Below are 144,179 nucleotides of genomic sequence, written 5' to 3'. Positions count from 1 at the left end.
GGATCCAAAGACTGCTCCCACTGAAGATGGCGTAGTGTAGGATGGAGCAGAATCAACAGTGTTCTCTCCAAGAACCTAATCCTTCACAAGAAGTAGCAGGATGGCATGTGAGCACAGCTTCCTATCAGTCCCTTCACAAGGAATTGATATCAAGATCGAATCTTGATTTCCCCCACTGAAAAGGAGGTCGAACTGGCAGATGAGGCGGCGGCAGGAAGAAGGCAGCAAGAGAGAATTTTCGCAGGTATGCTGAATTCTCTTTTCTGTGATTTCAGCTCTAAAGACTTGCAGTGATCTGATGTTCTTGTGATGTTTAAAGGCTGCCGCCCCCTCCTCCTATTGTAACCTCAAAGGGATCAGCTCCTAATCCTATTAGAAGTATTTGATCTAAATCATATTTGGATCAGATATCCCTTTAGGAGATAAGGATAAACCCTTATCTTATCTGTAGATTAGATCAACCTTCTCCTGTTCTCATTAGGAGGTTTCCAGATCTGAATCACACTCTGATCTGAACCCTCTGAGTGGATAGGGTTAAGACCCTATCCTATCTGCTAATCCATTCCCAGAATTCGCCCCATATTTAACTAATTAAATTAGCCTAGTACGAGATGGGTTTTAGGCCCATTAAGCTTATGTGCTCACTTAACCTTCCTAAATGCTGCCCAGTTGGGCTTCCTTGTATGGCGTGGGACTCAAGCATTGATCTACACATCGGCCACATGGGTTCAGTCCAGCCTTTGTTACAAGGCCTGGCCGAATATAATGTTATGGACAGTGCACCCCCTGAAACCCATCACATGGGCTCTATGGGCCCAACACTTACCCTAAGTGGTCCCTGGGCCAAGCCAACTTGTAACACCCAGGGACTGTGGGCAGATGCAAGATTAGCCCATCATGTATTATCCTCAATGGTCTTACACTTAACCTCTCAGCCCATAATGATTAAACACTGCCCGACAAAAGAGGACCTCTCCCTCGGCTGCAAGGAACAATGTTGCAATCTCTGCTTATATGGATCCTGGGAATTAAACCTTTTTGCAAACATTTTGGAAACCATAATATATATATGTATATATATATATATATATATATATATATATATCATAAGAAATATATTTTGCAAAACAAATCTCAGCGATTGAAATCGGTTGCCGGCAGTCTTGGTTTCCATCAGTGAGAGTGCATCCCCGATCATTACCTTTGTCCGACAAAGGGGTTGATCCTGTCACTACGATCACCCACTCAGATGAATTCTCAGACTGCCCCAATATATCCAGGTTTTAACCCTCGCTATGGATCTCACTGATTGGTACATCAAAGACAGCCCAATCCGACACCTAGTCTAGTATCATAATCGAGTCTTGGGGTTGGGTGTAACTTTCCAATTTTGCCCATTAATCTCCAAGGTCTAGGGCAATACTGGAAATCTGGTCCGGTTCACAGATTCAATTAATTCTACACCGCATGTGCCTTGGGCCTCACCCTGGCGGCTGAGACAGACCACCCCCACCGACTTGGTGACACATCAGTGTCAACCTTATCAAGATAGGTCTCCCAGACCGACCCACTAGCTGTGAACATTCTAAACTAACACGAGTCTCATTAAGTGTCCAGTTTATGGGTATTACACAGAAACACACCAAAAGAACATGAATCAAATATGTACTTTATTCATTTACAATATACTCATAATGTACATCATTCTGATTGAAGCTAAGGGCATACAAAAACTGTCTAACATTCCAGTGAATTCGGTTAGGAGTTGTAACAAAGGCAAGGCTGAACCCATGTGGTTGATGTGTAGATCAATGCTTGGGTCCCACACCATACAAAGAAGCCCAACTAGGCAGTAGTGTGGAAACTTATTGAGTACTGATTACTTATTGGGCATAAAGCCCATTTCAACCTGAGCTGATATGATCACCCACTTAAGGGGGTGTATTTGGGATTAGGGTTAGCTAAAGGATTAGGGTTCTAACCCTATCCACTCTTGGAGACCAAATTCAAATGTGATTTGAATCTGGTAACCTCCTAATAAGATTAGGAGTGGGTTGACCTAATCTGCAGATAGGATTAAGATTATTCTCTATCCAAATGTTGATTTGGATTGTGATAACTCCAAATAGGATTAGGACGTTTCCAAATCACTAAGAAATGAGGAAACCCTAATCTTGAATTACAAGAATTTGACCTGGGGTTTTGCAGTGACTTACCCTGCATGTTTGAGATAGGACCTCATCTTCCTAAGCTGAAATCTGCATCCACGCCACTTTCAGCCGTAGGAACTCTTCCAGCCGCCGCCACCTGGCTACTTGGTTCGAATTCCACTAAAGGGACGATCAAGAAGCTAGTTCTTGACATCAATCATTGCTAAAAGACTGATTTGGTTCGATGCTCTATGCCTCCATCAGATTATTGTAAAGAGTTCGGTGCGTAGGAAGCACACTGTTGGTTTTGCTCCACCGACGCTGTGTCATCTTCAGCGGGAGCGGATCTTGGACCTCTCTTTGGGCGTGAACACCGACGTTAGGAGATCTTGATTCTCCGTATCAGGTATAACCCATCCCTTGATCTTTGGTTCAGATTTTGTTTGGTTTTGTTCAAGTAGGTCCTTGAATAATTTGGGCTTTGTCCTTATTGAATCTCATGTATCAACAATTCAATTGTTTACTAGCTTTCTTGACCATTAACAATGAAATCAAGTGCTTTCATACACATGAAGGTAGTTAAGGCTAGTTATGCTGAAAGACATATTCAACTCCCCTTTTTATCATGCACATACTAACTTGGGTCATTCACAAGAATAAAAACTTAACAAATACATTGGTCACCCTCAATTCATTGTAATCTTTCTTAAAAATCACCTAATATATAGCAACGAACTCGGGGGGTTCCAATCTACTTGGTCATGTCATTGCTTGCATATGTGTGTGTTGGGGTGAATGAGGTGCATGGTTTCAGTCCCCACACCTTAGCTTCAGCCTCACTCCCCCACACTTAAGATGAACATTATCCTCAATGTTCCTAGTGTTAGGGAATCACAATAAACCAACAAGAACAATATCAAGTAAAGAGAAGGGTGAATAGAGGACTCCCTGAATGGGGGCTCTTGCCCCCTTATATAGATTTTCAAGGGGGCTCTTGCCCCTTCTTGAGCCTCTAGAATGGGGTGTATTACACCCCTTCTTGAACTTTCTAGTGTTCTCTTGAAAGCGTTCGAAGAGTGCTGTTATTTGGGCTGCACTTAGGCTCCCTCTTAGCACATGATAGCTACACTCTACGCTGCTCTTTTGGGCTGAGAATGGGCCTTCTCTACTGGGCTGAATTTTACTCTTTGTTAGGCTTTCTTTTCTTGGGTTTTTTCAACGAATCAACTTGATTTTCAAGGAGGTCCAAAAAGACCAAATTCAACACAGTTTGGTTATGGAAGCAAGAGAGCACACTACGACCCAAAAAGTACAAGTTGATTCCTTGAAAAAAACCAAGAAAAGAACGCCTAGCAAAGAGTAAAATTTGGCCCAACAAAGAAGGCCCATTCTCAGCCCAAAAGAGCAACCTAGAGTGTAGCTATCATGTGCTAAGAAGGAGCCTAAGTGCAACCCAAAGAGCTAGGGGCGACAACTCTTAGAAGGTTTTCAAGACAACTCTAGAAAGTTCAAGAAGGGGATGTAATACACCCCATTCTAGAGGCTTCAAGAAGGGGCAAGAGCCCCCTTGAAAATCTATATAAGTAGGCTTGTAGAAGGGGGAAGGTGTTCAATTGCTTGAGAGAAAGGCTCTCCCACACCTAGAGGTTCGAACACCTTGAAGAGAAGAGAAGAGAAAAAGGGCTAGGCGCAAGGAGGAGAAGAAGAAGGGCTAAAGGAGTTCAAGTCAAGCTAGCAACCTAAGGGAGGATGACAGCAAGGTGGATATAGTGGACGATCTTTTAGATGCCCTGCCTATCCCTTGGTTCACCCAATCTGAACCCTGTCTGTTGGAAGATGAAAGTGAGTCAGAGAGTTTAGATGAAGAAAGTGTGTGAATGTGTCCAGTTGAAGACGTTAAACTAAGCACAGGTTGGGAGGCAACTCAATGTGGTTTTCAGTTGTTTTTTCTTTTAAGATTAGAGTTTTTCTTTTTTTGTTTCGAGATCAGTTGGCAAACCTTGAACCCTTCGGGAAAACCCTATTGATTGTTCCCTTTGGCCCAAGTCCCATTTGCATCAATCTAGTCTTGCCATTGGGAACAATGGCATTTAAGTTGGGGGTGAGGAAAGAGAGAGAAAAATTGAAAAAAAAAATAAGAAGCTAAGCCTTTAAATATGTAGAATTGAAATTTCACTGAAAATTTAATTTTTTTTTCCATTATAAGATATTCCCAAACAAAAAAGTTGAGGAAACTGATAAAAGTGTATTGAATTTTGTAGAAATTGGTAGCAAGTGATAGGAGTCAAAATTGGTCTAATTTTAATATTGTCGAAACCGTTTAGAAATTGGAAAATACTCCCAAGTTTGCCCCTACCAAGATAAGAGGAGAAAGATTGAGAAATTAGACAAAAATTCTTCAAATTGTTAAAAACAGTGGACTGCTCTGAACAATTTTGCAAAAAAAAAAGAGAGAGAAAGAGAGAATAAAAAGTCAATGGATACCCTAGACTTAGTAACCGGGTCTCTTCACCTAAGTCAAGTGTCGAGATTCGCGTCAAACAGAAATGGGAATTCCAAAGACAATCACCTAACACTTAGTAACCGAGTCTCTTCACCTAAGGCAAGTGTCGAGATTCACGTTAAACGGTGGAAGGTAACAATAGAAATAAGTGTGCAAATCATGTTCAGGGGTACAAATCCACTGTCAAAATGATAAAAAGAATATATGTCTGATTGCAAATCAAGTGTCGAGTTCCCCTATCACTAATTATAGCTCGTGGAGTGTCAAAACGGGAAAATAGCTTTTTCAAGAAATGTACCACCCTCCTTGAGTCATTTGTGGGCAAAGCCATGGCTTCTACCCATTTAGATACATAATCAACAGCAATGAGGATGTACTTATTCCCAAAAGAATTCGGGAATGGTCCCATGAAGTCTATACCCCAAACATCAAAAATTTCACAGATTAAAATATTGGAGAGGGGCATTTCATTATGTCGGGAAATGTTTCCCGATCTTTGGCATTTGCCACATGTGGATACATACCTGTGGGCATCTTTGAATAATGTAGGCCAATGAAAACCTGATTGCAAAACCTTGGTTGTTGTGCGGCTACCTCCAAAATGACCTCCTACTTCTTTATCATGGCAAAATTGGAGTACCGACTCCATCTCCTCCTCAGGTACACATCTCATGATCTGATCTGCACATAATTTATATAAAAAAGGTTCCTCCCACAGATAGTATTTGACATCAGAAAGGAATTTCTTCTTTTGTTGATATGATAGGTTAGGAGGATTGACTTGTGCAGCTAGATAATTGGCAAAATCAGCATACCAAGGAGATGCGTATTCTTGAACTGAGTACAGCTGTTCATTCGGAAATTCTTCTCGGATGTTGCTGGCTATCTCCTCTTCTGAGCTTACCTTGTCTAATCAGGTGAGATGATCAATAGCCAGGTTTGCAGCACCCTTCATGTCTCTAATCTCAATATCAAATTCTTGTTGTAGAAGGATCCACCTGATCAGTCTTGGTTTTGAATTTTTCTTGGTATGCAAGTGCCGTAATGCCGAGTGATCTGTGTATACAACAACTTTGGACAATATCATATATGAACGAAATTTGTCAAGTGCAAAGATTACTACTAGCAATTCCTTTTCTGTGGTGGTGTAATTGAGTTGGGGTCCATTCAAGGTTTTGCTAGAATAGTAAATTGGCTGAAAATGTTTGTTCAATCTTTGTCCCAAAACAGCTCCTACAGCAGAATCACTTGCATCACACATTAATTCAAATGGGAGGGTCCAATCTGGTGCTACTATGATAGGTGCATGGATCAATTTGTCTTTCAAGGTGTTGAAAGCATGAAGGCATTCAATTGAAAATTCAAAAGGAACTTCTTTCTGAAACAAGGTAGATAGTGGTTTGGCAATTTTTGAGAAATCCTTAATAAACCTCCTGTAGAAGCCGACATGCCCTAAGAAACATCTCACATAACGCACAGATGATGGGGGTGGCAATTTTTCAATTGCTTCCACCTTGGCCTTGTCGACTTCTATACCTCTGTGAGAGATCTTGTGTCCAAGCACTATGCCTTATTGCACCATAAAATGATATTTCTCCCAATTCAACACAAGATGTGTTTTTCGCATCTAGTAAGCACCTATTCCAGATTATTCAAGCATGCATCAAACGAAGAGCCAAACACTGAAAAATTATCCATAAAGATCTCAATAAATTTTTCAACCATATCAGAAAATATTGACATCATGCATCGCTGAAAGGTTGTTGGGGCATTGCATAATCCAAAGTTGCTCCTTCGGTATGCAAATGTACCATATGGGCAAGTAATAGTGGTTTTTTCTTGGTCTTCTGGTGCAATTGGGATCTGGTTATACCCCGAATATCCATCCAAGAAACAATAATACTCATGCTCGGCTAGCCTCTCTAACATTTGGTCCACAAATGGGAGAGGGAAATGGTCCTTCCGAGTGGCTTCATTTAACTTTCTATAGTCAATACATATATGCCATCCGGTGACAGTTCTAGTCAGGATGAGTTCATTTTTCTCATTTGGAACAACGGTCATACCCCCTTTCTTGGGTAGGACTTGCACGGGGCTTACCCAAGAACTGTCAGAAATAGGATAAATGATCTCGACATCTAATAGCTTAATTATTTCAGCCTTTACCACTTCTTTCATGTTGGGGTTCAGACGTCTTTGGGGCTGAACGGAAGGCTTGCTGTCTTCCATCAAAATTCTGTGAGTGCAAATTGATGGATTAATGCCTTTAATATCCTCTACCTTCCAGGCAATAGCATTTTTGTGTTCCCACAACACTCTTAATAATTTTTTTTTTTTTGTAATGGATTTAGTGATGCAGAAATTATTACGGGGAGAGCTGATGGTTCCTCAAGGAAAGCATACTCTAAATGGGAAGGTAATTGCTTCAGTTGAAGGGTGGGGGGTTCTTGGGATGATGGCTTACCTGATGGTCCAGGCAATTTTCCTAAGTTCTCTAATTTGAAAAACCCCTTTCCCTTGAATTGAGGCTTATCATTCAGATATGCTATCATGAGGTTTATTTCTTCATTTTCTCCTTTTTCAAGTTCTCCCTGCTGGAGGCAGAGTTCAAGAGGATCAGCCGTCCTACTTACCTGGAAGCATTCATCAATTGTCATATCAATGGCATCAATCAAATAACAAGAATCATCACTAGAGGGTGCATGTTTCATAGCATCAGACATTATAAAAATTATCTCCTCATCTTGTATCCTAAGACTGAGTTGTCCTTGTTGGACATCAATCATCGCTTTACCGGTAGCCAGGAAGGGTCTCTCTAGGATAAGTTGGACCAATACATCTTCTTGCAAATCTAACACAATGAAATCAACTGGAAAAATGAATTTGTCAATTTTAACTAAGACATCTTCTATGATCACCCTAGGATGTCTAATGGATCTATCAGCCAATTGTAATGCCACTCTAGTGGGTTGGGGTTACCCCAATCCCAATTTCTTGAAGATAGAAAATGGCATTAAATTGATGCTAGCTCCCAAGTCACATAAAGCTTTCTCAATTTTTAAACTGCCTATTGTACAAGGAATAGTGAAACTCCCTGGATCTTTGAGTTTCTGAGGCAGCTTCTTCAGAAGGATAGCAGAACATTCCTCATTCAAAGCAATTGTAGCTACATCTCCCAATTTCTTTTTGTTTGCCAATAATTCCTTCAAAAACCTTCCATAGTGTGGCATCTGGGCAAAAGCATCAGCAAAAGGAATATTAATGTGTAAACTTTTAAATATTTCAAGAAACTTACCAAATTCCTTCTCCATTTTCTGTTGCTTCAACCTATTAGGGAATGGAACTTGTGGCTACTCTTCCATCCCTTGTTGTACTTCAGGTTGTTCCTTCTTCTGTTGTCCGGTTCCATGGCTTGTTTCTGCCTTGGGTTCAGCCCTATTCTTCTTTTCTACCTCGGGCAACTCTTTTCCACTCCTTAAGGTAATAGCTTGTACCTGCTCGCGTGGATTCACTTCATTGTTGCTTGGAAGAGTTCCCAGCAGTTTGAAAGAGATTAATTGTGCCAATTGCCCGACTTGGTTTTCCAGGTTCTTGATTGAGGCTTCCTGGTTCTGGAACCTGGTTTCCGCACATGCTATAAATTTTGTCATCAGCTCCTCCAAATTGGATTTTGGTTCAGGCTGATGATAAGTCTGGTGGAAAGGCATGGAAGTATGCTGACTTGGCTAGGACTGGTTTGGATGTCCCTTCCATCCTGGGTGAAAGGTATGGTGACTCTGGTAACCCTGCTGTCTTGACAGATTGCTGACATAGTCGACTTGTTCAGTAGATGGCCTAAATTGATTGCCAACTTGGCAGTCAGTACTGATGTGGCCTCCCCCACACAATTCACAAGTAAGAGGCTGCACATGCATGGCAGCTATCTGCATTTCATCAATTTTCTTACTGAGTGCTCCTATTTGTGCAGATAGTGTCGTATAAGTATCAACATTATGCAGGCCATGCTGCTTCCTAGTTTGGGTTCTTTCATAATGCCATTGATAGTTGTTGGCTGCCATTTCTTCAATGAGTGCATGGGCAACCTCAGGAGTCTTATTGTTTATGGACCCTTCGGCTGCAACATCTAGTATGGTTTTATTTGAGTCAGTAAGACCATTATAGAAGGTCTGCACTTGCATCCATATAAAGATTCCCCTTCTTATTGGAAAAATGTAGTGATATCATTCCTCATTTTAGCAGTTTTGGAAGGGGGGAAATACTTAGAGAGGAAACGACTGGCCATTTCATCCCACATAGCTATTGATCCCGCTGGTAATGAATTCAGCCATGCTTTGGCTTTATCCTTCAAAGATAATGGGAATAACCTCAGCCTAACGGCATCATCACTTACCCCATTGTGTTTGAAGGTATCACAAATTTCTAAAAAGTTAGCAGCAATAGTCGGCCTGATAATCTCAAAGTTGTTAGCAGCAATAGTCGGCCTGATAATACTGGAAGCAGCTCCAGTGAGTGAGGGTTTGGCATAATCCATCATGGTTCTCTGTTCAGTCATTTCTTGAGCTTCTTGAGCTTTTTGTTGGACTTGTCTAGCTGCTCTTAGACGGACACGGAGAGTTCTTTCAATCTTCGGGTCGTAGAGGATCTCCTCCAGCTCGACTCTACTTGTCATAAACTGTGAAAGTCAAGGCAATAAAAAGGCTAATACAACAGAATATGATTACCTAAACCTATCATAGTACAAAGATTTATTGTCATACAAGTAAAGATCATAAATAATTTTGATTATTAAGAGGGATTCGAACCAGCAATCTTATTTACATTCATTAATTGCAGCATCTGCTTTCAAACCTACAATTCTTTGGGGTTGTTGGTTCAAAGAAATTCAACAAACAATAATAATTGAAATCTAAATTGAAAATAAAATTATTGAAATGCATTGTACACTATTGCACACATCCATTCACATATGCTAGACTGAGGGCTGCTTATCAAAGCTGAAATCTCAAGGTGCCTTCAGAAGACCTAAATTGAGCTATAACCAGACCTGAGCCAGGTTTGGGTTCAGGTTTGTAAGCTATGCAAGTGCAAATCTGGCAGGGGGGTTTCTTGGGCTTGACGCAGGGCATTGGCTAACATGATGGGTCGGGCTTGCACAGATTGAACATGTTGAATAGGATGACAAGGTTGAGTATGGGCCACTTTGTTAACGACGTGCAAGTACTTGGTCAAGTTTTTAGGCCATCCCATTAATCTTGTCCAGTTGTCGAGACACGTGGTTCCAATTTATCTGTTGCTCAGGTTGGAAGTAGTTTCTCATTCCATAAACTCCGGCCATTGAATTCATTTTATCTTTGTTTTAACCCCAATTTTCTTTATTTTTTGAGATTTGAAATTTAAATTTTGAATTTTAATTTCAAATTTAGATTTTGAAATTTAAATTCAGCAATTCAAACTAAAATTTGAATTTTTGTTTTTATTTTTTTTTATTTTTTTAATTTGAAATTTAAATTTTGAGATTTAAATTCAAATTCAGATTTTGAAATTTAAATTCTTGAAATTTAAATTCAAATTTGAATTTTTATTTTTTTTAATGCAAGCAAATCAACCACACGACCTAGGGCTGACCTAGGGTTTCTTAAACTAGTCGTTCAACCAATGTGAATCATTTTAGGTTCACTTGGAATTACACCACTTCCTTTGGTTAACTAGGTAAGAGGTGGGGATGTGGGAGGCTCCCCTTGCTCTCGCAAGGACCTAATTAAGTAACCACAAAACCCGCTTTGGCGTAACCATATAATCTCTTTCCTTAAACACCAACCGCCGGTTATGGAAAGTAATTACAAGCTTTCCTAAAATTCAGCACACCTTTGAACCAAGTGTAAGGCTTCCCTAAATGATCTTGCTATCCAAATTTTAATTTAGGGTTTAGGGTAAACCACACGTGAAGGGTGGTGATTTTTTAGGCCAAGGAAGGGTGATGAAATCCCCACCTTATCTTATTTAAGTTGGGTGCCCTTAAATGGATTAACAAAACAAAACCATCAAACAAAATGAATGCATCTAACTACATTGCACGAACAATTATTTCTAAAATACAATTCAGTGATATAACATAAAAGAATAAAATAAATTAAGCACAAGAAGCAATTAAAATAAAAAGAAAACCTAGCACATTCACAACTAACAAAATAATTTCAGCGATTAAATAACCCTATATGATGGATGCTCTAAAACATATCAAATCCTAGATGTTGGAATGCAAATGCAAAACTTTTAAAATATTATTTTTTTGATTTTTTTATATTTTTATATTTTTTATTTTTTTAAATTCGAAATTGTAAATTTAAATTTCGAAATTTGAAATTCAAATTGAAATTGAAATTCGAATTAAAATCTAAATTTAAATTCAAATTCGAAATTTACACTCAAATTAAAAAATTTAAACAATTTCCAATTTAACAATTAATTATTCAATTAAATAACTAAAATGAAAGAATTAGATAAGGCAACAAATAATTATAACAAATAAAAAATAAAAGAATTATTTATGCTAAAAATATTAACAACTACAAAAATAAATTCTAACAAGAAAATTGCTATTTTAAAAATTAAACCGAAAATAAATTAAACAAAAGAAAATTATGTGGTAATAAATAAAATAAAACAAATGATTTTTTTTTTAAATAAAAGAAAAACACAAACCTAATAAGATAGAAATTCGAACAAGAAATTAAAATAAAGAAAGAAAAATAGATCTAGAAACATTGAAGAGAAAAAAAACAATACTAAAAAAATAAATTGCATCTAGGAAAAAAAGAATTAACAATTCGAAGATCACTATTCAACTGAAAAAAAAAAGAGTTCAAAAATAAAAATCAAAATCAAAAAATCAAAAGTAAAATGGAACGACTACACCTGAAACGCAATCCAATTTTTCTTCTCTTCTCTTCCGTCTCGCAGTCCCGCAACGCTCCGGTACCCCACCTTTCGCAATTCCGTCCTGTAGAATCAAAGAAAAATAAGAATTAAACTGAGATAATGGATCAAGTAATAAAACAAAAAAGAAAAAAATAATGAAACAGATCCGGACAAAGCAAATAAAAAATTTTCTCCGTGCTTCCCCGGCAACGGCGCTAAAAACTTGGTGTGTCCGAAAGAGCGTCATTAAACACTCTGAAACACCAATTTAATTATTTATAATATTTTTATGATTCTCAAACACCTACTGACATAGTAAAGGGATGAGAACAGGTCGTATCCACAGGGAAGCGAGGGAAAAATTAATATTTATTAAGATATGGACAAGAGAATATAATCGAGAATTGCAAAAAATAAGAAAATAAAATCTATTATTGCTGAAATTAAATGATTTGGAATTAAACAAAACAATAACTAAAATTCAGAATGTAACAAAGTGCAAAAATTAACAAAACAAATAAAACAAATAAACAAAGTTGATCCAGAATTCCAGTGGCGGTAGCTGCAGATCGGCTGAACAGCTTGCAGGAACCCCTCCTAACAAGAACCGAGCGTCCTTCCTTTCTATAACCCTCGAACCCCTCGAGACACCTTAGCCATGAACCGGATGAAATCATATCTACGAAACAGAAAAGCAAACAAGAATTAAATCTAAAAGAATGCAGAAATAAAAATAACAAAAAAGAAAGTGAAGAAAATAAAAGAGTGGTTGATCAGATCCAGTGGCGGTAGTTGCAGATTGGTTGAACAGCTTGCAGGAACCCCTCCTGACAAGAACTGGGCGTCCTCCCCTTCTACAACCATTGAACTCCTCAATAAACCTTAGCCTTGTTAACTGGGTGCATTGACCAACCCCTTCTCCAGGGCCCCTGGGGTCCTTTTTATAGAGAAGGGTGGTTATTTCTGGAATTAGAGAAAAAGAGGGGGGTGGCAGCTGGGTTTTAGCAAAAATATGGGTGCCCTAGGGTTTAGAATGAAGGGTTAGGATGGTTCTAGGGTGATCCTAAGGCTGAGAAGAAAAGGAGAGGGTGGCCAATATTATGTAAGGCTAAGATTTAATGGCTAAAAGATGAATGGTGAAGATTAAAAGTTAGGTGGCTTCCTAGGGTTAAAATGCTAAAAAGAGAGTGCTCTAGAATGGATGGTGGAGATTAGGAGGGATGGAAGGTGAGGATTTAGCTGTTAGGGGTGGATAGGGTTTGTTAAGGATGAAAAGAATGAGTGGAGAGGCTCACTAGAGTTTTCTATGGAGAGGGGAGCATGCTAATACAGTAAGAGGGTGCCATTCTGGGTTTAGTAGATAGGAGGCACCCCCTCTCTCAGCTTCACACCAGCTTCCCAAAAGCTGCATTTCAGCCATGAAACTTCCCCAATTTTCCACAAAATTTGCACAAAGACCCTCAGAGGTCACAACATTAAATTTAACTTGAAAAATGACATACTTTGACTATTCTAAGGCCGAAAATACCCCTGAAATGATGCCCTTATGGCATCAAAATACAGAGTTATCACACCCGAAATATTCTTGGCTTTTTGGTTAGTTATTCCTAGATAATGTACTAGGCCCAAACTAACCTAACTAGATAAACATAACCAAATGATCTTTTGCATTCTCTTCAACTTTCCAACTGTCTAGCTATCTGGAAGATTCATGTAAGATTTTCAACTTAATTTCTACTTTATGAAGTGTATGCATGCTTAGGCTCAAAGGAGAGACTTATTTGGTAAGGTGTACCTTGCCTAAACCTAGGTGCCAACTTACTTGGCCTTTTGCTATCTTTGATGAATTCATTGTCAATTTGATATCAAATACATAATTACTATATCATAGCTTGTCCTTATGATGCTCACGGAAACAATTTAGCTTACGTAGGACTTGAACATACAAAGTTACAACCTTACGACCTTTGGGTTGATAACATGATACTCCGACCAATTGAGCTAATAGGATTTTTTAAACAACTTAATATCAGGTTTGTATTTGGATATTGATGAGGGGTAATTTGGTACTCTAAATAACAACACGACACGTGGATTTTCTGAGTAGCAAGGTGACATCTCAGCATAAAGTAAGCAGATCACCTCGACAAAGCGGCTAGCAGCACCTCGTCCAAGGCCAACCTGTAGTACATCGACCTTACCGATCTAAGGGACCTCGATGCAAGGAGCGACCTCGTCGAGGACCTACTGAGCAAATTAGGGTCCAGGTAGTGACCTGTGAGACATGCTCGCTGACTTATTCCTTAACCCAATTATTGAGACCAACTTCTTTGGGGTAATGACGCTCAACTGTTGAGCCAACCTACCCGCATTGTCTGCATTAGAATTGGTCAAATGGACCTTATCCCTCTACGTGGATCGCGTAATTGATTGGGAGATCCTCTCTGAACATAGCGGGAGTGGTTCTCCAGGAATCTCGGACCCATTACAAGAGGCCTTCAGTTCCTTACACCTATATAAAGGCATCGCTTCCCTAAGAAAAGGTATACGCGATTCAGCTCTCGCATACTCTGGTTATCTAGCATTCTAGCTCTCTCCAAAAACCTCCAGTTCACTAACTTAAGCATCGGAGTTCCCGCCTCGGGTAAAGAAACTCGGGTACTCTCAAACTATCTCTCTACATGTCGCTTTCTACCAGCAAAGAGCTGCCAGATTGAGCACTATCATTTGGCACCATCTATGGGGTACCACTACAAAAAGATAAGTTCTCACTCGACTTTCTCACTTCAACGATCTCAGTGATATCTTCAAGCAATGCCCCCGTCAACAACTTACTCATAGGGAGAAGGGCCAGCCTGTAGTACACCATGAAGCCCCCTCTATGACTATTGGACAATTCACAATCCCATTGACCTTGCCAGGCGTCCCGATTATGCCAAACCCAGCTTTTCCCCTGCACCAGGTGGACATGCCTCTCTCTCTAGTCGAGCCCTCAGTGGTTCCTGTTGGGATTGAAATTCACCAGTTCAATGAATTGGTGCAGTACGTCCATGGAATGAACTTAAGATGAGGACATGGGAGGAGCGATTCGACACCCTGGTAGGGATACAACAGCAACAGCTGCAAAAATAGCAGCAGCAGAATCAGAACGCTAGGCTAAACCTGAACCAGGTTCCTGACCAGAACTAGAACTAGGTTCCCGATCGAAACCTGAACCAAGCCCCGATACAAGAACTAAGCCGAGCCACAGTGGCCATTAGGACCGAAGCCACTAGCTCAACCGAAGGGTCCCTAAGGAGGCATTGTAGACGCCACGCCGCGTTATAGGAAAGAGTCATCTTGTCCCAGCCGCAAGTGAGGTGGAGAAGAAATGCGAGAAGGAGGCTAGCCAGATTGGTACTTCCCCGGCGCAACCGGTATCCTACACCTTGTCGTTGGCCACCAAGATCCTCACAGCCTCGTAGCCCAAAGATTTCATGGCTCCTAGTCTAGAATCCTATGACGGAATAACTAACTGTCGACCACCTCAACAATTTCCAGGTCCTGATGTAACTATACGGGGCGAATGACGCGAGCCTTTGCATGGCTTTTTCGACTACCTTCTGGGGCACAACCCGAATGTGGTACTTGGGATTGGTTGTGGACTCAATAAGAATCTAGAACCAGTTCGCTGACCTATTCACCACGCACTTCGCGACGAGTAAGAGGAGCCCAAAATCGGCAACCTATTTACTTAATGTCGTCCAAAGGCTAGATTGAAAACTCCGGGATTACATCAAAAGATTCAACATGGAGTGGTTACAGATTCCTAACCTTAACCCAGTTGTCCAGCTCACTACAGCGGTGAACGACGTCTGACATCCAGACTTGCGCTGGGATGTTGAGTTGAACCTGTAATCATTGTAGACTCCTAGCAGTCGGTCAGTCTCCAAAGGTCCGTAGATGGTGGTGGGGATGAGAGAGGAGGTGAAGAATAGAGAAAAAGAGAAAAGGGAGAGAGAGATAGAGAAAAGAAGAAGGGAAAGTGGAGCCTTGTGGGAAACCCTAGGTCAGGGTTATATTGTGTTGTCCCCCTGGGGAAGAATTGCTCTCTCCCTTTTATAGGGAGGAAGTTAAGGTTATCAAGGAAGAAGTTCTTTCCTGCTAGGAAAGAGGATCTTTTCTATTAGGAAAGGAGATATTTCATTTTTTTTTGAATATTAAGGGATCATTATTAGATAATCCTATCCCTTCCAGATTCTCTCCATATGCGACCCTATTATACTAACGTGGCGCAAGTGACATCATCGTTTAGTGGGCATACTTTTATTAAACTCACATATGTAACTTAAAGACATACGTGTAACTGGTATCTATTCCCATTTTACCGTGATTCCGCGATTCTAAAATGATGTCAGGTTCATCGTAGTTTTACGCGTGTTCGGGTTCATTGCAAATCCGTGTAGTGTTGGTTTGACACCTTTTGTACTCTAAGGGTCTTAGTGACCACTATGTACCTACATTAGCCCCCTTGCTTATTGGTAAGTGGGAGCTTATCGATAAGCACTTGCCTTCGTATTTGTTTTTGGATCTTGGGGTGAGTTGGTTTGCAGGTGTTGGGTCTTGGAATTTGCCCTATTTTGTGATTTTGTGTAAGTGAGATGCGTCTTGTGTCTGCAATGGGGACTCCTTACATTCTACACTTTAGCCCCCTTGTCTTTTGGTGATTTTTTTCTTGTCAATGGTCAATGATACGCCTTATTTGTGTGTTTCAGCCCCCCTAACCGTTGATGGGAAGGAAATTAGCAAAAGACATTGAGAATTACTGTGTGTGATGCTCCTTCCTGGCAATGGGCAAGTTAGTGCTCAGTTTCCGTATTTCAGCCCCCCATGGCCATTGACAGGGGAGGGAGTGGCTAGAGGTGATCCCATTACTACTTTGGTGGGCGCAACCCCCCTGTATCTTGATAGAATGTCTTCTATCAAGAAATACTCAGGTGAGTTTTGCTGGGTGTGTTGCCTTTTCCGTCTTCTTGGTGAGTGGGAGGGTGTTGTATGGGTGTTTTGCGAACAGGATACCCAACCCCTTTTGCTTTAATAGAAGGCATTGCTAGTATCGCGTTGGGTATCTAAAATATGGGACAAAGGAAAGCCCTTCATTTATTGTGTGAGATTTCGGACCTTGTGCATATGGAAGTGTATTTGATCATTTTTGTAGAATGATGCGAGTTCTGTCATAAATATGTACCATTATGTCATAAATGTACCAGTTTCTAAGTGCTATTGCGCTAGTGCTTTTATCGTGGTGTCAGTGGGCTATTGGCCTTACCATATTATGTTCGGGTTCTGATGCATAACGAATTTTGAATGAAGAGGAGATTTTTTTTTCATCATATTAAAGCTTCTAGATGAGAGAACCTTCACAACGACTTCCAAGAGAACTTCATCATTTGTCCAGAATTTCGATCTTGTAATAAAAATTTATCACATATTAGTTTGCAAGAAAGATTCCGAGTCAGGGTTGTAGGTAGTGTGGTTTAGAAAGTCACATTGTTTGTGAATTTTTGTTGCAATTTGTACTAGCGCAAATGTCGAATGGTTATCAAATCTTTTAAAGTTGATTGTTTTGTGCACTCCGTTACAAATAAGTACATTTTCTAAGTATTTAATTGTAGTCGAACACCATTGCGAGTGTAATCAACAATTAATTGCAAATTAATAAAATGAAATCATGTGTGCTCCTTAGTTTGGAGGCTCAGCACAAGTTAAACATTGTTGAGAAAGGAAGTTGCGGGCGTTCGCTAATATTGGAAAGTGTTTCACGGGTTTGCAAGAAACGTCAAGATGACAGGATTAAGTATTTCTGGGTTGATAGCCCATTGGATCCTATCGTAGTTAAGTATTGGCACAAACATAGTGAACTTTATCACATGTCGAGAAGTGTTATTCCAATATACGAGGTACTATTATGTGCAATAAAGTTACATAAAATGAGTAAATACTTAATATGTTCATAGAGAGGAGTTGTCCTGATAACACAACGTTGTCGTGTCTGAGGTCGACGGGGGCCTTCCACGGGCGATACAGTTGGAGTTCAGTCAATATAAATATAAATAGTTAGCAGAAGTTAGGGTTTCATCGCAACCCTGTTTGGGAAGCAACTACCCCAAAGGTTGATTATGAGCATCAGGCCTTTGTTGCCTTTCGGGGTAAGATTTTGGTTAGCGTATGAGAGGGAAATCTGAACCTTCCTATGGGAGTGAGGTAGCGATGGTCGGAATTAGTGTTGTTCTTTAGCAAAGTATTGTTGTCAGTTGTGCGAGACGGGTGGAGTTTGTCCCCCCTTTGAACCGTTGCATTTCTAAGTTTAGACGAAGTATTTGCATTTTATAAATTGGACAGGCATCATACCTGATGTCGATAAAGCCTCCCAATGGTTACATGGAGGTGTGGCTGCACCTGGGGTTGCCAGGGCTTTACTTGTTCCTGGGGTTGCTAGGGCTTGTTTGTGTTTGGGGTTGCTAGGGCTTTATCTGTGCCTAGGGTTGCCAGGGCTTTATCTGTGCCTGGGTTTTTCAGGACTTTCTGTGCCTGGGGTTGCTAGGGCTTTATCTGTGCCTAAGGTTGCCAGGGCTTTGTGTGTGCCTGAGGTGTTGGGGCTTACTAATGTGCCTGGGGTGTCCAGGGCTTTGTAGTGTGCCTGGGGTGCCGGGGCTTACTGATGTGCTCGGGGTATCCAGGGCTTTGTATGTGTGCCCAGGGTGCCGGATTGCTTGGGGTGTCCGGGGCTTTGTGTGGATGCATGGGGTGCCGGGGATTATTGAGATGCCCGGGGTGTCCTGGGCTTTGTATGTGTGCCCGGGGTGCCAGATTGAATGGGTTGTCCGGGGCTTTGTATTGATGCCTGGGGTGTCGGAGCTTACTGAGATGCCCGCGGTGTCCAGGGCTTTGTATGTGTGCCCGGGGTGCTAGATTGCCTGGGGTGTCTAGGGCTTTGTATGGATGCTTGGGGTGCTGGGGCTTACTGAGATGCCCCGGGTGTACAGGGCTTTGTATGTGTGCCTAGGGTGCCAGATTGCCTGGGGTGTCCGGGGCTTACTGATGTGCCCGGGGTGTCTAGGTCTTTGTATGTGTACCCAGGGTGTCAGATTGCCTGGGGTGTCTGGGGCTTTGTATGGATGCCTGGGGTGCCGGGGCTTACTGAGATGCCCGGGGTGCCGGGGCTTACTAAGATACCCAGAGTGTCTAGGGCTTTGTATGTGTACCTGGGGTGCCAGACTGCCAGGGGTGTCGAGGGCTTTGTACAAATAAGGTGCCAACCTGGAGGCGATGCCCGGGCCCAGTAAATCAGGCCTGCAATGAATGGGTTGTGCTGCTGATCAAGATTTTTATGTAATGCTGAAAGAAGCATGTTAGTGAATCGCAAGATATGAGATGAATGGGTAATTGCATGCTTAAAATTCATTTCAAAATTCACATTTCGATTCAAAGTCATATCTTCACTACGAAGTAAAAAAAGGGTCTTATTTGAAAACATATTCTCGATAAATACAGTAAAACATAATTTCAAAAACCAAATAATATATTTTAAGAGAGAATATTGAAAGTATGTTTTGAAAATAACTACGTGATGGAGACGCCATGCTAAAACCTATGCCAAAATTAACTAGTAATCACTACAAAATAATCTCCAGAGAAATTGACCACATAATCTAATTAAAAAAGCATAATTAAGATAACATTCAAATAAGGCTGAAATGCAAACCGCTAATTTAAACCATGAATCAGATGCCCACAAAAACAACGGAAATACTAAGTAGGAATCAATGATGATAATGTTATCATTTAATGACCTAGGGTGAAGGCCTAAATGTTAATAATCCTAGCAACTATTAATAATAACAGTCAATGAATCATAAAGAGAAAACTGAATGTCGGCCACGTAATGTTTTTGATGGGAGCATATAAATCAGTAGTTAAACGTAAGGGACAAACCGTTAATTTTGGGTGCATGAAATTGTGAGGATACTTTTATTATTTATTTATTTATTATTTTATTATTTTCTTTTATTTAATTTTTAATTTTTTTTATTTTATGATATATATTTTTTCGACTCAGTATGATGAAATAAACCAAACTTTGGACTAGACAAAGTGGGTTTAAGATGCATGCGCGTATTATTTTGCTAATGTTAACGAATTTAAGCTTTATATAGGGTTCGGGTAACTCTATGGGGATACTTTTCTTCTGTTTATTTACTTATTTACTTATTTACTTTTATCTTACAGAGGTTGTTAAATTCCATGTCTATCCTTCCTATTCGTGTTATTTTATCATTAACGTATTAATTTCTAAAAAGGGGTATTTGAATAAGTAATAGCTTTCTAAATAACATTTGTCCTTTGAGAATGGTATCGTCTTTAAATACAATATCTTTTTAGTATTTATTGGAAATAATTCTTGAAAAATAAGATGTACAGAGATTTTCGACGTTAATTTTGCGAATTATGACTCAAGTATTTTCCTATTGAGGTAGTAAGATGATTAATGCTTGTATTATTTAATTTAATGGGATTTAATTTAAAATAATTATTTAAGACCATTCACCGTTCAGACCTATTTAAAACCTCATAATTATATTATTATTAACCAAAATATTATTTAATTCACTTGGCTTAATAAATCTAGCTCAAGGGGTTAATATTATTTAATTCACATGGCTTAATGAATTTAACTCGAGGGATTCGGGTTAAAAGAAAAGGAAGGATACTATTTACGATGATGAAGAGGGGAGACGAATCTATTGTTCTAACAGATATTGGAACTAAACGCCCAAATATAGGGTACCTCAAACCAATAGACGTGGATTAATTAAAAACACAAAGAAAATCTGGCTAAGCAAATCAACCACGATATGAGCAGACGGATCATAAAAGAAGACGGTTCGTTCTGAAAAATCATCGATAACAAAAGAGCAATTTACAGCAGAGAATGAAAACAGAATAAAAATATAAAATACTACATAGTTGGGAAGGGGAGGGATGGGTGAACGAGACCGGATCTGCTCCTCATAGAGGGTGCCTCACACGCACATCCTACCATGCATTGGGAATATCTTCCGTACTTTTAAGTTATTGTTCATGGGAGGTGTTCCCAATGCACGGTGGATGTACATGTGAGGTGCCCAAGTGTGAGGAGCAGATCCCGTCTCCAGGTGAACACATAACCCATTCCTTTGACCCTCCTCTCCCTCAACCCCTGGCTAAAGCAGGAGTAAAAAATAAATAAAGCAGATACGAACAAGATAAGAGACTATAGAGGGGAGGGAAATTACTTGATTCGGATATAGCCTGGGACCGGAATGCTTAATGCAACTGGGATCGATTTCTCACAAGGGCAATGAGTAGATTTGACACTACCGCAAACAACCTTCGTAGACTGATTGACAAAAACGGAATGGTGGAAATCGCCGATCGCCACCTCGATCAGATCCGCCGTTTGTTATGCTCGATGACCCCACTACAACTACTTTTTGTAGTGGGAGAGACGCCTTGGTGGTTCTTGCTTTCTTGGAAACAAGAAGAGAAGCTCTGAGTGAGACGCCTGCGGTTATCGTTGCAGCAATGGGGAGAACGCCCCGGATGATCGGCGATGAACTAGTGTCTCCCGAATTCCAATAATGATTGTCGTACGAGGTCGGAGGCATCTACTTGTTGAGTTGGGGTGTGATGGCGACAATCTTGCAACCATTGTCTAGTTACACCCAAGGAAGACGAGGGTGGATAGATGCCCCCTCATGACTGGAAGATATTGTAAGAAGTGGTGGTAGGTGAAGGGAAGGGAGATCCATCATATGGATGGCCAAACCATGCAGGGAGGTTGGGCAAAATTTCAAAAAATTTTTTCTCCCATCCGGGAATCCTATTCCCTAATTTAGAAAAACTGCATTTTTCAAGGTTCGTTCTTAAAACAAACCGGACCAAATCTAAAACCAAGATTAGGGAGAGGAATACCTGATACGGAATCCACGCAAAAAGCTCATCCCAATGTAGGTGTTCACGCCTAAAGAGATTACCAAATCCTTCCTCCACTGAAAATGACAGCTTAGGGTGAGGCAGGATCAACAAGGAGATTCTCCAACAAGAACCTCAATTCTTCAGCAAGAATCAAGCAGGGCTGTGGGCATAGCTTCAAGATTGACTCTTCCAGCAAGAATCAATATCAAGATCCAATCTTGATCATTTCAAGAACTGGAGATCGAATAGGGTAGGGCGGCAAGAGGAGAGGGAGCGATAACTGAATGCAGAAAACTGTGAAACTATGTAACTTTTTCCAGTTCGCCCTCCTCCTCCTATATAATTCTTAAAGAGTTAACCTCCTAATCTGATTAGGAGTTTCATGATCCAAATCTTTATTTGGATCTATACTCTTTAAGTGATAAGGTTTATCCCTTATCTTATCTGCAGATCAGGATCAACTTCTCCTAATCCAAATCTTTTTTTGGATCTAGACTCTTTAAGTGGATAAGAGTTATCCTCTTATCCTTATCGGCTAATCCATACCCATATTCGCCCTCTATTTAGTTAATCAAATTAAATCCAATTCGAATTGGGCTTTAGGCCCATTAATCTTTTAATCTCATTTCCCTTTAAGCACTGGCTAGTTTGGCTCTCTTTGTATGGCGTGAGACCTTATCATTGATCTCCACATAAGCCACATGAGTTCAGCCTAGCCTCTGTTACAAGGCCTGGCTGAATTCACTACTGAATACAGTGAACCCCTGAGTCCATCAGTATGGCTCTTAATGGGCCCACCATTTACACTAAATGGTCCTTGGATCAAACCATCTTATGAAGGCCCAAGGACTGTGGGCAGATGAGAGATTAGCCCATTAGGTAAAAGTCCTAAATGGTTTTACACTTAACCTCTCAACCCATGTTGATCAAACACTGCCCGATAAGAGATGACCTCTCCCTCGGCTGTAAAGTATAGTGTTGCACTCTCTACACACATGGATCCCGGGAATTAAAACCTTTTGCAAACATTTTGTGAAACCATAATATATATGTATATTTCTATATATACATTTTGCAAACATTTTGCAAAAACAAATCTCAACAAATTTGAAATCAACTGCCAACAGTTTAGGTTTCCATCAGAGAGAGTGCATTCCCCGATCTTTCACTTTGTCCGACAAATGGGTTGATCCTGTCACTATGATTACCCACTCAGGTGAATTCTCGGACTGCCCCAACATACTCAGGTTTTGACCCCATCTAAGGATATCACTGATTGGCATATCAAAGACAATTCAATCCAATACCTAGTGCAGTACTATAATCGAGTCTAGGGGTTAGGTGTAATTTCTAGTTTTGCCCATCTGTCTCCAAGGTCCAGGGAATAACTGGAAAATGATCCAGTTCAGGGTTTAAAGCGCACCCACACTATATGTTCTTAAGGTCTCACCCTAGTAGCTGAAACAAGCCACCCCAACTGACTTGGCAATACATTAGTATCAGCCTTGGCAGGATAAACCTCCATAGGTCTATACAATGGCTGTGAAAATTCTAAAATAACCCGAGTCTCATTAGTGTCCAGTTTAAGGGTATTACACAGAAACACACCATAATAATATGAATCAACTATGTACTCTATTCATTTACAATAAATGTCAACAATGTATATCAATCTAATTGGAGCTAAGGGCATACACTATCTAACAGCTCCCACTTGCACTTAGTTCCAATCGGGTACAATCCGAAGTCCCATAGTTTCCAAATGAGTGGTTTAGTTCATGGATCTACCACATTTTCCGCTGATGCTACCTTCTAAATCTGGACGCCCCCTCTACCAACAATCTCCCATAATACGTGGTACTTCCTCTTGATGTGCTTTGACTTCGAGTGGGCTCGTGGCTCCTTAGCCTGAGTAATGGCTCCAGTGTTGTCACACAATAGTAGAATGGGTGATGTGCTAGACAGAACAACTCTTAATTCTTGAATGAACTTTTTCATCCAAACGACTTCCATGGCAGCTTCACTTGCGGCAATGTACTTGACCTCAACTGTGGAATTTGTGGTGTACCCCTATTTGCTGCTTTTCCAACTAACTACACATGTCCCCATTGTAAAGATGCAACCGGATGTAGACTTTCTATCATCTGTGTCTAACTGGAAATCCGCATCGGTATACCCTAGGATCTGTAGTGAACTACCATCGAATACAAGACAAAACTCTTTTGTCCTTCGAAAGTATTTCATTATGTTCTTCACAGCAATCCAGTGCTCATGTCCTGGGTTTGATTGATATTTACTAACCACACTCACTGCCTAAGCAATGTCAGGCCGAGTGCACAGCAAGGCATACATGATGCTCCCTTGGAGAGAGTGACTCTGTGCCCTCAATCTCTTTGGGAATCTTAGGAGACATACCCTTGGAGAGAGTGACTCTGTGCTTAAAAGGAACATTTCCTTTCTTGGAGTTCTCAATGCCGTATCTCTTGACAATTTTGTCAATGTAAGCAAACTGGGATAATCCTATTATCCTATTCGATCTATCTCTATAGAGTCGAAGACCCAAGATATAGGAGGCTTCTCCAAGATTTTTCAGAGAGAATTGCTATGAAAACCACACTTTCACCATAGTTAACATTCCTTCATCATTACCAATGAGTAAGATTCTACATACAGAATCAGGAACGTAATTTTATCTCCCACTATCTTCCTATAAACACAAGGCTCATCCGGATTCTACTCAAAATTGAACTGTTTGACAGTAGAGGCAAACCGGATGTTCCAGCTCCTAGAAGTTTGCTTAAGTCCATATGTGGATTGATTAAGTTTACATACCATGCGTTCTTGATATGCAACAATAAATCCTTGCGGTTGTTGCATGTAGATATTTTTAGTAAGATCTCCATTCAGGAACACGGTTTTGACATCTATTTGCCAAATGTCGTAATCATGGTGTGCTGTAGCAGGATCCTAATGTCCAAGGTATTCGGTGTTGACACCTTGAATGATAAGTTCCATTTTTGTATTTCATGTTTATGTTTTTCTTTCTTTCTTTCTTTGGTCGGAAAATGGGCTATAATAGTGGGTAGCCCTCTCCTACTCAAGCCCTAGAAACTAGTCTCACCAAAATTAAATCCAAAAATTTGAACAAAATTTCCTGAATTTTAACATGTATTGCAGTTGTTAATTCCATTAGTAAAATTGTAAAATCTAATAAGCATGATATTTTGTGATATTCATTTGAAAATGGAGTAGTTGGAAACACCCCTTTCGTGTTGGTACTATACGCTCCATCTGTATTAGTGCACCCAAGTATGCATGGAGTACACACATATTTCAAAAGCTTTAGAACTTTGGGATGCCCTCTCTTATTCCTTTAATTGCTAATACATATGATTTCAAAGAGGGGAATATATCAAAAATAGCAAACCTTGACAATTTTCAGAACAAAGAGGTAACCCAAGCAAAAACAAATAGACCAAATTCCTTTGGGTAGAAATTTTGAAGAATAGAAGTCTGGTAATTGCTGCAAGTTAGCCTAGGGAGATTACAAGGTATAAATACAACTCACTTATATGGCCCACGATTTAATGTTTGTAATATAAATAGGAAAGAAATATTGAAGTAAACTTAGATGAGCATAAAGCCAAGTGTGTTAACCATGAGCCAAACCTATTTACATTAATAATCAATAACATAGGTTTGTCTTAAAATGTCAAAAATCTACTTGGTCATGCATGGAGTCATCTTACAGTAGATTCCACAACGCTATGTGTGTATAGAAAAAAACAATCAATTGATTTCTCAAATTTTTAAACATTTTGAGAAATGCAATTACTAGTGATATCCATGTCTAGGTTGTCAGTTTGTACCCCTTCCCCAAGAGAAAAGTTTTTTCTCTCTATATTAAGTATGTGCCTCCATTCGCAAGAGATTTACACTACCTTTTTCTTGAAAGTCCAACAAGAAGTGGAAAAGCTAGGGAAATTGATTCTTATGAGTCAAAAACTATATGAAAAATTCCCTGAATGATTTTACTAGTTGGATTGTTTGACATATTGATATATTGGGTTATTTTTTACCTAAATTTACTTTAATGGTAATGTCTAAACCATAAATTTTCCTTTGTCTAAATCATATTAATATATTGAGGAGCCAGTCACGATAGGACCTTTCACCATCACCCAAGAATTCCAGGTGACCAGTTGAGGTGCCCGTTAATACATGGTCTGGCCTTGGTATCGTCGACGTATCATCAGTGCATCAAGGCCAAACACAGAGCTCATATGGTGAGGATTCCAAAAATGCACGTCCCATTCGACAAATCAGAAACCCATTTGCAGGACGCCCAATCTACTACACCGATCTAGCTGGCAAGGGTGAGACTAGAATAGCCAAAGTAGAAACTGTACAGCAGCCGAATCCTGCAAGGACCCCCTGCCACACTGCAAAAGAAGAAGAGAATGAGGTGTGTACAAGTCACTAGCAATGACGGGAAGAGCTACTACACCATCGAGGAGGACTATGAGGACAACGGCGTGCCAGCCACCAAGAAAGCTATCCCCGAGATATGACTTTACAATTATTATTTGTTCCAATTGATCGCTGTAAGCCATATTGCCGTTGCTAGAATCAAATAACTGTTATACATACATTTATTACTGTCAAGTGACTTATACATGCATGCATTTGCTACTATGCTGAAATCAAATGACTACTACGCATACATTTACTGCTAATACCAAGTGATCATTGTGCGTATTACGAAACGATTTCTCCAAGCTACATGCCTTTTGTGGCTACCTGGAGGGGGGGGGGACGGATTGGGGTATGGAGTTTGGAGTCACCACCTAAATTTTTGGAATTGGGAATTTAGAAAAATCCAGTATTTTTCAAGAAAAACATTTTTTTTCTTGGTGACTCGTTGCCCAATAGGGATGAGATTCTTAGGGTACGGGACCAAGGTACGGTGCGGGAAGGTGTTAGGCACCCCACACACGCCCGGTTAAACCGGCCTCTATTTCACCAATATTCCAAGGAAGACTTAATAAATTTGGGCTTAAAAAGATAAATTAGCTAACTAGAAGCAGAAAAAAAGGTTTATCCATAAACAACAAGATAATGCTAAAAAGGAGAAAAACAATTAAAAAAAGAATGGATAAAATAAATTATTTAACTAAAATAACGATCCAAACAATTACCAAATTGCAATGAAAAGGATTAAGTAAATAAAAAATTAATTAACGAACTAAGACAAAGATTTGAATAGTTCACCGATGACCAAGGTTCCAAGTATCGACACGTAACGACCTGCATCGGCCGATACGTATCGTGTCAGTGACTTCCTGATATGCCCCTACAGGGGTTGCATCGGGTCAGCCACTGGTTTAGAGGGTAGTTGGGCCTTAAACTAGCCCCTCTGAACCGATTTCAAAAAAAAAAAATAGAACATAAAAAAAGCACCGACACCCGTGTCGATATTTAGAACCTTGCCAGTGACCTTGATTCATCAGTCCTCGGCTCATGGCACCGGAATGACACGGAGTAGTCTAAACGACCATAAAAACACATAAGCTCTTTGCCTTCCATAGCATCAAGCTCCCCTTCTCTACCCCTTGACACTGGCATAGGGGGCCAAAAACCCTTCCCACTGTCTGCCATTCTAAAATATTAACACTCAGAGAGCAACTCCACAGTATCCACGACTCGTACAAAGTCAACGAAAGGACACTCACCCCTTTTCTAAGAACGAGGAGCCATCACCGAAAACAAGATTGGAAGAAATAAGAGAACTCAGAAGGAGAAATGAACTGAGCACAGAAAGCACAACGCACTCATAGCATGAATGCAGACAAAAGCATAGTGAGCGCAAAGGACTCAAAACAGAATTACAAGCAAAAAGCACAAAATGTTTCTGCATCACCTTCTTTTAGAAGCTTCGCACGAGTTTAGAAATCCAAACGGTGCCATGGAAGACCAAGGGAAATAATTACAAGTCTCCCATTGTCGCTCAGCCAAAAGAAAGCCCACAAAAATTTCAAAAATACCCTAAAAAAAGTGGGACAATTGACAAACCAATTTTAAAAGGACTACCACGTTAGCAAACCGCCATTTCATACAAATAGATACCTAATCTCCGAGCCACTCGCACATCTATAGCACATTAATAAGAGACGACAGTTACGCGAGAGACATGATGAAAACCACATCACACGCATAATGGTCAGATCACCACCACTGAATAGCATGAGAATGTGAAAAGCCCATACGTCCTCCAAACATTTCATAGAGAGTCCGGGATGTAGTTAACCAACCAGCCCACGAGCACGTAGGGGGGCTGAAAGCCCTACGCAAATAACCAAACACATCAATGTATTTCACGATAAAAATACTCTGCCAAAGATAGGGGCTAGAAATCAAACCATGATCCCAATTTTCTTTGGCAAAGAATTTTCCATCGAGAAACAAGGGGGCTAAAAATCAAATTACCAATACATGATACACCTACAAAGAATCCCTGACAATAGTGGAGGGCTGGAAAGCAAATTACCAGCCAGTAGTTGCCTTTTAACTAGCTACCTTCTATCGAGATGCAGGGGGTAGAAAACTTCGCCAACCCGTTTAGTACAAAACTGCCTCTCGATAAAAAGCACCCTATCAAAAGACGAGGGGCTGAATTACAAAGAAAGTGAACAGTTAACAAAATAAACAGCCTTGTCCTTCACTCAAACAAGACCGCTACATAGTGATTCAAGAATGCTTACTTATCAATAAGCAGGGGGCTAATAACCTATCCAAATTAAAAACTTTTTCTCATGTACATAGTCTGCCATGCACCCCAATAAGAAACAGGAGCGATCACCAAACCCAACACTACGAAAACAAAAGAAACGAGGTGCCCCAACACCCATAGTCTCCCAATCTCTTTGCTCTGCCACGAACCTTCGAAGAAAACCCAGTGACAAAAATGCTTATCGGTAAGCCCCCACTTACCAATAAGCAGGGGGCTAATGTAGGTGTATGATGGTTACCTAGCCCATGAGAGCACAAAAGGTGCTAAACCAATACCACGAATGCCTGCGATGAGTTCATAACTTGGCGTACACTTGTAATGAGCTCGGAACCCGCATAGACATGCAATGAGCTCAAGACCCAAAATGAGTTGCAATGAGCTCAAGACCCGCTTAGACTTGTAATGAGTTCATAGCCATTGCACAGCCGTGATGAACTGTCTCATCACAGGTTAGAAACGAGTAAAGAAATATGTGTTTCACTATTAGCGCACGTGACAGAATGCCCAGTTGGATTAGAAAGGACACGTAAGATTAATATTGACGTCATTCATGCCATGTCACTCTAAGAGACTCGGAAAAGGAAGTAGCCTATGTGTACTATGAGAATCCTCAGATGAAAGGAAAGCTCATCCTTGAGATACCTCATAGGACACGTGGTGAAACCCTAGCAGTGTTCCCTAACAACTGATACCGAATCGAAGATTCCCTTTCCCAGTGTCAAACACTTTTAGCTCCTTCCTTTTGGGACCTCAGGATCTCTACCTATAAATAGGGGTCCGACTCATAATGAGATCATCATTCTATCATTTCATTCGCCCTAACCTTTAACCTATCCCATGCTCTCAGCTTTGCTTTGTCCTTCAAGGAGACTCCTGTACATAGCCTAACCACCATACTCATAGGGACACTTGCGCATAGCCTTACCACCCTACTCACAACATGATTAGTCCATGAAGAAGGTGGGCCATGTAGATCATAGCCAAAGTTCATTGTATGCCCCTCCATACCACAATAGGTGCACTTCTTAGGACCATTGCCTCGTCCTCTACCACGACCTCCCCCTGAATCCAGACCACCACTACCTCCACCACCTCAACTAAACATAAGACCACCATGGCCTCCTCTAATTCCACGACCACCACCTCAACCACAACCTCCCCATTTTGCTATAGCAAATGATGACCAATCAATAGTAGTGTTTTCTGTAAGTCCAAGTGAAATCCTACGAAGTTGAGTAAACACCTCCGCAAGAGAGGGAAGATCAGAATCCCTTAATATTTGTGTTATAATTGGCTCATATTATAACTTTAAACCAACTAGAAATCTAGTTATATCAAGTTGCTCCATTTGTTTTTGAATTTTAACATTTAAAGTTAAAGGGATGGTAAATATTGAGTTCATTCTTCAGTAGGGGTGTCAATGGTATTCGAAAATCCGATTTCAAATTCGAGATTCAACATAATCGAATTGAATTTAGATAATTTGAATATCTAATCGGTCGAATTTGAATATCATATTCATATTGAATAGTTAATCATATTCAAATTCTAATATGACCTGATTTGATTCGATAAATATTTGAATTTGATTGATTATTTAATTCTTATATATATGATATAAAACATTTAAATGTTATATATAATATATAATAATTTATATAATTTATATATTCATATACTTTATATAAATAAAATATTTATTTTATATATTTATTAATTACCTAGAATAATTAATTAGTCGAATTCGAATTCGAATCGAACATTCGAATATTTAATTAAATTTGAATACTAATTTTCAATATCCGTCAGATATCGAATCGAAATTAGATATCAAATTTTCTAATCGAAATCTAATTCGGATATTGCCTAATTCAATTCGAATTTGATCCGTTTACACCCCTATTCTTGAGGTTTCTCATACTAGCATAGTATTCTTCAAGACTTTGATTTCCATATTTTAAATTGAAATACTCTTGGTATAGTTAGTATACCCTTGTAGTGTTATCTTGGCCAAAGTAGAGTTTCTTTACATGATCCATATTTCCTTTGGGTATAAAGTTTGTGTTGGACAGTTTATGTATGCCCTTAGCTTCAATTAGTTTTGATGTACTTTTGATATTTAATGTAAATAAATGAAGTACATGTTTGATTCATGTTGTGTGGTATACTTCTGTGTAAGACCCTAAAACTGGACACTTAATGAGACTTGTGTTGGTTTTAAATGTTCACAGCCGTCGGATAAGTTTGGGGAGATTTATCCTACCAAGGCTGACACTGGTGTGCTGCCAACTATAGGGATGACTTGTCTCAGCCGCCAGGGTGAGACCCAAGGCACATGCAGTGTAGGATTAATTGAACCCTTGAACCGGACCAGATTTCCAGTTTTGCCCTGGACCTTGGAGATTGATGGGCAAAACTGGAAAGTTACACCTGACCCCTAGACCCAATTATGGTACTGCACTAGGTGTCGGATTGGGTTGTCTTTGATATGGAAATCAGTGAGATCCTTAGCGGGGGTCAAAACCTGGGTATGTTGGGACAGTCTGAGAATTCATCTGAGTGGGTGATCATAGTGACGGGATCAGCCCCTTTATCGGACAAAGGTAATGATCAGGGTTGCACTCTCTCTGATGGAAACCAAACTGTCGGCAATTGATTTCAATCGTTGGAATTTTGTTTTGCAAAAGTTATATATATGATATATATTTAAGTATGGTTTTGCAAATGGTTTTAATTCCTGGGATCCATGTAAGTGGAGAGTGCAGCACTATTCCTTGCAGCTGAGGGAGAGGTCCTCTCTTGTCGGGCAGTGCTTGATCATTATAGGCTGAGAGGTTAAGTGTAAGGCCATTTGTGATAACACCTAATGGGCTAATCTTGCACCTGCCCACAGTCCCTGGGTTTTTATAAGATCGTTTGGCCCAGGGACCACTTAGTGTAAGTGTTGGGCCCATAGGGTCCATGTGATGGGCTCAGGGGGTTCACTGGGCTCTCTAGTGAATTCAGTCAGGCTTTGTAACAAAGGCTGGGCCGAACCCATGTGGCTGGTGTGTAGATCAATGCTTGGGTCCCACGCCATACAAAGAAGCCCAACTGGGCAGCAGTTTGGAGGACTTTTGAGCACATAACCTTATTGGGCCTAAAGCCCATTTCGAACTGGGTTGATTTGATCAGTCATTATTAAGGCGTGGATCTGAGATTAGGATGAGCCCAAAATCTTATCTAATCTGCAGATACGATTAAGAAGAGTCCTAATCCAAATACAGATTTGGATAAGGGGCAACTCCTGATGTGATCAGGAAATTCTTTCTTAATCATTAAGCAACTGGAGGAAACCCTAATCGAATTACAGGAATTCGAACCCTAGGGTCACAGAACATGCAACCTGCAGTTTTGTGAGATAGGATCTCAGAAACCCTAGGGAAAAGAAAAGCAGTTCGCCATCTATTTCTCTAGCTCCCTCCTGTTGCAGCTGCCACCACCTGTCATAGTTCGTTTTCTCTGTTAGAGAAAGATCAAGAAAAGTTCTTGATATCAGTCTTTCTTGAAAGGCTGATTCAGTTTGGTGCTCATTGTCATCCAAAGGATTCTTGTGAAGGATTCAGTGTGTAGGACGCACCCTGCTGGTTCTGTTCCACAGTTGCTGTGTCATCTTCAGCAGGAGCAGATCTTGGTTCCTTCTTTGGGCGTGAACACCAACTTTGGGAGAAATTTTTTCTCTAGATCAGGTATAATTACTCCCCTCACTTTTGGTTCAGATCTGGTTCAGTTCTAGTTCAAGTAGGATCCTTGAATCTTGATTCTAAAATTAGGGAATGCGATTCCCAGTTGAAAGGCAGGTAGAAAATTTTTGAAATTCACCCACCTATTCCGCAACTATTTTGGTGTCCATACGATGAATTCTACCATCCCTTTCAGTTTGCACTTATTTGGCTACAAGTGCAAACTTATAGCCAAAGAAACAAAAGTTTGACCATTGACTAGGGTTGGGGCAGGTTTCGGGGAAACCTAAAACTATTTTGAAAGAGGATTGGTGGGGATGGTATTTATCCACTTGCCTTGATATACATATATACATATACATTATAATTAATATATATTAACTTTTTACAATGGATAATCACAAGCTACTTAATAATTAGTAAATCAAATCATTGACATACCCTTTAAAAATCAAATTGGGCAAGGGCAAGTTCAAGTGTAAACCAAAATGTGTATGAAACCGTGTTGGCTAATTTAGGGATCCTAGTTGCTCATGGGGACGGGGATGGGGCTAGGATTTCCAGCCTCGCTAGTGTACGGGGGCAAGGTATATTTGTTTGGTGCCAGGGACGGGATATATAAAACCTTTCCCTTTTTCTTCCCATTATCACTGTATCTCCTTTCTCCCCTCATTTTCTTGCAACAAGATCATACCCAAGCAGAGGGAAGAAAGAGAGGTAGCCACTAGCCAACACAATGTGGTTCCACAACCGTAATTTCAAAACCCATAATTTCTAAATAAATTTGAATAGGCATATGAATTAACTAAAAGGCTATTAGAAAATGATAGAACAAGCAATTGCTAGTGCATACAGAGACAAGAAGAAAAAAGATGAAATTAGTTGCAAAACAAATAGGATAGAAGTAACAAGAAAAACTATATTTCTAAACATTGAATTCTTCTTCTAGTAGAACTAAACAAGAAATAAATGAATTTTTAAATGAAAAAACAAGTGAATAAAGGAAGAGCATATGATAGAAAGAGAAACCTGGTTTTGGATTGAAGGCGTGATTGGGCAAAAGAGCAACTCTCCCACATATAGTAGTCTCCATAGTTTCTCTCTCTCATAGTTGACCTCACTTTCACCAAACAACCAGACAAAAATCAACTAGAGATGGTATTCATTCTTAAACTAACAATTTAGGGGAAGAACAATGATCAACTATACAAGGTGTATGTACATGAAAATTAGCATCACACCACCAACGATGAATAACTTGCGATAAGTTTACACGAATGACCAATTCATAAACAATAGCAATGTGATAAAGCACTAAAACAAGCAATATCAGGTTTCAACACGACCTCTTCCCCTAGATACATTGTCCTTCTTGAATTCCAACACAAAAAATATTCCCCAACAAAACATTATGCTATGGTTCTTAGTGCACTGTTGTCACAAGTGACCAATTTTCCGTGCCATCAAGTGCCATCACCACGCCCACAACATGCCATCCAATTGTCCAAGTGTGTCTTGGGTGGGGTATTGCATGTATTTTGTATGGGGGGAATGCCAATGGAAATCTTGTAGTTTCATAGTATGATTTTTTACCATTTTCATGTTTCTATATGTCACTCCCCCAAAAGCTTAGCATACTCTTTGAGGGGAGGTAGGTAGTCGAGTGAATTAGTAGTGTGCAAAGGCTTACTTGTCACATTCAAGTGCCACACGGGGCCCAAACGACTAGCCCCATGACAGTTGGTATCAGAGCAAGAGCTCCAACACGCACCTTGGATCCTGTCAATCTTCCCTTATTCAGCACAATGAAGAGCAACCGCAACATTGCCAATGACATATTACACGGGCTGTACCAAGCCCATGACACCGATGAGGCTCCACTAGACGACCCTGCCAAGACACAAGCCCCGAAGGGCCGAACAACTAAAGCTAGCAAGCATGACAAATCAATCAACCAACTAGCTAGAATGGACATGGGCATCCTACATTACGAGGCGACAATAGGTGAAACCATAGATCGGGTCGATGAACTCCACCACAACCTAGAGACTATTGACAATGCGGTGGTGGAACTAGAAGGGTGATTAAATGGTGCCTTCAGAGAAATGCACACCACCTTACAATGCTCAGAAGTGGGGCCTTCCCAGAGTAGCCTACAGGGCATGCTAGACAGATTCCAAGCACAATTAGACGAGATGAGAGATGAGACGACTCTTCTAAAAAGGGTGGTGACCAACTCTACCAGCACTTCAGCCACCCTAGCTCCCATGCACATCAAGATCCGTGATCCAACACCCTAATCAAGCGCTTGGAATGCTAGGGAGCTTGACAATTTCCTGTGGCAACTTGAACAATATTTCTCTACCGCTGGCATTTTTGACAACCAAACTTAGGTACGTACAACCGGTACGTATTTGAATGATATTGCACTGTTATGGTGGCGTAGGTGTTGTCAATACATTGAACGTAGCACCCGCACCATTGACACATGGGTGGATTCAAGCATGAGATCAACCGTTAGTTCTACCTTGAGAATGTGGAGTACCTGGCGCATAGAAGAATGAAGAACCTTGGACATCAAGAATTGCTACATGACTACGTCAAAGATTTTTCGGCCTTGACGCTTGAGATCTCCGACATGTCAAACAAGGACCTCTTGTTCAATTTCATGGACGGTCTCAAGCCATAGGCTGAACATGAACTTCAATGGCACGGTGTGAAGGACCTTGTCACAACCATGGCCGTAGCTGAGCAGCTTGTTGATCTAAGACACCAGATGAAGAAGACCAAAAGCCATCCAATCCACGTACCATGAGTTTGAGTGGGGGAGATCAACAATCAAACTCTACACTAGAGAAACTAGTGCACATTGACAAGCTTAACAATTATCAACAGGGAAAGAAGCCACAAGGAGACCAAAGCTATCAAGGCCACCGGTACACTAGGAGACCTACAATTCCTCCCCCACCTTGTTACATTTGCATTGAAAAGCATTGGACTAGCGATTGTCCCGTGTGGAAGAAAATCAATGCCCTTATCGCCAAACTCAGTGATGAGGAGAATCCCACACCGGCACCAAGAATAGGTGCCCTCCAACTTATAAATGGCATGGAAAAGAAAGAGGCCACATCCAAGAGACCCACCAAATCCCACTAGGGACTGAAATATGTAGACATCACCCTTGGCGGGAGGCCGACCCAAGCATTAGTGGACACTGGGGCCAGCCACAACTTCATCTCACTTGTAGAGGCAAAGCGACTTGGCTTGACCACTACCAAACACACAGGGTGGATTAAGGCCATTAACTCGGGGGCTGAGGCAGTAGAAGGCATGGCCCATGAAGTAGACCTACAAGTGGACCATGGAAAGGCAAAGTCAACTTATCTGTGGTTCCCTTGGATGATTTTCAAGTTGTTCTTGGAGTGGAGTTCATGACACAGGCAGAAGCAACCCTCATGCCACACCTTGACCATTTAATCATCTCGGATGAGCATTCTCCATGCATGATCCCAGTGACATCAGCCCCCCAGGTACATGGGAAGTAGCTTTCAGCCCTACAACTATACCAAGAGACAAGCAACAACGATGCCAGTGTCATGCCAACAAGGAAGACCCCCACTTCAACATCTCACATCAGCACCAGAATGGGTTGGGAAGTCATCACCAAGAAGAAGTCTCCCCCAAAGCCGTTCCAACACCAACATCAACATCAATAGAAGCCACCTTCTCGGAAGAAGCCGCATATGCCCACAACTAATGGGCCCAAGAGAAGACCCAAGGCCAACTCCAACACCCAACTTACCTACCATAATGGGAAGAGAGTGCCACCCCAATTCAATAGGAACCTTTCCAACACTTGGCCTCCATCTGACCAGCCCAGTAGTCCAGTGAGGAGAGAACCTTGGGGAACATCGCATGATTTACAACACCCAAACAAACCAAGTCCAACTTTTGCTCCAAACCTTGCCTTAGCTAGTAGTGCAAGCCAACCAAGGCCTCATTTGACATACCTTCTAGCCGCTAGCCAAGGACTTAATCTAGCACCTAGCCTCAGGTCTCCCTAGCACTGTAAGAACCTTCTAACCCATTACCCAATCACTTGCCCAAGCCTTGGAAGAAAAGAAGATCGTGGAGTAGTTGAAGAATCCTCCCTCACCAACTTTAGACTCACACCATAAGCAAAAGTTAGTCTTCGAGGACGAAGACTAGATTGAGTGGGGGAGACTATCACAAGTGACCAATTTGCCACATCATCAAGTGCCATCATCATGCCCACAGCATGCCATCCAAGTGTCCAAGTGTGTCTTGGGTGGGGTATTGCATGTATTTTGTATGGGGAGAATGCCAATGGCAATCTTGTAATTCCGTAGTATGATTTTTCACCATTTTCAGGTTTCTTTATGTCACTCCCCCAAAAGTTTAACGTACTCTTTGAGGGGAGGTAGGTAGTCGAGTGAATCAGTAGGGTGTAAAGGCTTACTCGTCAAATTCGAGTATCGTACGGGGCTCAAATGACTAGCCCCATGACACTGTGCCATCCTAAGAAGTTATGTGATGTCCTGCAATGTTCCGGTTTCTCATCGCAAGACACTATGACATTGCAATATGAACCATCCTCCCCTTCATCATGATCTTGCGATTTAACCTCACATACGTGCATTCCACACCTTATGCTACACAACCTACATCAACACTTAGACAATTATTGATGGAACATATTTAGTATCACACAGAGATGTGGTGTATCCACATAGAGATGTGGTGTATCCACATAGAGATGTGGTGTATCCACATAGAGATGTGGTGAAACCCTAACCCAGTTACCAGTTCTTCCCAGTACACTTGAGATTGCCTTAAAAGGAGAAAAACTTCCTTCCTTCCCCTAGGGTTTTACATTAGAGACTGCGATTTACGTGCTGAAGCGGGTTCCAACCAAGTCCGTTCCTAAGACTCCATATGAGCTATGGACTAAGAAACCAAGTGTGAGACACTTAAAGATTTGGGGTTGTCCAATACAAGACCAGTTGTTGCCTATTTGTAGATTACCCCAAAGGCTTTGTAGGTTACTTATTCTATGATTCAAAAGAGCAAAATGTGTTTTGCAGTTGAAATGCCTACTTCATAGAGGAAGATTACATTCTGGACAATCTTCATGCGAAAGTTATTCTTGAAGAGGAGAGCCCAAGGGTAGTAAGAGATATCCCACCAGCTAAGGAGTCACGAACCCACTCGAAGTCGAAGCACATCGAGAGGAAGTACCATGTACTACGGGAGATAATTGGTAGAGGGGACGTCCTGATTCAAAAGGTAACATCAGCAAAAAATGTAGCAGACCCATTAACTAAGCCATTGACATAGAAAGTGTTTGAGAAACACATGGAAATTATGGGACTCCGACTTGTACCAGATTGATGTACCTATTGGCATTTATTGTAAATGAATAAAATGCATAATTGATCCATGTTATTATGGTGTGTTTCTGTGTAATACCCTTAAACTGGACATTTAAGTGACTTGTGTTAGTTTAAAACCTTCACAGCCGTTGGGTAGATCTAGGGATATTTATCCTGCCAAGGCTAACACTGATGTGCCGCCAAGTTGGTTGGAGTGGCTTGTCTCAGCTACCAGGGTGAGATCTGAGGTGCATGTAGTGTGGGTTTTTCTTGAAACTTTTAATCGGACCAAATTCTAGTATTGCCCTGGACCTTGGAGGTAGATGGGCAAATGTGGAATGTTACACCTGACCCCTAGACTCGATTATGGTACTAACTAGCTGTCGAATTGGGTTATCTTTGATATGCCAATCAGTGAGATCTTTTACTGGGTCAAAACCTGGGTATGTTGGGGCAGCCCGAGAATTCATCTGAATGGGTGATCATAGTGATAAGATCAGCCCCTTTGTTGGACAAAGTGAATGATTGGGGAAACCTAGACTACCAGTAGTGGATTTCAAATGTGTTTGAAATTTGGTTTTGCAAAATATATTTATATAGAGATATACTTATATATTATGGTTTCAAATTGTTTGCAAAAGGGTTTTAATTCCTAAGAAGTTATGTGATGTGCTACAATGTTCCGGTTTCTCATCGCAAGCCACTATGACATTGCAATATGATCTGTCCTCCCCTTCATCATGATCTTGCAATTTAACCTCACATACGTGCATTCCACACCTTATGCTACACAACCTACATCAACACTTAGACAATTCTTGATGGAACATCTTTAGTATCTCATAGAGTTGTGGTGAAACCCTAACCCACGTAGCAGTTCTTCCCAATACACTTGAGATTGCCTTAAAAGGAGAAAAACTTCCTTCCTTCCCCTGAGGAAACTTTTATAGATAGGGAACCTCTGAAGAGACTCCTCATGCATGTGTCCTTGAAACCCTACGTAAACCCTATTACACCATAACCCTAGTCTTATCCCACTCCTGTTGCTCTCCTAATTTATGCCTCATAAAAATAACCCCATTGCCACCTTCTGTCTTTTAGGCAGACACCTCTAGTGCTCTACACTACCATCCTACATTAAGAATCTTTAGTTGAATCCCTGATCACGGAGATGGAAATGATAAGAACAAACTTGTTGTTGCCCAGTTTCTTAAACCCAAAAGGTGTGAATTGGGTATAGATTAAAACTTTACCCAAATTTTAAAAATATCTAAGCCATCTTGAATGGCTGAACCCAAGTGCAGTGGAATAAAGGTTTTGTGCGTGTGCATGTGTGTGTTTATATGCCTTAATTGTCACAAGTAGTCAATCATACATTTTTGGGGTAGTTGATTATATCTCCTAAATTGGTAGTCCATGCCCCTAATGTCATAGGTAGTCGACTAAACATTTTGAGGTAGTTGACTACATCTTACAAATAGGCGTTTCATGCCTCAACTATCATAGGTAGTTGACTATGTATTTCAGGGATAGTTGACTACATCTCTCAATTTGCCATTTTTCATGCCTTTGACTATATGCGAATATAGTATATGAGCAATATGCTCAAACATGCAAAATATAGATGTAAGTGACAATATTTTTCAACTACCAAAGGCAAATGAACAAGGTTGCAAAGTAATAGCTACAAAACATGTTCTTTTGTGAAAATGTAGTGCAATTAGCGAAGTGCAAGGAGAAATAACTGCACGAACTTGAAATCTAAAATAAAATAAATATATAGAGAGAAGGGGGAGAGAGAGATAGGTGGAAAGAAAGAGAGAGAGAGCACATGTTTTATAGAGATTTGGCTTACCTTGCCTATGCTCTCTACCTCAAACCAACACTAAGGATTTCCACTAACTCAACTAATTGAATTTCTTAGGCACTAGCAAAGCCTTACAACTGTAGGTTTTTCAAGGTTCCTACAACCTTAGATAGATTTCCAAGTTATACACAGATTTAGCAGAATTTCACAACCGCTTGCTATACCTAAACTAGTAAAACACAATTGGTCTTTACCAAACCTTAATTATTTTTTCAGGTTTCGACCAAAACCTTTCTTGCCTTCTTAGTGTTCTCATTTTTTAACACCATTATCTTATATTAGATATGTCATTGAAGTTCATGTACAAAGATATCCCTCTCAATAGGTTGATAGAATAATACCATGAAGAACTAGCCCAAGAGACAAGATATCTCTTGGGCTCAAACCCTAGCCCAAGAGACAAGATAATACCATGAATAAGGGCTGAAATGGGGGTCTTCAACCTTGAAGAACTAGGGTTTTTTCTCTTTTAGCTCATGGGAAAACCAATGGAAGAACTCTTTTGATAGCACATGGTCGCCACTCACTTCTTTGCCAAAACCCTTGAGATATACATTGAAGCTCACTATTCTTCTTTCTTCTTCTCATAAATTTTTGTAGGCATAAGAATGTAGTCATTTTTTGACCATTATGTTGGAAAAGCGATCAATGAGTACCATAGTTCGGAAAACAAATAGGGCCTTGGCGTTTTATGGTCATTGTTCTGAATTTGGGTATTTTTGCTTCCTTTTTTTTCTATATTTTAGGGAATAATTTTAGCGAGAGAGAGAGAGAGAATTAGCCAACCAATTTAAAGCTTTGGTACTTTTTATGAGAAAAATAAGGACCCATTTGGTTCGTGGATAAGATCAAAATCCATAGTAATAGGAATTAGAATCACATATTCCTGCCACTTGTTAGGTTTAGTCGAGAATTGGAATTGGATTCCGATTGTTGTTGTTTGGTTCAACTAGAAGTTGGAAATAGAATTAGTCAAATTTTCCAATTTTGCCCCTATTAGAAGAAGAAGAAGAAATAGGGTGGATTCACAATCTTTGTTTGGTTGGGCATTGATTTGGAAGAAGAGAGGGAGAAATAAGAGGGGAATAAAAAAGAAAGGAGGGATGAAGAATAGGGATTTGCTAATATCAATTGTTGGCAATATTAGTAGCAGTGAAGGGGGGAGGAAGAATAGAGGAGATAGAGGGGAAGGACCATTAGACGACGACTGGTCTTACCTTGTTGGAGATAGTAGTTGTTGGGAACTAGCATGGAGAAGGGACTAAGCATCTATTTGGTTCTGTAGGAGTTTCTTGAGAGGCATTTTGATAATGATGTCACGTCATCGCCAAATCAGCATTTATCCCATCATGCCAATTTGTACACATCAGTATTGATAAAAGTTGGTCTTGATTTATGTGTACGCCAACCATTGAGGGAAGTTTCATTTTAATGTTTTCCCCAATGGTTAAGCATTTATTCACTGTTCCGCTGATGTGGTGTCTAGTGATGCATAGTTGTTAATAAATGATTTATCAACCACTTTTCTTGGTTTTGATGCCAAATCAAGTTCAAAGTGGGGGTTTTATTGCAAAAAAATGATGAAGAGGGAGGTAGAATGGGAATTAGTGAAATACATTTCGGGGGGGGGAGATGGTAGGGGCGTTCAAATTCGGTTGATAAATTGAAAGCCGAACCGAACCGAATAAGCTAGTTTGTTTCAGTTAATTCAGATATCAATTCAGTTTGTTTTTTGTTTCTTTAAAAAATTGGCTTTTGGTTTCGGTTCAGTTTAATTGAGCTTTTCAACTGAACTGAATTGAAAACTGAATTAGTGGTTTTATTTAATTAAGTATACTAAATATATAATATTCTATTCAATACTTTATAACAATTAATTAATAATTATTATCTTTTTTAATGGGTAATGATCAATTCGCAATTCCCCATTGTGCTTTGGGAGGTTGGGTCTATTTCAACTTTTAATTAATAATAGTTAATTAAATAGCCTAAAACTCTAAACAACTAGAGTATTAAAGATTAATAGCTTTAATTGTTCATTAAAACCTAGACTAAAGATTAATAGCTAGTTGTTTACTACTCATTAAAACCGAACCAAGCCAAACTGAATTCGTTTAGGGTGGTTCAGTTTTAAATTATAACCCAGTTTAGTTCGATTGGGAGAGATGGTCAAACCGAATAATCGGTTAAGTCTTCGGTTCTAACCGAACCGAACCGACTGATTGTACACCCATAGTGGAATGGGAATCCCGATCGATCAAGTTGGAAGCAGAATGAATGGGTGGGAGTATATCATGCCCTGTCAACGTGTCAAAAATTGACTGAACTCGAAGGGATCTTCTCTTCGAGTCCAAACGCACTCGATCCCGAGTGAGAGTAAGAAGGGTAGGGTTTTTGAAGGTTTCTTGCACACACTAAAACTTGGCATTTTGAAATCAAACAGACAGCGGGAATCTTCGAGCTGTATTTCCATGGCGTTTCTATTTCAGAAGTTTCAAGAGGTAATTTGAAATATTATCAGTATCTCGTTCACAAAAGAGAACCCATTGTACTCATTTCTCTGCAATGTGTCCATATCTGTCACTTAAATATACACTGATTTGAGTGATACCTTCTGTTTGTCGTTGAGATAGGGTTCTGGGTTTTGATTGCAAATATCGTGAAAGTATACCTCCTTTGTTGAATTATGTGCAACACTGCAATTATGTTTTTCGATCAGAAATGGTGCATGTATATGAGAATGTTGGTACTGAATTGTGTATTTCATTGGTCAAGAAATGTGTCTGTGCTTGTTCTGAACCAGTTGACAACGAGGCAGAGTAGCACTAAATTGACTTGAGTTATATTTTACTTCTTGATCGACTGTGCTTTTTGAATTTTGTTTTATACCCAATTTAAGCTTACTGAAAGTGTCATCAACTGAAAATAGTAACTTACCGACTTACCTGAGGATTAAAGTATCGTTTTTTTATTCAATAATTTTGTAAATGGATTCTTTACCTTTCCTTAATTTCCTCATCCTTCACTTACGTCTTTTCATCTCTAGCAAGTCTAGCTTTGGCATATCTAACGGGATCCGAGTTCTTGCCTATTCTATCTCCATCTTTCTCTTCCTTCTCGGTTTATAAACAAAATTTTCTCTCTTCTGTACCTAGTTTATGATAAAGTTCATTATTTGCCTTTCTAGCTTCCTTTTTGGAAGAAAGAAAAAATTCATTACCTCTATTTAGCAACCTAATTATAATGGTACAAGATCTCCATTTATGGTTGAGTGGGACTTAACGTCAGTAATTCATATTTATCTTCTTGTAATAGGTGACTACAGAACTGATGGAGCAATTGAGAAAATAGTAAATGTCAATTCAAGCTTGCTAGCCATAAAACGAGACTACTAGAAAACAATGTAGAAGTGATCCAGGATTAGGCTGCAAATAGATAGCCATTTAGCAACCATCAGATTGAATCTGACCAGAATCCCAAAATGTGATCCATTTATTAATTGGTCCAGATTCAGATATTGCTTGATCTGATCTGATAGGAACAGATCTGATTGATACATACATTACATACATGCATGTATACATTACCTACAAGCATTAAAATTCTTTAGAATTACATTGGATTTGGGATTTAGATAAACTTATTTTTTTTTCATTTTTGGTATATATGTTTGTTTATGTTTAATCTTATGAAATTATGCTTGTTTTATATAGATTTACTGACATGTTAATTGAATCAGATATCCAGATATATAAATGAATTGGACTTGAATATATGTTTTACATGTCTATCAGATATCAGATCAAATTTGGTTCTCTCAGATTCAGATATACCCCTATCTGAATTTGATCCGATCCTTTTGCAGCATCAACCAACGAAAAGAAGAAAAGAATAACCAAGGAATCAACACTTAATGAAATTGGCATCTAATAGCTTCTTGAGGCTGTGTTTGGTTTGTGGCAAAATTTTGGTGCTATGGGATGGGACGAGAAAGGAAAACTGGGTGCAAAAATCTCATGTTCCATTGTTTGGCTGTGAAAAGGAAAACAATGGGAATGTGATCCCCAAGAACAAAGAAAAGTGTTTTCATTCCTATCCAAAGAGGTTGGTCAGATTGGCTAACCTGTCAACTGACCACAATTGGGGTCTGTTTCATCATCACACTGTTTGTTTGCAAAAAACCGTAGATTTGGTCAATAACCTGGTGACCTGGCCTGTTAAATTGCTGAACATTTTGACCCGATTGGGTCACAGGTCAGATATTAATTCTCTTTTGTTTGTTTTTATACATCCTTTTAACTATTTTCATCATTGTTAGAGTTAAATTGCTGAACATTCTGTTTTTTTATTTTTTATTATTTTTTTATTTTTTTCTTGTCCCATACTTAAATAGGGGTATATTTAATTTTGTACCCTTATTTTAATATAATAGAGATTATGGTCGACTAGGAGGGTTAAGACTCTAGTTCGACAGCTTTCTTCCTTCTTTCTTCTTCTTCTTCTTCTCTTTGAACAGGGCTTATCTGAACCACTAAAACATGGTATCATAGCCCTAAATAAAAGAGAGGAAGGCTGCGATCTCAAGTTCCTGGACCTGCGATCTCTTCTCTTCTTCTTGGTGATGTGAGAAATAGTGTGGTTAACAGTAGTGGTGTGAGAAATATATATATATATATATATATATTTATATTTATGGTGTCTGGTTGAGCAAGTGCCATAAGGTGATGTGCAGATTGCAGTAGTGCTGATTGAATAGCAGAAATCCTTTCTTTTGTTGGTTGATAATTCAGAAGTAGGAGCAGATTTGAAAAAGGAATGGGAACAACTGATCAGAAGAGAAGAAATTTACTGGAGACAAAGATCAAGGGTGAAATGGCTGAAAGGAGACAATAATTCCAGATTTTTTCACACTTATGCCTCAAGAAGGAGAAGGAAAAATTTCATCTCCAAACTGAAAGTGAATTAGAGGGAAGAGGAAAATCTTGAGGAAATTAAGGAAGCCTTCCTCTCCTTTTTCAATAACCTTTACTCCAAGCATAGTAATAACCAATTTACATTGAGTAGGTGGGAAGGCACAACTTTATCAGCTGAAAAAAGGGTTTGGTTGGAAAGAAACTTTGAAGAGGAAGAAGTTAAAAAATTCTGTCTTCAACATGGATGGAGATCGGGCTCCAGGTGAAGGGATGAGAGATCCATCATATGGATGGCCGAACCCTGCAGGAAGGTTGGGCGAAATTTCAAAAATTTCTCTTTTTCCCATATGGGAATTGCATTCCTTATTTTAGAAAACTGCATTTTCAAGGATCATTCTTGAAACAAAACCGGACCAGATCTGAAACCAATAGGAAGTGAGGGATATACCTAATACGAAGTAGTAGTAACTCTCATTGAAGGTGTTCACGCCCAAGGCGAAGACCAAAAACCCTCTTCCACTGAAAATGACACAGTGTGTGGTGAAGCAGGATCAGTAGTGTTACGAGATTATAGGTTGTAATTATAGGCTGTAAATATGTAGTATTAGCCCAATTAGGAATAGCTTGATTATAGGAATTATTCTTTCTTTGATTTTCTTCCTATTTTAGTAACTACAAGGCTGTATGATTTTCTTCCTTTTTAGTATTTGCAAGGCTGTATGATTTTCTTCCTTTTTTAGTATCTACAAGGCTGTATATATATGTACTATTTTCTCAATTGAAAGATATCAATTTTCTTCCAATTCTTGTTCTATCACATGTTATCAGAGCTAGAGACACCAATTCCAGTTTGAAATTAATTTTTGGTTTTCTTCCCTTTGCTGCCCAAGTGAGCAGCTTTGAATTCTGTACGTTGCCCAAGTGAGCAGCAGCTGCGATCTCTAGGTCACCCATTCCGAGTGACATCTGCATCTCACCGCCCCTACTAGTGGAAGCGGAATCCCCAGATCGGCCTACCCACCTTCACCTGTCTCTTTTCTGACGGTCGCCTTAGCCTCGGTGTTACTCCTGTGGTGTTTGTTTGCCCATCAGGAAAGTCTTTCTTCTCTGTTCTTCTTATACAGTTGATATTTCGGTGCTGCCAGTTGTTATTTCTTGCTGTTTGGGCGTTGCATCTACTGCCGATTTTGTTTAAGTGTGTTTTATTGGCTTTGCTGGTTGTTAAAAGTTTATTTTCTTGTGTTTATGATGGCGGTTGAACAAAAGGACTTGGCTATACCTAGTGTTATCCCCATTCTGTCTAAAATCACTGAACAGAAACTAAACGGAACTAATTATTTAGACTGGAGTAAGACTGTTCGTTTGTATTTACAAAGTATCTCTAAAGACAACCATCTGACTAAGGACCCTCCTACTGATGAGACTCGCACTGAATGGCTAAGGGTTGACGCTCAATTGTTTTTGCAAATCCGTAATTCTATTGAGAATGAGTATGTCGGTCATGTCTCTCACTGTGAGTTTGTAAAAGAACTAATGGAATATTTGGCTTTTCTGTTCTCTGGTAAAGAAAATATTTCTCGTATTTTTGATGTTTGCAAGACATTCTATCGGGCTGAACAACAGAATCAGTCTCTTCAGACCTATTCATGAATTTCAAACGCACTTATGAGGAATTGAACGCCTTGTTACATTTCAGTACTGATATCAAAGTTCAGCAGACTCAACGTGAACAGATGGTTATTATGAGTTTTTTGGCTGGCCTTAATCCTCAATTTGATGGTGCCAAGTCACAAATTCTGTCTAATCCCGAGATTACCTCTTTAAAAGAGGTCTTTACTAGGGTCCTTTGTACAGATACTAGTTCCCATTACCTCACCTGTACAACAACCTAGTGCACTTGTCAGTCGGAGTGCTGGAACTCAGGCCACAGGGGGAGTAGTTTGCTACTATTGTCATGAACCAGGTCACACTAAAAGGACTTGCCAGAAATTGCTAAAGAAAAACCAGAAGTTTTCTAGGTCTCAGTCAGCTCATGTTGTAACTACGAATGATGCTTTTCATTTATCGTCAGATCAGACCATTACAATTTCTGCAGATGAGTATGCGAAATTTACCCAGTATCAAGAGGCATTAAAGAACTCCTCTCAGTCCATCACTGCCCTTGCTGAGTCAGGTAAAACCAATACATGTCTTCTTCTTCCTCTCAGTGGGTCATTGATTCTGGTGCTACAGATCATATGACAGGTAATCCTAGTCTCTTTTCCACTTTCCAATCACACACTTTTCCTTCTTCAGTCACCTTAGCAAACTCACTCGTACTCTTAACTGTTGTATCTCATTCTTTTCTGATCATTGTCTGTTTCAGGATCTTATGACGAAGAGGACTATTGGTAAAGGACGAGAATCAGGAGGTCTGTACATTTTGGATACCCAAGAACCTCGGACCATTGTCTGTTCCAGTACTTTATCTCCTTTTGAAGCTCATTGTCGGTTGGGGCATCCATCTTTACCTTTGTTAAAGAAGTTATGTCCTTAGTTTCATGATGTATCTTCTTTAGATTGTGAGTCTTGTCAGTTTGCAAAACATCATCGTCTATCGTCTGTTTCTCGAGTTAATAAAAGGGCTAGTCATGCTTTTGAGTTAGTACATTCAGATGTTTTGGGACCTTGTCCCATTATGTCTAAGACTGGATTTCGATATTTTGTTACCTTTGTGGATGTTTTTTCTCGCATGACTTGGCTTTATTTAATGAAATCTCGTTCTGAGTTGCTTTCACATTTTAAAACCTTTTGTGTTGAAATAAAAACTCAGTTTGATGTGTCTGTACAAACATTGCGAAGTGATAATGCCAAAGAATATTTCTCTGATTCCTTTCAGACTTACATGGCTCAGAATGGAATTCTCCATCAATCATCTTGTGTTGATACTCCATCTCAAAATGGAGTGGCTGAGAGAAAAAATAGACATCTTCTTGAAACTGCCAGGGCTCTTTTATTTCAAACACATGTTCCTAAACAATTTTGGGCTGATGCTGTTTCTACAACGTGTTTTTTGATTAATCGCATGCCCTCCACTGTTCTAAATGATCAAATTCCTTATAAGATTCTATTTCCTAATAAATCTGTGTTTCCTATTGAACCTCGTATCTTTGGATGTTCTTGTTTTGTTCGTGATGTTCGTCCGCAGGTTTCCAAATTGGACCCCAAGTCATTAAACTGTGCCTTCCTGGGATACTCTTGTCTCCAAAAAGGGTATAAGTGTTTTTCTCCGCTCTTGAACAGGTATCTTCTGTCAGCTGATGTTACATTCCATGAACATCTTCCTTTCTTTACCGCTCCATCTACACCTGTGTGTCCACAAGAGGATGATGATCTACTAGTGTATCATGTCACCGGTCCAGACGCTAGTGTTGTTTCAATACCCCCCCCCCACCACATTCTCAACCAAAACCACCTATTACTCAAGTCTATTCTCGACGACTTAATCCTCCTGTGACAAGTCCAGCACCGGTCTCTTCTTCGTCATCGGATCCAATGCCCAATGATCGTTTGTCCTCTATGTTACCTATGATCGTTTGTCCTCTATATTACCTCTTCGGAAAGGTAAACGCCAGTGTACTTATCCAATTTCCTCTTATGTTACCTATGATCGTTTGTCCTCTACTTCTTGTTCGTTTGTTGCCTCTCTTGATTCTGTAGGGATTCCCAAATCTGTTCACCAGGCCTTATCCCATCCTGGGTGGCGTGATGCCATGCTTGAGGAAATGAATGCCTTGACTGAGAAAGGTACTTGGGATTTGGTCGATTTACCTGCTGGTAAGAAAGCGGTTGGATGCAAGTGGATCTTTGCAGTCAAATTTAATTTTGATGGATTAGTGGCTCGCCTGGTGGCCAAAGGCTATGCACAGACATATGGAGTGGACTATTCTGATACTTTCTCCCCTGTGGCAAAATTGACTTCAGTTCGATTATTTATTTCTCTGGCAGCTACATATGATTGGCCACTTTACCAGCTTGATATTAAAAATGCTTTCCTGCATGGAGTTCTTCAGGAGGAGGTTTATATGGAGCAACCACCTGGGTTTGTTGCTCAGAGGGAGTCTGGGTAAGTTTGTCGTTTTCGAAAATCGCTGTATGGACTAAAACAGAGGCCTCGAGCTTGGTTTGGAAAATTTAGTCAAGTAGTAGAGAGGTTTGGGATGAGGAAGTGCAAATCTGACCATACTGCTTTCTATAAGCAGTCCACATTTGGCATCATTCTACTTGTTGTATATGTAGATGATATTGTTATCACTAGGAGTGACACGAAGGGAATCTCATCCTTGAAATCCTTCTTGCAGAGCCAGTTCAATACTAAAGATTTGGGGCACCTAAAATACTTCTTGGGGATTGAGGTGGCAAGGAGTAAAAGAGGCATTTTCCTGTCTCAGAGGAAGTATGTTTGGACCTGTTAACAGAAACCGGGAAACTGGGAGTCAAACCATGCAGTACTCCAATGCTTCCTAACCAGCAATTCACAAAGGATGGAGATGCTTTTGATGACCTTGAACGATATAGAAGATTAGTTGGAAAGTTGAACTATCTCACAGTGACTCGTCCTGACATTGCTTACTTAGTTAGTATTGTAAGTCAATTTATGTCCTCTCCTACAGTGCATCATTGGGCAGCCTTAGAACAAATCTTGTGTTACTTGAAAGGAGCTCCTGGACGAGGGATACTGTATCGGAATCATGGTCACAGTAATATTGAGTGTTTTTCTGATGCGGACTTGGCAAGTTCCAAGATTGATCGAAGGTCCACTACTGGCTATTGTGTTTTTGTTGGTGGTAATCTGGTTTCGTGGAAGAGTAAGAAGCAAAATGTGGTGTCGCGATCTAGTGCAGAATCTGAGTATAGAGCAATGATACAAGCTTCGTGTGAGGTTATGTGGGTTTCTCAACTCTTAACTGAGGTCGGTCTTAAAGTCTCAGTTCCAGCGAAGCTATGGTGCGATAATCAAGCTGCGATTCATATTCCTTCGAATCCAGTTTTTCATGAACGAACTAAACATATTGAGATAGATTGTCATTTCATTCGTGAGAAAATTCAACAAAACTTGATCTCTACATCTTATGTGAAGACTAGAGAGCAGTTAGGAGATATCTTTACAAAAGCTCCTAATGGAGCTCGGGTTACTTACATTTGTAACAAGCTGGGCATGATTGACATCTATGCTCCATCTTGAGGGGGAGTGTTACGAGATTATAGGTTGTAATTATAGGCTGTAAATATGTAGTATTAGCCCAATTAGGAATAGCTTGATTATAGGAATTATCATTTCTTTGATTTTCTTCCTATTTTAGTATCTACAAGGCTGTATGATTTTCTTCCTTTTTAGTATCTGCAAGGCTATATGATTTTCTTCATTTTTTAGTATTTACATGAATCAATTATGCACTTTATTCATTTACTGTTTTCAGTTTAATGTTTCTATTTAGCGGCCGTGGTTATTGGCAAGAACTTATTGAATCCATCATTTAGGCTCATAACAAATTAAAAGTTGCTCCTGCTACTCAGCCTAGAGCCTTGAACATTGTACAAGGACACGCTGTAGGAGTAACCCATTACCTTCTAGGTGGAATTGCCACAACATGGGAGTTCTTAGCAAGAATTATTGCAGTAGGATAATGGCTAGGAGGATTTGAAAAGCATTATGGCATTAAGATTTCCAAGGTTTAGCCAAGGCTTAGCTCAGGACCCCACTACTGGTCGTATTTGGTTTGGTATTGCTACCGCACATGATTTCGAGAGTCATGATGATATTACTGAGGAACGTCTTTATTAGATGGGTTTTTGACTAATGGAAGTGGAAGACGGGTTAGAGGATACCCCATTAGATGATTGTATAGTATAAGAATATAAGAAAAAGAAAGACGGTAGGTTATAGAACAAAAAAAATGGAAAAGAATGAAAATTCAACGGGATTCTTGATTGGATCAAGAATCCTATTTTGGATTCAGTATGGATAAAAGATCTTCCTATGTTATACTATTCAATTCTTGCTCCCATTGGACCATTTGTATCTATATGCATCAGGATCCCGTTTCATGGATCTCTCGGTTTGAGAAATAAGAGGATCGAACCGTTTCTTCTGACTCTTTTTCAAATTCGATAAATGTTGGTTGATCATATATTTCATTATAGTTCTATGATTCAGAGTATCATTTCCTATTTGATCTCTTTGAATTCCATATTCGAAGTTGCGATTGGATCTATTCTTTAAAAAGAATCGATTCGATACTTTTCTTATGTATCCATAGGTTCTATATTGGATTTGAATCAGATTTCGGATCAATCTATATTGATTGACTGCCTCCATTATGTTGTTGCTAGTAAATACCACTCTTTTTGGTTTTGGATCTTTAAAATCATTCCCGCAAGAACATAATGTACATCAATCTGATTGGAGCTAAGGGCATACACTGTCTAACAGCTCTCACTTGCACTTAGGTCCAATTGGGTACAAGTCGGACGTGTTTCTCAAACACTTTTTGTGTCGGTGGCTTAGTTAATGGGTCTACTACATTTTTCGCTGATGCTACCTTCTGAATCAGGACGCCCCCTCTTCCAACTATCTCTCGCAGTACATGGTACTTCCTTTCGATGTGCTTTGACTTCGAGTGGACTCATGGCTCCTTAGCATGAGCAATGGCTCCAGTGTTGTTACACAACAGTGGAATGGGTGATGTACTGGATGGCACTACTCCTAATTCCTGAATGAACTTTTTCATCCAAACGGCTTCCTTGGCAGCTTCACTTGTGGCAATGTACTCGGCCTCGGTTGTGGAATCTGCTGTGGACCCCTATTTGCTGCTTTTCCAGCTAACAACACACGATCTTATCGTGAAGATAAATCCAGATGTAGACTTTCTATATCTAGATGTAGATTCTTTTGTCCTTCGAAGGTATTTCGGTATGTTTTTCACTGCTGTCCAGTGCTCCTGAGTTGGGTTAGACTGAAACCTACTTATCACATTCATTGCTTGAGCAATGTCGGGCCGAGTGCACAACATGACATACATGATGCTCCCTACGGCTGAAGCATAGGGAGTCTCTCTCATGCCCTCAATCTCCTTGGGAGTCTTGGGAGACATACCCTCGGAGAGAGTGACTCCGTGCCTGAAAGGAACATTTCCTTTCTTGGAGTTCTCCATGTTGTATCTTTTGACAATCTTGTCATTGTAAGCAGACTGCGATAATCCTATTATCCTCTTCGATCTATCTCTATAGAGTCGAAGACCCAATATGTAGGAGGTTTCTCCAATATCTTTCATGGAGAATTGCTGTGGGAGCCATACTTTCACCATAGTTAACATTCCTACATCATTCTTAATGAGTAGAATGTCATCTACATACAGAACCAAGAACGTAACCTTATTTCCCACTGTCTTCCTGTAAACATAGAGCTCATCCGGATTTTGCTCAAAGTCAAACTGTTTGACGGTAGAGTCAAACTAGATGTTCCAACTCTTAGAAGTTTGCTTAAGACCGTATATGGATCGGTTTTACATACCATGTGTTCTTGACCTGTAGCAATGAATCCTTACGGTTGCTACATAGATATCTTCAGTAAGATCTCCATTCAGGAACGCGGTTTTGACATCCATTTGCCAAATCTCGTATTAATGGTATGCTGCTACAGCTAGTAGGATTCTAATGGATTTGAGCATGGCCACGGGCGAAAAGGTTTCCTCATAATCGATTCCCTCTTTCTGAGTGTACCATTTCGCCACAAGACGAGCCTTGAAGGTCCCAACCTTACCATCGGGGCCGTTCTTCCTCTTATAGATCCACTTGCAACCAATTGCTTTTACTCCAGGGGGCGGATCTATTAGAGTCCAGACTCTATTGGTCTTCATTGAGTCCATCTCTGCTCTCATGGCATCTACCCACTTCAAAGAATCTATGTCCAACATAGCTTCCAAATAAGTCACGGGATCCTCCTCATTGGTCGTGGCTTCCACCAATTAACTTTCTTGGTCATAGCTGTAACGAACTGGAGGCCTGGAAACCTGGGTAGATCTTCTAGGTTGGTTATTTTTTGGAGTTGGTGGGATATCTCCCACTATCCCTGGGCTCTCCTCATTAAGAATAACTTTCTGATGAAGATTATCTAGGATGTAATATTCCTCTAGGTAGTGGGCATTTCGATTGTAAAACACCTTTTGCTCTTTTGGATCATAGAACAAGTAACCTACAGAGCCTTTTGGGTAACCTACAAATAGGCAACGATTGGTTTTGGATTCCAATTTGTCAGCATTAGTTTTTTTAACATGTGCCGGACAACCCCAAATCTTCAAGTGTCTTACACTTGGTTTCTTACCGGTCCTTGGCTCATATGGAGTCTTAGGAACGGATTTGGTTGGAATCCGGTTCAGCACGTAAATCGCAATCTCTAATGTAAAACCTCAAAAGGATGTGGGTAACTCTGAGTGGACGAGAAGTGAATGGACCATATCTAATAGAGTCCGATTTCTCCTCTCTGACACATCGTTTAATTGTGGTGTAGGAAGAGGAGTCAGTTGTGATACAATCCCGTTTTACTTTAAGTAGTCCATGAATTCGTCAGAGATACTCGTCGCCTCGATCTGATCGAATGGTCTTAATTTCTCTCCCTAACTATTTCTTGACCTCTTGTCGAACTCTTTGAACTTTTCAAAGGATTCAGACTTATGTCTCATTAGATACACGTAACCATACCGTGAAAAATCATCGGTAAATGTTATAAAATAAACGTGTCGGTTACATGTCCCAACATTCACGGGACCACATACATCAGTATGTATAAGGTCAAGTGTGCTTGTAGATCTTTTAGGCTTTCCCGTAAATGGCTGCTTTGTCATCTTACCCTGAAGGCAAGGCTCACAGGTTGGAAGATTTTCTACAGTTAAAAAATCCAAAGGACCATCCTTTACCAACCTTGTGGTATGATTTATATTAATGTCGCCAAGTCGGTAATGCCACAGGCATGTGGGACTAACTGTATCACGAGTCCTCTTCTTGGGGATTATTTCCGACGTAATTTCGGTAATGTTGGTTTCCAGAGAAGGATGGAGAACATAGAGACCATTCTCAAGCTCTCCGTATGTGAGGAATTTGTTATTCTGTTTAATAGTAATCTCATTACTAAATAAGATAGAATAACCATCCAAACACAATTTTAGACAAAAATCAAATTTCTTCTTAAATTAGGTACGAAAAGACAATCTTTAAATACAATTGTTCATTCTCTGAAAACTAGTTCTACAGTTCCTATGGCTGTAGCTGCAACCGTTGCAGAAGTCCCCAAGTAGAGTGTTACTTCTCTGTCACTCAGTCTTCTGCTTATCTTGAACCTCTGCAGTGAGCTACACGCATGAGTCAAAGCCCTAGAGTCAATACATCAGGAAGCAGAAGTGACCAACAAATTGGTCTCTATGATAAAAGATTCGAAATTACCTTGCTTCTTAGTCTCTAGATGTTGAGGACAGTTCCTCTTCTAGTGGCCGGTTTGTTTGCAAAAGTGATATACATCTGATCGAAGTTTATGTTTACATCAGAGAGAGTGCATTCCCCGATCATTCACTTTGTTCGACAAAGGGGCTAATCCTGTCACTATGATCACCCATTCTGAAGAATTCTCGGACTGTCCCAACATACCCAGGTTTTGACCCCCTCTAAGGATCTCACTGATTAGCATATCAAAGACAGTTCAATTCGACACCTAGTGCAGTCCCATAATCGAGTCTAGGGGTCAGGTGTAACATTCCAGTTTTGCCCATCTGTCTCCAAGGTCCAGGGCAATTCTGGAATTTGGTCCGGTTCAAGGTTTCAAGAAAACCCACATTGCATGTACCTTAGGTCTCACTTTGGCAGCTGAGACAAACCACCCCAACCAACTTGGCGGCACATCAGTGTCAGCCTTGGCAGGATAAATCTCCAGGATAAATATCCTCAACGGCTGTGAAGATTCTAAACTAACACGAGTCTCATAAGTGTTCAGTTTAAGGGTATTACACAGAAACACACAAAATCACATGAATCAATTATGCACTTTATTCATTTACAATAAATGACATAATGTACATCAATCTCATTGGAGCTAAGGGCATACACTGTCTAACACCACTACACCTGGACCGGATGGTTTTTCCATCTCTTTCTTCCAGCAATGTTGGGAAATAGTAAAGTCAGATCTTATGGATTTATTTAGGGAATTCCACTCTTCGGCCATTGTTAACAAAGGCCTTAACTCAACCTTTCTCTGCCTCATCCCAAAGAAAGGGGGAGTCTTGAAAGTTAAAGACTTTAGGCCAATAAGTTTGATAGGGAGCATCCATAAAATTTTGGCTAAGTCTTGGCCAATAGACTTAAAGAAGTCCTTGAAGAGTTTATTTCCCCAAATCAATTTACCTTTGTTAAAGGGAGACAGGTTGTGGACAACATTCTAATTGCAAATGAGTGTGTGAAAGACAGAAAATCCACTAGGAATCCGGGGGTCCTAGTGAAATTAGATCTAGAAAAGGCGTATGACAAACTGGATTGGGAATGTATCCTCGATTGCCTGAAGATGAGAGGTTTTGGTAGTAGATGGATCAAATGGATTAAGGGTTGCATTGGCTCCTCTTGGTTCTCGGTGCTGATAAATGGTGAAGCAAAAGGCTACTTTAAGGCTAGCAGGGGACTCAGACAAGGCTGTCCGCTCTCCCCTTTTTTGTTTACTTTAGTAATGGATATCTTTAGCTACCTTTTCAATAAGGCAATGTCCCTTAACTTGGTGAAAGGTTTTGAAGTGGGAAGAAACAAGATTCATATCTCACATATACAATTTGCTGATGACATACTTGTTTTTGGATGCCTACATTACCAACATCACAAACACTAGAAGGTTAATTGAATGCTTTGAAATTGTCACTGGTTTGAGGGTGTAAAGAGGAGAGTCTTCCTATCTCATATCTAGGGATGCCTCTCAGAGGGAATCCAAAATCTCTCAATTTCTGGAGACCAATAGTGGAAAAATGTGAGAAGAAACTTTCAGCTTGGAAGAAGTGCTTTCTCTCTAAAGGGGGGAGGCTTACTCTCTTGAAGGCCTCTTTAGCAAATATACCAGTCTACTTCCTTTCAACTTTCCAGATTCCAACTAAAATCGGAAATCAGATTGAGAAGCTCAAAAGGAACTTTCTTTGGGAAGGAGGTGGGGAAAAGAGGAGTCACTTAGTCATCTGGAAATAAGTTTGCAAGCCGAAAGAGGAAGGTGGCTTGGGAATTGGGCACCTAAAAGAGAAAAATTCTTCTCTCTTAGGTAAATGGCTGTGGAGGTTCCCTAAAGAACCCAATGCTCTTTGGACTGCTGTCATCTCAAGCAAATACGGATCAAATGTGAACGGGTGGGATAGCAATCTCCATTTGAACAGGATAAAATCCACAAATCCATGGAAAGGTATCATCTCCACCTATTCTTCCTTCTTTCCTTTCATAAGATATAAAGTAGGAAATGACTCAAAAATAAAATTCTGGAAAGACCTTTGGTGGGGGGAATCTTCCCTTGCTGCCTCATTTCCTAGACTTTTTACCCTTACCCTTGACCAAGAAGCCACTATTTCTGCCTGCCCTTCAAACCAAACTGCTGAGAACACACTAAACCTTCGACCCAGAAGACCCCTAAGGGATTTAGAAATTGCTGAATTAATAACCTTAATTTAGACCCTTAAAGAAGTTTACATCTCCCCTTCCAAGTCTGACACCCGAATCTAGACCTTGCACCCCACTGGCGAATTCTCTTCTAAGTCTATGTTCAAGGCTTTGATTACTGATGATCATCATCCCCCCTTTCCTTTTAAGAAGATCTGGTGTAGCCACATTCCCTCAAGGGTCTGTTTCTTTGTCTGGGAAGCTTGCCTCCAGAAAGTTAACACTTGCAAAAAAAGTTTTTGGGTAGACTGTCTATCTCTCCTCATGTTTGTTCTTTATGCCTCAGTGTGGAAGAACCTAACCCAAAGCATGTCAAGGACTTTCTACATCAATGGCAAGGAACAAGCTTAAGTAAGAGGGGTAAAATTTACTGGCAGTTAGTGTTACACGCAGTGCTGTGGGGTGTATGGGATGAAAGAAACAAAAGGCTCTTTGACAACAAATCAAGGCCCCTGGAGGAGTTAATTTCAAACATCTCTTATCTGTGCAACCTCTGGACAGTGAATTTTGATCTTTTCAGAGTAGTCTCAGTCAATGACCTCAATAGAGATGTTACCTTTTCTTATTTCTCCCTCACCTCCATCAACCGCCCTCGAGAATTCCTAAATCCATCAATGAAGGTGTGATGATCTCAAACTTTGATGGAAGTGCCTTAGGTAATCCTAGATTAGCTGGTATTGGAGGAACATTAAGAGATGAAAGGGGCAACATCGTTTGGACTTTCAGCGGTCCTATAGGCGTGGCAGATTCCTCAAAGGCTGAAGTTATGGCTGCCCTCACAGGAACCAGAATAATAAATAGTTTGGGAATTCAAAATATAACCATTGCAGGTGATTCAACAAATACAATAAAATGGTTAAGAGACAAAGAAGGGGGACCATGGAGATTAAGTGACTATTTAGAAGAGGCCAGGGACTCTTTGGAATGCCTAAATGCAAAGTTAGTTTGGATTCCTAGGGAATACAACCATACAACAAATGGCTTAGCTAAATGTGGTGCGCTCTTAGAGCATCTATATAGCGACAAACTTCCTCCTTTGTAAATTGTAGGGGTTCTCCCCTTGCTTTGTACACCTCCTCATGTATCTTGTTTCTTTTTTTATCAATGAATATTGATTAATTTTTCTAAAAAAGAACAGAACTAGGAGAAATCTAGTGTATTGAGAACATAATGGCAGCAACCGAAGATGGTGGTGGTGATCCCCTCAAACTATTTAGGTATGCAGATGACATAAATTAAACTTAATGGTGAAAATTATGTGCCATGGGCCAAGCCGGTGGAGGTTTTTCTCAAGGCCAAGAGGAAGGTGAAACATGTGAAGGAGGATAAACCATTAGTTGACTCTCTAGGTTTGATGATTGGGAGGAACAAGAGGATGCCCAAATCATGACATGGCTATGGAATAGTATGGAACTCAAGATAAGTGTAAACTTTATGTTCTTAGATACAACCAAGGTCCAAGGAAATATGGGAACATGCCAAAAAGCTCTATTTAGAATAGGATAATACTACGAGAGTGTATTATCTCTATTAGGAGTATTTTAATTTGCAGCAAGGAAATCAAACCCTTGAAGAGTATTGTGCCAGTATGAGGAACCTCAGAAATGAACTCTGTGTCTATTATCCCCTAATTTCAGATGTTAAAATTCAGTAACAACAGAAGGAGCAACTTGATGTAACCAAGTTCTTAGTGGGGATGAAATCAGAATACAAACTAGTTAGAGCACAAATATTGGGAGGTTTTGTTCTTCCTACACTTGAGGAGGTCTTTGCTCGACTTTGTAGGATTTTTTGGGACCCACAGAGAGTACAACGTTTGATAGATCAATGTTTGTTGTAGCGAGAGGAGGTGGACGTGGCAATAGAGGGGGAGGGCATACATTTCGACGAGGCCATTGAAGTCCCATGTTTGGTCGTGGTGGTGGAAGAGTGGTGGAGGTCATGACTCAGGGGGAGGCCGTGGTAGAGGAAGAGGGCACACTACTAGAAAGTGTACACATTGTGGCAAAGACGGACGTATAATTAATTTCTATTATGATCTACATGGCCCACCCTCTACATGGGCTAATCATGTAGTTGCTGGTGGTGGTGATGTGAGTGATAACCAACAGACATATCAAACACCCTCCACATCTACATCTGTTTTCGGGAGGAGATGATGATTGTACAACAAGATGAATATGAGAGGTTCCTTTAGACCACTTCACAACATGACACTGCTACTTTTGCGCATACAGGTATGGCTTGTCTGGCATCCAAACCTTCTCACCGGATTATTGATTTTGGAGCCTCTGATCAATGGTTCTTCTTCCCCCATTTGTGGTGTTGGTAATGTTGACACTGCATCACTTTCTTTATCATCCGTTATATATGTGCCTAAATTTCCGTTTAACCTCATGTCTGTTAGTAAATTAACTAAGACCCTTAATTGCTCTATCACTTTTTACCCTTCATCTTGTGTTTTTTAGGATCTCAAGACGGGGAAGAAGATTGGTGGAGGGTTTGAAGCCGGTAGGTTGTATTTATCTTGACGATGGTGGATCTTCAGTTGCACTTCAAACTTTCTTGACTCCTCTCCAATGGCATTGTTTGTTGGGACATCCATCTCTCAAGGCTCGCAAGCTACTAGATCCTTCTTTGAGTCATTTGTCTTCTTTGCAGTGTAAGTCGTGTCAGTATGGGAAGCATCATCGGGTTTCCTTCAGTCCTAGGGTTGATAGTCGTATGTTGAGTCCTTTTGTTTTAGTCCATTCAGATGCTTGGGGTCTGATTAAAGTTGAGTCCTATAATGGTTACAAGTATGTTGTGATTTTTATTGATGATTGTTCAAGGATGACATGGATTTATTTAATGATAGAAAGGAGTGAATTGTTTTCTATTTTTCAAAAATTCCATGCTGAAATACGTATACAATTTGGTGTTCCAATAAAAGTTCTTCGTTTTGATAATGGTCGCGAATACTTTCTTACTTTCTTTCAACAATATTTGGAACAACATGGCATCGTTCATCAGACTTCGTGTGCATCCACCCCTCAACAAAATAGGGTGGCTAAACGAAAGAACTGTTATCCTCTTGAGATTGCTCGGTCTATCCTTCATCATATGAACACTCCTAAACGTTTTTGGAGTGATGCAATGCTTACGACTTGTTTTCTCATTAACCAGATGCTCTCCTTCATTCTTCATGGTCGGTCTCCCTTTTTTATTTTGTTTCCCACTGTGTCTCCCATCATTCTTCACGCTCTATTAAGTGTATCTTTCTTGGCTATTCTCGGACCCAGAAAGGGTACAAGTTATACAATCCTATCACTCGGAAGTCATTTGTCTGCCCTGATGTCACATTTTTTGAGTCCGTGCCGTTCTTCTCGAGTCCTGATGTACCACCCTCTTCACCATTGGTCCCTCTTCCTCTTCCAATTGGTGATCCCATTCCGGTTGTTCCTGTTATGTTTGACTCTTCACCTCCTCCAGTGCTGATTCCTACTGAACGATCGCCAATCCGGCACGTGTATACTCATCAACAGACACCGACACCTCCTCCAACTTCTACCTCGTATGCAGTTCCTATAGTTGCTCCTGTCCCAGAGTTGCCCACCTCTTTTGAACTTGATCTTTCCATTGCGTTACGGAAAGATAACCGTAGTTGCACCTTACATCCCATTTCCAATTATGTTTCAGTCTCTCACATTTCCACTTCACATCGCCATTTTGTTTATTTCTTGTCCTCTATATCTATACCTAAGGATGTCTAGGAGGCTCTTACTTCACTGGGGTGGCGTCAAGCAATGGATGAGGAACTCTCTGCTCTTTAACATAATCACACGTGGGAGCTCACCACTCTTCCTCCTGGTAAGCATGTTGTAAGTTGTAAATGGGTGTATACTGTTAAATATTTACTAGATGGCAGTGTGGAACGGTTGAAGGCCCGACTAGTTGCTAAAGGTTATTCTCAGTTATATGGGGTGGATTATATGGAAACCTTCTCCCCTGTGGCTAAGATTGGTTTAGTTCATGTCTTGATTTCCTTGGCAGTTATGTATGATTGGCCTTTGTTTTGACATTAAAAATTCCTTCCTCCGTGGTGACTTTTTGGAGGAGGTCTATATGGAACAACCACCAGGGTTTATTGCTCAAGGGGAGGATGGTAAAGTGTAGGCTCAAGAAGGCAATTTATGAGTTGAAATAGTCTCCTTGTGCTTGGTTTGGGAAGTTTAGTGAAGTGGTGAAAAATTTTGGGATGAAACAATGTCAGGTTGACCACTCAGTGTTTGATTATGATTCTCAAGTCGGAAATATTTTACTAGTGGTTTATGTGGATGATATAGTTTGGTAGTGATAGATTAAGGATTGACAGACTAAAGGCCTTTCTGCAAGAACATTTCCAAACAAAAGATCTTGGGAAGTTGAAGTACTTCTTGTGTATAGAAGTTGCTAGGTCGAAACAAGGTATAAATTTGTGTCAAAGAAAATATGTTTTTGACCTGTTGGAAGAAACGAGATTGTTAAGTGCAAAACTAGCTGAAACACCCATGGAACCAAATGCTAAGTTAAGCAGTGATGCAGGTGAAATGTTTGATGATCCTGGAAGATATAAACAGTTAATGGGGAAGCTGGACTACCTAACCATTACCAGACCAGACATCTCCTTTGCTGTTAGTGTGGCGGGCCAATTTATTTAAAACCCCCAAGTACCTCACTGGGATGCAGTTCTTAGAATTGTACGGTACTTGAAGGGAGCACTAGGTTGCGGGTTGTTGTACAAACCAGGGGGAAGACTTGAGATAGTTGGGTATACAGATGCAAATTAGGCAAGCTTGGTGTTTGACAAGAGACACCGAAATAGGGTATGAAAACAGATAGTTTGACAGGAGATAGTTGGGTATACAAATAGTTTGGTGTTGCATCTGAAATAGGGTCTGAAAACATTTTTCAGATTTGAAATTTTTAGACTCAGGCCTGTCACTTAACGCGTTCAGACGCGTTTTAGATGCGTTTCAGACGTGGCCAAAAGTCAAAACTACCCCTCCCCATTCGACCTCTCTTTCTCGTCTTCATACATCTCTCTCTCTCTCTCTCCGCCTTGTCTTCCCGCCACCGTTGCAACTTGCAGCGGCGGTTCTCTCTCCCCTGTCTTCCCGGCTCTCTCCTCTCTCTCTCTCTCTCCTATCTTTCCACCACTGCCACCGCCACTACAACATGCAGCAACAGTGGTTCGGCGAGTAATAATAATATTTTTATTAATTATTAATTATAAATTATTTATTATTTATTAATTATTAATTATTTTAATATTTTTTATTAAAAATTAATTATTTTTTATTAAATTTACTTGTGTTATGTATTAATTATTAATTATCTTTATTAACTAGTAATTTTTAATTATTTCATTAATTTTTAAAAATTATTTTAATTTTTATTTGTGTAAATTATTAATTATTTTAATATGTTTATAGTCATTAATGACTTTTTTTTTTTAATTTTAATCGCTTCATTTATTAACTAGTAATTATTAATTTATATTTTTTATTTGTATTGTTTCAATATTATTTTGTGGTTGAAAATGATTTTTTATGAGATAATGCAAATTGAACTCAATATTTCCAAATAGTATGTTCTAGGGGTAAAATAGTAAAGTCAGTAAATTTCAAATGGTAAAGGGTTGATCCAACACAAACAAACTTATGGATTCAGATCCTCTAAAAAGTAAAAAAGCATCTATGCCTCTTTTCAGATTTCAGACACTTTTAATATCTTTTTAACTTTATAGATCTGAATTTTCAGATTTATCAAATGTCGCCTAAGAAGCAAACTATTGTGGCAAGGAGTAGTTCTGAAGGTGAATGTAGGGCCATGGCACACACCACATGTGAATTAGTATGATTGAAAAATCTTCTACAAGAAGTTGGATTCTCAATGAGCAAACCTATGAGATTGTACTGTGACAACCAAGCTGCAATCAACATCTCATCTAATCCAGTTTTCCATGAAAGGACAAAACACATAGAGGTTGATTGCCATTTTGTGAGGGAGAAAGTCCTTATTGGAGAGATAAGCATAGAACACGTGAGTGCAGGTGATCAATGGGCAGACTTGTTTACAAAAGGTTTGAGTTCATGGAGAGTGAATTATATATGTAACAAGCTGGGATTATATGACATATATTCTCCAGCTTGAGGGTGAGTGTTAGAGTTGGTCGAGTAAGGGCAACTTAGTCTTTTCGATGTGGCAATTTTGTTTTGTTTTGTTTTTTTTTTTAATTTTTCTTGTCCCATACTTATAGGGGTTTATTTGACTTTGTACCCTTATTTTAATCTAATAGATATTATGGTCGAGTAGGAGGGTTAAGACTCTCTAGTTTGTCAGCTTTCTTCCATCTTCTTCTTCTTCTTCTTCTTTCTCTTTCTCTTTCTCTTTGAACAGGACTTATCTGAACCACTAAAACAATCATTAATGAAAAATAATTCTTATTTATCACACTTATCTTTGTTTATATGATGAATGTATAATATTAAAGATACTGATAGAAAACCATATATAATATTAAAGATATGCTCAATTTTCTACAAAATTTCTGTTTTTTGTTCCATCCATTTATTGCATTTTATTACTTAATTATAACTTCACTGTTTGACCATTTGTCTTGGACAGTTGAACCGCTGGCCCATCACCTGGACAGAAACGTTGTTCCATTTAGAAATACTGCAAAGAAGCTGCTTTTCTTGTTATGTCAGACAAGTATCAAACAAGACTTCCCCTTTTTACTACTTTTCACACCAAAATGGCAGGATCCCATTTCCCAAAAACTGTGATTGCAATCTGCAATCTCAACCTTTTCTTATCCCATTTCATAACATCTCACAAACCAAATGTGGGAAGGGAAGAAAATTTAAGAATATTCCATTTTATCCCTTCCCTTCCCAAACTGAGTGCAACCTTATGGAATCAAAACCGCCAAGTAAATTAAAATCACTTCCAACAGTTGAAAAAGAAAACTCAAACTTCATCATTTGATGTCAAAAAGACAGGGCCTTACATATTTGTAGGCAAAGAAGGGAGGGTATGCCAGCCAACTTCCCTTGCATCACTATTTCAGGCCCAACTAAACTAAGAAATGCTACTAAATAACTAACTAGGAATAGGACAAATCCTAGCTGTGTAAGGACTAGGATTTTGACTGGATACAAATCCTAGTTGACTTAGGACTATGAATTAAACTAATCCTATTTGCTTCATGACTATGACTGACTTACTAATATATTTCTACATTCCTAATTACTAATATTAATTCCTACACCAATTAGGAAAACCAACTCCTAGTGCAACTAGGAAAGCATTATCCTGATACAAATAAGAAAAACTGCTAATGACTCCAAAAAAGTAAATTCTGAAAAATTTTGACACTAGTGTGACTGTTAGAGTGGAAGTTTTAAGAAACTCTCGTGCAATATAATTCACTCAATCAAATAATTGAGTTTTTATTATTTTGGGTAGGCCCATTTAGGGTAATCAATACATAGTCCCCCTTAATTACATCTATACAAAGGGTTGGAGAAAACTTTTGGCTTTGACTTGGAGAAATAAATGTACAAGACAAACAAAAAAAAAAAAAAACAAACTAGAGAATTCTTGAAACAAGAATTCAATTTGTATTTCTCTATAGATCCCAACTTTACAAGAATGAGAAATACAAAATACAACTAAGAAACTTTACAACATCACGTCCCTCTTTTCCTTATTTTTTATTTTTAATTCAATGATTGGTATAGACTTTTCCTTGATTATGAATTTCATTCTCACTTCTTTTCTTTACAATAAGCCGTAGTGAGCCAGATAAAACAATCTGACTATAGACACCATTATTCTTCCAGATCTTGCACTTTTAAGTGAACCATAATTAGTTAGATTAAATAACCAGATTGTCAATAGTTTTAATCCCTTCTTGTTTTAGTTTTCAATTTTGCATTTGTAGGGAACCATAGTCAGCTGTTATAGAACAAGGCTGTAGATGTCTTGATCCCTATACATTTTTCTTTTGAAAGTAACTGAATAGTAGAGGAACCAAAATCAAACAAATAAAAGCACTCAATTGTAGATGGTTTCTTTCTCTCTATGCTCACAATTTCTCAATGTGGTTTAGAGACAACATGAAAGAGAGAAAACAATAATAAAGATTTTAATATGACAAAGTAGACGTATTTGAACAAGATATTTGTAGAGAAGCCTTCCCTTTGCCTACTTGTAAGTATGTACAATGACGGTCCTTTTTCTCTTATTAGACAATCCCAATACATGTTTTGGGTGTTTTCCCTATCTTCCTCTTCCTTTCTTTTTCCTATTTTCTTCTCCATTAACCTTCTCTTTTTTTTTTCTTCCTTACTCTATGGATGGAACTTCTTAGGGTTGCCTAGATATCTTTCTCGGGCAGCGTGTGGTAGGTGGGTAGGAACAATGCTGCCTTCCTTCGTGGAAGATTGGAGTGGTTATGTAACCATCTCTCTTTAAATGTTAATGGCACCTAGCTTCCCACTTAAAGAGAGGGAGAGCCTAGTTTGGGTCACTCTTCAAAGCCATTGTTTGGAAGTGCTTATTTTTAAGCACTTATTGGAAAAAGCGCTTATTTTAGGTTGGGGCCACGCCGATAAGCACTTATTTATGTTTGTGAAAGTTTCTGGCCTGTCTTGGCCTGCCACATAATTTTCAAAATACCTATACTATCTCCATTTGAAAGAAGCACTTTTTCACCAAATGCTCATAAGCTCTTATTAGGATAATAACTTATTTATCTAATAAGCACTCCCAAATAGAGGTGTTCATGGTCAGTTAATTGAACCATTAACACGCTTTGATTCAGTTAACTGATCCTGTTGGTTTTTCAAAATTGTGAACCAAAACCGAACCAAATCAACTGATCGGTTAACCCGTTGACTAGTTTGGTTTTACAGTTTTTTATATTTATAATATAAATTATAAATTTATAATAAATATAATATATATGTATATATATATAATATTAAATATATACATATGCATACACATACACATACACATACACATACACATACACATACATGGGTCAGTTCAGTTTTTGTTTTTTGATGAGCACCCTTACTCCCAAACAGGGCTTAAATGGCCTTTAGTTAGCACATCTGCCTTTTCTTTATTCTTTTTTGTAGCAGTGGTCCAACCCCCTTTATTGGGTTGTAAGTGGTCTTATAATTGATCACACATTCTATAATTAAGCTCATTCTTTTCTTAAGGAAACTTGAAGACACATCTGGATGTATCTTATTATGAGTTTCACTTTCAGCAGCTACTATTGATCAGTACATAGGAATTTAGGAAATCCTGGAACCCCTGCATCAAGAAGTATACCCAAAATTTACCACATAATAAGGAGGGGAGACCAGGAGAGCATTATTTACTATGGAATGTAATTAATGCTTTTCTTTAAGGTTGATACCCCATTAGACTCTGTTTTAGGTGAACAAGGACATGATAGTCTACCTCAAGGATCTAACTGTTACTCTGTTAGAACTTAGAACCTCTTGTATGGGTACATAAATAGAACACACAGGCTTGGTGAATTAGCTCCAATGAACTTGATAGCAAGATAAAATTAGAGAAAAGATGAGGAAGAAGGAGAAGATCAGTAGCATTATATGAACAATACAGCATGAGTGGTCCGATGCTTCTCTTTAGAAGCAATGTAAGGAAGACACTCTTCTCCATATGCTACTCTTTCCCTAAAGTGTCTATCCACTTCAATATGCTTGGTCTGATCATGTTGTATAGGGTTATGCGCAATATTGATGGCAGCCTGATGGTCACAATACAATATGAGTGGTTTATCATAACTAATGCCTATTTCCTTCATTAGAGACCATGGCCATAATAATTCTAACACACCATGGGCCATAGCCCCTATACTTTGCTTTAGTTGAAGACCTAGCCACCATTTATTGTTTCTTGCTTCTCCAAGAAACCAGATTTCCCCCTTACCATAGTGCAAAATCCGGATGTAGACAGCTTGTCATCAACACAACCTGTGCAATTTGCATCCGTGTAGGCTTTCAGTTTCATGTGATTGTGGCCATGCTTCCCAAACAGAATCTTCTTACCTGGTGTACCCTTCAAGAAGCACAAGATTCTCTCCATTGCAACCATGTGCATATCCCTAGGAGCATACATGAATTGACTGATAACACTCATTGCATAAGAAATATTATGGCAAGTCATGCAGATATACAACAACTTCCCAAATAGCCTATGAAACACTCCTCTATCATCCAACAATTCTTCGTCAAGAGCACATAGTTTATGATACAAGTCAATGGGTGTAGCAGCTAGCTTAACCCCAAGTTTATTTATCTCAGTAAGCAAATCAAGTACATACTTGCATTGGGAAATGAAGATGCCATCATTGGATCTAGCAACCTCAATTTCCCCAAGTCTTTGATTTCAAATTCAGTACTAAGAAACTTCTTAAGACAATCAACCTCTTGCACATAATCACCAGTCACTAACTACTATAAACAATCAAAAAAGTGACAGAAATAGCTCTCCTCTTGACAAAAAGAGGGTGTGATCCAATTGTGTCTGGGTATAGCTGATCTGCTGAAATTGACAAGGGCTGCCCAAAACCTCTCAGACCATGCTCTAGATGATTGCTTAAGACCATAAAGCGATTTCTTGAATGTACATACTTTTCACCAGTCACTACTATATTCTGATGTCCCTTCCCTTTTTCTGCCAGCCACCCCAACCAAATAGTAACTTTAGCGTATGTATTGCACCTTTGACATTGAGCTTTTTATTAAATGCAATATTTTAGATTTCAATAGAAATCAAAAAAATAATTTCTATTTCAATAAGGAGTTAGCAAAGCGATATGTGATTTCTATTAGTGCTGTAGATGCAGTGCATGTGGGTAAGCACTGGGATATTCTTAAGACCATAGGTAATATCCCATAGCAAAAACTGATCCTGCCAATGATCTTTAGTCTTTAATTGTTAGAGTTCTTTTTGCATGAGAATCTCTTGTTTGTACCTATCAATTGTCCTGCCCCCTAAATGTATTTAATTTATGCTCTCTATAAATAACTGATTACTAATTCACCATTTTGTTGCTCTTTGGTATGGTCTTCTGTCCATCCATTCTACCTGCAGGCTGTGAAAACTCTTGCTAAGAGTCCAATGTTTGCCAGGGATCCAAGACACCTCCAATTTGAAGCAGATATAAATCGCCTCTTCCTCTATACAAGGTAGTGCCATTTCTTCACTGAGTTTTTAGTGGTGCTAGACTTTTAGAAGGATTGGAGATATGAAAAAAGCATTATTAGGGAAATGATTGTGATGATTTGAGGAGCATAGTTTTTAAGGCGTCAAGGTGAGGCTAGGCAACCATGGTGCGCCTAGGTGCCTAGGCGAGCGCCTAGCCCTCGCCTAGGTGATGGAATTTAAAAATAAGAAGGCAATGGATTTCTACCTCTTCTGAACTAGTTTTTTTGGTTTTATGTATTCTGCACTTACTTTTGTGCTTGTGTTTCTTGCAGTGTTGCTCGATGAGAACAATTACTAAAGTAAAAGAAGAAAATGAAAAAGAAAAGTAAGGGGTGGAGCTCCTATTCTAGACCTAGAAAAGCTGGTGAAAAAATATTAAAATAAAAGAAGAAAAGAACCGCCCCTATTTCAGACACCAATGATGAGAACAAAAAAAGCTGAAAATGCAAGAAGTTAAGAGCAAAAGAAGGGGGCGGAGCCCCTGTTCTAGACCCAGAAATGCTGGTGAAAAAAATACTAAAATAAAAGCAGAATATGAAGAATAAAAGAAGGGGCGAAGCCCCTATTCGGCCCCTGTTTCAGACACCAATAATCAGGGAAAAAAAGCTGAAAACATGCAAGAAATTTAAGAACAAAAGAAAGGGGCAGAGCTCCTGTTTTAGTACAACAAAAAGGAAGAGGAGAAAAATGGGGCGTAACCACTGTTTTAAACCAGTGGAAAAAGAGAACAAAACGAACTGTGTCGGAATGATGGAGGGCTGTTGTTCTCTCCTCTTCCTTAGTTCGATTCTTTTGTCAAAGTGAAGCCCTCAAAAATTATTTTGTTTTTACTTTTGTTGTAAGGCTTAAGTGTTCCTTGTAACTGATGTTAGTGGGACAGTTTCAGCTACTAGTCCTTTCTTTCTTTTTTTCTTATTGTTCTTATCCTAGGATATGCCGCCAGGGGCATACTTGTAATTTTGTCTTTTTTATAAAGATTAATATTAATAGAAGACTGGCGGCTGCCAGTACTGAGTTTTGCTTTTCTTTCTATCATCCGTACCTCTCTTTCTCTCTCTCTCTCTCTCTCAATCACCACAAGCAACGACATGGTATCAGAGCGGAATTTCTGGGCTGGAGAAGACCTACGATCCTAGCATCAGCCTTTCTAAGGAGGATTGGACGTGGCTACTAGTCTCAGTTCTCTCTGGCGGCGACTGGTCTCAGTTCTCTCTGGCGGCTGCACTTGCAGAAACCCTAGTAAGTCCTGCGGCTGTACTTCTGCTGAAACCCTAGTGGCCCCAAGCGACAGTTATTGAAAAACCCTAGCTGTGTCTGGCCGTGGGATGGTGCTGGTCTGCTGAAACCCTAATCGAAGGAGGGTGTTGATGGTGCAATGAAACCCTAGCAGGTTCTGATCTAGTGCTGAACATGTGTGGTTTTGTTTCAGTTTATCTCAATATTCTTTATCCAATGGTGCGTAGGGCTTATGCCTTGATTATATGATTACTAGTTTGAATAATTGGATGGTTAGAGGGGGGGAACCACATTCAGACTGATAGTAATGTCTGTATTGGTGGCGCTGAACTGATGACCGGACTATTTATTGTTCTGTTTGGACGTTGTAGTGACTGATCTCTTATTCTCAGTAGTAGTTCTTGTGCTCTCAGCAATATTCAATAGTTTGTTGCTCACATTCTGGGAGTAAACCCTGAGTTGCCACATTCCAGTTGTGGCGGCTATGTTGTTAGGTGGCATTTGGACTGGTTGGTTGTAATATTCAATGGCAAGTCATGAACTGACCTCACCGGGGAACACCCCAACCCGCAACACAACAGGTATGGGAGGTGAAACCATGGTTTTTTCCATGCCAATTACCCCCTTGAACGGTCTGAACTACTTGGAGTGGGCTAAGAGTGTAAAACTCTATGTAACGGCAAGGGGTAAGGCCGGTTACATCAATGGAAGGGTGAAAGAACTCAAGGGTGAGACGGATGAACATGATAGGTGGGACCAAGAAAACAGTATGGTGATGTCTTGGCTCCTCGCAGCCATGGAACCTGATGTGAAAGAATTTTATGTGGACAGACACCGCCAGTGAGATCTGGGAACAGGCCAGAATTACCTATTCTGAGCAAAGGCATTATGCCAAGATTTACCAACTACAAGCTGAGTCCTCAACATGTAAATAGGGAAACCGTAGCTTGTCCTTATATTATTCAGCTCTTACCTCCATATGGAAGGAGTTGGACCATTATCAGGCCATAGAGTGGAAGCACAATGGTGATGCTAAGGCCTACAGGAAGCTGATCTCTCAGCAACGAGTGTTTGCTTTCTTGTTAGGGCTGAACCCTGTATATGAACCATTAAGGGTGCAGATCCTAGGAAGCAAAGAATTGCCTACAGTACACGAAATATACTCCCTTGTCCAATATGAAGAAAGCAGGCGAAGTGTGATGGTTACAGCTGAGGGGGAGCAACAAGTTGCCTTGGCTGTGGTGAATAACAGCTCAACAGGGAAGAAAAGTGATCCTAAGAAGGCAGATGATAAAGATAAACTCTTTTGTACCCACTGTAGAAGGTCACGACATACACGTGACACCTGTTGGGACATCCACGGGAAACCCAAGTGGGCAACAAAGAATCAAGAACAGGGTAAAGGTCACTTGAAAAGAACGAGTGCAGCACATGTGGCAACCCAAGACACTCAGGTTGCTGGTAGTACCCGGGACCCTCCTAATAAGCCTGACCCCAAGGAGGATATAATGAATTCATTCAGAGAGCATCTGGAATCTTATGGTAGGGCATTGTGGCAATTGGACAGCTCAGTCACTGGTACTCCCTCTACCTCTTTTGCATCTACTTCAGGTAATGCGGCTTCTGCATTCCATGTCACTCCCACAGATTCCCCTTGGATTATTGACTCAGGGGCCTCAAATCACATGACCAGTAAGCCTAACCTATTCCATTCTTATAGCCTTTTGTCAGGAAGGGATAGAGTGAGACTTGCAGATGGTTCCTTTTCTTCCATTGCAGGTCAAGGATCGATATCCCTTCCCCATGGCCTTAACCTGAACTGTATATTGCACGTCCCTCAACTTCCCATAAATTTGCTTTCAATTAGTAGCATTACAAGTTCTTTAAATTGTAGTGTAACCTTTTTTGCTGACTCATGTGTTTTTCAGGACCTAACTTCTGGGAGGACGATTGGTAGAGGAAGCCTGGTGGACGGTCTCTACATTTTCGACAACAATGCTGGTCTCTCCGTGTCATCCTCAGAGTCACATAGTCAGTCAAATAAGAGTCAAATTTTGTTGTGGCACAGTCATTTAGGTCATGTTTCTTTCGAAGTAATAAAATGTTTGTTCCCACTTTTATTTAAGTCGTGTTCAGTGTCAGAGTTCATGTGTCAAACGTGTCAGTTGAGTAAACAATGTAGAACAACCTTTCATTCAAGCAAAAAAAGATCAAATGTTCATTTTCATGTTGTGTATTCTAATGTATGGGGGCCTACAAATGTAATCTCTGAGGGTGGATATAAGTATTTTATTACATTGATTGATGATTACTCTCGCTATACATGGGTAATCCCTATGTGTGGCAGGGACGAGGTTCCAAAGATAGTGAAAGACTTTCAGAGGATGGTGTTTACACAGTTCCATGTTGAAATACAGATCTTCCAATCCGATAATGCGAAGGAATACTTCCATGGGGAGCTAAATGAGTTCTTCGCCTCCCATATTCATAGAAGCTCATGTGCCAGAACACCACAGCAAAATGGGGTTGCAGAAAGAAAAAACAGACACCTCCTTGAGGTAGCCCGTGGGATGATGTTACACATGAATGTCCAAAAAAGGTTTTGGGTGGATGCTATACTTACAGCTGCGTATGTCATCAACCGCATGCCTTCCAGAGTATTGAATTACATGGCCTCTCATCAGTTACTGTACCCTCAGTCACCTTTATTTTCCATCCCCATGAGAGTCTTTGGTTGTCGGGCCTTTGTCCATGATTTGTCTCCATCCATAGGTAAGTTAGATCCTCGGTCCATTCCTTGTGTCTTCCTGGGGTAGTCATCCTCTCAAAAGGGGTATCGGTGTTTTGACCCGGTTAGTCGTAAATATTTTGTGTCTATGGATGTGTCCTTCTTTGAGTTCGAGCCGTTCTTCCCTCCTCCTCGGGGGGAGAGCCGTAGTGTGGAAGACTAGAAGCAGGTTCAGGTGTCTCTTCCTTCTATTCCGGACCTCACTCCTTTCCGTGTCTTCTGACGTACTCGTCGGAGAGATCAACAATGCGATAGAAATGTGGAGCAGCCAAACACTAAGCAACTGACATCATCAGAATCCCAGGAGGTAAGTCCAACCCCTAACCCTACTCCCATTGTCCCTAACCCTACTCCCACTGTGGACGACTTAGACATCCCTATTGCTCAACGAAAGGGAGTTAGGTCTTGCACTACCAAACACCCCATTACCCACTTTGTTTCCTATGACCACATCTCTCCCTCGTATCGAGCCTTCTTATCGGCAGTTGACTGCATCCCTGTTCCCAAGAATGTTGTAGAAGCCTTAAAATACCTTGAATGGATAGATGCCATGAAGGAGGAGATTGATGCCTTCCACAAAAATTAGACTTGGGAGTTGGTGGATTCTCCAGAGGGGAAAGAACCCGTGGGGTGCAAATGGGTGTTCATAGTTAAGCACAAGGCAGATGGAACAGTTGAAAGGTACAAAGCAAGACTAGTAGCAAAAGGGTACACACAGGTATATGGAGTTGACTATGATGAGACTTTTGCTCCGGTGGCTAAGATGAACTCAATTAGGGTTCTCCTATCCTTAGCTGCTAACTTTGATTGGGAATTGCATCAATTGGACATAAAGAATGCCTTCCTGAATGGTGACTTGGAAGAAGAGGTATACATGGTTCAACCTCCTGGATTCTCTGCCAAGGGAAGTGAAAACAAGGTGTGCAAGCTACGGAAGTCTCTCTACGTTTTAAAACAGTCTCCCAGAGCTTGGTTCAGTAAGTTTCACATGGCAGTTCAAGAGATGGGGTTCCAACAGTGCCAGTCTGATCATACACTTTTTGTGAAGAGATGTCAGGAGCAGGTTGCCGTATTGATAGTGTATGTAGACGATATCATCATTACAGGGAGTTAGAGTTCAGAGATACAGAAATTGAAACAATTCCTTGCATCCAAATTTGAAGTGAAAGATCTAGGACTCCTAAAGTATTTCCTTGGGATCGAAGTTGCCTGTTCAAAAAGGGGTATCTTTGTCTCTCAAAGGAAATACACCCTTGATCAATTACGGGATACAGGTAAATTAGGTGCAAGGCCGGCAAACACTCCTATGGATGCAGACCACAAGCTAGGTGACTGTATTGGTGAACCTCTGAAAGATGTAAAGCAGTTCCAAAGGTTGGTGGGAAAGCTGATTTATCTATCCATGACCCGTCCAGATATTGCCTATCAGTTGAAGTTCTGAGCCAGTTTATGCACTCTCCTAAGAAGCCACACATGGAGGCAGCAGAGAGAGTCCTTAGATACCTGAAGAAACATCCAAGAACAGGCTTACTATTCAGTAAACACAATCACCTAAAGGTGGAAGTCTTTACAGATGCTGATTGGGCAGGAACCGTGGATGATAGAAAGTCCACTAGTGGGTATTGCACATTTGTGGGAGGAAATCTGGTGACCTGGAAGAGCAAGAAGCAAAGTGTGGTAGCAAGATCAAGTGCAGAAGCTGAGTATAGAGCTATGGCACATGGGGTGGCTGAAGTCCTTTGGCTAAAGAACCTCCTAGGTGAACTTGGAGTTGCTGTTCATAATCCTATGTCTCTTTACTGTGACAACAAGGCTGCAATAAACATCGCCAGCAACCCGGTCCTACATGAGAGGACTAAGCATATTGAGGTGGTTAAGCACTTCATAAGAGAGAAACTGGAAAAAAGGGAAATTTGTATCCCTTATGTCAACTCCAAGGAACAACTTGCTGATGTCCTCACAAAAGGACTTCCGTGTTCGCGGCACAATGAGCTATGTGACAAGGTGGGCATGATAGACATCTTCAGCCCAACTTGAGGGGGAGTGTTGTAAGGCTTAAGTGTTCCTTGTAACTGATGTTAGTGGGACAGTTTCAGCTACTACTCCTTTCTTTCTTTTTTTCTTATTGTTCTTATCCTAGGATATGCCGCCAGGGGCATACTTGTAATTTTGTCTTTTTTATAAAGATTAATATAAATAGAAGACTGGCGGCTGCCAGTACTGAGTTTTGCTTTTCTTTCTATCATCCGTACCTTTCTTTCTCTCTCTCTCTCTCTCAATCACCACAAGCAACAACAACTTTCCTCACAACAAAAACATGATAACATGCAACTAGTGATTTAAAAGGCATGCCTAGGCACATAGGCGAGGCGCATTTTAGGGTATATGCCTTGCCTAGGTCCTAGGCGTAGCCGTTTTGCGCCTCAGCCCAAGCGTGCGCCTTTTGAAAACCCCTATTTGGTAATGTTGTTCATTCATTCATCCTAATAAAATATCTTCTTAAAAAACAATTAAAATTATAAAATCATTATTTTTTGTGTGAGAACTAAGAACTTAAGACCCTAACATGGACTTGTTTGGGCTTGCCTCGAGGGGCATGGCACAAAGGTGGCTCATAGAATCAAGAATGTAATATGTTTTACATCACATTAGCTACTTGGAGTAATGCAATTGAGGAGAAAAAAAGGATTATGGGTTTTACATGCTTGAAAATGTTTTATATGTTTGATTTTATTTGTAAATTCTCATTTGAATATGCTTTACATGTTATGTTTATGTATTTTAATTTCAGACAATAGTTTTTTTTTTTTACTTTTTTAAAACATTTGTTTTAAAATTTAAGTTTATATTTTATTAATATTATGTTTAATATTTTTTTTGAATTTTTTGGCATTTTTTTTTGAAAATTTTGGCATTTTTTTAAAATTTCTGACTTTTTTTTTGATTTTTAACATTTTTTTTAATTTTTGCGCCTTGCTTCAAAAAGGGGTGCACCTTGCCTTGCGCTTTGCGCCTCGGGTGCAAATTGACCCTTGCACCTTTTTTGTGCCGTGCGGTTTTTAAACACTGCATGCAACAGGTCCTATTATAAAAACTAAAACCAACCAATAAAATATTATATATTTTATATTTATATTTATTTTTATTTTATAAATATTATATATTATATATGTGTTTCAGTCCCCTAAGCATGCGCCTAATATTTTTTCTCTTGGCGCTTGGGCGAGCCGCTCTTTGAAAAGCACCTAGGTGTTGCCTTGACAACTATGTTGAGGAGTTGGATACTTTATGGAGAAGGCTAGTGGTTTATGGATATGGTTGGCATGTTTTGAGTGGAAAACTTCATTCATATTTTTGGATCACTCCTAATGGTGTAATTGGCGGTCTTCTAAGCATGTGGCCCATTGATCGATCTCTGCTTTGCTGCATTTTATCATCTATTGAGGCTACTCCTACATTCACAATGGATGCACTAATTTCTAATTTTGTCCTTTTTAGTCCTGTGGCTCGTCAATCTCAATATCTTTTTCTTTGTTTTGTGCCTTTTGTAGATGTGGTCTTTTCATTGCCCAACAGTTTTTGTATACATCTATACTTGTATAAAAGGTTTGCCAATGGGGTTGAATACAGAGTTTCCCTGCACAACCTATCCTATTTCTGCCGCGTGGATGAATGATGTGGCCAATCGAAAACATCCATCATGTCGGGGACCATTTGGAATGACTGCAGGTTTAATCCTTTAGTATACATCATCTCTAATCCAATCTTTTATTGATGGTTTTCCCAACTTTATTGGCTATCCAAAGTTTTTAATTTTTCATATAATACTTTCCATAAAAAAGGGCTTATTTTGAGCACTTGGCCAAGGCTTTTTAGGCTGAAATTTATTCCATGAATGCAGGCTGAGTGGAGGAACACGAGGAGTCCTTATGGGCTCCAAGCTGAGTTACCATGTAGAAATTTCCTGGGTTGTCTAGGGAAGTTCACTAAACAGCCTGGTTAGCAAATTAATTCCCTATTTGTTTGTATGTATTTGGGTTGTTAAATGGAGTTGAAACAACCTGGATCTTCCATATTGCAGTATGATTGTGTTATGGTCACACCATCCGGCAAGGCACCGCGGCGCCGTCATAGGCAACAGCACACACAGCAGGCCACACAGCAGGCCACACAGCAGTGGGCACCGCCTGGCAGCACTGCACAGCAGCACGCACCGTCGATAGTGCGCAGCATGCACCGTCAGGCAGCAGCGCGCACCACATGCACCGCATGGCAGCACGCACCATGCACACGCCCGGCACCGCACGGCAGTGGCACCATGGCGCGCAGCATGCACCGCCAGGCAGCAGCGCGCACCGCATGCACTGCATGCCAGCACGCACCGCGCACACCCGGTACCGCACGGTAGCAGCACCATGAGGCGCGCGCACGGCAGCGGCACCCTGAGGCGCACGTACGCACTGCGCGCATGCACCGCGCGGCAGCCAGCAGCAGTAGTAGAGCGGGGCCCACACGACAGCTCATAGGGGTGGGCCCACCCTTATCCGGACACATCAAGCCAACTCGCCGCCAGCTTACCTTATCCTTATCTTATCCCTTATCCCTTAGCTTTATCTTAATCTCATCTTTATCTTATCTTAAGTAAGAGTGAGTTACCAATAGGAGTAGGTAATTAGGAGTTTGAGTTCAAATTGGAGTTTGAGTTTAATTAGGAATTTTCTTCTGTAATCTCCTATTTAAGGAGCCACGAATTGAAATAAAGCATTCAGTTTTCCAGCCAAGAAAAGAGTGAGGAGAGTTTGGGTGGTCTCTTGGACAAATCACCCCAAGGGAGAGTTCAGGTGGTCTCTTGGACAAATCACCCACTAGATAGGCAAAATAGGGTCTGTGCGTAAGACCAAAGGCAAGGGAAGATCAGGGGTTCCTGCCGTGGAATGACCCGTGACGCGATCCTACGCTCGGGCCCATAACAGATTGGAGGCTGAAAAGGATCCAACGTGTTCTTCTTGCCACTCTCTACTTATAAAGGCAAGTTTCAGCTTTGAACCCTTGCAGTGTGATTAGATTGTTAAAATTCATAAAGGTGGTGCATTTCGCAGAATGAGCAGTGGAGGTGATATCAAAAGATAATAAATGCCAAGGGGGAGAGTGGGGGGCTGAAGATTGTCAAGAATCAGGAGGGAAGGAGGTTGCGGAGGATGGACGAGCTATTAGGGAAGAAGGGGCTGAATTTAAACAAATAGGGCCTGAGGAGGAGGGGGTCTCAGAGGGGGGTGAAGAAGAAAGTGCAACAGAGGATGGGGAAGAGGGATCCTAGGAAGGTGTGCTTACTCAAGCCTATAAAAGGAAGAGGAGATATAGAATGAAACTATTAGAAGATGATGGGGTGGAAAATGATGAGACAGTAGAAGAATGATTGACTTGGAAACTGTGGTAAACACTGCATGTACCTGTGGTAAACACAAAGTGGAGGTTAGCAGAACACTGGGCTTTTTCTTGGGGGGAAAAGATTTTGTGAGAGGTGTTTAAAGAATTGCAGGAGAAAAGAAATGGGCTGTCAATTGCGGAAGGAAAGGTAGTGAAAGAGAAGTGGCAGGAAAACCAAGGGAGTAAGGAAGAAAGGAGAATGAGGGGAGGGAGTGAACTGGGGAAAGAGGGGTCTTTAGAGGGGGCATAAGATGAGGGTTTGTTCATGGAATGCTAGAGGGTTAAGGGATTAAAAAAGAAGTTTGATAGAAATCTGGTGAGGCATTATAATTGGGTGGTAGTTAGCTTGTTGAGTGACAACAGAGGCAAGGTGGCAATACAAGCAAGAGATCAAGGCAATAAGCTGGTTGGCTAAAGGCTTAGTGGTTTCTTATAATTGGGTGCAAAGATTAGCTGATGCTTTGGCGGATGGCTTTGCTAAACAAGGAGAGAGTAGGGAAAATATGTTTTGGACTCAATGTAAACACCTTTAAATATGGGTTAGGGCAACTTATAATATTGGTGGAAAGAGAATCACTGTCTCGTTTAGAGTATTTGATATTGATCTCCTTAGGTACATCCACCTGCTTATCATTCGTTAAGTTTGCAAACTTGATAGAATCTCATTCATACTTTTGCTAGTTCAATACCTCTGTGACGTCTGAGTAACCTCCAAGCCAAGAAATAAGTCAATGGCCCAAAATATTTCATCATGAAAGAGTTATGAAGATCTTTCAATTATGTTAGGCCATCCAAATCATCTCTAGTAATCAAAATCAAGGATCAAAATGTCGATACATACCAATACCAAAAATTGGGTATCAGTGCGTATCGATAGACTGATACTACTGGGTTTTTATTTATTTATTTTTACTTTATCAATCTGAGAGGGATGTCTTCTATCATCCTAAACTTTAAAACCAAACTCTGTGTATATGTGTATCCATGACCTTGGATACAGATACGATACACCTGATACTGGGTGTATTATATTGTTATTTTGATCCTTGATCAAAATGTCATCAGAAAGGTAAACCTGAAAGAGTTTGAATGAATAGAGAAAATTATCATACTGGTTTTGCCCATATCCTATCATCATGATTACTTGGCGAAAATTGGCAAAGCAAGCTTGGGGTGCTTGCTTTATAAAGGGATTTCTTCAGCTTATAAATCATTGAATTATCAGTGCAGTAACTTAGAGGAGGTTTCATATAAACTCTCTTTCAAATGCCCATGATGGAATGCATTCTTTATGTCCATCTAAAATATGGTTCACTTATAAATGACAAAACAATAACTCGTACAGTGGTCATTCTAGCAACTAGAGCGAATGCTTATTCATAGTAGATCCTGTTTTCTTGCTTAATCCCTACGCAACCAGACATGCCTTATGTTTGTCAATAGTTTCATCATATTTAAGTATGAAAGACACCCACTTAGTGCTAATCACTAGAAGTGTTAGATGAAAGAGGTACAAGGTCTCAATTATCTTTTTCAACGAGAGATTGGAGCTCAGTGTGTCAGTGGCTTCTTTCTAGTGTGGAATGGCTATAGCTTGTTGGTATTTAGTTAGGATATTTTAGAGTCAAGAATAGTAGATAAAGCACTATATGTAGAAAAGAATCCATAATGATCAAGAGATCAAGAAATACGAGATGAATGATGAAGTGGAACAATAGAGGTAGGAATAATAGAAGAGGGGGAGATTTGATCACTTATTTAAGGTAGAAATACGAGATGATCTGGCTTTAGCAATGAAGAAAGAAGCAGCAAAGATTGAACTCATGTCTTCTTCATTCTTCCTTTGATAAACAAATATAGGCGGTTCGACAGCAAGTGGTGGAAGGCTAACTATGGGATTAATGCAGTAAAAATTATGAAAATGTGCAATTGGGGAACCTAAGGATTTAGCCATGGAGCCAATGCATGAAACCTTTTCTAGAAAAGCAACATTTTGAAAACATGCATAGTGGTGTTTACGATCATAACAAAGAAAAAATCCCTTGTGATTAGGACTATAATCAATGTAAAAACACAAAATAGATTGAGAAGAAGGTTTAGTCCCTTCATGAGGTGCTAATTGAAAAATACAAACAACCAAAAACATGTAAAATATTATAGTCTGAAGGACGTTGACTAAGAGATTCAAAATCAGAAACTTGGCCAACAGGAGTTGGTAACTGGTTAATTAGATACACAGCTGTTGAGGCCACTTGCCTACTTTTCTTTTTATCTTTCATTGAGTTATCCTAATAAAATAATAGATATGGTGCTGGAGGTCCACTAAGATTCCCTTCTATTCTGTCTACTCTCTTCTTCTTTTTCTCTTTTCCTCTCTTTTCCCTTTCCCCCCTTTGCAGGTTGGATTTCATGGTATCAGAGCACTTTTCTGGGCAGATCCAGTGTTTTAAAAGCGCAAGGGTCAATTTGTGCTCAAGTTGCAAGGCACAAGGCAGGCACACACCTTTTCAAAGCAAGGTGCAAAAATGCCTAAAAATTCAAAAAAAGCAAATAAGTTTAAAAAATATTATACATAATATTAATTAAAAAAATATAAACTTAAATTTTAAAATAAACGTTTTAAAAAAGACCTATTATCTAAAATTAAAATACCTAAACATAACATGTAAAACATATTCAAATGAAAATTTAAAAATAAACTCAAACATATAAAACTCTCAATCTCTCTTTGTTTTTTTCCAATTGCATTACTTCAAATAGCCAATGTGATGTAAAACATTTTGCATTCCTGATTTTACAAGTCACCTTTGTACAAGTCCCATGAGGCAAGCCCAAACAAGTCCATGTTTAAATTCTTAATCCCTACACAAAAAAGGTTTTATAACTTTAATTGCCTTTTAAGAAGATATATTCACCCTAATAAAATATTTTCTTAAAACGCAATTAAAGTTATAAAATCATTTTTTTTTTTTGTGTAGGGATTAAGAGTTTAAGACCTTAACATGGATTAGTTTGGGCTTGTCTCAAGGGGCTTGGTCCGAAGTTCAGGGGTGGAGCCCCGGGCCCCGTCACAAAGTTCAAAATAGAACAAAAGGTGCAAAAAATAAAAGAAATGCGCATGCCTGGGCTGAAGCGTTAGGCACACCAGGTGCACACCTTGTGAAATTGCTGTGCCTGGGGCCTTGGCAAAGGCATACCTTAATATGAGCCTCGCCTGTGCGCCTTCTAAATCACTGGGCAGATCTTATCAGTTTTTGGTGTTTCTTCATATTGGAATAAGTGCACCTATAGGGGGTTGGGAGAAGATCCTTGATGAGGATTCATACTTGATCAGACTCTTAATCAGCTTATGGTTAAGCAGACCTGTGTCAGACCTGACCTGTTGTGGGGTGGGTCAGATTAGGGTCAATATCCCATTTTATTTAATTTGGTTGGTTTGGGTGCTGGGTCCGGTTAGAGTAGCTTTCAATGAGCAATCCTTTGAGTTCGGTTTCATGTCTGGATTCCACATATAGATATTCATTCATTTTTCCAATGCCGTTAATCGACTTTATGGTTTAATTTGTATATTGTGAAGGTTGTCTTATACACCTGTGACACTTTGCTGCCTTAATGGCTCTTTTAATTGGCCACTGGATTGTCATTGTTAATTTGCAGCTATAATCGTCTTGGAAGGGATGCTGAAGAGGCAGATGCAGAAGAGATTATTGACATGGCTAGCAAAGCGCCCCTTGCTGATCAGCAGAAACAAGTACAAGAAAACATCCATTATCAAATCAAAACCTTCTGCACATCAATGGATGAAATTCTTCTTCCCAGTTTCAAAAGCATGGAAGGGCTACCTAACTCACATACACAAACAAATATTTCTCCCCAACGTAGTGGCCTTGGTTTGGCTATTGGTAGAAGCAAACTACCAACCAAAAATGCTGGTGAGAATTTGTGTTTTATCTTTCTCATTGCTTCTAAACATCTTTATGAAGTTGGATTTTAGGAGGAAATTTTTAAAATTGTACTATTCAATAATCAGCAGCTTCATAATATTCGAATCCATGATAGAGTGCACAGGCACACAAATATATAGGTATGTTGACCTTGTTATTGGTGGATTCCTTGACTGAACTAGGTCCAGTCTTGAGTTTCTTGACCTATATGTATTTGAATCCATTTGAAAGCATCCATCCTTGGAGTAGAAAATAGAAATCAGTTAAAATAAGAGAAGAAAGTGAAAAAGGAAGCAGAAAATTCTTGGAGAAGTAGAGAAAGAAGAAAGAAGATGGGAGAAGAAGAAAGGGGTGTCATTTATCAAAAAAAAGGGGTGCCAGAAAGAGTTCTGGCTGCCCCGCTCATTAGTATTTATATAAAAACATAAAGCTGTGTACAAGGACAATAATGCGACCACTAAGGCGGTAACTAGAATCACCATATAATGGGCCGCAGCCCAAGCCCAAAAATAAATAATAATAAAAAACATAACAAAAAACTAAACTGCAAACACTCCCCTTAAGTTGGGAATAGATGTCAATCATTCCCAACTTGTGTAGATCATGCTCAAATTTGTTTCTAGTGGTTCCCTTGGTGAAGACATCAGCTAACTACAACTTAGATGAAACATAAGTCAAACAAACTTCTCCTAAGGTTACTCTTTTTTCTTTTTATTATTTTTTGATAGATGAACATAATTTTATTATCAAATAGATCAAATGGTGAATGCATTACAAGCAGCCCTGGGAGAGGCATGAGATGTTACCTCTCCTAAGAAGTGAGATTTACATCAAAGCAAAGACAAAATTACAGAGGCCACTCTGAAGTTTTTTTGGAAGAAGTTTGGAGAAGATGGAGGGAGGTTTCTCACCGGCGCGAAGTTGGAGAAAAGTGGTGAAGATAGAGGCAAAAACTTTTGTTTTGGAAGAAGTTTGAACAAGAAGGACTGCAGCTTTGAAGATAGTAGAGCTGAGAAAGGCCTCTCTGATACTAGTAGGAAAGGCTGTGGGCTGGTTTCAGAAGATGCTGGAAATAGCAAGGTTAACTAAACCAGGAGCCTGGAAGCATTGCCATCTTGAAGAAGGGAAAAAGTATCTCGCGGAGAGAAAGGAAAATAAGAAAGGTTGGTACGTTGGAGTGTATGAGTTTTACGGGGAAGGCCTCAAACAATATACTTGTTTTCCAGAAGGAAAAGGAGCCTCAGGGTGGATGCAGATTTCCAAGGCTATACAGGAGTATTCCAGGCTTGAGACTGAAATGAAGAGAGCAGCAATGAAGGTTAGAAGCGAGGTTGGAGTGGCTGAGAAGACAGTCACCCTTGCCTTGACGGAAGCAGAAGGTACTGATGATGTTGTGAACAACTTCATGTATGTAACAAGGCCATTGAAGCCATTAATTTGGGCCAATGGTTCTACAGAGGAGTGGCAGAAGAAGTTGGTGGTAGTAGCGAGAGAGAAAGTCAAAGACTGGATTGAGCTCGGCGAAGAGTTAAAAGGGGTTCTAAAGCTATCAGGTAAAATGGAAATTTCTCCATTTGAAGACAACAAGGCGATACTCGAAATTCCACAAAGTCTTCCAGATTTTGCAGCACTCTCGGTGGTGACTAAGCAAGGACTGGCAACAGTGCATAGATGGGGATTCTCAAGCAATGAAAAGACCCTGAAACCTACAGAAAACATCAACCTGAGGATTTTGGGTCTTCCCTTCCATCTCTGGTTTGAAGAAGTCTTTTCTAAAATAGCAAAACTATGCGGAGACCTGGAATCCTTCGATGGTTCTGACCTTCATGCTGCAAAACTGAGAATAGTAGATGTAAAACCAGAACTGGTTCCGAGGATGGTAGAAGTTTTTGTTGATGATGTAGCATACAAGGTCTGGATAATATCCTCCTTAGAAGCTTGGTGGTGGAAGGAAGGAGGTGCTGGTGAAGAAGATGATGCTGACAAGGAGAGAGGAAGTACACGTCGCCTATCGCAAGAGGAGAAGCAGGAGAAAGGGAGACCTTAAACGAAAATGGAAGAATAAAAGTCTGGAAGATGGAAAGGCTCTGGGAAACTCTCTGCTTTTAATAGAAGTTGTAATTCTCAGAACACGAACCTAAGGACCCAACTGTTTTCCTTCGCTCAGGTGGTGGTGTGTAAAGATAAGCAAAGTCCTACTCTACATATGGCGGCGGGTAGCTTAAAAACAAGTGTAAAGTCCTATGAATAAACCAAGTGGAGTTAAAGGGCTGAACCATTCTTCAAAAGGGTCGGCTCAAAAAGGAGGACCACATAAGGAAGGCAGGTCAATGGGTAAAGGGCAAGAGGCATGTGGTCTTTTACGTCACCACGTGACTGTCAAAAGGAAGCCAAGCACAGTGGATAATAATTTGGGTCTATTGTCTTCTAAGTCGAACCAAAACAGGACTGCTACAGTCACAAACTCACAGATGTCTTTACAATGGAGAAAAGGACTTCTGTCGAGCTCTCAGAGCGATAGGCCTAATCCAAGATATGACCGAGCAAGATCGGAGGAGCCCGAGGATGGTGATGAGGACTGGATACCTTGTTCAGATTCCGACAGTGAAGATATTCAGTCAGAGGAAGACTCCAACATAGGAAGCATCGGCGAAGGCAATACAGGGGAGGAAGTATTAGATATGGACCTAAACTCTGATTGGTTGTTTGGGGGATTGAAGGAACATGGTAGATGACACCAAGTCAGTAACTTCCCTAGTTGAAGCGGCTGTTCCTAGTTTTAAGCTGGATGGGAAACCAAAGAACTTTCTGCAAATTGCACCAGACTTTTCCTCTCTGTAACCAGGTATTGAAGTCAATTCAGTTTTTAGTATTGGTCCTTCTGTTGTGCCTGAAACAGGTGTTCCAGAGTCCTCTGCTCCTGCCCATCCAAGTGTCACTGATTTGCTAGCTCCAAATAAGATGGTTGAAAGGGTTTTCCGAAACTTTGAGGAGAGATCAGAGAGAGAAGAGAAGGAAATAGGGGAAAAATCTGGAGTTTAATCATTGATCTTCTTGAGGCTTAAAAAAGGGAACTGGAAAAATTGACAGAGAAGTCTGTAGGTCCCTTATCTGACTCAAGAGGAACAAATCCTGTTGTGTTTGAGGAGCAGGATAGGAGGGAGGGAGAGAATGATTCGGTTGCTGGTTTTATTGTAAAATTAGGGTGTAAGGTTAAGGATCCTAATGAACTAAAAGCTTACCTCAGAAAGTTGGAAGAAGGGGAGAAAAAAAGGAAGAAGAAGCTAAGTGAGTTGAGAGGTTAAGGATAGATGTCAAAGGGGATAAGGAATTCAGTGGTAGAGGGGGAAGAGGAAGAGGGGAGAGAAGAAGAGGGAATTAGAGAAGCGGCCAGCGGGTAGTAATAAGAGGAAGTTCTGATAAAGTGAGAATGAGGTTAATAAGCTGGAACTTGGGGAGTGCAAGGAAAAGGGCATTAATAAAAGAGGTTCTCAGAAAAGAAAAGCCTGATGTGGTATTGTTGCAAGAATCCAAATTGGTAGACTTTGATAACAGGTGGGTAAGAAGCCTGTGGAAATCCAGGGGGATAAGTTGGGCAATGACCCCTTCTTGGGGGGCCTCGGGTGGCATTATCACTCTATGGAGGAGTGAAGTATTGGAAGGAGTAGAAGAGCTGTTTGGAAATTTTACAGTGTCCATTAAGTTTAGACAGGTTGAGGATGGATTCGAATGGGTTTTAATCATTATTTATGGACTGAATAGCTATAGAGAAAGAAATGAATTTTGTGAAGATCTTAGTGTTATCAGAGGCTTGTGGGAGAGTCTGTGGTGTATTGGGGGTGACTTCAATGTTAGATTCACAGAGGAAACAAATAACCCAAGGCAAAGGGTCACAACTAGTATGAGAAATTTTAATTCCTTTGCGAATATACCACAATTTCACTTGGTCAAACCTCCAACTTAACCCTGTTTGCTCCAGATTAGATAGATTCTTATTCTCAGTGGATTGGGACGAACGTTGGGGTGGGCTAATCTCGAAGGTTTTACCAAGAGTAACTTCAGACTATTGGCCAGTTGCACTCTATAAGGAATACTTGAGAGGATGGGGCCCAACTCCTTTCAGATTTGAAAACATGTGGCTAAGTCATCCAGGGTTTATTCATAAAATAAAAGAGTGGCGGGAGGAGGAAAGACCTAGTGCTAATTGGAAAGGAATGCAATTCCATAGGAGATTGCAAGGATTGAAAGCAAAAATCAAGGAATGGAATGTGCAGCACTTTGGTAGATTGGAACAAATCAAACAAGAGGTTATTGATCAGATTGAAGAAAGAGATAGATCATTAAGATGGGAGCTGAAGAAAAAATTGGAGGATACCTTACTAAAAGAAGAAACTAGTTGGAGGCAAAAATCAAGGATGAAGTGGATTAAAGAGTGAGATAGAAACACAAAGTTTTTCCATGCTGAGGCCAATGGAAGAAGAAATAAGAATTTTGTTTCCAAATTGGAGATTGATGGTGAGGTCCTATCTCAGCCAGGAGAGATAGCAAGGGATTTTGTGGTTCATTTCAAATCTATATTCAGGCAGCCCATTGGTGAAAGGTTTTGGGTCGAAGGGTTGGAGTGGCCATCTATACCTGAGGATCTAAAAGCCGGGTTGGAAAAGTCCTTTGAAGAAGAGGAAACCAAAGCGGCTGTATTTTCAATGGATAGATCTAAAGCTCTAGGGCCAGATGGCTTTACTATAGCATTCTATCAAGATTGTTCGGAAATAATAAAAACTGATATTTTGGAGGTTTTCAATGAATTCTTTGAAAGAGGAGTAATAAACCCTTGGTTGACAGCCACCTTTATTGCCCTGGTTCCTAAAAAGAAGGTTGCAACTCACCCAAAAGACTTTAGACCAATTAGCTTGGTGAATAGTCTCTACAAAATAATAGCCAAAGTTTTATCTCAAAGGATCAGGAAGGTTCTCCAGTTATCATATGTCCAAATCAAGGAGCCTTTGTGCAGAATAGACAAATTACAAACCAGATCTTGGTTGCAAATGAATGCGTTGAGGATATGAAAAAATCCAAGAGAAAAGGCCTGATCTATAAATTGGATTTGGAAAAAGCCTATGATCTAGTTGACTGGAATTTCTAATTGAGATCTTGAGGGACAATAGGTTTGGTGATAGATGGTGTAAATGGATGTGGGGCTGTTTGAGGACTTGCCACTACTCGGTGTTGGTAAATGGTAAAGTGGTGGATTTCTTCCCTGCTAGGTGTGGGATTAGGCAAGGAGACCCCCTCTCTCTCTTTTTGTTCACTCTTATTGTAGATTTTTGAGTAGGATCGTTTCAAGGAAGATTCAAGGTGTTTAGTGCAAGGGTGGAGAGTGGGAAAGGAGAATGTGCCTATCACCCACCTACAGTTTGCAGATGATACAATTTTGTTTTGTGAGGGAGGTGAAATGGAGTGGATACAAAACTTAAAATTGTCAGTACAACTCTTTACTAGAATGTCAAATCTGAAAATAAAATTTGAAAAGAGTTGTATGGCTGGGATCAATATGACAGAAGAGGAGATGGCTGAATGTGCAAATGTATTGGGGTGTGGTATAGCTCAATGGCCTCTGACCTACCTAGGCCTACCTCTTGGTGCTAATCCTAAAGATGTAAGTGTAGAGAACATTGATGTGGGCCCCACAGCTGTGGTCCCACTCTGTCCGTAGGGTAGAATGTATCTAGTCACAGCTGTGGTTATTTTGCTGTTCTGTTATTTCTAGTTTCAGTTTTATATTGGTTGTTATTTGTTAGCAGTTATGATGTAAACACCAAGGGCAAATATGTCCTTTCATGTAACTAACATAACCTATATATATTAACTTAAAGTGGCGGCGACAGAATATTGACATTCTGTTCTTCTCCTCAAAATCTGTGTTCTATTGCTCTTCCATCACTCTTTCTTCTACATCTTCTTCACTTTCTCTTCTCATCGAACCTGAAATCTCTTAGTGATCAAGACTGAATAGCATTCTTGAAAACCTACATGGTATCAGAGCCAAGTTAGGGTTTTTCATGTGAGTCTAATACCGGCCGACCACATGAGAATCTCCTAGGACTGAAAGCTGAAAAGGAGGAGTTCGCAGACTGATTCTTGGAGATCGCCAGAGGTACTAGCAGCTGTTGGAAACTTGCTAGGGTTGCAGAGTGTTGGTGGTCAGGAAGGATCAGAGAAGACTAGGGTTTAGGTAACCCTAGAAGGCAGCGAACTATTTTTTCCTTGTAAGTTTCTTTTTAATAGTTCTTTCAGAGAAGATAAGTTGGACCTATCTGGAGGGGAAGGCCGAACCATTCTAGCTCTTTCTCTCTTCGATTTCCTAGGGTTTTACATCAAACCCTGGACCGAACTGTGTTTCTCTCTACTCTAGGGTTTGAAAGTGATCTACGGCAAGCCCTAGTGGTTGACTGAACCCTGTGATCTACCTAGAGCTACTCTTAAGTTGATTGGTAGGTCCGATCAGATTCTAGGGTTTCTTATTAACCCTACTGCAAGCTCATCTATACAGTTTGGACTGTGCGACTGAATTGCTTCCTTTCAGGACTGATTAAAACCCTAACTTTCCCTAGCATATCAGTTTTGTTTTAAAGTTGTTCTCAGAGTTCTAAGGGGGTTAGAGATCTACGGACAGCTACTGCTGTGTTGGCTAGTTGGTTTCAGATCAGAATTACTTCAGTTTTGTGCACATACACTGAGAATACAGATCAGGCCTATACTGTTTTTGATTGTGATTGGTGATTCAAGTACTGTTTTGAGACTTGACAGAAATGGAGTCTAAAATTCAGGCAGAAGGCAGTCTTGGGAACATCAGTTATGGTGGTATTTCTGAGATGGGTGGTCAGATTACGACCGTAAAGTTTGATGGATCAAACTATTTGGAATGGGCCCAATCAGCCATGATGGCTATTGGTGGAAGAGGTAAATTAGGGTACCTCCTGGGAGATATGAAAGAACCTTCCAAGGGAGACCCGACATATACCAAGTGGATGCAAGAAAACTACTTGGTTATGACATGGCTGTGTAATTCTATGCAGCCTCATATTAGCCGGAATTATTTGTGGGCAAAGACAGCTAAGGAGATATGGGATGTTATGAAAGAAACTTACTCCCAACCCCTTAATGTTGCCAGAGCATATGAATTGAAATGTGAAGTGAACGCTCTTAAACAAGGAGAGAAACCGGTATCGGTCTACTTCTCTACCTTGAAGTCTCTGTGGCATGAGATTGATCACTTAGAGACTCTTGAGTGGGAGAGTCCCAAAGATGCTCAGACCCATAGAAAGCACATCGAGACAAACAATGTTTGAGTTCCTGGCGGGACTGAACTCAGAATATGATATTGTGAGGCAGCAGATTTTGACTAGAGACAGTGTGACTCTCTCTCAAGCTTACTCATTTGTACACAATGAAGAAACCAGAAGGAAGGTTATGATGCAACCCATATCAGCCTTTGTAGCGGCTACACCCAAATCAGGGGGTGATTCAGAGAAGGACAGGAGGAAGGAAGACAAGAAGGATGTAGTATGTGAACATTGTAAGAAACCCAAACATACAAAAGAGACATGTTGGAAACTGCATCCCCACTTGGTTCTTGCAAAGTTAAGAAACAAGAAGGGCACTGCTCATGTAGCCATGAACACTGATTCAACATCCTCATCTGGCACAAAAGGAACATCTTTGGAGACCTTAGCTGCAGTTCGGGCTGCCCTAATACAGCTAGAAAAGGAGGTTGGAAATTCAGCTCAGTCACCGCAGCCTCCATCAGCCCCTGTCACATCTGCCTTCGCCCATTCAGGTACTCGAGCTTCAGCCTATCATGCCTCAGCTCTAGGTACTACTGAACATTGTTGGGTAATAGACTCAGGTGCATCTGATCACATGACTAGCTTGCCTTCACTGTTTACTACTTACCATTTGTCTTCTGGTAGGGATAAGGTATCTATTGCTGATGGCTCCCTGGTTCCTATTTCTGGGAAGGGTGACATCAAGCTTTCAGATACTATCTCCCTATCATCTGTTTTGCATGTGCCTAAGCTTGATACTAACCTTCTTTCAGTCAGTAGTATTACCAAGCATATGAACTGCTCAGTAACCTTCTTCCCTGACCGATGTGTTTTTCAGGACTTGGAGAAGCAGAAGGTGATTGGGACTGGCCGTGAGACGAATGGGATCTATCTGCTCGGGGAGCGGTTTCGTCAGGGAGAGTCAGTAGAGAAGTTGTCTTTTGTTTCTAAGAGTGTGAGTCCGGTTATGCTTTGGCATAACCGATTAGGCCATTTGTCTTTTCGATCTTTATAGAGTCAGTTTCCTACTTTATTTGAGTCTATTGAGTTGTCTCAGCTACAGTGTGAAAGTTGTGAGTTTGCTAAGCATTGTAGAAAGCCTTATTTATTGTGTAATAAAAGGAGTGATAATTCTTTTGATATTGTGCATACTGACGTTTGGGGGCCTTATCATATCCCTTCCATGGGTGGGTACAGATATTTTTTGTTATTTGTTGATGACCATACCCGCTTTTCTTGGGTTTATCTCATGCGTTCACGAGATGAGGTACCTTCCCTGACCCAAAATTTTCACCAAATGATCCTAACCCAGTTTGATGCCAAGATCAAAGTTCTCCGATCTGATAACGCAAAGGAATACTTTGCTAAATCATTGACATCTTATCTTCTTCATCATGGGGTTATCCACCAGAGCTCTTGCCCTCATACACCTCAGCAGAATGGAGTTGCCGAGAGGAAGAATAGACACATTTTGGAAGTGGCTAGAGGCCTCATGTTTACTTCCAATGTCCCTATTCGCTTCTGGGGGGACGCTATCCTCACAGCGGTATACCTTATTAATCGGGTCCCTTCCAGGGTCCTTGATATGCGATCTCCTTTTTCGCTTCTACACCCACGTGAGGACTTGTTTTCTATTCCCCTTAAGACATTCGGTTGCACTTGCTTTGTTCAGCTTCTCGGACCCCATCCCTCCAAGTTTGAACCCATAGCCTCCAAATGCATCTTCCTTGGTTATGCACAAACTCAAAAGGGTTATTGCTGTTATGATCTTGTCTCCGGGAGGAAGTTTGTCTCCATGGATGTCACTTTCTTTGAGGGGACACCTTATTATCCTCGGGTTGCCCCTCAGGGGGAGAGTAGTGAGAGTGGGGGTTTGAGTTCTTGTCTTCAGGGGGAGAGTAGTGAGAGTGGGGCAGTTCCTTTACCTATTCCATTGGGTGATGAGAACTGCAATGGTGAGGGTGGTCAGAGGGATCAGGAGCTGAGGGAAAGCTGCAATGGTGAGGGTGGTCAGAGGGATTAGGAGTTGAGGGTTTATCACAGGCGGTGCAGGCAGGTTGATCCTGATCATCAGCAGTCCAGACCAGCTCCAATCTCATCTGCAGCTCCAGGTCCAGATACTTCAGTCCCAGAGCCCACAGAGACTTCCCCTACAGATGATCTTGACCTTCCAATTGCAGTCCGTAAAGGGAAACGACATTGTACCACATCCACAGCCCACTGTATTTCCCATTTTTTATCCTATGATCGCCTATCTCCTACCTACAGGTCCTACCTTAGCTCCATTTCCAATGTCCCTATTCCAAGAACAGTGCAAGAAGCCCTATCCGTTCTTGAATGGAAAGATGCAATGCAAGTTGAGATGGATGCTCTGTTGAAGAACAACACCTGGGAGGTAGTTGATTTGCCAAAAGGAAAGAAACTAGTTGGATGCAGATGGGTATTTACGTTGAAGCATAATGCAGATGGATCTATTGAGAGGTATAAAGCTCGGTTAGTTGCAAGAGGGTTTACACAGACTTATGGCATAGATTACTTGGAGACATTTGCACCGGTAGCCAAGATGACTATTATTCGAGTTCTCTTGTCCCTTGCAGCAAGTCACACTTGGCCTTTATACCAAATGGACGTGAAAAATGCCTTTCTGAATGGAGATCTGCAGGAAGAAGTTTACATGCGTTTGCCTCCTGGATTCTATGATGCAGAAGTAGGTAAGAAGGTCTGCCGGCTCAACAAGGCTTTGTATGGTTTGAAACAGTCACCTAGGGCTTGGTTCGATAGATTCAGACTAGCACTTGTGAAGTTTGGATATGTACAGGCCCAGTCAGATCATACCCTATTCATCAAGAGGGTGGAGTCCTCTTTGACACTGTTGGCAGTATATGTTGATGATATTGTGGTCACAGGGAATGATAGCCATGAGATTGAGTCTCTTAAACAGCTTCTTCACCAAGAATTTGAGGTGAAGGACCTTGGTGTACTCCAGTATTTTTTGGATATTGAGGTTGCTAGATCCAAACAGGGGATCTTTATATCTCAGAGGAAATATGTCCTAGACCTGTTGGTAGAAACTGGAAAGTTAGGTGTCAAGCCTGCAGATACACCAATTGAACATAATCACAGGATTAGTGCCAAGAGTGGGGAGCTTCTTGAAGACAAAGTTATGTTCCAGCAACTGGTAGGAAAGCTCCTATATCTCTGCCTCACTCAGCCAGATATTACTTATGCTGTTAGTGTTGTCAGCCAGTACATGCATTCTCCTAGAACCACACATCTTCTTGTGGCAAAAAGAATCTTAGCCTACTTGAAGAGATGCCCAGGTAGGGGTATACTTTTCAAGAACAACAATCACATGAAGGTGGAGGTTTATACTGATGCAGATTGGGCTGGGAGTGTTGATGACAGAAGGTCTACCTCGGGATATTGTGCCCTTGTGGGAGGAAACCTTGTCTCCTGGAGAAGTAAGAAACAAAGTGTGGTCTCCCGGTCAAGTGCTGAAGCAGAATACAGGTCCATGGCTAATGGAGTGGCTGAAATCCTATGGCTAAGATCTCTACTTGAGGAGTTGGGTATTGAGTATGAGAAACCCCTGATGTTGTACTGTGATAATCAAGCTGCCATTAATATAGCACATAATCCAATACAGCATGACAGAACCAAACACATTGAAGTTGACCGCCATTTTGTGCGAGAGAGGGTCTCATCTCAAGAAGTATGCCTCCCTTACATCACATCCAGTATGCAACTAGCCGACATTCTTACTAAAGCCGTATCAAGAAAGAAGCTAGAGGCGGATCTATCCAAGTTGGGAATGTTGAACATATACTCCCAACTTGAGGGAGAGTGTAGAGAACATTGATGTGGGCCCCACAGCTGTGGTCCCACTCTGTCCGTAGGGTAGAATGTATCTAGTCACAGCTGTGGTTATTTTGCTGTTCTGTTATTTCTAGTTTCAGTTTTATATTGGTTGTTATTTGTTAGCAGTTATGATGTAAACGCCAAGGGAAAATGTCCTTTCATGTAACTAGCATGACCTATATATATTAACTTAAAGTGGTGGCGGCAGAATATTGACATTCTGTTCTTCTCCTCAAAATCTGTGTTCTATTGTTCTTCCATCACTCTTTCTTCTACATCTTCTTCACTTTCTCTTCTCATCGAACCTGAAATCTCTTAGTGATCAGGACCGAATAGCAGTCTTGAAAACCTACAGTAAGCTTTTGGAACCCAGTGATAGAAAGAGTTTCCAAAAGGCTTGCGTCGTGGAAGAAAGGTTACTTAACTTTGGGGGGAAGGATACTCTGATTTGGTCAACCCTGTCTAACCTACCGGTCTATTACTTGTCAGTTTTTAGAATTCCAGGTGTAGGGAAGAGGTTAGAGAAGATAATGAGGGACTTCTTATGGGAACCAGGGGGAAGTAAGAGGGATCATAGGGTAAGGTGGGAAGTGGCATGCAGGGATAAAAACAAAGGGGGTTTGGGGATAGGGAGCATACAAAGGAGGAATACTGCATTACTAGGAAAATGGTTGTGGAGAATGCTGTTGGAGAAAGAGAAATTATGGGCCAAGGCCATAGCAAGCACATGGGCTCTTGGATAACGGATGGGACGTTGGAGCATCGGCAAGGGCAGGTCGAGCATCTCCCTTGAGGGCCATCAACAAAATCCTGCCTTCTTTCACTCCCTTTATCAGGTATGATCTTTGTTGTGGTAATGGAGTTAATTTCTGGGAAAACACTTGGTTGGGCTCCTCCTCTTTGAAAGAACAATTCCCTTCTCTCTTTGCCCTCTCTTGTTTGAAAAGTGAGCCTATTTCCATGTTCCTTGTTCCCTCGAACTCTACCAATGGAGTAAGTTGGGATTTAGGGCTTGGGAGGGGTATAAGAGATTCTGAGCTTCAAAATGTGATGAACTTACTCCAATTACTAGAGGAAGTCTTTGTTGAACCTTCTAAACCGGATAGCCGAATTTGGACTTGCACTCCTTCAGGTTCCTTCTCTTGCGTTTCCTTCTATAGAGTCCTATCCCATCCTTCCACTAGTTCTTTGCCTTCGTTTCTGCTAAAGAGCTTCGGTACAAGCCAATTCCCCCTAGGATTGGAGCTTTCTTCTGGGAAGCTGTCCATGGAAAGATTAACACTTGCGATCTGCTTCAAAGAAAGCACAAAAACTGGAGCTTATCCCCTCATTGGTGTGTGTTATGCAATGCTAATGGTGAGAACTGTTACCATCTACTTATCTCTTGTTCTTTTACTGCCTATATTTGGGAATGGTTTTTCTCCTTGTTTGGGTGTAGGTGGAATCCTCCGGTTGACGTGCAACGATTGTTTGATCACTCATTCTTTGCATGGCCATACAAGAGGGGAAGACAGATGTGGAGATGTACCAGAGCGGCAATACTATGGACAGTTTGGGAAGAAAGGAATTCAAGATTATTTCTGGACAAGGAAAGAAATAAGGAAGACCTGATTCAAACAATAATGGTCAGGGTGGCTCATTGGCTCAGATCTCTTGAGTCCTTTTCTAGTGTAACTATGGATGATGTTCTGAGAAACTGGAAGTAGCAGAATCTGCTCCTTATACACCTGTCACTACACACTTTTGGTCTCCACCAGAAACAGGTTTCATCAAACTTAACTTTGACGGTAGTAGCATGGGGAACCCAGGACCATCAGGAATTGGAGGTGTATTTAGGGATGCTGAGGGGAGAATAATAGCTATATTTTCAGGCCCGGTGGGAGAGGGAGACTCCCTCAGAGCAGAGGTTTTGGCAATGATGGAAGGAGTTCAAAGGGCAAGATCCTTGAATATTAGGAAATTAGTAGTGGAAGGGGATTCACAACTGGTTTGGCTGCACAGTGCTGAGATGAAGATGTGGGTCTATAATAACGAGAAGAAAAAATTCAAATGGCTAACAAGGGATATGGAAGTTTCTGTCAGCTTGTGCAAGCATAGTGCCAACCCTTTGCTGATTCTCTAGCAAAACAAGGGGTGGGACAACAAGTTCTATTCTGGGCACAATTGTAAGGGAACGGTGTATTTAAGGGGAGAGATGCATTGTTTTTATCTCTCACTATATTCTCTTTGGTTCTACTCACTGTACTATATTATTTTTCTAATCTAATGAAATTTCACAGTTATTGATCAAAAAAAGAAAAACAGAGCATCCCAATATAACTGTTCCCTTGAGGCCCCTTGCTTAGCTAGACAATCAGCTAAAGCATTTGCCGTTCTGTCCACCATATGTAACGGGACATTCAAGTTCCTTGATAACCAGTTGGCTTCCTCAAAAGGTCCCTGTAACATCATATGACTGAACCTGAATTTGTCAACCAGCCCACAACTTTGGAGTCTCCTTCAATTACCAGATTCTGCATGCCTAGTTGGTATGCTATTTGAATACCTTGTACAACTGCTAGCAATTCAGGTGAGGGGACAAGATTCTCATATCCAATCTAAGAGCGTCTGAAATATTTTAGTATAGATTGGTTTATTTTATTTATAAACAACTAAATAATCAATTTTCTTAAATTTTAAGAAATATTGTAACTAATTTATAATATTTTTTTTCTTTTTTTTGTCAGTTTTAATGCTTTTTATATGAGGCTTTCACCTAACCAATTTGAGGTGCAAGCCTCTCAAAAATAGAGGTGGTAGCCTCTTAGTAAGGGAGAAGGCACCTGAAGCTAGGCGTTTTGGCTCACCTGAGCGCCTTTTAAAACTATGCTCCAAACAACCAAAAACACCAAGAGATAGCAATAGAAAACTTCCTAGACCTAGTCGATTTGGTCCAAAGTCAAAAACTGGTTACCTGGAACCCTATGGAGGGAACATTGGCCAATTGAATGCACTAGTTCAAATTAATCTCCCTTGGAAGTGTAAACACACAATTTGGAAAAAAAACCGACTTGGGGCAAGAGAAAAGGAAGTTGACAGTTCCCGGGTTCTTTCTGATTTGATAGAAACTGCAGGGTAGGGTGTTGATCTCACCAGATTCTCTAGAAATTGCATCAGGATGAATTACTCTCAGTAAAACTACACTAGGAACTAGAAAAACTCAACTGCCTCACTCCCAGATTGAAAAACCTAGTTGAGACCTTGTAGGACACTTTCTCTCTCCAGATTTTGGTCTGTTGTCCAACAATCAGCACTGGACAGCCACCCTCCACCAAAACATCCAAGAATTGGACTTTCTCGACTGAATTGATCAGCCTTCTAATCTTCCATGCCATTTTTGACCTCAAGCCCTAAAAGAGGCTTGGATACCAAGTAGAAATAGAGATAAAGAAAAATAAGAGAAGAAAGTGAAAAAGTTACGAATTTTGCCCCATCGCCTACAGAGCAAAATTTAGGTTTACTAAGGAATTCGAAAGATATCTCTTTTTGTGACAACCCATGTAGGCAAAATTGGTTGCTAGCCAATCCATGCCAAAGATTACATTAAAATCCCATAACTCTAGTACCATTAGATCAGCTAACAATTCCCTATTATCAACCTTAACTATACATGACTTGCATGATCAACAATCAATACACCCCCAAATGGAGTTTCAACAGATAACTCAATCTCACTTGGAATACATACTCAACCATGTTTCTTAGCGGAAGTCATAAATACAAAGGAATGAGTAGCACTAGGATCAATTATAACACATACACATAAGTGGATGACACGGAGAGGATACCTGACACCACTGCATTAGAGGTTTGTGCATCTTGTTGAGTAAGAGCATAGCCCTAGCTTGACTTTTAGGCTTCTGACCTCCTTTCTTCTGATCTGTGGCTACAATTCTGTTACTTGTAGTCTTTTGAGTATTTTGAGATGTTTGAATGCTAGATTTTTCTTTTTGTAGGACAGTCAACTAGTTTGTGGCCTTGCTGGCCACGGGCGAAATAAGTTCCATTGATCCGACAACTTGCTTTAGAATGATGCTTTTGGGACCTATGACACCAAGGATCCCCACCTTGTTGATTTTTGTTTCTAGTATTCTTGTTTCCAAACTTCGTGGTCTATTTTCCTAATCTCTGGTCATCAAGATTCCTAGATTGTTCCTGTCACTTTTCTGATTATTGTTGCCAGTATCTTGATTCTAGGCAATGTCCTCTCAACTAATAGTGTCTTACTAAGCTCCTCAGCATAGGTCTCCAATTCAAATGCAACAACTATTTGTTTGATTTGTGGATTTAATCTCTCATCAAATCTATGCGCACGACTCTCTTGGTTTGGCACCATTTCAATAGCAAATTTGGAAGGCTCGGAGAATTCAGCTTCATATTTTGCTACAGTCTGATTGTCTTGCACTAGATCAATGAATTCCCTTTCTTTCTGTTGACAAACACTGTTAGGGAAGTGATGTTCATAAAAGCCTTTACAAATGTATCTCAAGTGTAATTCTTTTCATTCTCCTCATACACCTGTTTTCGAGTCCACCAATCATTAGCAGTTCCCTGTTGCAAATGAGTTGTATATACCACCTTGTCCTCCTTTGGACACACCTTAAGAGCTTTCTCCATCTCTTGGATCCACTTCTCTACCTTAATAGGTAAATGGTATCCTCAAAAGCTGGTGGAGTGATCCTCTTAAATTCTAAAAACCCATTATGTTGCTTCCACTGTGCCATCATGTTTTGTTTCAATTGTTGTTGATAGTTTTGCCACTATTGTTGTTGCTGGTTCAATAATGCAGAGATGTCATTTGTGGTGTTTTGTTGCTAGGCGAGTCCAACCACTTGTTGTAGCATTTGATATATCCCAAAAGTATTCTCAAGACTAAGTTGGGACACAACATTAGGCTAAGGTACCTGATCTCCATTAATAACCCCAACATTACCAACAAAACCGTGGACTTCATCTTGGTAATGGGAACCACTAGCTTGATGATTTTGATCCCTTGTAGCATTAGGAACACTAAAGTCATAAGTCAATTACCTCAATCAGTGATTTAAAAGGCGTGCTTGAGGCGTGCCTAGGGCACAGGCGAAGTGCATTTTGGGGTATGCGCCTTGCCCAGGTCCTAGGCGCATCCCTTTCAAAAGGCGTGCGCCTGGTGCGCGCCTAGGCGTGCGCCTTCTTAAAATTTTGGGCTTTTTGCTTTTATATTTTGAGTCTAACAGCGGGGCCGGGGGCGGAGCCCCCAGACCCTCGACCATGCCTCTCGAGGCAACGCCCCCGGACCTCCGAGAACCCCTTATTTGCTAATGTTGTTCATTCATTCATTGCAATAAAACATCTTAAAAGGCAATGAAAGTTATAAAATCATTATTTATTATGTGAGAAATAAGAATTTCAGACCCTAACATGGACTTGTTCGGGCTTGCCTCGAGGGGCGTGGTACAAAGGCGACTCATAGGATAAAAAATGCAATATGTTTTATATCACATTAACTACTTGAAGCAATGCAATTATGGAAAAAAAGAGATTTTGGGTTTTACATGCTTGAAAATGCTTTATATGTTTGCTTTTGTTTATAAATTTTCATTTGAATACACTTTACGTGTTATGTTTATGTATTTTAATTTTAGATAATAGGTTTTTTAAATCATTTATTTGAAAATTTAAGTTTATATTTTTTGAAATTTTTAAAAAAATTTGGCATTTTTTTTTGAATTTTCTGACTTTTTTTTTATTTTTAGCCTTTTTTTTTGTAATTTTGTGCCTTTCTTAAAAAAGCGCGCACCTCGCCTTGCACCTTGTGCCTCAGGCGCAAATTGGCCCTTGTGCTTTTTTTGTGCCTTGTGCTTTTAAAACACTGACCTCAATTATTTCAAATATTTACTGATTCAGTATACCAGGTACGCTAAATTTGTGATCTAAGAATTAACTAAGGAAGCAATAGTAAGGTACAATTAATCAAATCAAATGCCCAAAATTGATCTAATTTCCACTAAATTGTCACGCTTCAAACATAAGCTAAGAACATGACAGTGCCGCATGTTCAAAGGACCAAGAAAAAATCAATATGCTTCCAACCTGGCCCTTAATTATAGAAAAAATTAGCAGGGAAAATCTGCTGGGAAGAAAATGAAACCTCAGAGCAGAGAACAGAGGTACAACAGAAAATAGTTATGAACACAGCCCTCAAAATTCATCCTCCTGGGCCTATTATCACATTGTCATTTCTCACTTTTTGTAAGGGTAATTTTGTCCTTTTATATTCCTCTCAATCACCTGTCTGTTTTTCTGAAGTTTATCCTTGAAACGAATATAAATAGACAATTCAGTGGTATCATCTCTCAGCAGTAAAGTTGAATGGAACTAAATTAAAGGCAAGGTCAAGGAACAAGCTGAAACTACCTTGAACACTCCCAGTCTGCCTGGATTAACATATCTAATATTCTAACTTCTGTTCTCAAGTTCTTTATAAAGTGTTTCACATTATAAAATATAACACTAGTCTGGTTTCTATATGTTTGGAGGTGGGGGGAATTGTTCTTTCAGAGATGGGAGGATGGTTTTCTTTATTGAATTCTGTGGAAAATTTGTTTCTTGGGGTGGGGGTTGGGTTGAAGAGTGGGGAGCTTTATTATTTTTTGTTTCTTTATCTGGGTGACTCCTTGTCACTCATATTTTCATGAATTTTCCTTTAATTCTAGAAAAATACTTGGAAATATCCATTAAAAAATTGAAAAGCATGATTCCGATTTTTCTCTTGGAGTTCATGTGTTGAGTATGTTACTGTATTTATCAAGGCTGGTTGAAAGCTTCTCTGGAAACTGACTTCTGGTGTTTCAGCACAGCTGTGCCAGAGACAAAAGCTCTGTCTTGTGATGAGCTCTCACAATGTTTGAAAGATTACATTGGTTACACTCTTGATCTCAAACCATCTCAAATTCTCCACGAGGAAGCTGGCCAAGGCTTATTCTTAAGTGGTGAAGCTAGTGTTGGTGCTGTTGTTGCCTTTTACCCTGGTGTAATATACTCCCCAGCTTATTACCGTTATATCCCTGGATACCCAAGGGTTGATGCACACAACCCTTATTTGATCACTAGGTATGATGGGATTGTGATCAATGCACAGCCTTGGGGTGCTGGTGGTGGAAGCCGTGAACTATGGGATGGGTTAGTTGTACCCGAAGTCAGTTCCAATGCACCCATCATGTCTGTGGATACTGAGCGAGGTTCTGATCGGTTTTGGAAGACGCTTAGTAAACCTCTGAAAAGTGGTCAAGGAATAAATGCTGGGGAGGTTTTGGAGCGGCGGAACCCATTGGCATTGGGTCATTTTGCCAATCATCCCGCAAAGGGGATGGCCCCAAATGTCATGGTGTGCCCATATGACTTCCCTCTAACAGAAGAGGACATGAGAGCCTACATTCCAAATGTGGTATTTGGGAATGAAGAACAGGTGAAGATGAAGAGGTTTGGCAGCTTTTGGTTCAAGTATGGGAGCTCAGCTAATGATGGATCAGATGTTCCAGTTTTGAAGTCCCTTCTTCTGGTGGCAACGAGGAGGCTGTGTGACGAAGAAGTGCTCTTAAACTACAGGTTGAGCAATTCCAAGAGACGGCCAGCATGGTATACACCAGTGGATGAGGAGGAAGACCGAAGGAGGTGGGGCTAGATATTCTCCAGTTTTGCTTTTGCTATAAAAAAATAGTTTTTCTTTTTCTTTTCTTTTCTCCTCTCTCTCTCTCTCTAACATCCCTTGTCCTGGTATATTGTATGATTGGCATCGAGTGCCCTTTATATGCATGCTCCTTATTTTGGAAGTTTTTTGTTCCATTTGTCAACATGAAAAAAATTCTCAATTTCCAACTTGGAGAGGTACTTGGTTGTCAGCTTCGAACAACATACATTGAAAATCACAATGTTTGACAATCCGTTTTTTTTGAATAAGGTTGTTGCAATGATTAGCGTTTGGGATTCATGAGAGGGATTTATTGAATCATCAATCGAAGTTTCTTACTCACCAAAATGATGTGGTAGATTGGAATTGCATTTTCACCATTTTGTTTTTTGGATTTTTGGCTCTTCACAATCATGGAACTTTGCCAAAAACCACATTAGACTTTAAAAAATTGAAAGGGCCATTTTCGCCCTCAAACAATGCCACTTTAAAGAAAAAATAGATGATATTAGAGACGTTGACAGATCTAATAGGCAATGAATAAAATAACAAAGAATCCTTATGTGGCATTGCTCAAGTTTTAAAAGGCCCTTTTAATAAAGTTAATTAAATTAAATAAATTGCACTAATTAAGATAATTAAGTAAATTAAGCCAATAATGTAAATTAAGCAATTGAACAAGTAAATTAAATTAATCAAGAAAATTAAATGAAGTAAATTGCATAAAGAAAGTGAGTGATCTAAATTAGTAAATTAAGTTGACTAAGGCTGCATTTGGCATTCCTTGGACTTGTCTCCTTTTTTCTGTTAAAACGCCGATAGGAAAATTGAGTTTTTAACTACAAAAAGGAGAAGTCTTGAAATAAGGAGTGCCAAATGCAGCCTAAGCAAAGCTTTAAAATTCAACATGAAAATAGAACCACTTTGGCCATCATTTTTTGTGTTATGGTTTGATCACCCGGTTTGAATGATAAGCTTATGACATTTTTGCAAAATAAAACCAATTATGAGTTGAATAATTTAGTGGTTCAATTATTTGGGTCAACAAACTATTGACCAAGTTAACATTTATTTTGGCAAGTGTAAAATAGAATTAGATAGTTGATTGGTTCTTAAAGTGAACGGTTCGTTTGCCCATGTCAATGATTATTTTAAAACCATACAATTGAAGGGAAGAGAAATCCATTATATGGATGGCCAAACCATGCAAGGTGGTTGGGTGAAATTTCAAAAAATTTCTTTCTCCCTTTCGGGAATCCTATTCCCTGTTTTAGAAAAATTGCATTTTTCAGGGTTCGTTTTTGAAATAAATCGGACCAAATCTGAAACCAAGATTAAGGGAGGGTTATATTTGATACGAAATCCACGCAAGTAGCTCCCAAAATAGGTGTTCACGCCTAAAGAGGGTATCAAATCCTACCTCCATTGAAGATGATAGAGCATAGGATGAGGTAGGATCAGCAAAGTAATTATTCAGCAAGGATTACGCAGGGGATGTGAGCACAACTTCATATCTGATTCTTTTAGCAAGAATCAGAATCAAGAACAATTATTGATCAGTCCAAGAATGGTGATCGAACTAGGTATGGCGGCAAGAACAGAGAGAAGAATTGGATATGCAAAAGTGTTTAATAGAAGGATTTCTCCCTCTATTTATAACTTATTTGGATCAGCTTCCTAATCCTATCAGGAAAGGGTTCTTTGATCCTATTTGGATCCGAACTCTTGAGTGGATAAGACACATCTTATCCTCTTGTTGATCTAGAAGCAGATTTAATATCAAATTCGCCCACTATTAATTAATCTAATTAGCCCAGTTCGAATTGGGCTTTAGGCCCATTAAGTTATCAGGCTCACTTCCCCTTTAATTTATTGGCTACTTTGGCTCTCTTTGTATGGCGTAAGACCCTAACATTGATCTCCACGAAAGCCATATGGGTTCAGCCTAACTTCTGTTACAAGGCTTGACCGAATTCACTGTTGAATATAATGAACCCCTGAGTCCATCAGTATAGGCTCTTAGTAGGCCCAACATTTACACTAAATGGTCATTGGGTCCAGCCACCTTATGAAGGCCCAAGGACTATGGACTTAAGTGAGATTAACCCATCAGGTAAAAACCCTAAATGGCCTGATACATAACCTCTCAACCAATAATGATCAAACACTACCCGACAAGAGAGGACCTCTCCCTCGGCTGCAAGGTGCAGTGTTGTATTCTCTGCTCACATGGATTTCGGGAATTAAAACCTTTTGCAAACATTTTGTGAAACCATAATATATGTATATCTCTATATAAATATATTTTGCAAAACAAATCTCAACAAGTTTGAAATCAACTGCTAACAGTTTAGGTTTCCATCAGAGAGAGTGCATTCCTTGATCATTCACTTTGTTCGATAAAGGGGCTGATTCTATCACCATGAGCACCCACTCATGTGAATTCTCAATTTGCCCCAACATACCCCGATTTTGACCCTTGTTAAGGATCTCACTAATTGGCATGTCAAGGATAGCCCAATCCAACACCTAGTACAGTACCATAACTGATTCTAGGGGTTAGGTGTAATTTTCCAATTTTGCCCATCTGTCACCAAGGTCCAGGGCATAAGTGGAAAATGGTCCGGTTCAGAGTTTCAAACAAACCCACACTACATGTGCTTTAGGTCTCACCCTAGCAGTTGAGGCAAGCCACCCCAATTGACTTGGTAGTACATTAGTGTCAGCCTTGGCAAGATAAACCTCTCCAGGTCTATCCAACGGTTGTGAAGGTTCTAAACTAATATGAGTCTCATAAGTGTTCAGTTTAAGCGTATTACAGAGAAACACACCATAATAACATGAATCAATTATGTACTTTATTCATTTACAATAAATGACAAAATGTACATCAATCTGATTGGAGTTAAGGGCATACATTGTCTAATAGCTCCCACTTGCACTTAGGTTCAATCGTGTACAAGCCAGGGTCCCATACTTTCCACGTGTTTCTCAAACACTTTCTGTGCCAGTGGCTTAGTCAATCGGTCTACCACATTCTTCGCTGATGCTATATTTTGAATCAGTACGTGGTACTTCCTTTTGATGTGCTTTGACTTCGAGTGGGGCTTGGGGCTCCTTAGCCTGAGCAATGGCTCCAGTGTTGTCACACAACAATGGAATGGGTGATGTGCTGGATAGAACTAATCCTAATTCTTGAATGAACTTGTTCATCAAAACGGCTTCCTTGGCAGCTTTAATTGCGGCAATGTACTTGGCCTCGGTTGTGGAATCTGCAGTGGACCCCTGTTTACTACTTTTCCAGCTAACTGCATAGGACCCCATTGTGAAGATATAACCGGATGTAGACTTTCTATCATCCAGGTTTGACTGGAAGTCGGCATCGGTATACCCTAGGATCTATAGTGAACTACCATTAGGGCCCTTCTTCCTCTCGTAGATCCATTTACAACCAATTGCTTTCACCCTAGGGGGTGGGTTTACAAAAGTCCAAACCTTATTGGTCTCCATCGAGTCCATTTCGGCTTTCATGGCATCTACCCAAGGATTAAAATATTGATACGATACGTACGATACGGGGCATATTGTATCGGTATCAGACCTGATCGGCACAGGATACGTCACGATTGAATACTTATTTTTTCAGTCGTGCGTATTGGTCCATACGCTATTGTATCGATGCGTATTGTATAGTATCGACCGATACAATCCGATACGCACTGACACAACAGCGTATCACGCGCCCGCATCCATGCCTTCGTATAAACCACGTCTCACTTAAAAAGGTTGAGGCCCGTGTGATTCGAACATAGAACTAAACTTATGAAAAGAACCAGGAGCATGTCTCTTCAACCACCAAGGCACTTACAACTTTTTGATAAAAAAAGAAACACATTAACATTTATTACATTAGCGTCTAGTAGTCTACATACAATCCAAATAAATAATATATATCAACAATTCCAACTATAAATTAAAAAGAATAATTTTAAAATTATTATTTTATGAACAATGGAATAAATAATTTATCAAATCAACATATATACCAAAATTTGACTTTTAGTTTCAAGAAATTTATACAAATAAAATTATTATTAGTAGAATAATTATTTTAATACTTAAAATTTATAAATTTGCACATTATATATATTCAATTTTTTATAAATTATTAATTAATATTTTAATTTGCATTAAATAATAATGTCTTTACTATTTAAAAAAATAAAAATATTATTTACAAAATATTTGAGAATATAACATAAATTGAATTGCTCAATTCCACTAATCTACATTTATATAAAAATAAAATAATTTTGTATTTTAGAAATTTTATAAAATAAAATATTAATAATAAAATAATTATTTTTGTAATTAAAATTTATGAATTTCAATATGATATATATCTATAAAATTTATTAGATTTGGTATATTTTAAGTTAAGATTATATATTTTTAGAAATTATTAATTAATACTTTACATTCTATAATAACATATTTATTTTTTAAAAATGAAAATAACATATTTATTTTTTATAATAACATATTTATTTGAGAATTATTTTTTTGTTGATTTTTTGTTAATTTTAAAAATTAAAAATAGTAAAATAGAAATATTAATATAGTAATTGAAATAGAATAGTTGCATATGTTTTATGCATTGGACTTTAATAGAAAATAAAATAATAATGACTTGCATGTATTAATTTGTAAGCATATATATAATATGTCTTAGATTCTTGATTGATGCACTATCAATAAAATTGCATAATATCTATGTATTTCTCTTTATTAGTTGCAATATATTTCTTCATATATACCATTAAAATATAAAGCTCCTATGTATTTATATATTATTTATAAATATTTTAACAATAAAATTAATATAATTAATATATTTATGAAATTTCTATGCATTTTCCTAGTGTATCCAAGTGTTTCTATATCTTTTGTCCGTTTCTATGCGTTTCCTAAGTGTTTCCGTATCCGTATTCGTATCCAAGTTGTTCGATACGATGAAACTGATACTTTGATCCTTGCATCTACCCACTTCAAGGAATCTATGTCCAACATAGCTTTCACATAAGTCATGGGATCCTCCTCGCTGATCATGGCTTCCATCAAGTAACTTTCTTGATCATAGCCATAAGGAACTGGAGGCCTAGATACCTGGGTAGACCTTCTAGGTTAGTTACTATCTAGAGCATGTGGGATATCTCCCACTACCCCTGGGCTATACCCATCAAGAACTATTTTCTTGATGATGATTATCCAAGATGTAGTCTTCTTCCAAGAAATAGGCATTTCGACTACAAAACACCTTTTGCTCCTTTGGGTTATAGAATAAATAACCTACAAAGCTTTTAGGGTAATGTACAAATGGGCAATGACTGGTCTTGGATTCCAATTTGTTAGCATTTGTTCTTTTAACATGTGCCGGACAACCCCAAATCTTCAAGTGTCTTACACTTGCTTTCTTACCGGTCTATAGCTCATATGGAGTCTTAGGAACAGATTTGTTTGAAACCCGATTCAATACGTATATCGCAGTCCGTAATGCGTAACCCTAAAAGGATATAGGTAATTCTGAGTGGACAAGAAGCAAACGAGCCATATTTAATAGAGTCCAATTTCTCCTCTCCGATACACTATTTAATTATGGTGTAATAGGAGGAGGTAGTTGTGATACAATCCCATATTCCTTTAAGTAGTCATTGAATTTGTCGGAGAGATATTTGCCTCATCGATCTAATCGAAGGGCCTTAGTTTGTCTCCCCAACTGTTTCTTGACCTCTTGTCTAAACTCCTTGAACTTTTCAAATGATTCAGACTTGTGTCTCATTAGGTACATGTAACCATACCGTGAGAAATCATCGGTAAATGTTATAAAATAAATGTGGTGGTTACGTGTTCTAACATTCATGGGACCACATACATCAGTATGTATTAGGTCAAGTGTATGTATAGATCTTTCAGGCCTACCTATAAATGGCAATTTCTTCATCTTACCCTGAAGGCAAGATTCATAGGTTGGTAGATCTTCTACAGTTAGAAAATTCCAAAAGACCATCCTTTACCAACCTAGTGATACGATCTATGTTAATGTGGCCAAGTCGGTAATGCCACAGGCATGTGGGATTAACTGTATCACGTGTTCTTTTTTTGGGGGTTATTTCTGACGTAGTTTCGATAACATTTGTTTCCAGAGAAGGACGGAGAATATATAAACCATTCTCCAACTCTTCATAGGTAAGGAATTTGTTATTCAATTTAATAGTAATCATATTACTAAACAAAATAGAATAACCATCTTAGCACAATTTTGAAACAAAAATCGAATTTTCTTCTTAATGTTGGTACATAAAGACAATCTTTAAGTACAATAATTCATTCTCTAAAAAAATAACTCTACAGTTCCTATGGCTGTAGCTACAACTGTTGCAAAAGTTTCCAAGTAAAGCACTACTTCTCCGTCACTAAGCCTTCTGCTTGTCTTGAACCCCTGTTATGTGTTATATGTATGAGTAGAAGACCTAGAGTTAGTAAACCAGGATGCAGAAGTAACCAACAAATTGGTTTCTATGACAAAGGATTCAAAATTACCTTGCTTCTTGGTCTCCAGATACTGAAGACAATTCCTCTTCCAGTGGCCAGTCTGCTTGTAGAAATGACAGGCATCTGATGTTTTGTCCTTCTACTTTTTAGGTTTTCTAACCTTTTTCTGAGGCTTTTTCTTAGTCTCCCTCTTTTTCTTGCCCGATTTCCACCTTCAACAAGCATGGCAATCGACATGTTCTTCTTAATCAGTTCTTCAGCCCTTTGCAACATATTGTTGAGTTCCTAATGGCTAACCTTTAGCTTATTCATGTCGTAATTCATGATAAACTGATTGAAGGAACGAGGCAAGGAGTTTAAGACAACATCAATTTTAGTATCATCATTTAACCCTGAATCGAGAGCCTTTAGTTCATTGATATAGCCTATCATCTTTAGACAATGGTCATGAACTTGTTGGTTCTCAGTCATTTGAGTGGTCATAAACAACTTTAGGACCTTCTGCCGAGTACAACGATTCTGCTCTTCATACATGGTCCTCAGACTATCCCTGATATCCTTGAACACTTCGATCTTATCGAACTATCTCTGTATCGGATTGTCTAAGGAGGCTATAATGTAACATTGGGCAAGAGAGTTATTTTCCTCCCATTCTTGATATTCCCTCCTACGGGCCTCAGAAACCCTATCACCCGGACGTTATGGAGCAGGGGTTTTAGCAACCTTGTCCAATTTCTCGGACATCAAAACCTGCATAAGGTTACGGAAGCAGTCAGCGTAATTTGAGCCCTTAAGCTTGTTATCGTCCTACAATTTGGCGAATTCTCTGTTTGCCATTTCTGATAAAAGGAAATGCAAATTATTAGTCCACAACCTAAATTGATTCATGTTATTTGCATAGAAAAGGCTTTCAACTTATGTTCCATATCCATTTCTTCATCGCTAAGATTTCCCTCTCATCTCAGTGACGGAGACTACGGTTATGTCTCAGGGAATGTGGGAAATCACATATGGTGCATGGAGCCAACTGCTTCAGCTGTAAAGCCCTACCACTTTTTGTGAAGGATCATATCCACTATGAGGAGATGAGAGATCCATCATATGGATGGCCGAACCCTATAGGAAGGTAGGGCGAAATTTCAAAAAGTTTCTCTCTCCCTTATGGGAATCACATTCCCTGTTTTAGAAAAATTGCATTTTTCAAGGATCAATCTTCAACCAAGAACCAAACCAGATCTGAATCAAAAGGTAGGAGAGGGATATACCTGATACGAAGAAATAGTATCTCTCAATGAAGGTGTTCACGCCCTTAGAAAATCTCCAAAGACTGCTCCCACTGAAGATGACACAGTGTAGGGTAGAGCAGAATCAACAGTGTTCTTCCCAAGAACCGAACCCTTCATAAGAATTCGATGGAGGCAGTGAGCACAACTTCAAATCAGTCTTTCTCCAATGACTGATATCAAGACACCTCTTGATCGCTCCTACAAGAAGATCGAACTGGCAGTATGCCAGCGGCAAGAGGAACGCAGGGAGAAGGCGCAATCACACTGTATTCGACTTCTCTCTGTGTTCTGAGATCTTGTATCTCTAGAAGGCAGGAGAGTTTGGATGATTTGAATGGTTCGCCCCCTCATCTTTTTATAGGCTTAAAGAGAGCTCCTAATCTCATTAGGAGTTTCCTAATCCAAATCTATATTTGGATTAGGAGTTCTCTTTAAGAGATAAGGATAAGCCCTTATCTTATCTGCAGATTAGATAAGTTCTCTCCTAATCTCATTAGGAGGTTTCCAAATTTGAATTCAGATCTGGAATCTCTGAGTGGATAGGGTAAGACCCTATCATATCTGCTGATTTAATCCTAGATCCGCCTCTTTATTTAACTAGTCAAACTAGGCCAGTTCGAAATGTGCTTTAGGCTCAATAAGTCTAAGTGCTCAAATTGCTTCCAAACTGCTGCTCAGTTGGGCTTCTTTGTATGGCGTGGGACCCAAGCGTTGATCTACACATCAACCACATGGGTTCAGCCCAGCCTCTGTTACAAGGTCTGGTCGAATTTACTGAAAAGACAGTAAACCCCCTGAAGCCCATCTCATGGACTCCTAATGGGCCCAACACTTACTCTAAGTGGTCCCTGGGCCAAGCCACCTTATAAAAACTCAGGGACTGTGAGCAGATGCAAGATTAGCCTATTAGGTATTACCCTTAATGGTCTTACACTTAACCTCTCAGCCTATAATGATCATACACTGCCCGACAAGAGAAGACCTCTCCCTCGGCTGCAAGGAACAGTGTTTCACTCTGTACTCACATGGATCTCGGGAATTAAAACCTTTTTGCAAACATTTTGAAACCATAATATATATGTATATCTTTATATAAATATATTTTGCAAAACAAATTTCAACGATTGAAATCGGCTACCGGCAGTCTTGGTTTCCATTAGAGAGAGTGTATCCCTGATCATTACCTTTGTCCGACAAAGGGGTTGATCCTGTCACTATGATCACCCACTTAGATGAATTCTCGGACTATCCCAACATACCCAGGTTTTGACCCCCTCTAAGGATCTCACCGATTGGCATATCAAAGACAGCCCAATCCGATACCTAGTGCAGTATCATAATCGAGTGTAGGGGTCAGGTGTAACATTCCAGTTTTGCCCACTTATCACCAAGGTCTAGGGCAACACTGGAATTCTGGTCTGGTTCAAGGTATCAAGTTAAACCTACACTGCATGCACCTTGGGTCTCTCCCTGGCGGTTGAGTCAGGCCACCCCAACCAACTTGGCGGCACACCACTGTCAGCCTTATCAGGATAGATCTCCCCAGATCGTCCCACTGGTTGTGAACATTCTAAACTAACACGAGTCTCATTATGTGTACAGTTTAAGGGTATTACACAGAAACACACCACTATAACATGAATCAAATATGAAATTTATTCATTTACAATAAATGTCATAAGTACATCAATCTGATTGGAGCTAAGGGCATACACTGTCTAACACACTCATCTCATGAGCTTTCCCTTTGGCCTCTGTCAGACAAGGTTCATTGCCATTTTAGGTTAAACGCCAAGGTACCATGAGAGAGTTCCATTTTAGGATAGGCCCCTCGCACATCGGTCTATGACACCCCTATCGTCTTATAAAGCAATCAAATAGACTCGCTAGCAAATTAATAACCCAATTTTATGGTGCATCTGATAAGCCCATCTTCTTTCTAATGACGAAAGGCCTTTAGAGAGTTCATCATATGAATCTCCCTATCACATGCTCTTATATATATCTAGATTGAACAAGTTGTTACATCCCTAGATCTGATTTAGGTCAAACCAAAGTGGTTGCCACTGACTTTCTTAAAGTCAGATTCAAATGGGCCCAAAATGGCTAGGGTTCCACATGGTTCCTCTTGAGAGGAAGCTAATCCGGGGTCCATTGATAAGGGAGATCATCCAATGATCTTTAGGGCACCATGACAATGATGTGCATTCAGCCATGGTGTGCGTAGAGAGCCACTAACGAATAAACATGGGCCAAGTGCTTATGGCCCATGTACGAAGCCCATCACACATCACATACATCCACATGCATGAAAATTGATCCAATCAATCACATAAAATGTAAAACCCTAATTAATTAAACTGAACACATTATCAGCCCATTAAGCCTATAATATTATCTAATAATATCATCTAGGTACATGGGCTTAACTATAAAAGGCGGTTCAACCCATATAGCTGTTATGTTAAAAGTGGGCTGATTTTGCTTTAACTTATCAAAAACTAGGTTTTACAGGGGTGGGCTGAATTGCTTAATGTAATGGGCCATCAAGCCCCTGGCCCAAATCATAATTTGGGGCTGAGAACAGATCCGTATTGAACCATAGGTTTGGTCCAACCAGTTTGGACCAATCTTGAGTCAAACCGGCCTAGGGTTTGGTGTCCATTACAAGATTCAATTCAAGATTATGATATGAAATTAAATTCAACCGATTAAAGACAATCAAGAATCAGCAAGAATCACATTCAGAGGGTTGTACGTGTGATTGCAAACCTGCAATACAAATGGTTAATCACACATAGCAAATTCAGTTTATGCAAATCATAGATTATAGATCTTGTATCTACGAAAAGTCTTCTTCTCCTCTACGCGAACCAACACTTCTTCCAATGAAAAAAATAGAAAAACCTAATTTTCTATTAATTACATCAAATCAAATCCTATACATTTTGTCTAGAAAATAAAAAAAATATTTACAGACCAAAATAATAGAATAGAAAATGCAGGGTGCACAAATCTTGGCGCCATAAAAGATTTCGATCTTCATCAAGCATACAACCCATACATCTAAGAAATATGTTAGACAGTGTATGCCCTTAGCTCTAATCAGCTTGATGTACATTATGACATTTATTGTAAATGAATAAAGTACATATTTGATTCATGTTATTGTGGTGTATTTCTGTATAATACCCTTAAACTGGACACATGTAATGAACTAAGTCAGTATGGGTATTTGATCTTGCTAAGTCACTTAAATGCATCTCTGGATGTGCTTTTGATTACTTCCATGTAATGAACAAAGTCAATACGGGCATATGATCTAGCAGCCCATATGGCATCCTTCAATGCCTTCCCCTCGAAGAGTTTATTTAAGTTGCTATATATATGCCATAGACAGAACCTATGTTTTGCACCAGGCATGCAATATGATACTATTTCAACAATGCCTTGCAAACAAGCATCACATTTATTAGTGCTATTTGTAATCAAAACAAAGGAAATTATGCATTAACTACAAACAAATATATACATACCTTCTGCCTATCCGACATAAATGTCCACCTGTGCGGGTCATCAATACCTAGAGCATCTCTTAACTCAACCAAAAACCATGTCCAAATGTCCCTTCTTTCAACTTTCACCATAGAATATGCAATAGGAAAGATTCCAATATTGCCATTAATCCCTACAGCTATGAGTATTATACCCCATATTGCACCTGTCTTGGTGTTGCATGTTAGACAGTATATGGCCTTAGCTCCAATCAGATTGATGTACTTATTGTTATTTATTATAAAGGAATAAAGTGCATAATTGATTCATGTTATTATGGTGTGTTTCTATGCAATACCCTTAAATGAGATACTTATGAGATTCGTGTTAGTTTAGAATCTTCACAGCCATTTGATAGATCTGGGGAGATTTATCTTGGCAAGGCTAACACTGATGTGCTGCCAAGTTGGTTGCGTGGCTTGTCTCAGCAGCCAGAGTGAGACCTGAGGTACATGTAACGTGGGTTTTCTTGAAATCCTGAATTAGACCAAATTTCAATGTTGCCTTGAACCTTGGAGACAGATGGGAAAAATTGGAATGTTACTCTTGACCCCTAAACACGATTATGGTACTACACTAGGTGTCAAATTGGGATGTCTTTGACATGCCAATCAGTGAGATCCTTAGTGGGGGTCAAAGCTTGGGTATGTTGGGGCAGTCCGAGAATTCACCTGAGTGGGTGATGATCATAGTGACAGGATCAGCTCCTTTGTCGGACAAAGTGAATGATCGGAGAAATGCACTCTCTTTGATGGAAACCTAAACTGCCGGCGGTTGATTTCAAATGTGTTTAAAATTTGGTTTTGCAAAATATATTTATATAGAGATATACTTGTATATTATGTTTTCACAAATTGTTTGTAAAAGGTTTTAATTCCCGGGATCCATGTGAGTAGAGAGTGAAAGGGATGGTAGGATCCACCGAATGGACGCCAAAACTGTTGCGGAATGGGTGGGTGAATTTCAAAAATTTCCTACCTTCCTTCAAACTGGGAATCATATTCCCTAATTTTAGAATCAAATTCAAGGATCCTACTTGAACCAAAGCAGACCAGATTTGAGTCAAAAGAGAAGGGAGTGATGATACCTGATCCAGAGAAGTAATATCTCCCAAAGTTGGTGTTCACGCCCAAAGAAGACACCAGGATCAACTCCCATTGAAGATGACACAGTGATGGTGGAGCCGAACCTACAGTGTTCGTCCCACGAACCAGGTTTTTCCGAAGACTCAATGGAAGACTGTGAGCACCACACGAACAATCAAGAACCTTTCTTGATTTTCTCAAACTGAGAACTCGAACTGGCAGAAAAGGTGGCGGCTGCTGCTGGAGGAGAATGCTAGAGAAGAAGGTGGCGAACTGCTTTTTCTTCTCTAGGGTTTTTGAGATCAAATCTCCAGAAAGCAGGTGTGTTCTCTACGAATTTCCTTGGGTTTGAATTCTTGTAATTCTAATTAAGGTTTCCTCCACTTGCTTAATGATTAAGAAAACCTCCTAATCATATCAGGAGTTGCCCTTATCCAAATCTGTATTTGGATTAGGATTCTTCTTAATCTTATCTATAGATTAGATAAGCTTTTGGGCTCATCCTAATCTCAGATCCGCCCCCTTTTAGTGACTGATCAAATCAGCCAAGTTCAAAATGGGCTTTAGGCGCAATAAGAATCAAGTGCTCAATAGTCTTCCAAACTGCTGCCCAGTTGGGCTTCTTTGTATGGCGTGGGACCCAACGATTGATCTACACACCAACCACATGGGTTTGGCCCAACCTCTGTTACAAGGCCTAGTCGAATTCACTAGAGAGCCCAGTGAACCCCCTGAGCCCATCATATGGACCCTTTGGGCCCAACACTTACACTAAGTGGTCCCTACGCCAAGCCATCTTATAAAAACCCAGGGACTGTGGGCAGATGCAAGATTAGCCCATCAAGTATTATCCTAAATGGCCTTACACTTAACCTCTCAGCCCATAATGATCAAGCACCGCCTGACAAGAGATGACCTCTCCCTCGGCTGCAAGGAACAATGCTGCACTCTCTACTTACATGGATCCTGGGAATTAAAACCATTTGCAAACATTTTGAAACCATATATATCTATATATCATATATATAAATTTTGCAAAACTAAATTCCAACGATTGAAATCAACTGCCGGTAGTTTGGTTTCCATCAGAGAGAGTGCACCCTGATCATTACCTTTGTCCGACAAAGGGGCTGATCCCATCACTATGATCACCCACTCAGATGAATTCTCAGACTGTCCCAACATACCTAGGTTTTGACCCCCGCTACGGATCTCACTGATTGGCATATCAAAGACATCCCAATCCGACACCTAGTGCAGTACCATAATCGAGTCTAGGGGTCAGGTGTAACTTTCCAGTTTTGCCCATCAATCTCCAAGGTCCAGGGCAATACTGGAAATCTGGTTCGGTTCAAGGGTTCAAGTAATCCTACACTACGTGTGCCTTGGGTCTCACCCTGGCGGCTGAGACAAGCCACCCCAGCAGTTAGCAGTACATTAGTGTCAGCCTTGGCAGGATAAATCTCCCCAGACTTATCCAGCGGCTGTGAACATTTAAAACCAACACAAGTCTCATTAAGTGTCTAGTTTTAGGGTTTTACACAGAAGTATACCACACAACATGAATCAAACATGTACTTTATTTATTTACATTAAATTATCAAAAGTACATCAAAACTGGTTGAAGTTAAGGGCATACAAAGTGAATGATCGGAGAAATGCACTCTCTCTGATGGAAACCTAAACTTCCGACGGTGGATTTCAAATGTGTTTGAAATTTGGTTTTGCAAAATATATTTATATAGAGATATACTTATATATTATGTTTTCACAAATTGTTTGTAAAAGGTTTTAATTCTCGGGATCCATGTGAGTAGAGAGTGCAGCACTGTACCTTGCAACCGAGGGGGAGGTTCTCTCTTGTTGGGCAGCGTTTGATCATTAAGGGTTTGGAGGTTAAGTGTAAGACCATTGAGGGTTATACATGATGGGCTAATCTTATATCTGCCAACTGTCCTTTGGCCTAATAAGATGGCAGGACCCAATGACCATTTATTGTAAATGTTGGGCCCATTAAGTGCCACATTATCCGCTGATGCTACCTTTTGTGTGAGTGGCTTAGTTAATGGGTCTGCGACATTATCCGCTGACGCTACCTTCTGAATCAGGATGTCCCCTCTACCAATGATCTCTTGCAGTACATGGTACTTCCTCTTGATGTGCTTTGACTTTGAGTGGGCCCGAGGCTCTTTAGCCTAGGCGATCGCACCATTGTTGTCACACAACAATGGGATGGGTGATGTGCTGGACGGAACCACTCCTAATTTGTGAACGAACTTCTTCATCCACACGCCTTGTTTGGCAGCTTCACTTGTGGCAATGTACTCGGCTTCGGTTGTTGAGTTTGCCGTGGACCCTTGTTTGCTGCTTTTCCAGCAAACAACACACGATCCTATCATGAAAACATACCCAGATGTAGACTTTCTATCATCTGGATCTGACTGGAAATTGGCATCAGTATACCCTAGAATTTGTAGTGAACTACCATCGAATACCAGACAAAACTCTTTTGTCCTTCGAAGGTATTTGAGTATGTTCTTCACAGCAGTCCAATGCTCTTGCCCTGGGTTGGCCTGGAACCTGCTTACAACACTCACCGCCTGAGTAATGTCAGGGCGAGTACACAGCATGGCATAAATGATTCTCCCGACGGCTGAGGCATAGGGAACATCTTTCATGCCCTCAATCTCCTCAGAAGTCTTGGGAGACATCTTCTTGGGGAGAGTGATTTCGTGCCTGAAAGGAACGTTTCCTTTCTTGGAGTTTTCCATGCTGTACATTTTGACAATTTTGTCAATGTAACCAGCCTGGGATAATCCAATTATCCGCTTCGACCTATCTCTATAGAGTCAAAGACCTAGTATATAGGAAGCTTCTCCAAGATCTTTCATGGAGAATTGTTGTGAAAGCCATACCTTGACCGAATTCAACATTCCTACATCATTCCCAATGAGTAGGATATCATCCACATACAACACCAAGAAGGTGACCTTATCCCCACTGGACTTCCTGTAAACACAGGGCTCATCCGAATTCTGCTCAAAGTCAAACGATTTGACGGTAGAGTCAAAACGGATGTTCCAACTCTTAGAAACTTGCTTAAGTCTATATATGGATTTATTAAGTTTACATACCATGTGTTCCTGACCAACAACAATGAAGCCTTGCGGCTGCTGCATGTAGATATCTTCACTAAGATCTCCATTCAGGAACGTGGTTTTGACATCCATTTGCCAAATCTCATAGTCATGGTATGCTGCTATAGCTAGCAGGATCCTAATGAATTTAAGCATGGCCACGGGCGAAAAGGTTTCCTCATAGTCGATGCCTTCTTTCTGAGTATACCCTTTCACCACCAAACGGGATTTGTAGGTCTCAATCTTGCCATCGGGACCCTTCTTCCTCTCATAGATCCATTTGCAACCAATTGCTTTTACCCCGGAGGGCGGATCTACTAGAGTCCAGACTCCATTAGCCTCCATCGAGTCCATCTCAGCTCTCATGGCCTCCACCCACTTCTGGGAATCTATGTCCAACATAGCTTCCGCATAAGTCACGGGATCCTCATCACTTGTCAAGGCTTCCACCAGGTAACTATCCTGGTCATAACCATAACGGACTGGTGGCCTGGATACCCGGGTGGATCTTCTGGGTTGGTCACTACCTGGAACCTACGGGACATCTCCCACTAGTTCTGAGCTCTCCTCATCAAGAACTATTTCCTGACAATTAGTGTCCAAGATTATCCGTCTCTATGAACATGGCATTTTGACTGCAGAACACTTTTTGCTCACTTGGGTCATAGAAAAGATAACCCATTGAATCCTTTGGGTAGCCTACAAATAGGCAACGGCTGGTCTTGGATTCCAACTTGTTCGCACTCGTTCTTTTAACGTGCACAGGACAGCCCCAAATCTTCAAGTGTCTGACACTTGGTTTCTTTCCAGTCCCCAGTTTGTATGGAGTTTTTGGAACCGATTTGGTTGGAACCCGATTAAGCAAGTAAATTGCGGTCTCTAACGCATATCCTCAAAAGGATGTGGGCAATTCCGAGTGTGTGAAAAGTGACTGGACCATGTCTAACAATGTCCTATTCCTCCTCTCTGAAACACCATTAAGCTGGGGTGTTGCAGGAGGAGCTAACTGTGAGATAACCCCAATGGCCTTCAAGTAGTCCTTGAATTTGTCAAGGAGATACTCGCCACCTTGATCTAATCGAATGGCCTTAATTTCTCTCCTTAACTGTTTCTCGACCTCTTGTCTGAACTCTTTGAACTTTTCAAAGGATTCAGACTTTTGTCTCATCAGGTACACGTAACCATATCGGGAGAAATCATCGGTAAAGGTGATGAAATACACGTGTTGGTTGCGGGTCCTAACACTAAGGGGACCACATATATCACTATGTATAAGGTCAAGTGTGCCTGTGCATCTTTCAGGCTTACCGTTAATTGGCCGCTTTGTCATCTTGCCTCTATGGCAAGGCTCACAAGTGGGAAGGTTTTCTACGATTAGAAAACCCAAAGGACCATCCTTTGCCAATCTTGTGATTCGGTCAATACCGATGTGGCCAAGTTGGTAATGCCACAGGCATGTGGGACTGACTATGTCACGAGTCCTTTTGTTGGGGATTTTGACCGACATAGTTTTGGTTAAGTTAGTTTCTAGAGAAGGATGTAGAACATAGAGACCGTTCTCTAGTTCCCCGCATGCGATGAATTTGTTGTTCATTTTGATAGTAATCACATTACTAAAAGAGACAGTATTTCCATCCACACATAGTTTAGAAACAGAAATTAAATTTCTTCTTAGATTTTGTACATAAAGACAGTCTTTCTGTACAAGAATCCCTTCTCTAAAATTCAATTCTACGGTTCCCATCGCCGTAGCTGCAACAGTTGCAGAAGTCCCCAAGTAAAGGGTCACCTCTCCTTCACTCAGCCTTCTGCTTATTTTGAACCCCTGCAGTGAGTTACACGCATGAGTTGAAGCCCCCGAGTCAACACACTAGAACACAGAAGTCACTAATAAATTAGTTTCCATGACACAAGTTTTGGAAGTACCTTTCTTAGATTCCAAGTAGGCAGGACAGTTCCTCTTCCAGTGGCCGGCCTGCTTGCAGAAGTGACAGGCATCGGATGCCTTGTCTTTCTTATGTTTCTTAGACTTAGTGGCTTTTTTCTGGGGTTTCCTCTTTGCCCTCCTCTTCTTGCCAGATTTGCTAGCTTCATTAAGCATGGCTATTGGCTCATCATTCCTTATTAATTCCTCAGCTCTTTGCAATATATTGCTACGCTCTTGGACGCTGACATTCAACTTGTTCATATTATAATTCATAATGAACATCTGAAGGACGGAGGCAAGGAGTTAAGAATGGCATCTATTTGTGTGACCGGATCCCGCCCGGACCCAAGGGCCTCCAGCTCGTTAATGTAACCCATCATCTAGAGACAATGGTCATGAACTTGCTACCCCTTGGTCATCTACGTAGTCATGAACTACTTCAGGACCTTTTGTCGAGTAGAACGGTTCTGCTCTTCGTACATAGTCTTCAAACTATCCATTTTGTCCTTGGTGAGTTCGATCTGATCGAACTGCCTCTGTATCGGGTTATCCAAAGAGGCTATGATATAGCAATGGGCTAAGGAGTTTTTCTCCTCCCATTCTTGGTATTCCCTTCTGTGGGCTTCTGAAGCCCTGTCTCCCGGATGATCCGGTGCAGGATTCTTTGCCACCTTATCTAGTTTTTCTGAAGTTAGGACCAGCATAAGGTTTCTGTACCAGTCAGCATAATTGGGTTCCTTAAGCTTGTTGTCGTCAAGCAACTTAGCAAACTGTCCATTTGCCATTTTCTGGTAAAACAGCAAAATGTTAGTTCACAACCTTAGTTTGATTCATGTTACATACATAGATATGACTTTTAATCTATGTTCCATTTCCATTTGTTCATCTCTGAGATTTCCCTCCTATCTTAGTGACGGAGATGGCGGAATGTCTCTGGAAATGTGGGAAATCACATTGGTGCGTGGAGCCAACTGTTTTAGCTGCATAACCCCACCACCTTTCTGTGACGGATCACATCCACTCATCATATGAGTTTTCCTTTGGCCTTTGTTAGACAAGGTTCAGAGCCTTTTTCAGGTAAACCTTTATGTCCAGTGAGTGCTCACCCATCATATTCAGGTAACGCCAAGATACCATGAGAGAGTTTCCATTTTCTGGTGAAGCCCCTCCCACATCGGTCTATGACGCCCCTATCATCTTATGAAACACTCTGACAGACCCAACATCAAATGGATAGCCCAATTTTATGGTGCGTTTCCTCATTACTGAAGGACCCATCATCGTGCTAATGACGGAAGGCCTTTAGAGAGTCCATCATATGGATCTCCCTATCACATGCACTCATATTACCGGAGGGAACAAAATTACGCCCTAGTTCTAATTTAGGTCAAACCAAAGTGGCTCCCACTGACTTTCATAAAGTTAGATTTCTGGTGGACCTAAATCGGATAGGGGTTCCTCACGTGACCCTTTTCAGGGTTGTGGGGCCCATTATTTACATCCAATTACCTTTGGGGACACCATGGCAATGATGCGCATTCAGCCATGTGCGCAAGAGCCACTAACGAATCATCATGGGCCAAGTGCTTATGGCCCATGGTCGCAACACATCAAACATCCACACATCACATGATATGGAAGAATTGATCCAATCAATCACTAGCTATAAAGCCCATTAATCAGCCCAACAAAAACATAATATTAACAATTAATATCATCTAGGTATATGGGCTGAATAGCAGTTAGCAGTTCGGCCCATATAACTTTTCTCACAAAAGTGGGCTTTTGCAGTTTTAACTCTTTAAAACTAGGCTTTACATGTTGGGCCAAATTAATCCCTGCAATTGAGCATCAGATTTGGGTCTGAAAGTGTGAGAAATCTGGACTGAAAACAGTCCCCTTTCGAACCCTAGATTCGGTCCAAACAGATTTGGTCCAATCTGGTCTGAGATGGTCCGAAACTGATTTTCAATTCAAGAATTAATTCAGGAAAGATCTGAAATTAATATTTCTGATTTTTAGACAATCATAAATCAGACATGGACTGTTCGCACCACCTGCAAAATAGACGTTAGTCACTAGGGCTGCAATTTCATAAACTGTAAAACACAGAATGCGATCCCTCCATCTGCAAATCTCCAGCACCGCCCCTTCTTCAATCAAGAAAATAAAATAAGAAAACAGAAATCCTATTTTTATTAATTAATTACATCCTTGATTGAATCCTATACATCCAGTCTAGAAAAATAAAAAAAATTATTTTACAGACCGAATTGAATAGGAACTGCAAAGAAAGAATGCACAGACAATCTGCGCCAATTCTGCACTTCGATCTCCTGGTACGAAAAGTCCATTAAATCAAGAACAATTCTAAATAAATTTCAGATTCAAAAAAAATTAATTTAAGATCCATGGCCCTCAACAAGAAACAATTTCTTGAAGCAAAACAACAAACTGCGCAATACCCGGATAGAATAGCTTCTACCGAATTGCACAGGTTCAGATATGATCTTTTGGTTCAAGATTCAAACCTGGCTCTGATACCACTGAAAGGGATGGTAGGATCCATCGTATGGACGCCAAAACTGTTGCGGAATGGGTGGGCGAATTTCAAAAATTTCCTACATTCCTTCTAACTGGGAATCATATTCCCTGATTTTAGAATCAAATTCAAGGATCCTACTTGAACCAAACCAGACCAGATTTGAGCCAAATGAGAAGGGAGTGATTATACCTGATCCAGAGAAGTAATATCTCCAAAAGTTGGTGTTCATGCCCAAAAAAGACACCAAGATTAGCTCCCACTGAAGATGACACAGTGATGGTGGAGCCGAACCAGCAGTGTTCATCCCACGAACTAGGTTCTTCCGAAGAACTCGATGGAAGACTGTAAGCACCACACGTACAATCAAGAACCTTTCTTGATTTTCTCAAACTGAGAACTCAAACTGGTAGAAAAGGTGGCGGCTGCTGCTGGAGGAGAATGCTAGAGAAGAAGGTGGTGAACTGCTTTTTCTTCTCTAGGGTTTCTGAGATCCAATCTTTAGAATGTAGGTGTGTTCTCTACAAATTCCCTTGGGTTTGAATTCTTGTAATTCGAATTAGGGTTTCCTCCACTTGCTTAATGATTAAGAAAACCTCCTAATCATATCAGGAGTTGCCCTTATCCAAATTTGTATTTGGATTAGGACTCATCTTAATCTTATCTGTAGATTAGATAAGCTTGTGGGCTCATCCTAATCTCAGATGCACCCCCTTTTAGTGACTAATCAAATCAGCCCAGTTCGAAATGGGCTTTAGGCCCAATAAGAATCAAGTGCTCAATAGTCTTCCAAACTGCTGCCCAGTTGGGCTTCTTTGTATGGTGTGGGACCCAAGCATTGGTCTACATATCATCCACATGGGTTCGGCCCAGCCTCTGTTACAAGGCCTAGCCGAATTCACTGGAGAGCCCAGTGAACCCCTGAGCCCATCATGTGGACCCTATGGGCCCAACACTTACACTAAGTGGTCCTAGGGCCAAGCCATCTTAAAAAACCCAGGGACTGTGGGCAGATGCAAGATTAGCCCATCAGGTATTATCCTAAATGGCCTTACACAACCTCTCAACCCATAATGATCAAGCACTGCCCGACAAGAGAGGACCTCTCCCTCGGCTGCAAGGAACAGTGTTGCACTCTCTTCTCACATGGATCCCGGGAATTAAAACCTTTTGCAAACATTGGGAAACCATAATATAAATACTTTTATATCTCATATAAGATATATTTTGCAAAACAAATCTCAACGATTGAAATCGGCTGCCGGCAGTCTTGGTTTCCATCAGAGAGAGTGCATCCCCAATCATAACCTTTGTCCAACAAAGGGGCTAATCCTGTCACTATGATCACCCACTCAGATGAACTCTCAGACTGTTCCAACATACCCAGGTTTTAACCCCCGCTAAGGATCTCACTGATTGGCATATCAAAGACAACCCAATCTGACACCTAGTGCAGTATTATAATCGAGTATTGGGGTCGGGTTTAATTTTCCAGTTTTTCCCATCATTCTCCAAGGTCCAGGGCAATATTGGAAATCTAGTCCGGTTCAAGGGTTCAAGTAATCCTACACTGTGTGTGCCTTGGGTCTCACCCTGGCGGCTGAGACAAACCACCCCAACAGTTGGCAACACACCAGTGTTAGCCTTGGCAGGATAAATCTCCCCAGACTTATCCAACGACTGTGAACATTTAAAACCAACACAAGTCTCATTAAGTGTCCAGTTTTAGGGTCTTACACAGAAGTATACCACACAACATGAATTAAACATGTACTTTATTAATTTATATTAAATATCAAAAGTACATCAGAACTGATTGAAGCTAAGGGCATACAAAGTGAATGATCGGAGAAATGCACTCTCTCTGATGGAAACCTAAACTGTTGGCGGTGGATTTCAAATGTATTTGAAATTTGGTTTTGCAAAATATATTTATATAGTGATATACTTATATATTATGTTTTCACAAATTGTTTGTAAAAGGTTTTAATTCCCGGAATTCATGTGAGTAGAGAGTGCAGCATTGTACCTTGCATCCGAGGGGGAGGTCCTCTCTTGTCGGGCAGCGTTTGATCATTAAGGGTTGGGAGGTTAAGTGTAAGACCATTGAGGGTTATACCTGATGGGCTAATCTTACATCTGCCAACTGCACTTTGCAAATCAACCCATATACCTAGATAATGTTATATGATTATGGGCTGTGATGGGCTGATAATGTTTTAATTTTATTAGGGTTTTATTTTTGTTTAATTGATTGGATCAATTATGTGAATGTGAAAGCATGTGATGTATGGATGTGTGATGTGCTACGTACATGGGCCATAAGCATTTGGCCCATGATAATTCGATAATGGCTCTTACGCACACCATGGCTCAATGAACATCATTGCCATGGTGTCCATAAGGCCATTAGATGATCTCCCTGCTTGATGGGCTCCACATCAATTTCCTCCCCAAGAGGAACCATGTGGAACCCTAGCTGTTTAGGGCCCATTTAAATTTGACTTTGAGAAAGTCAGTGGGAGCCACTTTGGTTTGACCTAAATAAAACTAGGGCGTAATTATTCGTTCCCTCCTGAAAAATATAAGTGCATGTGATAGGGTTCTTGTGATGAACTTTCTAAAGGCCTTCCATCATTAGCATGAAGATGGGTCATTTAGTAATGAGGAGATGCACAATAAATTTGGGCTATCCATTTGCTATTGGGTCTGTTGGATTGTTTCATAAGATGATAGGGGCGTCATAGACCGATGTGGGAGGGGCCTATCCTAAAATGGAAGACTCTCTCACAGTACCTTGTCGTTCATGAATATGATGGGTAAGCATTTACTGGACAGAAAAGTTTAACCTAAAATGACAATGAACCTTGTCTGATAGAGGCCAAAGGGAAAGCTCATAAGAGGAGTGGATATGATCCTTCATAGAAGGTGGTGGGTTTATGCAGTTGAAACAGTTGGCTCCATGAATTGTATGTGGTTTCCCACATTTCCAGAGACATACAACATAGTCTCCGTCACTGAGATGGGAGGGAAATCTCCGAGATGAATAAATGGAAATGGAACATAGATTAAAAGTCATTTCTATGTAAATAACATGAATCAAATTAGGTTCGGGACTAATATTTGCTTTGCCTTTATTAGAATGGCAAACGGATAATTCGCCAAACTATTGGACGATAATAAGCTTAAGGGCCCAAAAATTATGCTGGCTGGTTCTGTAACCTTCTGTTGGCTCTGATGTCCGAGAAATTGGACAAGGTTGCTAAGAACCTTACTCTGGATCGTCCAGGTGATAGGACTTCTGAGGCCCGTAGGAGGGAATATCAAGAATGGGAAGAGAAAAACTCTCTTGCCCAGTGCTACATCATAGCCTCCTTAGATAACTAGATATAGCAACAGTTTGATTAGATCGAAGTGTCCAAGGATATCTTGGATAGTCTATGGACCATGCATGAAGAGAAGAATCGTTCTACTCGCCAAAAGGTCTTAAAGTATTTTATGATCACTCAAATGTCCAAGAACCAGCTAGTTCATGACCAATGTCTTAAGATGATGGGATACATTAATGAACTAGATGCTCTTGGATCTGGGCTTGATCATGTCACCAAAGTTGATGCCATCCTGAACTCTTTGCCTCCTTGCTTCAATCAGTTCATCATGAACTATAATATGAACAAGCTAAATGTTAGCCTTCAGGAACTCAACAATATGTTGCAAAGGGCCAAAGAACTGATAAATAAGGATGAACCCATGGCCATGCTTGTTGAAGGTGGAAAATCGGGCAAGAAAAAGAGCAAGGCAAAGAAGAAACCTTAGAAGAAGGTTAGCAGGCTTAAAAGGCAGAAGAAGGACAAGGTATCAGATGCCTATCACTTTTACAAGCAGACCGACCATTGGAAGAGGAATTGTCCTCTGTACCTGAAGACCAAGAAACTAGGTAATTTCGAATCCTTTGTCGTAGAAACCAATATGTTGGTTACTTCTGCATCCTGTTGTATTGATTCCAGGGCTTCTACTCATCCATGTAAGGGTTCAAGACATGCAGAAGGCTGAGTGACGGGGAAGTGATACTTTACTTGGGGATTTCTACAAGTGATGCAGCTACAGCTATAGGAACTGTAGAATTGTATGTCAAAGAAGGAATTATTACATTAAAAGATTGTCTTTATTTGCCAAATTTGAGAAGAAATTTGATTTTTGTTTCAAAACTGTGCATGAATGGTTATTCTATTTTGTTCAGTAATGTGATTACTATTAAACGGAATAACAAAGTCATTACTTACGGAGAACTTGAGAATGACCTCTATGTTATCCATCCTTCTCTGGAAACGAATTTAATCAAAACTATGTGGGATAATAACCCCAAGAAAAGAACTCGTGATACAGTCAATCCCATGTGCCTGTGGCATTACTGACTTGGCCACATTAACATAGATCGTATCACAAGGTTGGTAAAGGATGGTCCTTTGGATTTTCTAACTATAGAAGATCTTCCAACCTATGAACCTTGCCTTTGGGGTAAGATGATGAAATGGCCATTTATCGGTAAGTCTGGAAGATCAATAGACATGCTTGACCTTATACATACTGATGTATGTGGTCCCATGAATGTTTGGACACGTAACCAACACATTTATTTCATAACATTTACTGATGATCATTCATGTTATGGTTACGTGTACCTAATGAGACACAAGTCTGAATCCTTTGAAAAAAAAGATTTCAGACAAGAGGTCGAGAAACAGTTGGGGAGACACATTAAGGCCCTTCGATCAGATCGGGGAGGCAAATATCTCTCTGACAAATTCAGGGTTTACTTAAAGGAAAATGGGATAGTATCACAACTAGCTCCTCCTGCTACACTACAGTTAAACAGTATGTTAGAGAGGAGGAACCAGACTTTATTGGATATGGTCCGATCACTTCTCGTCCACTCGGAATTACCTACATCTTTTTGGGGATACGCATTAGAAATTGCGACATACGTGATGAACCGGGTTCCAACCTATTTGTTGGTTACCCTAAAGGCTTTGTAGGGTATTTATTCTATGACCTAGGAGAGCAGAAAGTGTTCTGTAGGTGAAATGCCCATTTCTTGGAGGACAATGACATCCTGAACAATCATCGTCAGGAAGTTGTTCTTGATGAGGAGAGCTCAAGGGTAGTGAGAGATGTCCCATAAGCTTCAGATAATAACCAACCTAGGAGATCTACCCGGGTATCTAGGCCTCCAGTTCGTTACGGCTATGACCAAGAAAGTTACTTGGTGGAAGCCACGACTAGTGAGGAGGATCCCGTAACTTATACGAAAGCTATATTAGACATAGACTTCTTGAAGTGGGTAGATGACATGAGAGCTGAGATGGACTCAATAGAGACCAATGGAGTTTGGACTCTAATGGATCCACCCTTGGGGTAAAAGAAATTGGTTGCAAATGGATCTATAAGAGGAAGAAGGGCCCTGATAGTAAGGTTGAGACCTACAAGGCTCATCTTGTGGTGAAAGAGTACACTTAGAAGGAGGGAATTGACTATGAGGAAACCTTTTCACCTATGGCCATGTTTAAATCCATTAGGATCCTGCTAGCTGTAGCATCATATCGTGACTACGAGATTTGGCAAATGGATGTTAAAACTGGGTTCCTGAGTGGAGATCTTATTGAAGATATCTATATCCAACAACCACAAGGTTTCATAGTTGCGGGTCAGGAACACATGATATGCAAACTTAATCGATCCATATATGTACTTAAGCACGCTTCTAGGAGTTGGAAAATCTGGCTTGACTCTACTTTCAAACGGTTTGATTTTGAGCAGAATCCGGATGAGCCCTATGTTTATAGGAAGACCTGTGGGGATAAGGTTACATTCTTGGTTTTGTATGTGGATGACATTCTACTCATTGGGAATGATGTAGGAATGTTGACTACGGTGAAGTATGGCTTTCATAACAATTGCCCATGAAAGATCTTAAAGAAGCCTCTTATATCTTGAAGAAGCCTCTCCTTATTCTTGGTTTCAGATTTGGTCTGGTTTGGTGATAAGAACGAACTTTGAAAATGTAGTTTTCTAAATTGAGAATACGATTCCAGGATGGGAGTAAAGAAATTTTTGAAATTTCGCCCAACGTTCTTGCAGGGTTCGGCCATCCATGTGATGGATATCCCATCCCTTCAAAATAATCACAGAACAATTCCATAATTAAATCATAATAACAAAGAATTAAATTTTAGATCATACGCCCCATACTAAGAACTAAATTCTTAGAAAACTACAAACTTGAGCAAATCAGGTAGAACTGTTTCTGCCCATTTGTGCAGGTTCAGATCTAGTCTTAATTTGGTTCAAGACTTGAACCTGGCTCTGATACCTTTAAAGGGAAGGGAGATACATCATATGGATGGCTGGATCATGCAGGGTGGTTGGGCGAAGTTTCAAAAAATTTATTTCTTCCTTCTAGGAATCCTATTCCCTATTTTAGAAAAACTACATTTTTCAAGGTTCATTCTTGAAACAAACTGGATCAAATCTGAAACCAAGATTAAGGGAGGGTTATACCTGATACTGAATCCACGCAAGTATCTCCCAACATAGGTGTTCACGCCCAAAAGAGGGTACTAAATCTCACCTCCACTGAAGATGATAGCTTAGGATGAGGCAGGATCAGTAAAGCAATTCTTTAGCAAGAATTGCAATCCTTCAGTAAGGATCACATAGGGGATGTGAGCACAACTTCAGATCTGATTCTTCTAGCAAGAATCCGAATCAAGAACAATTCTTGATCAGTTCAAGAATGGAGACTGAACTGGGTTGGGTGGCAAGAACAGAGAGATGAATTGGATATGCAAAAGTTTTAATAGAAGGATTTCTCCCTCTATTTATAACTTCTCTGAATCAGCTTCCTAATCCTATCAAGAAAGGGTTCTTTGATCCAAATCTTTATTTGGATCTGAACTCTTAAGTGCATAAGACATATCTTGTCATCTTGCTGATCTAATCTCAAATTCACCCACTATTAATTAATCTAATTAGCCCAGTTCGAATTGGGTTTTAGGTCCATTATGTTATCAGGCTCACTTCCCCTTTATTTTGCTGGCTAGCTTGGCTCTCTTTGTATGGCGTGGGACCCTAACATTGATCTCCAGAAAAAAGCCATATGGGTTCAGCCTAGCCTCTGTTACAAGCCTAGCCGAATTCACTGCTGAAGACAGTGAACCCCTGAGCCCATCAGTATGGGCTCTTAGCAGGCCCAACATTTACGCTAAATGGTCCTTAGGTCCAACCACTTTATAAAGGCCCAAGGACTGTGGATTTAAGTGAGATTAGCCCATCAGGTAAAAACCTTAAATGGCCTGACACATAACCTCTCAGCCCATAATGATCAAACACTATCCGACAAGAAAGGACCTCTCCCTCGGCTGCAAGGTGCAGTGTTGCACTCTCTGCTCACATGGATCTCGGGAATTAAAACCTTTTGCAAACATTTTGTGAAACCATAATATATATGTATATCTCTATATAAATATCTTTTGCAAAACAATTCTCAACAAATGGAAATCAACTACTGGTAGTTTAAGTTTCCATCAGAGAGAGTACTTTCCTCGATCATTCACTTTGTCTGACAAAGGGGCTGATTTTGTCACTATGAGCACCCACTCAGGTGAATTCTCAGTCTGCCCCAACGTATCCCGATTTTGACCCCTTCTAAGGATCTCACTAATTGGCATGTCAAAAATAGCCTAATTCAACACCTAGTACAGTACCATAACTGATTCTAGGGGTTAGGTGTAACTTTCCAATTTTGCCCATATGTCTACATGGTTCAGGGCATAACTAGAAAATGGTATGGTTCAGAGTTTCAAAAAAACCCACACTAGATGTGCTTTAGGTCTCACCCTGGTAGCTGAGACAAGCCACCCCAACTGACTTGGTAGCACATTAGTGTCAGCCTTGGCAGGATAAATCTCCAAAGGTCTACCCAACAGCTGTGAAGTTGTAAACTAATACGAGTCTCATATGTGTCGAGTTGAAGGGTATTACACAGAAACACACCATAATAATATGAATCAATTATGTAATTTATTCATTTACAATAAATGACAAAATGTACATCAATCTGATTGGAGCTAAGGGCATACACTGTCTAATAAAAATTAAGTGCATTAACTAAATGATTAAGTTATTTATGCAAATTGAGTAAAGTAAACGAATTAACTATTTGATTATGTCAATTGAGTAAATTAAGCCAAGTAAATAGAGTAGTTAAGGAATCAAAGCTAAATAAGTTAAATTAACTTACTATTATTTAAGTAAATAAAATACTTAATGAAATTAAATAAATTAATATAATTAAGAAAATTGAGTTCCTATGCTAAGTAAGTTAATTAAGTAAATCAAGGGATTGTTATTTTTCTATTAGTTAAGCTAATTAAGTTAGTGCAGGGAAATCTAGAGTCACCGTCTCCTTGGATCCACCTATTGTATTGGTTGTCTTTCATCTAATGTAACTTGTGAAGGCCTGGCATGCTTCAGTTATGACTTTGTTTGTAGTGCCTTTCTTGCACTTCCTTTTTTGGGTGTAACCTTGTATCTAGAATCTAGTTGCACACTAGATCAATGCATCCTTCATTGTAGGTAGATCTTGTGTCAAGTCATCCAATGGAGTCATTGGAACACTTTCTATCCCATCAACAACTGAAACTTTATCAGTATCTTAATCAACTTCTTCATGATCAGTTCTACATCTCCCTGTGCACTAGATAGAGTTGTCCCACCTACAACAGTTGTATCACCATAAATCTCACATAGTTGTAGCCACATAGGACAACCAGTAGTGCAAAATTGCTTTGCCTTCAGGTGGTCTTGAAGTTCATGATAACGTACAACATTTAATCATATATATCCCATCTATGAACCTAATTAGTGCCTGGTATTAATAAAAGAAGAAAAATCAAAACAAATTCACCTACCTTGGTATACGCATCCCAAACCTCATCATCAGCCGTCACGGAATGAGTGATCAGGTTATATCCAAAATCAATATGCTTTAAGCAACTTCTCAAATTCCCTATACACCAATCTCGACTTGTTAAATTTATTTCTAAAGTACTAGTCTGTGAATGAAATTTCTTCCTAATGACATTCCATCTAGCCTTATTGAAAGTTGTGGTTGGTCGGTTTTTGTTTTTGAATTGTTCTGAAGGGATGAGAGATCCATCATATGGATGGTTGAACCATACAGGGTGGTTGGGCGAAATTAAAAAAATTTCTTTCTTCCATCCGGGAATCCTATTCCTCGATTTAGAAAAGCTGCATTTTTCAAGGTTCATTCTTAAAACAAACTGGACCAAATCTAAAACCAAGATTAGGGAGAGGAATACCTGATATGGAATCCACGTAAAAAGCTCCTCTCAACGTAGGTGTTCACGCCCAAAGAGAGTACCAAATCCTTCCTCCACTGAAGGTGACATAGCTTAGGGTGAGACTGGATCAGTAAGTGGTTCTTCAGCAAGAATCGAATAGGGTAGTGAGCACAGCTTCAAGATTGTTTCTTCCACCAAGAAACAATATCAAGATCGAATCTTGATCACTCCAAGAGGTGGAGATCGAATAGGTTAGGGCGGCAAGAGCAGAGAGAGAGAGAGAACTAGAAGCAGAAAGTAGTCAAACTGTAAGTCAGTACTAGTATATCCAACAATCTGTAGTGAACTACCATCGAATACCAGACAAAACTCTTTTTTTCCTTCGAAGGTATTTCAACATGTTTTCACAGTTGTCCAGTGTTCTTGTCCTAGGTTTTGATTGATATTTGCTTACCACACCCATGGCCTGAGCAATGTCTAGTCGAGTGCACAACATGGCATACATGATGCTCCCTACAACAGAGGCATGGGGAACCTCTCTCATGCCCTCAATCTCCTCGGGAGTCTTGGGAGACATACCCTTGGAGAGAGTGACTTCGTGCCTAAAAAGAACATTTTCTTTCTTGGAGTTCTCCATACGATATCTTTTGACAATCTCATCAATGTAAGTAGACTGGGATAATCCTACTATCCTCTTCGACCTATCTCTATAGAGTCAAAGACCCAAGATATAGAGGGCCTTCTCCAAGATCTTTCATGGAGAATTGCTGTGAAAGCCACACTTTTGCTGTAGTTAATATTCCTGTCATTCCCAATGAGTAGAATGTCATCTACATACAAAACCAGAAACAAAACCTTATCTCTCACTGTCTTCCTATAAACACACGACTCATCCGGATTCTGCTCAAAGTCAAACTGTTTGACAGTAGAGTCAAACGGATGTTCCAGCTCCTAGAAGCTTGCTTAAGTCCATATATGTATCGATTAAGTTTACACACCTTGTGTTCCTTACCTGTAGGAATGAACCATTGTGGTTGCTATATGTAGATATCTTTAGTAAGATCTTAATTAAGGAATGCGATTTTGACATCCATTTGCCAAATCTTGTAATCATGGTGTGCTACTACAGCTAGCAGGATCCTAATGGATTTGAGCATGGCCACAGGTGAAAAGGTTTCCTCATTGTCGATTCCCTCTTTCTGAGTGTACCCTTTTGCCACAAGACGAGCCTTGTAGGTTTCAATCTTACCATCGGGGCTCTTCTTCCTCTTATAGATCCATTTACAACCAATTGCTTTCACCATAGGGGGTGGATCTACTAGAGTCCAGACTCCATTGGTCTCTATTGATCCATCTCAGCTCTCATGGCGTCTACACACTTCAAGGAATCTATGTCCAATATAGCTTCCTTATAAGTCATGGGATCATCCTCACTAATCGTGACTTCCATCAAGTAATTTTCTTGATTATAGCTGTAATGAACTAGAGGCCTAGATACCTGAGTAGACCTTCTATGTTGGTTATTATCTGGAGCCTATAGGACATATCCCACTACCCCTGAGCTCTCCTCAGCAAGAAAAACTTCCTGATGATGATTGTTCAGGATGTAATCTTCTTCCAAGAAATGGGCATTTCGACTGCAGAACTCCTTTTGCTCTTTTGGTTCATAGAATTAATATCATAAAGAGCCTTTGGGGTAGCCTAAAAATAGGCAACAGGTGGTCTTGGATTTCACTTTCTTAGCACTTGTACTTTTAACATGTGTTGGGGAACCCCAAATCATCAAGTGTCTTACACTTGCTTTCTTACCGGTCCATAGCTCATTTGGAGTCTTAGGAATGGATTTGGTTGGACCCGGTTCAATACGTATATCGCATTTTCTAATGTGTATCCCTAAAAGGATGTAGGTAATGCCGAGTGGATGAGAAGTGATCGGACCATATCCAATAAAGTTTGGTTCCTCATCTCTAATACACCGTTTAAATGTAGTGTAGCAGGAGGAGCTAGTTGTGATACTATCCCGTTTTCCTTTAAGTAGACATTGAATTTGTTAGAGAGATATTTGCCTCCCCGATCTGATCAACGGGCCTTATTGTGTCTCCCCAACTGTTTCTCGACCTCTTGTCTGAACTCTTTGAACTTTTCAAAGGATTCAGACTTGTGTCTCATTAGGTACACATAACCATACCGTGAATGATCATTGGTAAATGTTATGAAATAAACATGCTGGTTACGTGTCCTGACATTCATGGGACCACATACATCAGTATGTATCAGGTCAAGCATGCATGTTAATCTTTCAGGCTTACCTGAAAATGGTCGTTTCGTCATCTTACCCTGAAGGCAAGATTCACAGGTTGGAAGATCTTCTACAGTTAGAAAATCAAAAGGACCATCCTTTACCAACCTTGTGATACGATCTATGTTAATGTGGCCAAGTCGGTAATGCCATAGGCACGTGGGATTAACTATTTCACGTGTTCCCTTTTTGGGGATTATTTCCGATATAGTTTTAGTTAAGTTTGCTTCCAAAGAAGGATGGAGAACATAGAGACCATTCTCGCGTTCTCCACAAGTGAGGAATTTGTTATTTTGTTTGATAGTAATTACATTACTGAATAAAATAGAATAACGATCCAAACATAACTTTGAGACAAATCAAATTTCTTCTTAAGTTCGGTATATAAAGACAATCTTTAAGTACAATGATTCATTCTTTGAAAACTAATTCTATAGTTCTTATGGTTGTAGCTGCAATTGTTGCAGAAGTCCCCAAGTAGAGCGTATCTTCTTTGTCACTCAGTCTTCTACTTGTCTTGAACCCCTGCAATGTGTTACATGCATGAGTTGTAGCCCCAGAGTCAATACACCAGGAAGAAGAAGTGACCAACAAATTGGTCTCTATGACAAAAGATTTGAAATTACCTTGTTTCTTGGTCTCCAAGTACTGAGGACAATTCCTCTTCCAGTGGCCGGTCTAATTGCAGAAATGGCAGGCGTCCGATGTCTTGTCATTTTTCTGCCTTTTAGGTTTGCTAACCTTTTTCTGAGGCTTTAGGTACACACCATAATAACATGAATCAATTATGCACTTTATTGATTTACAATAAATGTCAATAATACATCAATCTGATTAGAGCTAAGGGCATACACTGTCTAACATGTTCATGCATCAAGGTGATGAATACCTTCTCATCTTGAACAGTCCATCTTGCTACATCATAATGCTGTCCATTATGTTATTCATTTGACTTGTAGCCCTTTTTGACTTGGTGCCATCTGTGATAAAACTTATTCAACACTTTCCCTTCATATATCACTCCATAATTCTAGAAACATTCTACTTCTTCTCTTCTATAATGAGTTAGAAGTACCCAAGCTACCATACAAGACAACATATTAGGAAATTGAAAGAAGAATTGTAGATGGAACATATTCTCTCTCTCTCTCTCTCTCCCTCCTCTCATTGTTTGACCCTATGCTTGTCAAATCTATTGTTCTCCCCCTCTTATTTGTGTTTTGACTACAACATTATAATCAAGCAACTCAAGATTAAACTTGTTTATGCCACCACAACAAAAATTAGAAATAGGAGATTATATTCCAAAACATTTTTTTTTACTGACCGTAGATCATTCGTGAAACATTTTGATAATCTTGTTATTTGTTACATCCCCAAAATTGACTTTGGCTATGAATTCATGATTTTATTAGGGCCTTTATTCTTGTAAGAGATATAATGATTTCTATTATAATTCAGGGGTTTATTTTTTAGAAAGAAAGAAACCCTTAAAGAATTTTATCCTTTGTCTAGTTTCATGAACATTTGTTGTATCTCAGCTAAATTGAAGTCCAAACATGAAGAAATTTTGAAATTTAAAATTTAAAATTTTGAAATTTGAAATTCAAATTTAAATTCAAATTCAAATTCAGATTAGAATTAAAATTTAAATTGAAATTCAGATTTGAAATTTAAACTCAAATTGGAAAATTTCAACAATTTCCTATTTAACAATTAATTATTCAATTAAACAACTAAAAGAAAAGAAATTAAATAAAGCAACAAATAATAATTGCAAACAGAAAATAAAACAACAATTAATTGTGCTAAACAGAATTAACAATTACCAAAAATAAATTCTAACAAACTAATTGCTAATCTAAAAATTAATCTGAAAATAAAATGATCAAATAGAAAATTATGCAAAAAATAGATAAAATAAAAGAATTCTTTTTTGTTTTTTTTGTTTTTTTAAATCTTAAATAAAAGAAAAACAGAAACCTAATAAAGCAAAAAAAATCAAACAAGAAATTAAAATAAAGAAAGAAGAATAGATATAGAAACAAAATGGAAGCAAAATAATACTAAAAAAATAAATCGAATCTAGAAAAAAATAAAAAATTCAAAAATCACTGTTTTACCAAAAAAAAAAAGGAGTTCAAAAATAAAAATTAAAAAATTAAAAAGTAAAATGGAACGACTACACCTAAAACGCAATCCAATTTCTCTTCTCTTCTATTCCGTCCTGCAAAATCAAAGAGAAACAAGAACTAAACTAAGATAACGGATCAAGTAATAAAACAAAAAAGAAAAAAATAATGAAACTGATCCGGATAAAGCAAATAAAACTTTTTCTCCGTTGCTTCCCCGACAACAGCGCCAAAAACTTTGTGTCTCCGGAAGCGCGTCGTTAAACACTTCAAAATACCTGTTTAAACATTCCAATTCTCAAACAACCACTAACGCAGTAAAGTGATGAGAAAGGGTCGTATCCACAAGGAAGTGAGGGAAAAAATAATATTTTCTTTGATCCGGGATAGAGAACACAAAGGGGAGTTGCAGAAATATAAAATTAAGTAATTAAAAAAATGGAATTCATTAAAACCAAATTCGAACAGTACTGAGAATAACAAGTGCATAAAAATAAATAATAGAGACAAATAAATAAAAGAAATGAAATATAAATGTCTGAGAATCCGATCAGAGGTAGCAGTCTCTGGATCTCTCCTTCGACCCTCGAACTTCTCGAGTTGGGCCTTTTGTCTTACCTGGCCGAATTTCAGATTTGTAGAAAAGAAATAAAACACAAATTAAATCTAATAAAAATAAATTAGCATGAAGGAAAAATTAAACTGGAAATTAAAGAACATAAAGTAATTCTAAAACTGAAGAAAAAATGGTTGGGATTCAAATCCAGAAGTGGTAGTAGTGGTATTGGCGAACTGCAAGTAGGAACCCCTCCTCTTGCCTGGGCATCCTCCTCTTCCTATACCCTTGAACTTCTCAAGATCAACCTTCCTTTTTACCTGGGTGAATTGACCAACCCCTTCTACAGGGCCCCTGGAACCCTTTTTATAGAGAATGGTGGACACAACTAGAAATAGGTAGAAAAATGGGGGGGGGGGGGGGGGGGGGGGGGGGGGGGGGGGGACAGCTGGGATTTAGCAAAGTTAGGGATGCCCTAGGGTTTCTAATGGATGGCTAAGATGGTTTTGCGGTGATCCTATGGCTGAAAATAAAAGGAGAGGGCGCCCAATATTATGTAGGGTTGAGATTTGGGCACCTAGAAATGGAGGGTGTAGAGTAGAACCTCTAGAGTTGAAGGGTTAAGATTAAAAGAATCGGGGGTGTCCTAGATTGAATGGTTGGGATATAAGATGGAGGGAGTGGTTGAGATTTGGAGGTGAGGGGCTGAATGGTGAGGATTAGCAGAATAGGTGGCGCCCTAGGGTTTAAAAGCTATAAAGGAGAGCCCTAAAATGAGTGGTTGAGATTAAAAGAGGTGGAGGGTGGAGATTAAACACCTAGGGGCGGCTAGGGTTTGCTAAGAGTGAAAAGATTAGAATAAAAAGGCTCCCTAGGGTTTGGTAAGGGGAGGGGAGCATGGTAATACAATAGGATGGGCTCCAACTGGGTTTAGCAAATAGGAGGCATCCTCCTGTCCTCAGTTCTTTACAAAAACACCCCCTCTCTCAACTGGTCTTCACACCAGCTTCCCAAAAACTATACTTCAGCCTAGAAAACTTCACAGTTTTCTACATAATTTGCATAGATACCCTCAGAGGTCATATAATTGATTTTAACTGGGGAAATGGTACACTTTGACTATTCTAAGGCCAAAAATACCCCTAAATTGATGCCCTTAAGGCATCAAAATGCAGGGTTATCAACAACCATCCACTTGTGCAGCTTCAACTTGTAGCTCCCTGGGTTTGTAGTGGTAGAGGTTTGACTGAATGAAGTTTGGGATTAGGGCTTGGAGCTGGAGCTTATAAATCCTATGTGAAATGACAACATTGCCCCTTTTCTCATGTGGGAGCACCACATATGTGTTCGTAAAATATATAGGATGTTGTGGGAACCCCACGTTCCATGAGAATGTGTTCTTTGGGAGTGTCAATTTGTTGCTCTCAAACAACTCGTTTTTGGCTGCTGTTCTCACTCAGGAATGGCTTGTTTCTTGCAATTTTTTTTTGCCAAACATGTTTTGTGTTCTACGATAGCACTAGGAACAAAAGAAACACCTTTGCAGAATGTTACCAAACAGGGTCTAAATTGATCATGGAGATATTCTCCTCAAATGAGTTCTCGACAACATGTCATGTGGTCTTCACAAAGGTCAAGTCCTTAATCATTGACAATGGCTCAAAATTGGAATTGCTATCTTGGCTTTGTTGAAGCTGCAAAAATATCAAACTTCTCTCCCCTTATAATTACTTCCTCCTTTGGAAATTGGTAGAGAGTTAATGATATGCCTTTGGTGAGAATACAACTGGCCAATGCCTTAGTTCTAGGGGTATAGGCCATTGGCGAAACTCTAGTAGGAGTAATAAAAATTCTAGGATTGTAAAAAGCTTTTCCTTCATTAAGGAAGTTAATATAAGTGTTGAGGTTGCCCCTAGATTGAGTAGACTGATTCACTTTTGCAAAATGTTGCATTTGTACAAGGTCCTGGTAAGTGACAATACTCCCATCATTTAGATCTTGAATCCCAAACTTCAATTGTGAACAATGGTCGATGTTGTGACCCGACCCTTGATGTAGGCACAATGAGCATTTTCATTATGATTTTTACGTTTGGGATCTCGTGGAGGTCTCCATGTAAGCAACTGCAAAAAACCCTCCTTGGACAAAGGCATGGAGTAACTGAGAATGAGGATATGGAAAAGGGGAAAGCTTTCTTCTTACCTTTTTAGGAGACTGGTGAAGTGATGAGCACTCAGGGTTATGTGAGGTGGAGAATCTATTTGTGCTTGTATTGACGAGTGATAATGTATTTGCTTAGGGGTAGTGAAACTGGTTTCTAAAGATCTTAGATAGGTTGCAACTTTGAAGTTTTTCGGATAGTGGGCTTGAGATACCTAAGACTTGTAAGCAGATATAGTTTGCACTTCATTCTCTTTCTTATATTTGGGAGAGGGTTTCCTAAGTAATGGTGAATTCTTAGGGATCATCAATAGGTTGATTCAGCCCTATCTAAGAGCCTCTTCTATTTTGATAGCTCCCTTTATAACATCACTAAAATCCTTTAAAGATTGTGCCATTACTAAGGTATGATATGGATCCTTTATTGTCTTGACAAACAATCTCACCATCTTTGGGCATCGGGTCTCACAATCTAGCTGCCATTTTGCGTCATCGATATGTATAGTCTAGGAAGCTTTTTATAGATTTTTGTATCATACTAAAGGTATGCTCGATCAGGTGCTAACTCCATATTGTAAGAGAACTGATCTAGGAATGCTTCTAAAACTCCTTTAAGCCTTTTTCTTTTCATCCCCAAATTTGGAAACCAAGTTCTAGCATTTCATGTAAGACTCTTCTAAAACATTTGAATAAGTAGTTTCGTTTCTCATTTGAGCCATAGTGAAACATGAATCCATCAATCATTTTTAGGCGGGTTTGTGGACATCCTTTTCCATCATACTTTTAAGGTCTAGCATTTTGAATTTGGTGGGCAACTATGCATCAGGGTACAAGCACAACTCTTTGAAATTTGTGGCTCCCAAGTTCTGAACTTCTTTCAACCTCTTCAACTCTTTTTTCATATGCTCTCTTCGTTTATAAGGTTATGGACATATTCACGTTCTTCACTCCCCAGGATGCAACAATGGGTTGAGGTACGACTGGGTTCTCGTGGTTATAGATGGGCAATGGCATTGGTTAACAAACTTGCTTGGTCCTTGCAGTAAAGATAAATGGAGGTGGATGGTACGCTATTTCAGATATAGGTGCAAGATTTTGGGATGAGGAGGGTTCGAAGGCACGGGTAGCAGAAGGGAATGATGATTGGGTTCCCATGATGGGAACATACATATTGAGCAATTTTGGATCTCTCAACTTGCAAAAGGGCCAATTGGGCAAACATCTCATTCAATTTTTTTTGGAGACAAAGATAGTCACTATAAGGAGCATGAGTTTGCACTATTGTCTCTAGGTCTAGCTGGGTCACCGCTTGAGAGATGTAATCAGTATTAGGGGTATCTTTAGACATGGTAAAGCACTATGGAGTTGAGTCACGATGCTTTCTCAGTTTTAGGTGTCCAACAATACCACCTCTTCTGTAAAAGGACAATAGTCAGATTATCATTCACCAATTTCTTTTATTTTTCTCATTATGTAATTCTCCTATGACCTATTTTGGGCATCCTATTTTTTTTTGTTTTTTCTTTCCTTCTTTTTTCTATTCTTTTCTTTTTTTTTCATTTTTTCTTCTCCTCTCTTTCTTTTTTTTCCTTATTTTGTTTATTATCTATTATTTATTTATTTATTCTTATTATTTTTTCCACATTGTTTATCTGATTCCTTTTTTATTTTAATAAATTTTCTTTACTTTTTTCTTGTTCTTGTTATTTTTTTTTCTTTTTTGGTTTTATGATTTATTATTGCATTTTTTACTTTTATTTTATTATTTTTTTGTTTGTTTTGTTTTTTATTTTTGACTTTTTATTATATTTTATTTATATATTTTTTAACATTTTATTTTATTTTTTGACTTAAGCATACCAAATTAAATTGCCCCTTCATTTGTTCCAACCTAAGATCTCAAGAGTGAGGGCTGATATTAGCCCTTAACTAAAATTGCACCGGCCCATTAGACCTATTAGGACAAGACAAATAGACCAAAAGAATCCAAAAATCTCAAAGTAACCCTTCTTGAACCTAGAAATTAACATATGGGCCATTATGATCACTTCAAATTTATGTTTTTTTGCCATTGAAAAGTTGAATTCAAACTTGACATGAACAGATACGAAAATAACCCATTAGATATGAGAAACCCTAGAAAAATTCATGAAAATCTCAGTTTGACTATTCAAACCCTCTGAAAAGCCTATGAAGATCAAGTTTGATATTGTGACTATTTAAAGAGCCTTTTCTGAACCAGCACCTTCCTCTTCTCCATGATTCTTCAGAAATTATTTAAGGAGCGTGAATCAAGCAATTAAACACAAGTTTTCAAAAATCACTCTTGTCTCTTTTAGTTTGACTTGCTACTATCTCACAAAAGGTTTCTTCAGAGACTCTTCAACTTTGTCGGTTGCAGATTCTTACCCAAGGCTATTTGCATCCTGGGAATGGATTTGCCTGTAACCCAATAGCGAACTCAGTAAAATTGAGTGGGGGAAAATAACATTCTAGAGACAATGTCTTTAGGCATGCCTTAGAGTTTCTCCTCCAAGTTCCCATGACCCCATTTTCCCAACAAAATCTCGTAGCCATGCTTCGCCTCAGAGCTTCTCACATTACATTAAGTAGTTAGTTTCTCTATAATCCCCTCAGTCCTATGGCATCATGCCTTTGGTTTGATGGTTACGACAATTCTGGTATTAGATTTTTAGGAAATTTCTTAATGTACCCCTATGGTTTAGGAAATTGACTAACTCTACCCTTCCTATTTACATATTGTCTTAAAGTACCCTTAAGTTTTCTGTCAATTGACATTATTGTTAAGCACTAACAGAAAAGAAGAAAATGTTGAATTTGCCCTCCACTGTTTCTCAAATTTTCAACTGATGAAAAATTTCAAGAATCGTAAGATGGTATGGGACCATTGGAATGATGAAAAGGAATGAGTTTATTCTTGTTTTTATTATTAATAAATTTTGTAATTTCTTCAAATCTATATATTCTATAATGGGATTTCTTCAAATCTCTAATTTCTTAAAAACAAGAATAACAAATAACTGCAATAGAGTTACTCAAATATGTAATTTTCCCAAATTCATGCTCGTATTACTTGCCAAGAGTGGATTCCGAGGGCATCTACTGCTACTGTTGTGAACCCTCCATCGAATTTTAAGTCAAACCCTAATACTATGTTGGTTCGAAGGAAAAGGTAAGGAAAAGAAGGGAAATGTAGGGAAACCTATACAAGATTTGTAAAGGTTTCCCTACCTTTCCCTTTTTTCCCTACTTTTTCCTTCAAACCAAACACACTCTAATGAAAATGGTGGAAACTCGAATTATAGTTCTGCCCCGCCAAAGAGCCAGAAAAAAAATGAGCCAAAATTTATTAATTCTTGGAAAGCACCTAGAATGCCATTTGGGACCAAATGAAAGGAAACTCTTATGAATCTGAACTAATTCTTAGATTGCACCGAAAATGCCATTTGGACCCAAATGAAAGGAAACTCTTAATAATCTGAATTTTGAACTAAAGATCAATCTTTTTCACTCGTTTTGAAGGTCTAGGATAATATGACAAAATGCTAGAGTAAAAGTTGACTGAGCTCCATCGTGGAAACTAAACTGTAGTTCTCCTTAAAACAAGAAAAAGTCGCTGAAAAAAAGGGTTTATCTCCTCAGTAGAGAAAACAAAAGCTTTAAGACCACGTATGGAAATTCACATTTGCATAAACTCCAGCACTTGGGAAAAAAGACTAAAAGAAAGACAAATCCACTACTATTACAAACACAAATGGTGGAAAGAAATTATAGTTATTCCACCTGAAGCATTTCTAGAAGAAAGGGGGAAAATCAAAAGAATCTCAAAGCCCTGTAAGCGGAAAGATAGATATGCCATGGAGGTTGCTCTCAAATCCCCTCCACCATATGGAGATCAGAGAAATGGTTTGGAATGCTTAGATGTCATTTGGATTTGGGTGTCCACCAAATCCCTCGCTAGAAGCTGTCAATTTTATCCCACTGGAATTTGTAGAGACTTGATGTTGTTATGTTATACCCCTAAAAGGGTATTTTAGGAATTAAAGAAATACATTAGTCACGTGATGTCACATGTGAATGGAGTGTGGTGGAAAGTTAATGACAAGTGAGGTTTTAAACAATTGTCAGAAAACTTAAGTATATTTAAGACAATATATAAACAGTAAGGGTAGAGTTAGTCAATTTCCTAAATTATAAGAGTACTTTAAGAAATTTGCCCTAAATTTTTTATTTTATTTTATTTCTTCCTATTGCATGAATTGCTATAATCAGTCACGTTTTGACTTATCCTTTTAGTCATTTAATGCTAATAGAAGAGTTGTGAATTGATTATTACAGTTAATTCCTTGCTTGTTGCTTCACCTAAATAACTAGATTAATTATCGATGGCTGGCTTGTTGGTGTATTAGCTAGTTTATTCCAGCGTTGACGCGGAATCAAATCCCACAAGCAGCACTTTGGAAAAATGGGGTCAGGGGGGAGTTGTTAACGGTGCATAACACTGAATCCCAAAAAAGAAAAAACCTAGATTAATTTATTGTTTTGTTAAAAAGAATAAAATGACTGGCTGAATTGAGCTACCCCTGATTATATTTCTTTGTTTAGCATTCACTAAAACCGATGGTGAGCTCACGTGATAGATGTTTGCTTGTTTTGTGTTGTCTTTAGCTGAATGTTCCTGTTCCTTTTTGATTTTGAATGATCCCCTTACATGCTAGTACTTAATAGGCCTCATCAGTCATCACATGCAAAGGTGGTAATGTCCTTTTTTCTTATGCGATAAATTTTACTTAAGCTATTATGCAATTATTTATCACAATGTTAGTATGGTGTCATTTAATGTTGGTAGTGTAGCCACGTGTCAATTTTTTTAGTAAGATCATTCTTGTCTTAAAAAGAAATTGGATCCCCTCCCTTCCATGGCAACCTTGGCTTGATTTAAATGTGCAACCTTTTAAGTGTTTAACTCGAATTATCCTCATCTCATGCATCCTAATGGGTTTGTTCATATGTTGTTAAACAATTTAAGTAATTTTATTAGAACCATTAAGTTTTTATTCTTTCTTTTGTTTTAGTATTTGATTTTCATCTCGGCAAAATAACCTTCATGTTTAAGGATTTTATTTTTACCTAAAGAATTTACATATCTCTCATTAAGAAGGGACTTTTCATTTATGGGCATTGGGTAATTCCTCATTTTCATGTTATTAGTGAAGTCTTATTAATGCATTTCTTGATAAGCGTTATCAATTAGAATTTGTTTCTAAAACCCATGTTGGACCCCACCTATCGGACACGAGAGAGGTGACTAACCCTTTTACTCTCCCATCTAAATCTTACCCGGATTGGTTCATTCATATTTTTCTTATTTAATATTTATTTATATTTTTTGTTTTTTGATTTTTTTATTATTCTTTTACTATTTGGTCATTATTTATTTATTATCTTATTCAAATTATTAATTCTTGATTTTTTAACTTTTTGTTTGCTTTTTTATTTTTTTCTTTTATGTTTTTTTATTTTTTATATTTGTTCTATGATTAGCTTTCTAATCTTCTACTTAATTATCCAAAAGACATGTGGTTAATAATTTTGTTTGTTTCTTCTTTTTCTTTTGTTTCTATTTCTATTTCTTCTTTTTTTTCATCTTTTTTCTTTTTCTTTCTTCTTTTTTGATTTTGACTTTTTTGGTTTTATAATTTAATATCGTGTTGTTTTTAAATTTTCATATATTTTTATTTTATTTTGTTTATTTTTTGACTATTTTAGTTATTTTAGTGTTTTTTTTTTACATTTTTGTATTTTTTCATTTTTTTTGATTTCATGTTATCACCATGTGCAAGTCCTACATGGAACACTAAGCAAGCAAGCTGAGGTGGCTAACACGTGGAGTGATGCATGAGGGTAGGGTTTGACACCTAGACTCAATGGCTCCAACAAGGTTGCCAGCCTTCAAACCTCCACCTTAAATCGGCTTCTTAGGTTGGTGGTTGGTTGAGAACTTTCAGTGCAACTTATTAGTATGTTGGTCTTGAGGCTTAGTTTACGACTCTCTCCCATCAGTCAAGTGAAATGAAGGTGATGGGACCTTTGATGAAACTAGACCCAAGGCACCGACTAAACTAGTTTGGGTAAGACTTAGATGGAAGAGTGAAGGGGTTAGGCACCCCTCGCTTGGGTAATAGGTGGGGTGCACATGGAAGTCCAAACAAGCATAATCACAAACAAAATACTCTTCAATTAACTACATATATATTAATAAGCAAAACAAATCAAGAACAAACCAACACAAAAATCCCCCCCCCCCAAAATCTATTTTTATTATTTTTACTATTTTTTCATTTTTTACTTTTATATTTTTATTAATTATTTGAGTTATTTCCTTATAGAACCGCATTTGATTTTATTTGTTTTATGGAATTATTTATTTTTATTTTTTGAATCTTTTATATTTTTTATGTTTTTTGACTTCTTTTGATGTTTTTTTACTTTTATTTTTATTTCATTTTTATTAATATGTCCCTTTCAGTAGCTTATTCTCCCTCCTATTACCTAAATATGCCGAATCCATTGACCTAGCTTTCCCATTTCACCATTTTGTCCATTGTATTTTTTATTTTCTTTATTCCTTTTTCTTTCTTTTTTTGTTTATTAGTATTATATCTTTAATGTTATTATTTTTTTATTGGGTTAATTTGTCGTCTCGGCCAATCACTCCTCTCATTCTGGTCCTGGTACAGTGGATCATTTCTAGTTTGTCAACTGTTCCCTGTTATCATCCTTTGTTCTCTTCCTCTCCATTTTCCTTTTTTCTCAATTTTTCTATTTTTTATTTAATATTTTTATGAGAATTGGGTTTCTCATGGACTGGGTTGCCTTCCTCATCTCAAGCGACATAGACAATAAGTATGTTGTATGCCCGAAATTCCTAGTCATAGTATAATGAAGCTAAATCAAATGGATGAATCGTTTCTATCATATATATTCGGCAGGGATGAAGCATCAACAAATAATATTATCAGTCTAAACAATGTCTAATGAAACACGTGAGAAAAGCTTCAAAGAAAAGAGCAGAAGTCGAATTTTAGGAAGAAGAATTCTTTACTAAACAATTAAGAGAAAATTGATAACAAGAGAATTGCCTTAGCCTTCCGCTAGCTACTCTTTATATAGGTATACACCCTTATGACTCCTATTCCTAATTTGAAAACACTCCATAATAGAATCCTACTTAAAACTCTTTAAAAAGAAAATCCTAATCTAAGAAAACACTCCAAAATAGAATCCTACTAAAATCCTTCAAAAGGAAAATCCTAATTGAATATAAATTCGAAGTAATGCTCTCATGGTAAAAATGAACTAAGATGGAAACTCTGAGATGGCTTCAACTTGGTAAAAATGTACTAAGATAGAATTCCTATGATAATGCTATCTCAGTAAATATTTACTAAGCTGGGTTAGTATTCCTATGATGATGCTAACTCGGTAAATCTTTACTAAGCTGGGATAGTGGCACCATTTATGCTTCTAATGTGTCTTGGAATGGTCCCAACTTGCATAAAATTTATCGGCCTTCTCCTATACTGCATCATCCTCTCCCTATATGTAATAAGAGGGGTCTTCAAAAACTAACTTTGTAAATGTTTACTCAGTTGATCCGAATCCTGTAATGCATCATCCTCCCCGGGTTGGAGAGAATCCATCCTCGGATTCATGCTACCATGTGAGAGTCCTCCAACATTACCTATTGTGCTTCGTTTGTGCTTCTTTGCTTCCAACTTTCTAATAGATAGCTGGTGGTATAACCCTCCAATACGAATTGGAATGTCTTCATTACATCTCTTACTTCTGAAACACAGTTGTTGATCTTCAAATAATTTAGTTCTCCCTTTACTGATCATTTTGAACTTTGCAAAAATGATTGCCAATATGGATCATCATAGACTTGTATGAAGACAATGCTATCAAAGCCTCCAGAATGATAAATATTGTCTTCATCTTCTTGAAAATCATGATGAAGGATAACATATTCTTTTTA

General features: G+C 39.5%; 2 protein-coding genes across 3 annotated transcripts; both read left to right on the top strand.

Moving 5' to 3' along the window:
* Positions 1-41,670: 41,670 nt before the first annotated feature.
* LOC104598359 (C5orf35) lies at positions 41,671-99,727 on the top strand. Of its 2 annotated transcripts, none has more exons than XM_010260390.3 (4): positions 41,671-41,840; positions 67,128-67,222; positions 80,350-80,624; positions 98,698-99,727. In XM_010260390.3, exons 1-4 carry the CDS (start codon positions 41,811-41,813, stop codon positions 99,519-99,521), a joined length of 1,224 nt encoding a protein of 407 aa, XP_010258692.1. In that variant the 5' UTR covers positions 41,671-41,810; the 3' UTR covers positions 99,522-99,727. The 2 variants fall into 2 exon arrangements, with proteins under 2 accessions (XP_010258692.1, XP_088747946.1); XM_088891820.1 differs by lacking the exon at positions 41,671-41,840 and adding an exon at positions 79,092-79,209 and having other exon boundaries at positions 67,139-67,222.
* Positions 80,632-98,818, top strand: LOC148790366 (uncharacterized). The gene is made up of 2 exons (XM_088891821.1): positions 80,632-83,481; positions 98,693-98,818. Exon 1 carries the CDS (start codon positions 81,700-81,702, stop codon positions 82,681-82,683), a length of 984 nt encoding a protein of 327 aa, XP_088747947.1. The 5' UTR covers positions 80,632-81,699; the 3' UTR covers positions 82,684-83,481; positions 98,693-98,818.
* Positions 99,728-144,179: the final 44,452 nt, after the last annotated feature.

This window comes from Nelumbo nucifera, chromosome 7 (genome assembly GCF_055504915.1).
Source record: "Nelumbo nucifera cultivar China Antique chromosome 7, China Antique-T2T, whole genome shotgun sequence".
NCBI lineage: Eukaryota > Viridiplantae > Streptophyta > Magnoliopsida > Proteales > Nelumbonaceae > Nelumbo > Nelumbo nucifera.
This window is presented reverse-complemented; position numbering and strand designations above follow the sequence as displayed.

Coding starts and splice junctions, on each gene's coding strand:
- LOC104598359 (XM_010260390.3), top strand. CDS start 41,811: ATGGCGTTTCTATTTCAGAAGTTTCAAGAG. Junction 41,841..67,127: donor TATTTCAGAAGTTTCAAGAG/GTAATTTGAAAT, acceptor TTCTACCTGCAG/GCTGTGAAAACTCTTGCTAA. Junction 80,625..98,697: donor ACTACCAACCAAAAATGCTG/GTGAGAATTTGT, acceptor GTTTCAGCACAG/CTGTGCCAGAGACAAAAGCT.
- LOC148790366 (XM_088891821.1), top strand. CDS start 81,700: ATGCTGGAAATAGCAAGGTTAACTAAACCAGGAGCCTGGAAGCATTGC.